The following is a 144,179-nucleotide window of genomic DNA, read 5'->3' on the forward strand; positions in this document are numbered from 1 at the left end:
CTACTACTGTTATTATTACCCCTACTACCATTAAACTACTACTGTTATTACCACCCCTACTACCACTAAACTACTACTGTTATTATTACCCCTACTACCACTAAACTACTACTGTTATTATCACCCCTACTACCATTAAACTACTACTGTTATTATCACCCCTACTACCACTAAACTACTACTGTTATTATCACCCCTACTACCCGTACTACTACTACTGTTATTATCACCCCTACTACCACTAAACTACTACTACTGTTATTATCACCCCTACTACTACTACTACTGTTATTATCACCCCTACTACCACTAAAATACTACTGTTATTATCACCCCTACTACCTGTACTACTACTGTTATTATCACCCCTACTCCCCGTACTACTACTGTTATTATCACCCCTACTACCCGTATAAACTACTACTGTTATTATCACCCCTACTACCACTGTTATTATCACCCCTACTACCACTAAACTACTACTGTTATTATCACCCCTACTACCACTAAACTACTACTGTTATTATCACCCCTACTACCACTAAACTACTACTGTTATTATCACCCCTACTACCTGTACTACTACTGTTATTATCACCCCTACTACCACTAAACTACTACTGTTATTATCACCCCTACTACCACTAAACTACTACTGTTATTATCACCCCTACTACCCGTATAAACTACTACTGTTATTATCACCCCTACTACCACTAAACTACTACTGTTATTATCACCCCTACTACCTGTACTACTACTATTTGGAGTAATAATCACAACAATAATTATAAAAATAATTATTATTACTATGCAGTTATTATTCAGTGCCTCTCAGGCCATTTCAGATATTTGGCTGCAAAAGGAGCCGTTGAGTATTTTTTGTTTTTCCTCTGGGTTTAATAAGATACAACTTGAAATACATATATTAATTTATGCAAATAATGAATCTCTTGGTGAGGAATATTTCTCACAATAGAAGAGAAAGTGTATCTCTGTCTCTACCACCCTCCCCCCGTAGGGCAATAGCCACATGCAGTACGCACTCCTCTTTGGGTAGCCATGTCTTTTTATGTCTGCCGGTTTCTATTGCCAAGAGGTGGTCACTCAGCCTGTATTTGGTAAAGATATGTCTCTGCATGGTATCTCTGATAAGAGTAGAGATAATCTCCCTCTCTCTCTGTCTCTCTCTCTTTCTCCCTCCCTCTCTCTGTCTCTCTCTCTGTCTCTCTCTCCGTCTCCCTCCCTCTCTCCCCTTTACTTGGTAAAGATATGTCTCCGCATGATATCTCTGATAAGAGTAGAGATAATGTGTCAATTCATATTCTCTGTCTAGGGTCAGATAGCAATTTAGTCGGCTTTGAGATTTCGTTTTGTTTTTCCCCAATGTCGTAAATATGAGTGCTTTGATTGGTTCATGATTTTGTTGGTTGGATAGGTCCAACACCAGCTGTCTGAGAGGGCTCGTTTCTAGACTCAGCTCTTGGGTTTGAAGTGCTTTAAACTGGAGACTTGAATTTAGTTGTAGCCAAAATTGGTATGATTTTTTTGTTGTATGTTCTCTGCCAATGCATTCTCATTAACTAGTTCTGCACTACATGCATTAGTTGGTGTATTTCTTTGGACTTCTGCATGTAGGGCTTCAATTGAATGTTTGTCCCACATTTTAAAGTCCAGTTTATTGAGCAGCCGCCAAACTTCACTTCCGTAAAGAGCTATTGGTAGGATTATGCCAAGTAATTTCTTACAACTCCTAATTGGGATGTTAATTTCTTGAATAATTTCATGTCTATCGAATACAATGCTCTGCGGGCTTTTTCTTTGAGTGCATTCACTGCCGTTTTAAAATGTCCCAATGTAGATATGGTCATACCAAGGTATGAGTCATTCTTTGTTCCTGACATCTCTTTTTTGGGGTGGGAAATCATGATTTTAGTTTTGAGGGGCCCAATTATGGAAATATTGCTCTAGAATGTTAAGGTTTTATTGACGACCTTCTTTGGTTGGTGATATAAGAACCAAATCATCAATATATACTGTAGCAGGTATTTACCTCTGTGGTAGTGTAGCCCCCTACTACCCGTATAAACTACTACTGTTCTTATCACCCCTACTAGCCGTATAAACTACGTGTTCTTGGTGTTGTGGGCATGTCCTTGGTTCTGTCTGCTGCAGATGAGGTAGGTACACTGAGGGCTTCTTGCTGGGTCACAGAGACCGTTGAGGCCTGCTTTTCTCCATAATCTCCCTCCTTCACTTGTTCTTCAGCTACTGAGATGAGCTCAGCTTCTGCTTTTAGGGTAGCAAACACATTTTCAAAAGCCTGAAGGCTTGTATCATTGCCTTGTGTTAATACAGTTCCACTGCTGTATGGGTGGACAGTTTCATGTGTTGCCCTGATCAGCTTCTTCAGAAATGCCTGTCTTTTTTGTGAAAGGGGAATGGTTTCAAATAACCCTTTTGTATATGTGGCCTCGTTTTTTAAATTAAATATTACATTTGTTCTTGTTTTGCAACTGGTAAGATCTGCAAACAAGCATTAATGGATCTGTCCCATCATCAAAACTTTTCTTAGCCTTCTCTGTGTAGATATCTGGTAAACATTTTCCATAGCAACGCTGGTGATGTTGGCAACAATGTTGCAATAGAATTCTACCTTAATGTTTCTTGTATTATTGTCTCTAGTGTCTTTAGAGAACTGTTTTACTTTGATGTCCTCTTGTCTTCTGTCCTTCTCTTGTCTTTTCTATTGGGTTGTTCATTTCCTGTTTTTGAGTTAGCTAGCTAGCTTCTATTAGGAAGAACAATTTGGAACTATTTTTCTCTCTCACTATTCCACATCTCTCTCTCTCTCTCAGACACAGAGACAAAGAAGTAACCAGACATAGGCACTATCCGTTCTCACACACACACCTTTTGCTCCTCCATACATATTCAAGCTGACAGGTGACAGTCAGGACATGGACACAGCAGAAGGAGAGCCGTCTCTTCAGTCCACTGGAACCAAAGCTGAAAGCTGCCTGATTCTGTTGCTTGGCAACCATTCATGTACACTCCTTTTCTCCCTGACAGGTTTTACATTTCTCATCATTTAACCCATTGTGACCATTTGTCTCCTCCAGTTTACTGTGAAAATACATGTTCCCCTTTCACTGGGCAACAATGAGGAAAACGGACCACATTTCAGTCAACAGTTTTCTCGCGTCAAGTGTTGGTGTTTGATATACAGGACACATGCACAGTTGATATACACACACACAAAGGCCTAAACATGCACAAACACACACACAATGATGTACACACACACACACACACACAGCGTGCACACACACACACACAAAGTGTGCGGGCACACCAACACACACACACACACAATGATGTACACACACACACAGCGTGCGCACACACACACAAAGGCCTAAACATGCACAAACACACACACAATGATGTACACACACACACACAAAGTGTGCGGGCACACCAACACACAATGATGTACACACACACACACACACATACATACAAAGTGTGCGGGCACACAACAACACACACAATGATATACACACACACAGCGTGCGAGCACACACACACACAAAGGCCTAAACATGCACAAACACACACACAATGATGTACACACACACACACAGCGTGCACACACACATACATACAAAGTGTGCGGGCACACCAACACACACACACACACACACAGCATGCACACACACATACATACAAAGTGTGCGGGCACACCAACACACAGCCACAATGATGTACACACACACACACACATATTAAACAAAACTCTGAAGACTTACAGTATGTTGTCAAAGGAGAGATAAAAGGGATTACTTCAATGATAAATCAATCCAACGCATGAAAACAGTTTCAACAATGAGTTACCATATAGAAATAGAATAATAAATAAATAGAATGTTATAACAAAGACATATCCCACTGGGCACAGATGTCAATTCAACGTCTATTTCACGTTGATTCCATGTAAATTTCATTGAGATGAGGTGGAAACAATGTTGATTCAACCAGTGTGTGCCCAGTGGGACAACTTCCAAGAGGCTATGAACAAAGACCGTCTGCTAGATACTGAAAACCATTTAACCTGCTTTCTTGCAGAAACATCTTCCTTCCCTCACTACGGATAATTCTCGGAGATTCTGAGAAAAATCTGAGATGTCAGTGCTAATTCGACAGACTCACAGGGGAGGTCTGAACTGTGGGAGGAAGAGGTTGTTTAGTGCGTGACTAGATGTCAAAGGATGAAAGGGGAAGAGGCAGGACGGGGATCTAACATATTATCCAGTCAATAATCATTTTAGATTCGACTCTCATGTCTGCCCACGGTGCCTTCATAGACAGACAGAGGGGAGAGACACACACAATTGCGTGTGGAGATACAAAACACATTGGCACAGAAACACAAAGACAAAGCCTTAACGCATACACACACACACTACATTACCACACTACCAAACCAACACTACCACAATACCAAACTACTACACTACCACCAAACTACACCACTACACTACCATACTAAACTACCACAATACCAAACTACTACACTACCACCAAACTACAACACTACACTCCCATACTAAACTACCTCAATACCACACTACTAAACTACCACACTACTAAACTACCACACTACCACACTACTGCCACCACAGTACACTACTACAACACACTACTACAATACCACACCAACACACTACTACAGTACCACACTACTACCACATGACTACACTACCACACGACTAACACAGTCCCCTCAGGGGTGTGTGCGTACGATTCCAACACTGTCATCAAATGTGCTGACGACACGACAGGGGTAGGACTGATCACCGACGACGATAAGGGCAGCCTACAGAAGGCAGTGTGGTGCCAGGAAACAACCTCTCCCTCAATGTCAGAAAGACAAAAGGAGCTGATCTTGGACTACAGGAAACGGTGGGGCGAACACGCCCCTGGCTGCAACTGGAAGGCACCCAACCGCAAAGCGCTACAAAGGGTGGCGAGTACAACCAAGTACATCACTTGTGCAGAGTTCCCACCATCCAGGACCTCTGTACCAGGCAGTGTCAGAGGAAGGCCCCAAAAAATGTTTAAAATGACACCAGCCACCCAAGGCATCGAATGTTCTCTCTGCTCCCATACGGAAGGTGGTACCAGTGCACCAATTCTGGAACCAACAGGATCCTGAACAGCTTCTATCCCCAAGCCATAAGACGACATGTTTCTTGTTACTTGGTGAGAGCGTGGTTGTCCTATGATTATTTTGCATCCACCTTCCCACAACTTTCTGAGAAAGGTGCAGGACAGTTGCTTGGCTTTGGAAAATTCTCAGTACATTAAAGGAAGTTGTTTTCTTGGTATTTCATGACCAAGAACAATACAAAATAAAAGTTAAAATGTGGTTACATTTAATTTCAATTTAGGTAATTTAGGTAAAAATGTTCTCAAATAGTTCAGAGAACGAACGTTCTCAGAACCTTTCCAGAGTAAAACGTCTCAGAACCTATTGGTAAAATGTTCTCAAATAGTTCAGAACCTCCCTGGAACCAGAGTAAAACGTTCTCAGAACCTCTCTGGAACCAGAGTAAAACGTTCTCAGAACCTCTCTGGAACCAGAACCTCCCTGGAACCAAAGTAAAACGTTCTCAGAACCTCCCTGGAACCAGAGTAAAACGTTCTCAGAACCTCCCTGGAACCAGAGTAAAACGTTCTCAGAACCAAAGTAAAACGTTCTCAGAACCTCCCTGGAACCAGAGTAAAACGTTCTCAGAACCTCCCTGGAACCAGAGTAAAACGTTCTCAGAACCTCCCTGGAACCAGAGTAAAACGTTCTCAGAACCTCCCTGGAACCAGAGTAAAACGTTCTCAGAACCTCCCTGGAACCAGAGTAAAACGTTCTGGAACCAGAACCTCCCTGGAACCAAAGTAAAACGTTCTCAGAACCTCCCTGGAACCAGAGTAAAACGTTCTCAGAACCTCCCTGGAACCAGAGTAAAACGTTCTCAGAACCTCCCTGGAACCAGAGTAAAACGTTCTCAGAACCTCCCTGGAACCCAGAGTAAAACGTTCTCAGAACCTCCCTGGAACCAGAGTAAAACGTTCTCAGAACCTCCCTGGAACCAGAGTAAAACGTTCTCAGAACCTCCCTGGAACCAGAGTAAAACGTTCTCAGAACCTCCCTGGAACCAGAGTAAAACGTTCTCAGAACCTCCCTGGAACCAGAGTAAAACGTTCTCAGAACCTCCCTGGAACCAGAGTAAAACGTTCTCAGAACCTCCCTGGAACCAGAGTAAAACGTTCTCAGAACCTCTCTGGAACCATAGTAAAACGTTCTCAAAACCTCTCTGGAACCAGAGTAAAACGTTCTCAGAACCTCCCTGGAACCAGAGTAAAACGTTCTCAGAACCTCCCTGGAACCAGAGTAAAACGTTCTCAGAACCTCTCTGCAACCTAAAAATGTACATTCCCAGAACAGGAAAAATGTTCACTTCCATTCTCAGGATGTTTAAAAAAAAAAAAAAAAGTATGGCTTCGTTCCCAGAACCAATGGGAAACCAAAAACATACATTCCCACAACATCCAAGCAACCAAATGTGCTAGCTTGGTAGCTACCTTAATTATCTTGCACCCCTGACTCGGTACTAGTACTCCCTGTACATATCCATATTATTTTTACTTGCCATTGTTATGAGTTCTTCACTGTGTATTTATTCGAGTCACTATTTCTATTTTTTTTACTCTGCATTTCACGGTTAGTCTAAACTTGTTTAGGAAGCACGTGACAAATATATTTGATTTGATTTAAGTGTGTGTCATTTGAAAGCCCGCCACTAGTGATCTACTGAACCCTCCCACAAAAAAATACTATAGTATACTATGGTATAAATAGTATTGAACTTTACTGTAGTATCAACTGTAGTGTTTTTGCGGACAAAAGGAAAAATCCACCCAAAACCACTAAATCCTATAATTTACAGTGTTAAAATAACACTAATATGTGAGAAAAATATTTTAATTTGTCATTATAATAAAGGTTGGTAGCAATGTGAAAATTGTTGTGGAAATCTGTTGCAGTTCAAGTCCACTACAAAAAAACAAAACAATGCAATGCTATCTCTGTGGGCTAGCTAGCTATCTACCTAGCAAACATAGATACACACAATAATACCAAAGTCAAAATCAGCATGTGAAGCTAGTTATCTACCTAACAAACATAGATAGACACAATAATACCAAAGTCAATATCAGCATGTGAAGCTAGTTAGCTAGGTATCTACATAACAAACATAGATAGACACAATAATACCAAAGTCAATATCAGCATTTGAAGCTAGTTAGCTAGGTATCTACATAACAAACATAGATAGACACAATAATACCAAAGTCAATATCAGCATTTGAAGCTAGTTAGCTAGGTATCTACATAACAAACATAGATAGACACAATAATACCAAGGTCAATATCAGCATGTGAAGCTAGCTATCTACCTAACAAACATTAATACACACAATAATACCAAGGTCAATATCAGCATGTGAAGCTAGCCATCTACCTAGCAAACATAGATACACACAATAATATGGATGGATGTCTCGCAGAGTAGAGTATGACATTCGCTAACAACCATGCAACATGGACAGTAGAGGCAGACAAATAGGAGAAATGTGGTGAGCCCTCCGTTAAATTACACATTTCCCGAGGTAGAAATATTGCAAAAATGTGATCAAATGGCTCGTTCGAGTAAAGACGACCTATGACACCGGCTAGTACTGAAATCTGACGTGATAATGTTTTTATTTCACCTTTATTTAACTAGGTAGGCCAGTTGAGAACAAGTTCTCATTTACAACTGCGACCTGGCCAAGATAAAGCAAAAGCGACACAAACACAGAGTTACACATGGGAATAAACTAAACGTACAGTCAATAATACAATAGAAAAAAAGAAAGTCTATATACAGTGTGTGCAAATGGCGTGAGGAGGTAAGGCAATAAATAGACCATAGTAGCGAAGTAATTACAATTTAGCAAATTAACACTGGAGTGATAGATGGGCAAGTAGAAGTACTGGTGTGCAAAAAACAATATGGGGGATGAGGTCGGTAGATAGACGTTTTCACCATCTAAACGTCGTATTCCCATTATCTTCCAGTGCAGTGGAGAGAGACTTTATCACAACGTTACGTCGTACCAGCCGATTACTGCTCGACCGGCAATGGCTCAGATACACATGAAAACATGAAAATGACCCCAGGGAATCGATAGAACGTCGCTCGGCGATGCACAAAAACATAACATCCAAAATGGGTGACTCCTTTAATAAGTCTGCAGAAACATTACATTGTAGCATTTAATGTTAACTATAGTATAAATACCATAGTAAAAGAAAACTGTCCTATATACATATGGTAATTAATGTAATGTTTTTGCAGACTGTAGTATTTACTATAGTGTTTTTGTTGTATTATATTTGACATAGAATTGCAGGAATTCTCCTTCACGAAACCTAGCGGAGAAATACTAAAATAACACATTTTCTCAAAACCTGTAGGTAGGTAGGTACTGTAGGTAGGTACTGTAGGTAGGTAGGTAGGTAGGTAGGTACTGTAGGTAGGTAGGTACTGTAGGTAGGTAGGTACTGTAGGTAGGTAGGTACTGTGTAGGTAGGTAGGTACTGTAGGTAGGTAGGTAGGTAGGTGGGTACTGTAGGTGGGTGTAGGTACTGTGGGTGGGGAGGTGCTGTGGGTAGGTGGGTGGGCACTGTGGGTGGGTGGGTGGGTGCTGTGGGTGGGTGGGTGGGGCAGGCAGATTGGGTGGGTGCTGTGGTGGGCAGGTGGGTACTGTAGGTAGGCAGGCAGGTACTGTAGGTGGGTAGGTAGGTACTGTAGGCAGGTAGGTGCTGTGGGCAGGCAGGCACTGTAGGCAGGTGGGCACTGTAGGTGGGTGCAACTGTAGGCAGGTGGGTACTGTAGGTAGGAGGTACTGTAGGTAGGTGGGTACTGTAGGCAGGCAGGTACTGTAGGTAGGTAGGTACTGTAGGTAGGGTGGGTACTGTGGGTAGGTAGGTGGGTACTGTAGGCAGGTGGGTGGGTACTGTGGGTAGGCAGGTGGGCACTGTGGGCAGGTAGGGTAGGTACTGTGGGTAGGTGGGTGCTGCAGGTAGGCAGGTGGGTGCTGCAGGTAGGCAGGTAGGTACTGTAGGTAGGTAGGTAGGTACTGTGGGTAGGTGGGTACTGTGGGTGGGCAGGCAGGTACTGTGGGCAGGCAGGTACTGTAGGTAGGTACTGTGGGCAGGTGGGTACTGTGGTAGGTAGGCAGGGTGCAGGTGCAGTAGGAGGTAGGTAGGTACAGTGGGTAGGTGGGTGCAGGCAGGTACAGTAGGTAGGCACTGTAGGCAGGCACAGTAGGCAGGCAGGCACTGTAGGTAGGTAGGTACTGCAGGCAGGCAGGTACTGTAGGTAGGTGGGCAGGTACTGTAGGTAGGCAGGTGCTGTGGAGGCAGGCAGGCAGGTACTGTAGGTAGGCAGGTAGGTACTGTAGGTAGGTGGGTACTGTAGGTAGGTAGGCAGGTACTGTAGGCAGGCAGGTAGGTACTGTAGGTAGGCAGGTAGGTACTGTGGGTAGGTAGGTACTGCAGGGAATGGCAGGTACTGTAGGTAGGTAGGTACTGTAGGTAGGTACTGTAGGTAGGTACTGTAGGTAGGTAGGTACTGTAGGTAGGTAGGTACTGTAGGTAGGTAGGTACTGTAGGTATGTAGGTAGGACTGGAGGCAGAACAGATAGATCAGAGCTTCTGCTCTTTTCTATAACCTGTAAGGAACACAATATATGGTCTATACTTCGCATGTTTCTCAGTTACGGTTGGCACCAATTGGAATATGGGGGAGGGGAATGAGTAGGGTGTATGCAAATTAATACTGTAATATTTACTATAGTTTTTTTTTTAAAAGAGTAGTGTTTTTGCTAATACTGTAGCATTTTACTATAGTATTCTACAACATTCTATAGTAAGTAAGGTATACTACAGTGTGTAGTATAGCATTCTATAGTAAGTACTATAGTATTCTACAACATTCTATAGTAAGTAAGGTATACTACAGTGTGTAGTATAGCATTCTATAGTATTCTACAGTATACTACAACATTCTATAGTAAGTAAGGTATACTACAGTGTGTAGTATAGCATTCTATAGTATTCTACAGTATACTACAACATTCTATAGTAAGTAAGGTATACTACAGTGTGTAGTATAGCATTCTATAGTATTCTACAGTATACTACAACATTCTATAGTAAGTAAGGTATACTACAGTGCACTAATGCTCATTGTAATGGGACAGAAAGACAATGTAGTATAGCATTCTATAGTAAGGTATACTACAGTGTGTAGTATAGCATTCTATAGTAAGTACTATAGTATTCTACAACATTCTATAGTAAGTAAGGTATACTACAGTGTGTAGTATAGCATTCTATAGTAAAATGTAGTATTTTTTTCATGTGGGCTGAGCTAGTGATCTACTGAACCCTGCACTAATGCTCATTGTAATGGGACAGAAAGACAATGTAACCCTGCACTAATGCTCATTGTAATGGGACAGAAAGACAATGTAACCCTGCACTAATGCTCATTGTAATGGGACAGAAAGACAATGTAACCCTGCACTAATGCTCATTGTAATGGGACAGAAAGACAATGTAACCCTGCACTAATGCTCATTGTAATGGGACAGAAAGACAATGTAACCCTGCACTAATGCTCATTGTAATGGGACAGAAAGACAATGTAACCCTGCACTAATGCTCATTGTAATGGGACAGAAAGACAATGTAACCCTGCACTAATGCTCATTGTAATGGGACAGAAAGACAATGTAACCCTGCACTAATGCTCATTGTAATGGGACAGAAAGACAATGTAACCCTGCACTAATGCTCATTGTAATGGGACAGAAAGACAATGTAACCCTGCACTAATGCTCATTGTAATGGGACAGAAAGACAATGTAACCCTGCACTAGTGACGATTGTAATGTAATTCTTCTCTTCCAATTTGACATTCAAAAGATGTGAAAGAAAAAAAAGAGGGGAGAGAATGGAAGAGAGCAAACAAGTGAGAGAGAGAGAGAATGGTGGATCTCACACTGAGACACCACTGAGGCCTGCTGAGCGAGGGAGGGAGGGAAGGAGGGAGGAGGGAGGGAGGGCATGGTGGATCTCACACAGACAGACAGACACACACACACCACTGAGGCCTGCTGAGATAAACTCTAGTAAAGATCAAAGATAGAGAAGGGGGGCAAAGAGAGAGGGATAACGAGACAGAAGGAGAGAGACAGAGGGAAGCTGAATACAGAGTGAGGATGAGAGAGAGGATGGAGAGAGAGGGAAGCAGAATACAGAGTGAGGATGAAGAGAGAGAGAGAGAGGGGGCTGAATAGAGAGAGAGAGAAGAGAAAGAGAAGATATTCTAAGAAGGGAGGGAGAACAGAGGGCAAGAAAAAACTGCAGCATAAAAACAGAGAGAGGCAGAAGTGTCAGAGACAGCCAGCCAGCCCGTAGAGAGAGACAGCCAGCCCGTAGAGAGAGACAGCCAGCCCGTAGAGAGAGACAGCCAGCCCGTAGAGAGAGACAGCCAGCCCGTAGAGAGAGACAGCCAATAGAGAGACTGTGTGAGCGAGAGGAGAAAGAGAGAGAAGCAGACAAGACAGAAAGGGGAGATGTGATGCCATAATTCCTAAATCGATGCTCAATGATGGCAAGGACAAGACAGCACTCCCTCTACATGTGAGTGAGCACTGATACTGGTGCTGGACAGGGCTGGGTCACAAAGCAGCAGTCCAGCTCTGCTTGAGTCCATATGACAAGAGCATAAAAGATAAGAACTGACAGAAAACTGTCCGCAGATGTTACTGGACATCCCCTTGGTCCTTACAGGGGGAAAACCCAGCCACTTTCTATCTATCTATCTTCTACACTGACAACTAGCCCCCCTGTGCCTTATATCTGAGTCAATGACACAACTTAAGAGGACTTAAGGCTTAAGCTGTGGAAACTATCTGTCTGCCTAGTAAGATGAATTGGAATGTGATGGGTTCTGCTACTGTTGGATGTGAAAATCATTCAAACTGCTCCGAAGCCTTGAGAAATATTCTAGGGACCAGATGTGAAGGGAGGGAGATAGGGGAGTCGCTCAGGTCAAAAGTAGTGCACTATAGTAGGATGCCATTTAGGATGCAGAAAGGGATGCTCTTCATGTCCTACAAACAGACAAATACCACATTTACAATCTGGGCCAAACACTTTGGCAGTAGCAATCAAGGTACATTGTGGGGCGATGGAAAAGGTGCTGCATGAGTGTCAACAGCATGTCCCCCATCCTCTCAGATGAAGGGCCGTTTAAAGCACCCACAAGTCTGCTGCTGTTGAACTAATGTTGAGCTGTGTGTGTGTGTGTGACAGCTCTCCGAAACAGAGAGATAGATAGGGACAGAGAGAGAGGGATAACGCGAGAGAGAGAAGCTGAATACAGAGTGAGGGGGGAGAGAGAGAGAGAGAGAGCGAGCGAGCGAGAGCAGGGGGACTAAATTATTATTTATTTTTATTTATTTTATTTCACCTTTATTTAACCAGGTAGGCAAGTTGAGAACAAGTTCTCATTTACAATTGCGACCTGGCCAAGATAAAGCAAAGCAGTTCGACAGATACAACGACACAGAGTTACACATGGAGTAAAACAAACATACAGTCAATAATACAGTATAAACAAGTCTGTATACAACGTGAGCAAATGAGGAGAGAAGGGAGGTAAAGGCAAAAAAGGCCATGGTGGCAAAGTAAATACAATATAGCAAGTAAAACACTGGAATGGTAGTTTTGCAATGGAAGAATGTGCAAAGTAGAAATAAAAATAATGGGGTGCAAAGGAGCAAAATAAATAAATCAATTAAATACAGTTGGGAAAGAGGTAGTTGTTTGGGCTAAATTATTGGTGGGCTATGTACAGGTGCAGTAATCTGTAAGATGCTCTGACAGTTGGTGCTTAAAGCTAGTGAGGGAGATAAGTGTTTCCAATTTAAGAGATTTTTGTAGTTCGTTCCAGTCATTGGCAGCAGAGAACTGGAAGGAGAGGCGGCCAAAGAAAGAATTGGTTTTGGGGGTGACTAGAGAGATATACCTGCTGGAGCGTGTGCTACAGGTGGGAGATGCTATGGTGACCAGCGAGCTGAGATAAGGGGGGACTTTACCTAGCAGGGTCTTGTAGATGACATGGAGCCAGTGGGTTTGGCGACGAGTATGAAGCGAGGGCCAGCCAACGAGAGCGTACAGGTCGCAATGGTGGGTAGTATATGGGGCTTTGGTGACAAAACGGATTGCACTGTGATAGACTGCATCCAATTTGTTGAGTAGGGTATTGGAGGCTATTTTGTAAATGACATCGCCAAAGTCGAGGATTGGTAGGATGGTCAGTTTTACAAGGGTATGTTTGGCAGCATGAGTGAAGGATGCTTTGTTGCGAAATAGGAAGCCAATTCTAGATTTAATTTTGGATTGGAGATGTTTGATATGGGTCTGGAAGGAGAGTTTACAGTCTAACCAGACACCTAAGTATTTGTAGTTGTCCACGTATTCTAAGTCAGAGCCGTCCAGAGTAGTAATGTTGGACAGGCGGGTAGGTGCAGGTAGCGATCGGTTGAAGAGCATGCATTTAGTTTTACTTGTATTTAAGAGCAATTGGAGGCCACGGAAGGAGAGTTGTATGGCATTGAAGCTTGCCTGGAGGCTTGTTAACACAGTGTCCAAAGAAGGGCCGGAAGTATACAGAATGGTGTCGTCTGCGTAGAGGTGGATCAGAGACTCACCAGCAGCAAGAGCGACCTCATTGATGTATATAGAGAAGAGAGTTGGTCCAAGAATTGAACCCTGTGGCACCCCCATAGAGACTGCCAGAGGTCCGGACAGCAGACCCTCCGATTTGACACACTGAAATCTATCAGAGAAGTAGTTGGTGAACCAGGCGAGGCAATCATTTGAGAAACCAAGGCTGTCGAGTCTGCCGATGAGGATGTGGTGATTGACAGAGTCGAAAGCCTTGGCCAGATCAATGAATACGGCTGCACAGTAATGTTTCTTATCGATGGCGGTTAAGATATCGTTTAGGACCTTGAGCGTGGCTGAGGTGCACCCATGACCAGCTCTGAAACCAGATTGCATAGCAGAGAAGGTATGGTGAGATTCTAAATGGTCGGTAATCTGTTTGTTGACTTGGCTTTCGAAGACCTTAGAAAGGCATGGTAGGATAGATAGCAGTTTGAGTCAAGAGTGTCCTCCCCTTTGAAGAGGGGGATGACCGCAGCTGCTTTCCAATCTTTGGGAATCTCAGACGACACGAAAGAGAGGTTGAACAGGCTAGTAATAGGGGTGGCAACAATTTCGGCAGATAATTTTAGAAAGAAAGGGTCCAGATTGTCTAGCCCGGCTGATTTGTAGGGGGTCCAGATTTTTCAGCTCTTTCAGAACATCAGCTGAACGGATTTGGGAGAAGGAGAAATGGGGAAGGCTTGGGCGAGTTGCTGTTGGGGGTGCAGTGCTGTTGACCGGGGTAGGAGTAGCCAGGTGGAAAGCATGGCCAGCCGTAGAAAAATGCTTATTGAAATTCTCAATTATGGTGGATTTATCAGTGGTGACAGTGTTTCCTATCTTCAGTGCAGTGGGCAGCTGGGAGGAGGTGTTCTTATTCTCCATGGACTTTACAGTGTCCCAGAACTTTTTTGAGTTAGTGTTGCAGGAAGCAAATTTCTGCTTGAAAAAGCTAGCCTTGGCTTTTCTAACTGCCTGTGTATAACGGTTTCTAGCTTCCCTGAACAGCTGCATATCACGGGGGCTGTTCGATGCTAATGCAGAACGCCATAGGATGTTTTTGTGTTGGTTAAGGGCAGTCAGGTCTGGGGAGAACCAAGGGCTATATCTGTTCCTGGTTCTAAATGTATTTATTTTTTATTTTTTTATTTCACCTTTATTTAACCAGGTAGGCTAGTTGAGAACAAGTTCTCATTTGCAACTGCGACCTGGCCAAGATAAAGCATAGCAGTGTGAACAGACAACACATGGAGTAAACAATTAACAAGTCAATAACACAGTAGAAAGAAAAAAAGGGGGAGTCTATATACAATGTGTGCAAAAGGCATGAGGTAGGCGAATAATTACAATTTTGCAGATTAACACTGGAGTGATAAATGATCAGATGGTCATGTACAGGTAGAGATATTGGTGTGCAAAAGAGCAGAAAAGTAAATAAATAAAAACAGTATGGGGATGAGGTAGGTGAAAATGGGTGGGCTATTTACCAATAGACTATGTACAGCTGCAGCGATCGGTTAGCTGCTCAGATAGCTGATGTTTGAAGTTGGTGAGGGAGATAAAAGTCTCCAACTTCAGCGATTTTGCAATTCGTTCCAGTCACAGGCAGCAGAGTACTGGAACGAAAGGCGGCCGAATGAGGTGTTGGCTTTAGGGATGATCAATGAGATACACCTGCTGGAGCGCGTGCTACGGATGGGTGTTGCCATCGTGACCAGTGAACTGAGATAAGGCGGCGCTTTACCTAGCATGGACTTGTAGATGACCTGGAGCCAGTGGGTCTGGTGACGAATATGTAGCGAGGGCCAGCCGACTAGAGCATACAAGTCGCAGTGGTGGGTGGTATAAGGTGCTTTGGTGACAAAACGGATGTCACTGTGATAGACTGCATCCAGTTTGCTGAGTAGAGTGTTGGAAGCCATTTTGTAGATGACATCGCCGAAGTCGAGGATCGGTAGGATAGTCAGTTTTACTAGGGTAAGCTTGGCGGCGTGAGTGAAGGAGGCTTAGAAAGCCGACTCTTGATTTGATTTTCGATTGGAGATGTTTGATATGAGTCTGGAAGGAGAGTTTGCAGTCTAGCCAGACACCTAGGTACTTATAGATGTCCACATATTCAAGGTCGGAACGATCCAGGGTGGTGATGCTAGTCGGGCATGCGGGTGCAGGCAGCGATCGGTTGAAAAGCATGCATTTGGTTTTACTAGCGTTTAAGAATGGGGCATGTTTATTTAAGATGGTTAGGAAGGCATTTTAAAAAAATATCCAGGCATCCTCTACTGACGGGATGAGATCAATATCCTTCCAGGATACCCCGGCCAGGTCGATTAGAAAGGCCTGCTCGCTGAAGTGTTTCAGGGAGCGTTTTACAGTGATGAGTGGAGGTCGTTTGACCGCTGACCCATTACGGATGCAGGCAATGAGGCAGTGATCGCTGAGATCTTGGTTGAAGACAGCAGAGGTGTATTTAGAGGGGAAGTTGGTTAGGATGATATCTATGAGGGTGCCCGTGTTCAAGGCTTTGGGGGGGTACCTGGTAGGTTCATTGATAATTTGTGTGAGATTGAGGGCATCAAGTTTAGATTGTAGGATGGCTGGGGTGTTAAGCATGTTCCAGTTTAGGTCGCCTAGCAGCACGAGCTCTGAAGATAGATGGGGGGCAATCAGTTCACATATGGTGTCCAGAGCACAGCTGGGGGCAGAGGGTGGTCTATAGCAGGCGGCAACGGTGAGAGACTTGTTTTTAGAGAGGTGGATTTTTAAAAGTAGAAGTTCAAATTGTTTGGGTACAGACCTGGATAGTAGGACAGAACTCTGCAGGCTATCTTTGCAGTAGATTGCAACACCGCCCCCTTTGGCAGTTCTATCTTGTCTGAAAATGTTGTAGTTTGGAATTAAAATTTCAGAATTTTTGGTGGTCTTCCTAAGCCAGGATTCAGACTCTGCCAACCCGGATGTTCTAGCTGTGTGTGCTAAAGCAGTGAATAGAACAAACTTAGGGAGGCTTCTAATGTTAACATGCATGAAACCAAGTCTATTACGGTTACAGAAGTCATCAAAAGAGAGCGCCTGGGGAATAGGAGTGGAGCTAGGCACTGCAGGGCCTGGATTCACCTCTACATCGCCAGAGGAACATAGGAGGAGAAGAATAAGGGTGCTGCTAAAAGCAATAAGAATTGGTCGTCTAGAATGTCTGGAACAGAGAGTAAAAGGAGGTTTCTGGGGGCGATAAAATAGCATCAAGGTATAATGTACAGACAAAGGTATGGTAGGATGTGAATACAGTGGAGGTAAACCTAGGTATTGAGTGATGAAGAGAGAGATATTGTCTCTAGAAACATCATTGAAACCAGGAGATGTCATAGCATGTGTGGGTGGTGGAACTAATAAATTGGATAAGGTATAGTGAGCAGGACTAGAGGCTCTACAGTGAAATAAGCCAATAAACACTAACCAGAACAGCAATGGACAAGACATATTGACATTAAGGAGAGGCATCCTTAGTCGAGTGATCAAAAGGGTCCAGTGTGTTGTTAGCCACCTCTTGCGTTCCGTCAGTAGATTAGTGAGGTTCCGTGTGGTAGAGGGGATTAATCCAAAATCACAAAAGAATAATAAATAATAATAAATAAAAAATAAAATAAACATTAGATATAGTTATAGAGGTCCAAGAAGAAACATAATAATAATACAAATAAATAAATTGTCCGATTGTCTATTCTGAGAGCAGCCGGTAAGACAGCTAACGGTTAGCAGGCCGCAGATGGGCATCCAGGTAACGTCGCGACGGAGGAGCCAGCCGGATCTCCTTCGGGTAGATAACGTCGGCAGTCCAGTTGTGAAGGCCCGGTGGGGCTCCGCGTAGGCAGTAAAACGGGTCCGGATAGGTGACTGCAGCCCAGGAGTGATTGATGGAACTCAGGAGTGATTGACGGAGCTGGCTAGCTCCGGAGTAATTGATGTTTGCTCCGGAATCGACGAAAGCAGATAGTCACACGGATAGCAGCTAGCTAGCTGTGAGATCCGGGTATGAATGTCCAGAGAGCAGTTGAAATCCAGGAACATGGAGAGAAAAATTGGTCCGGTATGTTCCGTTCCGAGCCGCGTTGCGCCGTACAAAACTGGCGATACATTTTCGAGCTAAAGGATAGCTGATGACCACAAACCGTGGTTAGCTGAATACTAACGATTAGCCAGTAAAGAAGCTAACTAGCTTCTGAACTAGCTTCTGAACTAGCTTCTGGATTAGCTTCTGGGCTAGCTTCTGGCTAGCTTCTTGGAGTTTCTGGCTAGCTTCTTGGAGTTTCTGGCTAGCTTCTTGGAGGATTGCAGATTTGAGGTAAATAATACTTATTTATAAATATAAATTGGTGAGGTGGGTTGCAGGAGAGTGTTTTGAAGATGAGTTGATGGAAAATAAAAATAAAATGTGAAAAAAGTTGTAAATGTATATATATATATATACAGGACACGACAAGACGAGGACAAAAGACGTCTGAACTGCTATGCCATCTCGGAGATGTTAAATACTGAAAGAAGGGAGGGAGGACAGAGGGAGAACAGAGGGAGAACAGAGGGAGAACAGAGGGAGAACAGAGGGAGAACAGAGGGAGAACAGAGGGAGGACAGAGGGAGGACAGAGGGAGGACAGAGGGAGGTCAGAGGAGGACAGAGGGAGGACAGAGGGAGGACAGAGGGGGAACGAAAGGAGGACAGAGGGAGGACAGAGGGAGAACGGAGGGAGAACGGAGGGAGGACAGAGGCAGGACAGAGGGAGGACAGAGGGAGGAGAGAGAGAACGGAGGGAAAGACAGTAGTTGGTTATAAGTGTGATCTTTGTTTAACATGCAGCTCCACTTCATTTAGGGTCCCTCCTTGAGAGATCAGGGATGTCTCCCAAATGGCACCCTATTCCCCATGTCGTACACTACTTTTGACCAGGGCCCATGGGGCTCTCATAGGGCTCTGGTCAAAAATAGTGCACTACATAGGGAATAGGGTTCCATTTGGGACTAATCCTAGAGCAGAAACACACATTCTGGGTCATGATTGGCAGCTGGAGGGGTTCGGTCTAATTGGAGATCAAGCCAATCGTGTGGGCCTGTCTGGCACCTCAATTGCAGCAGTTATTCAGTCAGTCAGTCAAAGTCAATAGAGCTTAGGCCTACTCAGCTTGATGGGTAGTCACTTGTTCATCCTCACTGATTCATCCTCTTTCATTCATTCACTGACTCACTGATTTACAGTAGCTACTCACCAATTCATTCACTTACTTGTCCACATAAGGTATATGCTTCCCATATCCATTACTCTCACCTCATTCATAATGTTGGAGGAAGGGCTAAATGTTAATCTCCTGTATAGATGGAGGCGGGGCTAAATTCTAACCTCCTGTATAGAATAGAGGCGGGGCTAAATGTTAATCTCCTGTATAGATGGAGGCGGGGCTAAATGTTAATCTCCTGTATAGATGGAGGCATGGTAAATGTTAATCTCCTGTATAGATGGAGGCGGGGCTAAATTCTAACCTCCTGTATAGATGGAGGCGGGCTAAATGTTAACCTCCTGTATAGATGGAGGCGGGGCTAAGATGGAGGGCGCGGGGCTAAATTAATCTCCTGTATAGATGGAGGCGGGCTAAATGTTAATCTCCTGTATAGATGGAGGCATGGTAAATGTTAATCTCCTGTATAGATGGAGGCGGGGCTAAATGTTCATCTCCTGTATAGATGGAGGCGGGGCTAAATGTTCATCTCCTGTATAGATGGAGGCGGGGCTAAATGTTCATCTCCTGTATAGATGGAGGCGGGGCTAAATTCTAATCTCCTGTATAGATGGAGGCGGGGCTAAATGTTCATCTCCTGTATAGATGGAGGCGAGGCTAAATGTTAATCTCCTGTATAGATGGAGGCGGGGCTAAATGTTAATCTCCTGTATAGATGGAGGCATGGTAAATGTTAATCTCCTGTATAGATGGAGGCGGGACTAAATTCTAACCTCCTGTATAGATGGAGGCGGGGCTAAATGTTAACCTCCTGTATAGATGGAGGCGGGGCTAAATGTTCATCTCCTGTATAGATGGAGGCGGGGCTAAATGTTCATCTCCTGTATAGATGGAGGCGGGGCTAAATGTTCATCTCCTGTATAGATGGAGGCGGGGCTAAATTCTAATCTCCTGTATAGATGGAGGCGGGGCTAAATGTTCATCTCCTGTATAGATGGAGGCGGGGCTAAATGTTAATCTCCTGTATAGATGGAGGCGGGGCTAAATTCTAATCTCCTGTATAGATGGAGGCGGGGCTAAATGTTAATCTCCTGTATAGATGGAGGCGGGGCTAAATGTTAATCTCCTGTATAGATGGAGGCATGGTAAATGTTAATCTCCTGTATAGATGGAGGCGGGGCTAAATTCTAACCTCCTGTATAGATGGAGGCGGGGCTAAATGTTAATCTCCTGTATAGATGGAGGCGGGGTAAATGTTAATCTCCTGTATAGATGGAGGCGGGGCTAAATTCTAATCTCCTGTATAGATGGAGGCGGGGCTAAATGTTCATCTCCTGTATAGATGGAGGCGGGGCTAAATGTTAATCTCCTGTATAGATGGAGGCGGGGCTAAATGTTAATCTCCTGTATAGATGGAGGCGGGGCTAAATGTTAATCTCCTGTATAGATGGAGGCGGGGCTAAATGTTAATCTCCTGTATAGATGGAGGCGGGGCTAAATGTTAATCTCCTGTATAGATGGAGGCGGGGCTAAATGTTCATCTCCTGTATAGATGGAGGCGGGGCTAAATTCTAATCTCCTGTATAGATGGAGGCATGGCTAAATGTTCATCTCCTGTATAGATGGAGGCGGGGCTAAATTCTAATCTCCTGTATAGATGGAGGCGGGGCTAAATGTTCATCTCCTGTGTAGATGGAGGCGGGGCTAAATGTTAATCTCCTGTATAGATGGAGGCGGGGCTAAATGTTAATCTCCTGTATAGATGGAGGCGGGGCTAAATGTTAATCTCCTGTATAGATGGAGGCATGGTAAATGTTAATCTCCTGTATAGATGGAGGCGGGGCTAAATTCTAACCTCCTGTATAGATGGAGGCGGGGCTAAATGTTAACCTCCTGTATAGATGGAGGCGGGGTAAATGTTAATCTCCTGTATAGATGGAGGCGGGGCTAAATGTTAATCTCCTGTATAGATGGAGGCGGGGCTAAATTCTAATCTCCTGTATAGATGGAGGCGGGGCTAAATTCTAATCTCCTGTATAGATGGAGGCGGGGCTAAATTCTAATCTCCTGTATAGATGGAGGCGGGGCTAAATTCTAATCTCCTGTATAGATGGAGGTGGGGCTAAATGTATATCTCCTAAAATATAGCACACATCACAGGAGGGAAACCAGCAACAACAACAAAAAACTGTCTCTTTCTGTTCTTTTCTATAAAGACATGATTCCGTGATAAAGACTCAACCTGGAACTGAACTCTAGAACAATAGACTGCATCGCAAATTATTCCCTATTCCCTTTATAGTGCACTGCTTCGAACAGGGCCCATAGGCCTCTGATCAAAAGTAGTGCACTACATAGGGATTAGGGTGCCATTTGGGACGCAGAATTATATATATATATATATATATATATATATAGTCTCATCATAGACACACCTGTCAATGAAATCCAATCAACTCTACCCACAGGAGCCGGTCCTTGTCAAAGGTATTATATTTCTTATCTCCTTAAACCTTTAATCTGGAGAAGCCAATTTACAAATTATTTGCTCACCAAACACAGTTCCCATTGAAATAAATGTGAATGATTTCCATTATAAATCTCATGAAGTCACTCTACGGTCAATCAGGTGAATGAAAAAGTTGTAAATATATTGAATATGAATAAATTAATAACAATTTTGAAAGGTCACTGTCTGTGCAGAGAGAAAATGGCTTGAGAAAGAGGCAGATAAAGAGAGAGAGAGTGAGGGAGACAGAGAATATAATATGAATATGAATTTAGTTAATATTGTAAATTAATAACTTATTTTCCAAAGTATGCTTTGGCAATGTGTACAGTACCAGTCAAGAGTTTGGATACACCTACTCATTCAAGGGTTTTTCTTTGTTTTTACTATTGTCTACATTGTAGAATAATAGTGAAGACATCAAATCTATGAAATAACACATATGGAATCATGTAGTAACCAAAAAAGTGCTAAAGAAATCAGACAATATTTTTTATTATATATTTATTTTTTATTATTCGAAGTAGCCACCCTTTGCCTTGATGACAGCTTTGCACACTCTTGGCATTCTCCACTAACTTTACCTGGAATGCTTTTCCAGCAGTCTTGAAGGAGTTCCCACATATGCTGAGCATTTGTCAGCTACTTTTCCTTCACTCTGTAGTCCAACTCATCCCAAACCATCTCAATTGGGTTGAGGTTGGGTGATTGTGGAGGCCAGGTCATCTGATGCAGCACTCTATCACTCTCATTCTTGGTCTAATAGCCCTTACACAGCCTGGAGGGGTGTTGGGTCATTGTCCTGTTAATAAACAAATCATAGTACCACTGAGCGCAAACCAGATGGGATGGCGTATCGCTGCAGAATGCTGTGGTAGCCATGCTGGTTAAGTGTGCCTTGAATTCTAAATAAATTACTGACAGTGTCACCAGCAAAACACCCCCACACCATCACACCTCCTCCTCCATGCTTCACAGTGGGAACCACACATGCAGAGATCATCTGTTCACCTACTCCCGTTTCAAAAAGACAAAATCTCAAATTTGGACTCATCAGACCAAAGGATATATCTCCACCAGTCTAATGTCCATTGCTTGTGTTTCTTGGCCCAATCAAGCCTCTTATTGTTATTGGTGTCCTTTAGAAGTGGTTTCTTTGCAGCAAGTCGACCATGAAGGCCGGATTCACGCAGTCTCCTCTGATCAGTTGATGTTGAGATGTGTCTGTTACTTGAACTCTGTGAAGAATGTATTTGTGACCCAATCTGAGGTGCAGATAACACTAATGAACTTATCCTCTACAACCGAGGTAACTCTGGGTCTTCCTTTCCTGTGGAGTTCCTCATGAGAGCCAGTTTCATCAAAGCCGTTTCTGTTTTCTCCGACTGCAGCTGGTTGAAGCTGGTTGAGAGAATGTTGGAAAAGCATTCCAGGTGACTACCTCATGAAGCTGGTTGAGAGAATGCCAAGAGGGTGCAAAGCTGCCATCAAAGCAAAGGGTGGCTACTTTGAAGAATCAAAGTATATCAAATATATTTATTTGTTTAACACTTTTTTGGTTACTACATGATTCCATATGTGTTATTTCATAGTTTTGATGTCTTCACTATTATTCTACAATGTAGAAAATAGTACAAATAAAGGAATACCCTGGAATGAGTAGGTGTTACGTCATGCCAATAAAGCAATTTAAATTAAATTGAGAGAGAAAAGGAGAGAAAAAAAAGGAGAAAGAGCGAGAGAAAAGAGAAAGAGACAAAAAGAGAGAGAAAGAGAGAGAAAGAAAGAGAGTCAGTCTGGAATTCCTAGTCCTGGTCTACATCTCAAATGGCACCCTATTCCCTATGGTCCATTGTCAAAAGTAGTACACTATATAGGGAATAGGGTGCCATTTTCGGTCAAAAAAGTGCACTATATAGGGGATAGGGTGCCATTTGGGACGTAGGCCCTAGTGTCAGTCAGGAAGTCCATTTACCTACCAGCAGCCAGGAAATTAAGGCAGTGTGTGTGCATTTGTGTGTGTGTGCGTGTGGGTGAGTACTACACCCAGACAGGGGAAGGTGAGATAACACTATTAGACTGATGATAGAAGTAGTAGCTCTTAGTAGAGACTCCACATTCTTACTGAAGGACCCATATTCTTACTAGAGACTCCACATTCTTAATGAAGGACCCACATTCTTACTAGAGACTCCACATTCTTACTAGAGACTCCACATTCTTACTGAAGGACCCACATTCTTACTAGAGACTCCACATTCGTACTGGAGGACCCATATTCTTCCTGGAGGATCCAGGGTATTTAATGACCTGTATCTTCCACAGCCCTGCGAGACAGTTCACATTATAGGGGTAATAGCTAAGTCATTCAGGGTGTACAGACGTCTTGGAGCTCTCTGCTGCCAAGATAGTGTGTAGACGATCTACTAGAAGTCATCTGGCCATTCAGGTCTGTGTGTGTGTGTGTGTGTGTGTGTACTGGTAATCCTATATATATATATATATATATCATGTCTTCCGGTGTCTGTGTGATCCGATCCTAATATCAACAAACACACACAGTGATGAACCTCCCCATGCTATCATTAGCGCCCTAATTAAGAGAGTTCATTTTCTCGCCACAGTCTCCCCGGGGGATTGCTATAATGCTGATAAATAAACAGCTGACTTTGCCACGGTAACGCCAATTAACCCTGTTTACACAATCAGGCTTCACACACACCTGCAGACACACTGCCTGTGTCCTAAGTGGCACCCTATTCCGTTTATAGTGCACTACTTCTGACCAGGGTCCCATAGTAACAAACACATTATCATAGAAAGAGGCTAGGAGGACCCTGTTGATTGAATCTGCAAGACAATATCCACCGTGCTTTTAAACACAACCTTACAGACAGACGTTCCCTTACTGTCCAAACATACATATTACAATCCAATGAATCTGGAGAAAAACAATCTACAGACATAATGCTGAGAAAAACACAGCAGTTTTTTTTTCTTTTTTCGAGACAATGTTCTTGGTATCTGTCAAAACCAAGGACCAATCAATGTCGTTAACTCCCAGGGTTGAAAACCAGCAGTATGTCGTCGAGGGTGGGAATTCAATAGTAATGAACGGATGAAAGCATAGACTACAAGGCTGCCAGTGCTACCGGTGTTTCATAAACTATTCTAACAGTTTCATGTATTAGCCACAATCGACCACCGACATATGAAGCCCACAGGTGGATACATACAAGTCACCATGGGCCTATCACAGTGGAGAGAAAAACACCACTTTAAGAGGTCAGGGAATGTTTTTCTGCTGAAGATCAAAGCAATGAGATAATGCCAATAACTTGTTTCAGTGGTCACAGCAATACATTAGCCCCTAGGGAGACCAGAGGCACACATATCCACGGCTATGGGCGACACAACAGATAAACACAGTGAGCATGTCTTTCTGCGTTCTACCGGTGGTGTCTGTCGTCACAGCAATACAATAGCCCCTTTTGACAGTCAAAATCCATAGGGACCATAACAAGCCAATACAAGCACAAATGCATTTCATCATGTTGGAGAAGGTTGAAACGATGACAATGAAAGGCAGATAGATAGGGGAACATAGCGTTTTGGAGAACTGCAACACCGATGAGAGAGAACTGAAATGTCCAAACTTACCGCTACACTCTTCAGCTGCTGGCTTTGGATGACAGTCGGCGAGGATGATGAACTCAAAAAGAGGTTTGATTGGTTGATTGATATCCAGCCTGCGTGCTGACGCTTTTTTTTGTTTTGCAGGTGAAAGTGTGTGTTTGCTTGTTTGAAAGTGTGTGTTTGCGTGTGTGAGGATCAATGAGGTAAGGATGAGTATGCACGCGCTAGCGAGCGGCCACCACAACCGATACACGTTACCTTAAATATGAAATCTAAACGAGCAGGCTACTGAGAGGCTATTGCTAAAATGCAAACTGTAAATTGCGTTGCTGTCAAATACTGTGATTAGCCTATAATTGTCTATAAAATTAATTTTAAAAACTCATGTCGCCTAATCAACTAGGATTTATCAAATATCCCTTTAAATAAATCAAAGCTGTAGATAACCGAATGTTTATTAAATATCCTAACCTACAGTTGTGCCATAAAGTCCATATTGCTTGGTTTTAAATAATTGACAACACGTCGATTCGAATGCAAAAATGGATCACCAGTCCATGAAAGTAAATAAAACGCAAACATACAATCATTACCAAGCTCGGATAAGATTACTGCAGCCTATAGTTCGCTATAGGAATCATACTCACAAATAGATGCCCGTTCAATTGCTTTGTTTCCATCGAATACGACTCGTAGGGAGAAAATAAACAGCGAATGTAGACAACAGTCTGTGCAAAAGTGTGTTTCGTGCAAACAAATGTTCCCCAAACCCTAAAACCAAGACTGCAATACGTCTATGCTGTGATCCGAATTACAACAACTCGCATTATTTCTGTCCAGCGTAAAATGTTGACTCGGGAAACGCGCGAAAGCCTACACACAGAGACGCGCGCGCACACACACACACACACACACACACACACACACACACACACACACACACACACACACACACACACACACACACACACACACACACACACACACAAACACACACACACACACACACACACACACACACACACACACACACACACACACACACACACACACACACACACATGAGCGACGTTGCACTGTGCACTTCCCTGCTCTCTCCTTCCCTTCTTGTCGCCCTCAACAATGTCTCTCACTCACCCGTGACGTCACTAGGCGAGACGCAACGTTAACTCTCCCTTCCTTATCTGCAGTAGAGTTCAATGTACCCCTACAGCCCCACACTACTTGACGATGGGCCCGGTAGACGCTGAAAATAGTGCTGAATGGGAGAAATTAGAGCCCTCATTGGCTGTCAGAAAGACATATGGGGTTTACACATCCTAGATAAATAGTGCAGACCACCCCACTATGCCGAGTTCATGGCTAACAGCAATTGGCCAATCAACTCCTTCTTCTGTCTCATCCTCTTCTCTCCCCCCTGTCGACTGTCAGTTTGATGTATGTAGTCACTCTATGAGCATAATAAACTTATTCTGCAGCTGGCAGGTTGGGTCTGTCTGGGCTGGCTGCAGCTTCAACGGACTGCCCAAAATGGCACACTATTCCCTATGTGGTGCACTACTTTTGACCAGAGCGGCTTTGGACAAAAGTAGTGCACTACATAGGGAAAGGTGTGCCATTTTGGGGCGCAACCAGGGTAATTGTATTACTGAGGAGGACAGGGATCGGCAATGGGGGGCTCTGGCCCCCCATTGTCATTGCAGGGATGATCAGGTTTATCATTCATTATTTCTTCAGTTTGGTACCTAAAGCCAGTTAAGAGGACCCCTGTCTTGCTGACTCTGTTCTGGTAAGGGAGGCTGAGTATACTGGGTAGGTAGGGGGAGATGGGTAGGCAGGGTAGGCTGGGAAAGTAGGGTATGCTGGGGGGAAGGCTGGGAGGTAGGGGGGTATGGTAGGCTGGGAGGTATGGTAGGTAGGTAGGGTGGGGAGGTAGGCTGGTAGGTATGGTAGGGTAGGTGGGGTAGGCTGGGGAGGTATGGTAGGTAGGTAGGGTAGGTGGGATAGGCTGGGGAGGTATGGTAGGTAGGTAGGGTAGGTGGGATAGGCTGGAGAGTTATGGTAGGTGGGGTAGGCTGGGGAGACAAGTTAGGCAGGCTATAATGCATAGGTAGTGGAGGCTGGGTAGGTAGGGTATGCTGGGGGAAAGGCTGGGGAGGTAGGGGAGGTATGGTAGGCTGGGGAGGTATGGTAGGTAGGTAGGGTAGGTGGGGTAGGCTGGAGAGTTATGGTAGGTGGGGTAGGCTGGGGAGGTATGGTAGGTAGGTAGGGTAGGCTGGAGAGTTATGGTAGGTGGGGGCTGGGGGCTGGGGAGGTATGGTGGGGTAGGCTGGAGGTTATGGTAGGTGGGGTAGGTGGGGGGTATGGGGTGGTAGGGAGGTGGGGTAGGCTGGAGAGTTATGGTAGGTGGGGTAGGCTAGGGGAGGTATGGGATAGGCTAGGTAGGGTAGGTGGGATAGGCTGGGGAGGTATGGAAGGTAGAGGTAGGTAGGTGGGATATGGCTGGGGAGGTATGGTAGGTGGGGTAGGTTGGTAGGGTAGGTGGGGTAGGCTGGGGAGGTATGGAAGACTGGGGAGGTAGGGTAGGTATGGTAGGCGGGGGAGATATGATGAGGTATGAGTCAGCAAGACAGGGTCCTCTTAACTGGGGTACCAAACTGAAGTTGAATGATAAAGGGTAGGTGGGGTAGGCTGGGGAGGTATGGAAGACTGGGGAGGTAGGGTAGGTATGGTAGGCTGGGGAGGTATGGAAGGGAGATAGGTGGGATGGGGAGGTAGGGTAGGTGGGGTAGGCTGGTAGGGTAGGTGGGGTAGGCTGGGGAGGTATGGTAGGTAGGGTAGGTGGGGTAGGCTGGGGAGGTATGGAAGACTGGGGAGGTAGGGTAGGTAGGGTAGGCTGGGGAGAGCTGGGGAGGTATGGGAGGTATGGTAGGCGGGGGGAGATATGATAGGTAGGGTAGGCTGGAGAGGTGGTGGGAAGTAGGGCTGGGGAGGTATGGGTACTGGGGAGGTAGGGAGGGGAGGTATGGTAGGCGGGGGGAGATGTAGGGTAGGTAGGGGTAGGTAGGCCTGGGGAGGGGAGGTATGGTAGGTATGGTAGGCGGGGGAGATATGATAGGTAGGGTAGGCTGGAGAGGTGTGGGAAGTAGGGTAGGTAGGGTAGGCCGGGGAGGTATGGTAGGTAGGGTAGGTAGGGTAGGCCGGGGAGGTATGGTAGGTCGGGTGGGTAGGGTAGGCCGGGGAGGTATGGTAGGTAGGGTAAGCAGGATAGATAGGGTAGGGTAGGCCGGGGAGGTATGGTAGGTAGGGTAAGCAGGATAGATAGGGTAGGGTAGGCCGGGGAGGTATGGTAGCTAGGGTAAGCAGGATAGATAGGGTAGGGTAGGTAGGGTAAGCAGGATATATAGGGTAGGGTAGGTAGGGTAAGCAGGATAGATAGGGTAGGGTAAGCAGGATAGATAGGGTAGGGTAGGCCGGGGAGGTATGGTAGGTAGGGTAAGCAGGATAGATAGGGTAGGGTAGGCAGAGGTTGCTGGCAGAGACCGTGAGAGAGGGATGAGTCACACCACACAACACAGGAGGCAGGTGGAAATGGATCTGCCATTTTCAAAGATCTAACACAACTGAGTCACAGAAAATAGCAGTTTTTTCTCTGTTTGCTCTGCTGAATGGCACATGACATTTTGAACACGTGCCATCGTTCACACAATGGCAGTGTTTATCTTAGAAATGGAAAGGAATGTTTTAGAATGTGGTGCTGAAAGGACAGTTCTAGAATGTGGTGCTGAAAAGACAGTTCTAGAATGTGGTGCTGAAAAAACAGTTCTAGAATGTGGCACTGAAAAGACAGTTCTAGAATGTGGTGCTGAAAAGACAGTTCTAGAATGTGGTGCTGAAATGACAGTTCTAGAATGTGGTGCTGAAAAGACAGTTCTAGAATGTGGTGCTGAAAAGACAGTTCTAGAATGTGGTGCTGAAAGGACAGTTCTAGAATGTGGTGCTGAAAGGACAGTTCTAGAATGTGGTGCTGAAAGCACAGTTCGAGAATGTGGTGCTGAAAAGACAGTTCTAGAATGTGGTGCTGAAAGGACAGTTCTAGAATGTGGTGCTGAAAGGACAGTTCTATAATGTGGTGCTGAAAAGACAGTTCTATAATGTGGTGCTGAAAAGACAGTTCTATAATGTGGTGCTGAAAAGACAGTTCTAGAATGTGGTGCTGAAAAGACAGTTCTAGAATGTGGTGCTGAAAAGACAGTTCTAGAATGTGGTGCTGAAAGGACAGTTCTAGAATGTGGTGCTGAAAGGACAGTTCTAGAATGTGGCGCTGAAAAGACAGTTCTAGAATATGGTGCTGAAAAGACAGTTCTAGAATGTGGTGCTGAAAGGACAGTTCTAGAATGTGGTGCTGAAAGGACAGTTCTAGAATGTGGTGCTGAAATGACAGTTTCAGAATGTGTTGCTTAACGGCCAGTTCTAGAATGAAAGGACAGTTCCAGAATCTGTCACGGACCACATCCCCTCTAACCATGCCACAAATCAGGTGAGACTTTCCCAAAAGCATCCATTGCCAGTGTTTCCTTTAGACCAGTGGTCACCAAACTACGGCCCGCGGGCCGGATACGGCCCGTCAGCACATTTGGCCCGGCCCTCTGAACAATACCAGAGACGCTATCGAATTTTTTTCCTATTTGGCCTCCAGAAAAAAAATCCTAGGCTGTCAAAGAGAGAACGGAATAATGACGAAAAGGTTAGGTAAGAGAGAAATTGATTCAGAATGCAGGGTATTTAACCTGCAGTGGACAAACTATTTTTTTTTTGTTCAATGCAAAGAAAAGGCTGTTTGTCTCATCTGTCAAGAGACGGTGGCGGTATTCAAAGAATACAATCTTCGCCGACACTATGAATCCCGTCACAAAGACAAGTACGATAGCTTGCAAGGCCAAATACGAGCAGACAAACTCTCAAAGCTAAAAAGTGGACTACTATCTCAGCAGAATACATTTGTACGCCAAGCTCAGCTGAACCAGGCATCCGTTCGGGCCAGCTTTCGGGTTGCTAAACTGATAGCAAGAAGCGGTAAGCCTTTCACTGACGGAGAGTTTGTTAAGAAATGTATGGATGCTGTCGCGGAGGAGGTGTGTCCCGAGAAGAAAGATGCATTTAATGCCGTAAGTCTGTCGGCGAGTACAATCACCAGACGCGTTGAAGAAATCGGGAGTAATGTATATGCCCAGCTGCAGCAGAAGACGAAAGAATTTGACTTTTTTCATTAGCACTGGATGAGAGCACGGACGTGCAAGACACAGCGCAACTGCTCATTTTTATTCGTGGAGTTAGCGCAAACTTTGAGATATGCGAGGAGCTGGCAGCCCTCCAAAGTCTCAAAGGGACTACAACGGGAGAGGATATTTTTGACAAAGTGTGCCAAACCATGGAGAAGTTGGACCTGGACTGGTCAAAGCTAGCTAGCATCACGACTGACGGGGCTCCTAGCATGGTGGGCGAAACTCGCGGTCTAATAGGACGCATGAACCGGGAGTTGGAAAAAAGGGGTCTCACCGCCCCGCTACGAGTCCACTGCCTAATTCACCAGCAAGCACTGTGCTGCAAAGTGTTGAAGTGGGATTCTGTAATGAAGGTTGTGGTGTCGTGCATAAACTTCATCAGAGCAAAGGGACTTAAACACAGGCAATTCCAAGAATTCCTGTCTGAACTGGAGTCTACGCACGGAGATGTGCTGTACTACACTTCGTCCATCTTCCTGCTACCCAAAACCTGTCGACAGAGAACCCAGCGGTCCCGTTCCCAGCTGAAAAGTGCGTGGAAGCACTGGAAATGCTGAAGGCGGAGTTCGGTGTGCGATTCAGTGAACTACATGTTCATGCAAAAGAAATCCGTCTTTTTCAGAACCCCTTTGTTGCCGACATTGATGAAGCCCAGCCTTCATATCAGTTTGAGTTGGCTGAGTTACAGAACTGTGATGTTCTGAAAGACGCATTCAAGCCCAACAGTCTCATTGACTTCTATGCCGCCCTCCCAAACGACACATATCCAAACATCAAAAAACACGCAATGAAAATGTCCACAGTTTTTGGCAGCACGTATATCTGCGAGAAAACCTTTTCTCGCATGAAACTGCTGAAAACCCCGATGAGATCAAGATTGACAGATGAACATTTGCATCAGTGCTTGAGACTGGCTGTAACTAGAATGGAACCTGATATTCAACTTCTCACCAGCCAGATGCAGGCCCACAGTTCACACTGATGAACATACATAGGTAAGCTCACTTTTCTGACTTGAATGAGTCATTCTGAGCATAAACAAATATAATCATAATAAAATCTACTGGGATAAAATCCATCTTTACAACCATACTGGTAGTGAAATGTATTGTGCTGTGTAGGTGCTGTATCACTTAGTTCAGTTTCTCAACCTGCTTCTTTTGTGGTTTTCACAGGGAAGTTGATGAGAGAGAGCTGCAAACAGCGGTGTCTACAAGCCTACTGGAACCTACAAAAGGATTATAAGGAAGGAACACAAGAACTTTAAGAGACTGCTCATATGTGTCAGAGAGATTCTGCTCTGACAACTGAGCTGAACTTTTATCTGTTAAGATTGTGCATGGCACGACAGAAAGTTAATGTTCCATGGCTTTTTTTTCTATGAAGAACCCAGAGAGAGTTATTTAGTTATTATTTATTTCCTGTTTTTTCTGTGAAGAACTCAGAGAGGGTTATTTAGTTATTATTTATTTCATTAATAGTGTTATTATTTGTTTCCTGACTTTTTTTCTGTAAAGAACCTGGAAAGGGTTATTTGGTTATGTGTGGCTTTCTGGAAAACAATACATTTTTTAAGCTCCCCTACGATCGTCACACTTTTTCTGTTACAAACTGACACCGGCCCCCCATCAGAGAAGGGAAAAGTTTGTGGCCCTCACAGGAAAAAGTTTGGGGACCCCTGCTTTAGACAGTCCCTAGAAGCTGTATATTCCCCCAGAGGACCAGCAGACAGAGCTGTATGAGATATTGTCCCCAGTCAGTCACTTCAGACCTCAGTACATCTAGCCGTAGTCTGCAGAATGATCTCCTGGTTTATCATGCATGAGCGAAGGAGAGGATGTGTGTAAATCTATCCATTCATCCCTCCCTCCCTCCCCCGTCTCCCATTGTCGGTCCCACAAGGACCTGTATCACACCACTCTTACAAACAGACATGCACAGATGAATTCCCCTTTTCACTCTCCCTCTCTCTCTCCCTCTCGCTCTCTCTCTCTCTCTGTCTTCTCTCTCTCTCCCTCTCTCTCGCTCTCTCAGTCTCTCTCACACACACTTTTCTCAGAAATTAAACAAAAATCCCTACTGTACCATGGAGAATATAAACAGCTGGTAAAATGAAATAAGAAAGACAAAAAAGTCCCAAATGGCATGCTGCGTCCCCATAGGGCTCGGTTCAAAAGTAGTGCACTTTGTAGGGAATAGGTTGCCATATTTGGGACTCATCCTCAGGCTCATGAACATCCCAGACGTGTTCACCAAACAGCAGCTGCCATCGAGCAGTCTAGCGGTGTGTGTACATTAGAGCATATCAACAACTCACTCAGAACATGAAAAGAGATATCAAAGTCTCTCAAATATTTCCCACCTAATTTGTAGACTTTCTTTTCATATCCAACTGGGATTATAAATGAGCAGTTACTTTTTCCCGGTCACTCTAACAAAGTATTAAATAGATAATTGAATGGCACACCCTATTCCCTATTTAGTGTATGGGCCTAGAGCCCGTAAAAGGGTGGTTGAGTTTCTCTCCATTTTAGCAGAGCTGTCATCACCTTTGCTCCTTCATCTGTCACTTTCTCTTTCTCTCCAGCCCCTAAAATTACAGTCTGTCACCGTGTCTTCCCTTTCACAATCACAAATCAATTACCAAACATTTCACTCCTTCTCCACCACCCCCTCTGTCATTTTTGTTCCCTCTCTCTGGTTCTAAGTGCAGCTCTTGTCTACATTTCTATATCAATATTTACAGTGGGGCAAAAAAGTATTTAGTCAGCCACCAATTGTGCAAGTTCTCCCACTTAAAAGGATGAGAGGCCTGTAATTTTCATCATAGGTACACTTCAACTATGACAGACAAAATGAGAGAAAAAAAATCCTGAAAATCACATTGTAGGATTTTTAATGAATTTATTTGCAAATTATGGTGGAAAATAAGTATTTGGTCAATAACAAAAGTTTATCTCAAAACTTTGTTATATACCCTTTGTTGGCAATGACAGAGATCAAACGTTTTCTGTAAGTCTTCACAAGGTTATCACACACTGTTGCTGGCATTTGGGCCCATTCCTCCATGCAGATCTCCTCTAGAGCAGTGATGTTTTGGGGCTGTTGCTGGGCAACACAGACTTTCAACTCCCTCCAAAGATTTTCTATGGGGTTGAGATCTGGAGACTGGCTAGGCCACTCCAGGACCTTCAAATGCTTCTTACGAAGCCACTCCTTCGTTGCCCGGGCGGTGTGTTTGGGATCATTGTCATGCTGAAAGACCCAGCCACGTTTCATCTTCAATGCCATTGCTGATGGAAGGAGGTTTTCACTCAAAATCTCACGATACATGGCCTCATTCATTCTTTCCTTTACACGGATCAGTCGTCCTGGTCCCTTTGCAGAAAAACTGCAGAAAAACAGCCCAAAAGCATGATGTTTCCACCCCCATGCTTCACAGTAGGTATGGTGTTCTTTGGATGCAACTCAGCATTCTTTGTCCTCCAAACAAGACAAGTTGAGTTTTTACCAAAAAGTTATATTTTGGTTTCTTCTCCCAATCTTCTTCTGGATTAACCAAATGCTCTCTAGCAAACTTCAGACGGGCCTGGACATGTACTGGCTTAAGCAGGGGGACACGTCTGGCACTGCAGGATTTGAGTCCCTGGCGGCGTAGTGTGTTACTGATGGTAGGCTTTGTTACTTTGGTCCCAGATCTCTGCAGGTCATTCACTAGGTCCCCCCGTGTGGTTCTGGGATTTTTGCTCACCGTTCTTGTGATCATTTTGACCCCACGGGGTGAGATCTTGCGTGGAGCCCCAGATCGAGGGAGATTATCAGTGGTCTTGTATGTCTTCCATTTCCTAATTATTGCTCCCACAGTTGATTTCTTCAAACCAAGCTGCTTACCTATTGCAGATTCAGTCTTCCCAGCCTGGTGCAAGTCTACAATTTTGTTTCTGGTGTCCTTTGACAGCTTTTGGTCTTGGTCATAGAGGAGTTTGGAGTGTGACTGTTTGAGGTTGTGGATAGGTGTCTTTTATACTGATAACAAGTTCAAACAGGTGCCATTACTACAGGTAACGAGTGGAGGACAGGGGAGCCTCTTAAAGAAGAAGTTACAGGTCTGTGAGAGCCAGAAATCTTGCTTGTTTGTAGGTGACCAAATACTTATTTTCCACCATAATTTGCAAATAAATTCATTAAAAATCGTACAATGTGATTGTCTGGATTTTTTTTCTCATTTTGTCTGTCATAGTTGAAGTGTACCTATGATGAAAATTACAGGCCTCTCTCTTCTTTTTAAGTGGGAGAACATGCACAATTGGTGGCTGACTAAATATTTTTTTGCCCCACTGTAAATCAGCATTTAATATTTGAAGCTCAGGGAAACTGAGGGTTAATTTCTGTTTTCTCTCAATCTCCATCCCAAATGGCATCCTATTCCCTATATAGTGCACTACTTTTGATATTTGGGATACAGCCTGTATTCATTAACCCTCCCTCTGCTCTGTACCAGTGGTATGATCCAAATGAGCCGGTCTCCTTCCACCTCTCCCTCTGCTCTGTACCAGTGGTATGATTAAGATGAGCCGGTCTCCTTCCACCTCTCCCTCTGCTCTGTACCAGTGGTATGATTAAGATGAGCCGGTCTCCTTCCACCTCTCCCTCTGCTCTGTACCAGTGGTATGATTAAGATGAGCCGGTCTCCTTCCACCTCTCCCTCTGCTCTGTACCCGTGGTATGATCAAGATGAGCCGGTCTCCTTCCACCTCTCCCTCTGCTCTGTACCCGTGGTATGATCCAGATGAGCCGGTCTCCTTCCACCTCTCCCTCTGCTCTGTACCAGTGGTATGATCCAGATGAGCCGGTCTCCTTCCACCTCTCCCTCTGCTCTGTACCAGTGGTATGATTAAGATGAGCCGGTCTCCTTCCACCTCTCCCTCTGCTCTGTACCAGTGGTATGATTAAGATGAGCCGGTCTCCTTCCACCTCTCCCTCTGCTCTGTACCCGTGGTATGATCCAGATGAGCCGGTCTCCTTCCACCTCTCCCTCTGCTCTGTACCAGTGGTATGATCCAAATGAGCCGGTCTCCTTCCACCTCTCCCTCTGCTCTGTACCAGTGGTATGATCCAGATGAGCCGGTCTCCTTCCACCTCTCCCTCTGCTCTGTACCAGTGGTATGATCAAGATGAGCCGGTCTCTTTCCACCTCTCCCTCTGCTCTGTACCAGTGGTATGATCCAGATGAGCCGGTCTCCTTCCACCTCTCCCTCTGCTCTGTACCAGTGGTATGATCCAGATGAGCCGGTCTCCTTCCACCTCTCCCTCTGCTCTGTACCAGTGGTATGATCAAGATGAGCCGGTCTCCTTCCACCTCTCCCTCTGCTCTGTACCCAGTGGTATGATCAAGATGAGCCGGTCTCCTTCCACCTCTCCCTCTGCTCTGTACCAGTGGTATGATCAAGATGAGCCGGTCTCTTTCCACCTCTCCCTCTGCTCTGTACCAGTGGTATGATCAAGATGAGCCGGTCTCTTTCCACCTCTCCCTCTGCTCTGTACCAGTGGTATGATCAAGCCGGTCTCTTTCCACCTCTCCCTCTGCTCTGAGTGGATGATCAAGATGAACCGGTCTCCTTCCACCTCTCCCTCTGCTCTGTACCAGTGGTATGATCAAGATGAGCCGGTCTCCTTCCACCTCTCCCTCTGCTCTGTACCAGTGGTATGATCAAGATGAACCGGTCTCCTTCCACCTCTCCCTCTGCTCTGTACCAGTGGTATGATCCAGATGAGCCGGTCTCCTTCCACCTCTCCCTCTGCTCTGTACCAGTGGTATGATTAAGATGAGCCGGTCTCCTTCCACCTCTCCCTCTGCTCTGTACCAGTGGTATGATCCAGATGAGCCGGTCTCCTTCCACCTCTCCCTCTGCTCTGTACCAGTGGTATGATCCAGATGAGCCGGTCTCTTTCCACCTCTCCCTCTGCTCTGTACCAGTGGTATGATCAAGATGAGCCGGTCTCTTTCCACCACACTCCCACTGTACTTCTGCTTTCCATTAGTACGTATTGTTCCTGTTCTACCGTGCCTCTGGCGGAGTCACAAATGCCACCCTATTCTCAATACAGTGCACTACTATTGTCCAGAGCCCATACGGGCACTATATAGGAAATAGGATGCCATTTGGGACTCACATTGTCTCATTGATATTCAGTATCACAGAGTAGACAGACCTACCATTAGGATGTTGTTACCGTGGGTGACGTGTTATTTCAACCCTGTGTTTCTCTCAGACTGCAGGATGTTGTTACCGTGGGTGACGTGTTATTTCAACCCTGTGTTTCTCTCTGACTGCAGGATGTTGTTACCGTGGGTGACGTGTTATTTCAACCCTGTGTTTCTCTCAGACTGCAAGATGTTGTTACCGTGGGTGTCGTGTTATTTCAACCCTGTGTTTCTCTCAGACTGCAGGATGTTGTTACCGTGGGTGATGTGTTATTTCAATCCTGTGTTTCTCTCAGACTGCAAGATGTTGTTACCGTGGGTGACGTGTTATTTCAACCCTGTGTTTCTCAGACTGCAGGATGTTGTTACCGTGGGTGTCGTGTTATTTCAACCCTGTGTTTCTCTCAGACTGCAGGATGTTACCGTGGGTGTCGTGTTATTTCAACCCTGTGTTTCTCTCAGACTACAGATCACAACAGAGGCCCGCCTGCACATAATATCATGCTACAATAACTCTGCCTCCAAAAAAACGGTTGTAACAATTCTACAGAAAGTAAAACATGAACATGTCCTAGAGAATGGAAAACTAATATTGATAAGACTCTTATGCAATGCAACAGTAGCAACTGCTTATGACAATGGGCACAAGAATCTGCAAATGAATGGTTCCTACTGTGATATCAATGGCATGATAAAATGCTCTTCATCCATCAATGGTTCTCACAGGTATGGAGTCTTTGGGAGAGACCATCAGCTTTTCTATTCTGTATGACTTCACCCAGATGAACCCCCCCCCCATTCCACAGAAGGCTATATGACTTTACCCAGATGAACCCCCCCCATTCCACAGAAGGCCATATGACTTTACCCAGATGAACCCCCCCCCATTCCACAGAAGGCTATATGACTTTACCCAGATGAACCCCCCCATTCCACAGAAGGCTATATGACTTTACCCAGATGAACCCCACCCATTCCACAGAAGGCTATATGACTTTACCCAGATGAACCCCCATTCCCCATTCCACAGAAGGGCTATATGACTTTACCCAGATGAACCCCCCCCCATTCCACAGAAGGCTATGACTTTACCCAGATGAACCCCCCCCATTCCACAGAAGGCTATATGACTTTACCCAGATGAACCCCCATTCCACAGAAGGCTATGACTTTACCCAGATGAACCCCCCATTCCACAGAAGGCTATATGACTTTACCCAGATGAACCCCCCATTCCACAGAAGGCTATATGACTTTACCCAGATGAACCCCCCCATTCCACAGAAGGCTATATGACTTTACCCAGATGAACCCCCCATTCCACAGAAGGCTATATGACTTTACCCAGATGAACCACCCCCCACCCCATTCCACAGAAGGCTATATGACTTTACCCAGATGAACCCCACCCATTCCACAGAAGGCTATATGACTTTACCCAGATGAACCCCCCATTCCACAGAAGGCTATATGACTTTACCCAGATGAACCCCCCATTCCACAGAAGGCTATATGACTTTACCCAGATGACCCCCCATTCCACAGAAGGCCAGATGAACCCCCCCCCCATTCCACAGAAGGCTATATGACTTTACCCAGATGAACCCCCCATTCCACAGAAGGCTATATGACTTTACCCAGATGAACCCCCCCCATTCCACAGAAGGCTATATGACTTTACCCAGATGAACCCCCCATTCCACAGAAGGCTATATGACTTTACCCAGATGAACCCCCCCCCCATTCCACAGAAGGCTATATGACTTTACCCAGATGAACCCCCCATTCCACAGAAGGCTATATGACTTTACCCAGATGAACCCCCATTCCACAGAAGGCTATATGACTTTACCCAGATGAACCCCCCATTCCACAGAAGGCTATATGACTTTACCCAGATGAACCCCCCCCCCCATTCCACAGAAGGCTATATGACTTTACCCAGATGAACCCCCCATTCCACAGAAGGCTATATGACTTTACCCAGATGAACCCCCCATTCCACAGAAGGCTATATGACTTTACCCAGATGAACCCCCCATTCCACAGAAGGCTATATGACTTTACCCAGATGAACCCCCCATTCCACAGAAGGCTATGACTTTACCCAGATGAACCCCCCATTCCACAGAAGGCTATATGACTTTACCCAGATGAACCCCCCATTCCACAGAAGGCTATATGACTTTACCCAGATGAACCCCCCATTCCACAGAAGGCTATATGACTTTACCCAGATGAACCCCCCCCATTCCACAGAAGGCTATATGACTTTGAACCCCCCATTCCACAGAAGGCTATATGACTTTACCCAGATGAACCCCCACCCAGATGAACCCCCCCCCCATTCCACAGAAGGCTATATGACTTTACCCAGATGAACCCCCCATTCCACAGAAGGCTATATGACTTTACCCAGATGAACCCCCACCCCATTCCACAGAAGGCTATATGACTTTACCCAGATGAACCCCCTCCCATTCCACAGAAGGCTATATGACTTTACCCAGATGAACCCCCCATTCCACAGAAGGCTATATGACTTTATTCCCCAGATGAAACCCCCCATTCCACAGAAGGCTATATGACTTTACCCAGATGAACCCCCCCATCCCCCATTCCACAGGCTATATGACTTTACCCAGATGAACCCCCCCATTCCACAGAAGGCTATATGACTTTACCCAGATGAACCCCCCATTCCACAGAAGGCTATATGACTTTACCCAGATGAACCCCCCATTCCACAGAAGGCTATATGACTTCACCCAGATGACCCCCCCCCATTCCACAGAAGGCTATATGACTTTACCCAGATGAACCCCCCCATTCCACAGAAGGCTATATGACTACCCAGATGAACCCCCCCCCCATTCCACAGAAGGCTATAATGACTTTACCCAGATGAACCCCCCATTCCACAGAAGGCCACCCAGATGAACCCCATTCCACAGGCTATAATGACTTTACCCAGATGAACCCCCCATTCCACAGAAGGCTATATGACTTTACCCAGATGAACCCCCATTCCACAGAAGGCTATATGACTTTACCCAGATGAACCACCCCCCACCCCATTCCACAGAAGGCTATATGACTTTACCCAGATGAACCCCCTCCCATTCCACAGAAGGCTATATGACTTCACCCAGATGAACCCCCCATTCCACAGAAGGCTATATGACTTCACCCAGATGAACCCCCCATTCCACAGAAGGCTATATGACTTTACCCAGATGAACCCCCCATTCCACAGAAGGCTATATGACTTTACCCAGATGAACCACCCCCCCTCCCCCATTCCACAGAAGGCTATATGACTTTACCCAGATGACCCCCCCATTCCACAGAAGGCTATATGACTTTACCCAGATGAACCCCCCCATTCCACAGAAGGCTATATGACTTCACCCAGATGAACCCCCCATTCCACAGAAGGCTATATGACTTTACCCAGATGAACCCCCTCCCATTCCACAGAAGGCTATATGACTTCACCCAGATGAACCCCCCATTCCACAGAAGGCTATATGACTTCACCCAGATGAACCCCGCCATTCCACAGAAGGCTATATGACTTTACCCAGATGAACCACCCCCCCTCCCCCATTCCACAGAAGGCTATATGACTACCCAGATGAACCCCTCCCCCCATTCCACAGAAGGCTATATGACTTTACCCAGATGAACCCCCCCATTCCACAGAAGGCTATATGACTTTACCCAGATGAACCCCCCATTCCACAGGCTATAATGACTTTACCCAGATGAACCCCCCCCCATTCCAGAAGGCTATATGACTTTACCCAGATGAACCCCCATTCCACAGAAGGCTATATGACTTTACCCAGATGAACCACCCCCCACCCCATTCCACAGAAGGCTATATGACTTTACCCAGATGAACCCCCTCCCATTCCACAGAAGGCTATATGACTTCACCCAGATGAACCCCCCATTCCACAGAAGGCTATATGACTTCACCCAGATGAACCCCCCATTCCACAGAAGGCTATATGACTTTACCCAGATGAACCACCCCCTCCCCCATTCCACAGAAGGCTATATGACTTTACCCAGATGACCCCCCCCCATTCCACAGAAGGCTATATGACTTTACCCAGATGAACCCCCCCCCATTCCACAGAAGGCTATATGACTTCACCCAGATGAACCCCCCCATTCCACAGAAGGCTATATGACTTTACCCAGATGAACCCCCTCCCATTCCACAGAAGGCTATATGACTTCACCCAGATGAACCCCCCCCCATTCCACAGAAGGCTATATGACTTCACCCAGATGAACCCCCCATTCCACAGAAGGCTATATGACTTTACCCAGATGAACCCCCCCCCATTCCACAGAAGGCTATATGACTTTACCCAGATGACGCCCCCACCCCACCCCACCCCATTCCACAGTAGCCTTCTAGCAGTGTAGGCATATCTAAAACTCTACAGATGAAACATTGTGTTAAAACAACGTTTAATAGCTGGAAATAGCATCACATTCCATAAATTACCATGTACATGATTAATAAATTAACATTCATATCACTATTATACATTCACTACACTTTAAATAGTACCCTTGTTCTCTACATAGTGCACTACTTTTGACCAAGGCCCTATAAGTAGAGCACTATGTAAGGAACGTAGTACAGTTGTATTTTGGGATGCGTCCCATTTACATGAACAAATAAAACACGGTGTCAAGTGGAGCCGGAAAATGGGAAGACTTTCCATTCATGCTTCACACACCCTATTCCCTACATAGTGCACTACTTTTGACCAAGGCCCTATAGGACCTAGTGCACTATATAGGGAATAGGGTGCCATTTGGGACTGAGCACTGATCCCCAAGTCAGCATTTATCAGCGAATGGATTGGGGGTAGTGGGAACATTGTGGGGAGCAGAAAACGTGAATATTGCCCAGGTGAAGACAAGGGAGCAGCCAGGTAACAAGGATGATGCTGACCAGGTTATGTAACAGCCAACGACGACAAACTGAGGTGGTACTGAACTGGTTAAAAGGAGAACAGGCAGTTTACAAGGACTAACTGAATGAGTATCGAATGGGAAAATAACAGGTAATTAAATAAATAAACCAATTTAGTGTGAAAAACAGAACAGCAAATGTGATGTTGGGGGGTGGGGGGCAGCCAGGTAACAAGGGTGAACAATGATGGTTGGATGAAGAGGAAAAGGGAAACACAAGTACTGTCATCATGTGCAAATCAACTTTACAACAGTTCAAATATTCAAAATCAATGGCACAGGTCCGCATGAACAAAACAACATTACAAGTATATGCATTAAACAGTAAATACCATTACTTTACCATATATTTCTTCCCTGACTCTCATCCTGACTCTCATCCCTCACTCTCATCCCTCACTCTCATCCCTCACGCTCTCTCTCTCTCTGTGTGTCTTGCTAGTGTAGTGATCTAGTAGTGTCACTGTCTGGTGAGATCAATAAAGGCGCCTGTCAACAGGTACAAAATGAACAAGTAAAGGAACTGGTCAAATAACCCCAGGAAGTGGAACCCTTTCAACAACAAAAATAATTCCCTCTACAGTGAAATGTATGTAGTGGTTAGAGTGTAGGGACGGCAGGTACCCTAGTGGTTAGAGTGTAGGGACGGCAGGTACCCTAGTGGTTAGAGTGTAGGGACGGCAGGTACCCTAGTGGTTAGAGTGTAGGGACGGCAGGTACCCTAGTGGTTAGAGTGTAGGGACGGCAGGTAGCCTAGTGGTTAGAGTGTAGGGATGGCAGGTAGCCTAGTGGTTAGAGTGTAGGGGCGGCAGGTAGCCTAGTGGTTAGAGTGTAGGGGCGGCAGGTAGCCTAGTGGTTAGAGTGTAGGGACGGCAGGTACCCTAGTGGTTAGAGTGTAGGGACGGCAGGTACCCTAGTGGTTAGAGTGTAGGGACGGCAGGTACCCTAGTGGTTAGAGTGTAGGGACGGCAGGTAGCCTAGTGGTTAGAGTGTAGGGACGGCAGGTACCCTAGTGGTTAGAGTGTAGGGACGGCAGGTAGCCTAGTGGTTAGAGTGTAGGGACGGCAGGTAGCCTAGTGGTTAGAGTGTAGGGGGGTACCCTAGTGGTTAGAGTGTGTAGGGGGCAGGTAGCCTAGTGGTTAGAGTGTAGGGACGGCAGGTAGCCTAGTGGTTAGAGTGTAGGGGCGGCAGGTACCCTAGTGGTTAGAGTGTAGGGGCGGCAGGTAGCCTAGTGGTTAGAGTGTAGGGACGGCAGGTACCCTAGTGGTTAGAGTGTAGGGACGGCAGGTACCCTAGTGGTTAGAGTGTAGGGACGGCAGGTACCCTAGTGGTTAGAGTGTAGGGACGGCAGGTACCCTAGTGGTTAGAGTGTAGGGACGGCAGGTAGCCTAGTGGTTAGAGTGTAGGGACGGCAGGTAGCCTAGTGGTTAGAGTGTAGGGGCGGCAGGTAGCCTAGTGGTTAGAGTGTAGGGACGGCAGGTAGCCTAGTGGTTAGAGTGTAGGGGTGGCAGGTACCCTAGTGGTTAGAGTGTAGGGGCGGCAGGTAGCCTAGTGGTTAGAGTGTAGGGACGGCAGGTACCCTAGTGGTTAGAGTGTAGGGGTGGCAGGTACCCTAGTGGTTAGAGTGTAGGGGAGGCAGGTACCCTAGTGGTTAGAGTGTAGGGGAGGCAGGTACCCTAGTGGTTAGAGTGTAGGGGAGGCAGGTACCCTAGTGGTTAGAGTGTAGGGGTGGCAGGTACCCTAGTGGTTAGAGTGTAGGGGAGGCAGGTACCCTAGTGGTTAGAGTGTAGGGGAGGCAGGTACCCTAGTGGTTAGAGTGTAGGGGAGGCAGGTACCCTAGTGGTTAGAGTGTAGGGGAGGCAGGTACCCTAGTGGTTAGAGTGTAGGGGCGGCAGGTACCCTAGTGGTTAAAGCGTTGGACTAGTTAACCGAAAGGTTACAAGATCGAATCCCCGAGCTGACAAAGTAAAAATCTTTCTTTCTGCCCCTGAACAAGGCAGTTAAACCCACAGTTCCTAGGCCGTCATTGTGAAATAAGAATGTCTTCTTAACTGACTTGCCTCGTTAAATAAAATGTTTAAAAAAACAAAATAAAAAATGTAGTTCTGTCCTTGAGCTGTTCTACTGTCTATTGATGTTATGTTTTGTGTGGAACCTCCAGGAAGAGTAGCGGCTGCTTTTGCAACAGCTAATGAGGATCCTAATAAAATACCAAAATACCAGTTCATGTTTAAACAGCGTTAACTACGGTAAAACACTGGCAAACTATTTCAAATCTAAAACAATTTTTAAAAACTAATTAGAACCATTTCCCACCATGCAGTGTAACATCTTGGAAAGGTCCCAAATGGCCCTGGTAAAAAGCAGTTCACTACATATGGAATAGGGTGTAATATTGGACGCAACCCCAGGCTAGCTGACATTTCTTCCTGACAGAAAACAGGGATTGTGAAAAGGTCAGAGAGAGAAACACTGTGGAAGTGTTAGATCAATGCGAGTGCCGGACACATTCTCTATAGTCTCGTGTCTGAGGAGTCGTTGGTCCTCTAGCTGCTGGGAACATTTCCAGAACATTCTACCGGGAGGTAAAAACAATACAACTGGTCTACAAACTAAATCAAATGTTTGTTTAAATTAACTTCTTATCCGAAGGTGTTTAAAATACAATATTCATATTCCTGTTTGTATTTCTACTCAAGAGGGAGAGAGAGCAGTATCGCTTGCATTAACGCCTTGTGTTCATGCCAAGGACGAGCAACAACAAAAAACTATTATGTGCTAATTCAATCCATACGGAAAAAGGTATTAATTCAGGGACTAAAGTCAATATAAAAATAACATTCCTAAAATAAGCTTTGCTGCGTACATTTCTCCCGCATGTGAAACGGTCAGTAGAGTAAGTGTATGGCCTAAGTTACGTGGTCTCTGTATCTACATTCAGCATTGTGTTTAGACGAGCCTTGGCCTCAGTGGATTTGTCATGCGTTGGCAGTCTCAGGTCACCGATATCTTTACTTGTGTTGAACAATAGACAGATCAGTGTGAGAGAACTACAATTCCCACAGGGACCTAGTTTAAAAATCACTTCCTCTTCTCTCTTTCTCACATTGTTATTCATGATGCACCAGCCACCCTCCTCCTACTCCCCTCTGCAGAGTCACAATGATGCAGGCGGCGTCACAATGATGCAGGCAACGTCACAATGATGCAGGCGGCGTCACAAGGATGCAGGCGGCGTCACAAGGATGCAGGCGGCGTCACAAGGATGCAGGCGGCGTCACAATGATGCAGGCGGCGTCACAATGATGCAGGCAGCTTCACAATGATGCAGGCAGCTTCACAATGATGCAGGCAGCTTCACAATGATGCAGGCAGCGTCCCAAATGACACCCCATTACCTACTGGGGCTCTGGTCAAATGTAGTGCACTATATAGGGAATAGGGTGCTTCTACAGTCTCCATGTCTATGATGTTGACCTTCTGATCTCATTCCCTTATTTGATCACTCATCATCATCACTCACCAGCCCATTCTATTCTTCTGGACTCACAAACTCACACTTCTGTGGTGCTGCTTGACAAAGCTCTCCTGTCTCTCTCTCCGTATCGCCCCCCTCACCTCCTCCAATCTATCCTGCCTTGGAGTGGGGATGACAACATCCCTCAGAACTCTCTCCTCTGCCCTGGCGTTCCCGTCTCGGATCTCAGCTATCAAGGACATCTCCCTCTCCTTCTCCTTTCCCATCAGGCTGCTCACGTCCCTCACAACTCTCTCCTCTGCCCTGGGGTTCCCGTCTCGGTCTCTGTTCTCAGCCATAAAGGACTGGTCCCTCTCCCTCTCCCTCTCCTTTCCCATCAGGCTGCTCACGTCCCTCACAACTCTCTCCTCTGCCCTGGGGTTCCCGTCTCGGTCTCTGTTCTCAGCCATAAAGGACTGGTCCCTCTCCCTCTCCCTCTCCTTTCCCATCAGGCTGCTCACGTCCCTCACAACTCTCTCCTCTGCCCTGGGGTTCCCGTCTCGGTCTCTGTTCTCAGCCATAAAGGACTGGTCCCTCTCCCTCTCCTTTCCCATCAGGCTGCTCACGTCCCTCACAACTCTCTCCTCTGCCCTGGGGTTCCCGTCTCGGTCTCTGTTCTCAGCCATAAAGGACTGGTCCCTCTCCCTCTCCTTTCCCATCAGGCTGCTCATGTCCCTCACAACTCTCTCCTCTGCCCTGGGGTTCCCGTCTCGGTCTCTGTTCTCAGCCATAAAGGACTGGTCCCTCTCCCTCTCCCAGTCCTCTCCCATCAGGCTGCTCACGTCACTCAGATCCCCCAGGTGCCCCACCGAGTCACACTTCTCCAGATCCGAAGCGATGGTCTGGAGGCTCATGTCAGACATGGAGTCTGACCCTGCCTCCCCCCTCTCCCTGTGACCCCAGCCCTGCTCTCTGTGTCTCTCCACCCACTGCCTGGTCTTCTCTCGATCAGCCCAGTCCTTCTCATCCAAGCCTCCTCCTCCGCCACATGCTCCTCCAACCTGAACCCCGACCGCAGCTTTGACCTCAGCCTCCGCCCCCACTGGGGAGCTCCGCCCACCGCAGGCTACGAGGTGGGCCCTAGTGGCTCGGACACGCCCCCTCTGAGCATGGATTTGCTCGCTGATTTGCTCCAGGTTGCGCAGGGCGACGGAGTAGCGCATCTTCACCTTTGCGACACGTTCTTCCAGCTGCACCACATTCGCCTTGTGCTCCTGTCAGAAAAGAAAAACAGACAGTAAGCTGCTTATGCCCTGGTCATTGAAATCAATGGAAGCGTCTCACGCTGTGCAAAAGCTAAGAGTACGAGTCCAATGTAGAAGGCCATGGGTTGCTGAAAACATGTCAGATCTGGCCAAGCGGGAGCATGTCCATCAGGACGAGAACGGTTGTAGCACTGAACCTTGAGGGACGCCGTAACTAATAGTGGACTCGGTTCTTGAATTTATTTAGATATAGACTCCTGTCCTATGGGCCATTCTGGTTGAGACAAGGCTACTCACCTCTAGTATGTGGTTGAACTGAGCCTTGAGCTCAAAGTAAGGTTTGGACTTGACGATGACCCTCTTCAGGGATTTCTGGAGGGTCTGGACACGTTGCTCTGCCTCCTGGCACAGCTGAGTGACCCGCTGGTGTTCCCTCTCGCTCCGCAGCCGCTCCTCCTCTGCCTCGTTCACCTGGGAAACACACACACGCACACACACAATCAGCGGCCGACGGTCATGCCCTTGGACATCAAGCCGCCCTGAGCCAGCCTCTTTCCACATCACCAGAATCAACACACTGGCACTTTTACAAGGAGAAAAGTCAACCAAGAGTAGGATACCTTATTTTACCTCACACATACAGTGCCTTCGGAAAGTATTCAGACCCTTAACTTCATTGAAGCACCTTTGGCAACGATTACAGCCTCGAGTCTTCTTGGGTATGACGCCACAATCTTGGCACACCTGTATTTGAGGAGATTCTCCCATTCTTCTCTGCAGATCCTCTCAAGCTCTGTCAGGTTGGATGGGGAGTGTCGCTGCACAGCGGGTTTAAGTCCGGCCTCTGGCTAGGCCACTCAAGGACATTGAGACTTTGTCCCAAAGCCACTCCTGTGTTGTCTTGGCTGTGTGCTTAGGGTCATTGTCCTGTTGAAAGGTGAACCTTCGCCCCAGTTTGAGGTCCTGAGAGCTCTGGAGCAGGTTTTCATCAAGGATCTCTGTACATTGCTCCATTCATCTTTACCTCGATCCTGACTAGTGTCCCAGTCCCTGCTGCTGAAAAATATCCCCACAGCATGATGCTGCCACCACCATGCTTCACCATAGGGATGGTGTCAGGTTTCCTCCAGATGTGACTCTTGTCATTCAGGACAAAGAGTTCAATCTTGGTTTCATCGGACCAGAGAATCTTGTTTCTCATTGTCAGAGTCCTTTAGGTGCCTTTTGGCAAACTCCAAGTGGGCTGTCATGTACCTTTTACTGAGAAGTGGCTTCCGTCTGGCCACTCTACCATAAAGGCCTGATTGGTGGAGTGCTGCAGAGATGGTTATCCTTCTGGAAGGTTCTCCCATCTCCACAGAGGAACTCTAGAGCTCTGTCAGAGTAACCATAGGGTTCTTGGTCAACTCCCTGACCAAGGCCCTTCTCCCCCGATTGCTCAGTTTGGCCGGACGGCCAGTTCTAGGAAGAGTCTTGGTGGTTCCAAACTTCTTCCATTTAAGTATGATGGAGACCACTGTGTTCTTGGGGACCTTCAATGCTGCAGAAATGTTTTGGCACCCTTCCCCAGATCTGTGCCTCGACACAATCCTGTCTCTGAGCTCTAAGGACAATTCCTTCGACCTCATGGCTTGGTTTTTGTTCTGACATGCACTGTCAACTGTGGGTCCTTTATATCGACAGGTTGTGTGCCTTTCCAAATCATGTCAAATCAATTTAATTTACCACAGGTGGACTCCAATCAAGTTGCAGAAACATCTCAAGGATCATCAATGGAAACAGGATGTACCTGAGCTCAATTTACAGTCTCATAGCAAAGGGTCTGAATAATTATGTAAATAAAGTATCTGTTTATTTTTATTTCTAAACATTCTAAAAACCTGTTTTTGCTTTGTCATTATGGGGTATTGTGTTTAGATTGATGAAGAAAATGGTCATTTCTGTCAATTTTAGAATAAGGCTGTAACTTAACAAAATGTGTTAAAAGGCAAGTCTGAATCCTTTCTGAAGGCCCTGTATCAGTCACACCTACCCTCTGAACAGAGCAGCATTAAGCCATCAACATCACAACCAACTGTTAGGTTGACGCTTGGTGATGATAATACCTGGGTGAGAGTCCCCTCTCTTCAACCTTTCCCGAAGGCCCTGTATCAGTCACACCTACCCTCTGAACAGAGCAGCATTAAGCCATCAACATCACAACCAACTGTTAGGTTGACGCTTGGTGATGATAATACCTGGGTGAGAGTCCCCTCTCTTCAACCTTTCCCAAGGACCTGTATCAGTCACACCTACCCTCTGAACAGAGCAGCATTAAGCCATCAACATCACAACCAAATATAATACCTGGTTGAGAGTCCCCTCTTCAGTCTCACATATACATGCTAAGTGCACTGTGGCTCACTTGAGTCACTTCCATAGCAGGATAGAACAGCGGAGCTCCCATTGCATGAGAATGAGGACATCCAACCTCCAATTAATTATCATTGATTAAGCACAGAGAGTGCTCGTCTCCCTGCGCCACGCTGGCCGTCTCAGGCTGCATAATAAATAGCTGATGTGGCCATCTGACACTGACCCAAATGGTGCTCTACTCCCTATATAGTGCACTGCTACCCTATGGGCCCTGGTCAAAAGTAGTGTACTGTGCAGGGAAAAGGGAGCCATTTGGGATGTAACGTTAAACCTCCGCTTGAGCGATGAGGGGGCTTATAATGCTTTCACATTTCCATTGGACCTTATTCAAGTACAATCTTGTGGGTGAAGAGATTGATAGTTCTCACAGGACCCCTCCACTATTATTCATTGTCTACTACAGATATAGCTTTAGCCACTAGTAGGCTAGTGATTGTCCTCTCCCTCGTCTCTTCCTGTGCCTTGGAGAACCCCCTCCTCTCCCCCGTCTCTTCCTGTGCCTTGGAGAACCCCCTCCTCTCCAGTCTCTTCCTGTGCCTTGGAGAACCCCCTCTCCCCTGTTTCTCCCTGTGCCTTGGAGAACCCCCTCCTCTCCCCCGTCTCTCCCTGTGCCTTGGAGAACCCCTCCTCTCCCCCGTCTCTTCCTGTGCCTTGGAGAACCCCTCCTCTCCCCGTCTCTTCCTGTGCCTTGAGAACCCCCCTCCTCTCCCCCGTCTCTTCCTGTGCCTTGGAGAACCCCTCCTCTCCCCCGTCTCTCCCTGTGCCTTGAGAACCCCTCCTCTCCCCCGTCTCTTCCTGTGCCTTGAGAACCCCCTCCTCTCCAGTCTCTTCCTGTGCCTTGAGAACCCCTCTCCCCTGTTTCTCCCTGTGCCTTGAGAACCCCTCCTCTCCCCTGTCTCTTCCTGTGCCTTGGAGAACCCCTCCTCTCCCCGTCTCTCCCTGTGCCTTGGAGAACCCCCTCCTCTCCCCTGTCTCTTCCTGTGCCTTGAGAACCCCCTCCTCTCCCGTCTCTTCCTGTGCCTTGAGAACCGCCTCCTCTCCCTTGGAGAACCCCCTCCTCTCCCCTGCCTCTCCCTGTGCCTTGGAGAACCCCTCCTCTCCCCTGTCTCTTCCTGTGCCTTGGAGAACCCCCTCCTCTCCCCTGTCTATTCCTGTGCCTTGGAGAACCCCCTCCTCTCCCCTGTCTATTCCTGTGCCTTGGAGAACCGCCTCCTCTCCCTTGGAGAACCCCCTCCTCTCCCCTGCCTCTCCCTGTGCCTTGGAGAACCCCCTCCTCTCCATCATCTCTCTCCCTCTGTCTATACCTTGGAGGTGGCGTGGTTGAGCATCTCCTGCCAGGTGGGGTCCAGAGTGTTCCTGTCTGCCAGGAGCCCCTGTTCTGCCACGTACACCATCTCTCTGGCAGCCGTATGCATGGAGACGGCTCTCTCGTACCGCAACGCTGCCTTCTGAGTCTCCTGCTGGGCCTATGAAAACAACAACCAATCATAGTTCAGTAAAGAACACCACACAACCAATCACAGTTCAGTAAAGAACACCACACAACCAATCACAGTTCAGTAAAGAACACCACACAACCAATCATAGTTCAGTAAAGAACACCACACAACCAATCATAGTTCAGTAAAGAACACCACACAACCAATCATAGTTCAGTAAAGAACACCACACAACCAATCATAGTTCAGTAAAGAACACCACACAACCAATCATAGTTCAGTGTAAGAGACCACACAACCAATCATAGTTCAGTAAAGAACACCACACAACCAATCATAGTTCAGTAAAGAACACCACACAACCAATCATAGTTCAGTGTAAGAGACCACACAACCAATCATAGTTCAGTAAAGAACACCACACAACCAATCATAGTTCAGTAAAGAACACCACACAACCAATCATAGTTCAGTGTAAGAGACCACACAACCCATAAATAGTATCATAACAGAGACACCACAACCAATCATAAGACGAACCAATTACTAAGGGGCGAATCCTTACTTACGGTAAAGTTCAAATGTAATTCCCATCGACATCCATCCATGACTAAGTGAAAATCTGATTTAAAATGGAAGTCAGGATTAGCCTCTAAAATCAAGAGCTAGACGGTGGAGGGGACACTGAGGAAAACAGGAAGTCTCCCCATCACCAGCTATAAAACAAGATGGCAGCAACAGCTACAAATCACAGAGAAGTGAAACATAAAAATAGCTGATCCTGATTGTATTCTAGTCATGCTAGTTGGTGAATTATGTCAAAGCCAGAGAGGGGAAAGATTTTTTTCCATGTTGGTTTAGGGAGAAGGGAAGACAAAGTATGCATCCCAAATGGCACCCTATTCCCTATATAGTGCACTACTTTTGACCAGAACCAGGGTGCCATTTGGGGCCCAGCCAAGGTGACTCAGAATCACAGGGCAGGATAGAGCAGTCTCCTGAGATAGGCTGTAGCAGCAGGAGGGGGCGGGGCCCGGATGGACGCACAAGGTTGAACAAAGTTTATGGTTGTCAGGTGAAGATTGATGACGGCTTCACTTTGAACACCACTTATCATTTTTGTGACACAGTTCCCTTGACGGTCTGTCTCGCTCAATATAGCAGTCAGACGTGTGGCAGGCGAACCAAGCAACTGTGTTATGGACAGAATAATAAATCACAAAAGGTGCTTAGTTGTCTCCTGAATAGACATCCACGTATCAGTCAAAAGTTTGGATACACCTACTCATTCAAGGGTTTTTCTTAATTTTTTTTTTACATTGTAGAATTATAGTGAAGACATCAAAACCACGAAATAACACATATGGTATCATGTAGTAACCAAAATGTTTAGCAAATCTAAATATATTTTATATTTGAGATTCTTCAAAGTTGCCACCTTTTGCCTAGATGACAGCTGTGCACACTCTTGGCATTCTCTCAACCAGCTTTACCTGGAATGTTTTTCCAACAGTCGTGAAGTAGCTCCCACATATGCTGAGCACTTGTTGGCTGCTTTTCCTTCACTCTGCGGTCCAACTCATCCCAAACCATCTCAATTGGGTTGAGGTTGGGTGATTGTGGAGGCCAGGTCATCTGATGCAGCACTCCATCACTCTCCTTCTTGGTCAAATTGCCCTGACACAGCCTGGAAGTGTGTTTTGGGTTATTGTCCTGTTGAAAAACAAATGGTAGTCCCACTAAGCCCAAACCAGATGGGATGGAGTATCACTGCAGAATTCTGTGGTAACCATGCTGGTTAAGCTTTTTCTCTACCACATCTCCGGATTCCTACCGCAAGCTCTGAAGCTTTATACCGGATCATCGTAAATAGCTAGCTGCAATCCGAGTGGCTACTCCTGGCTAACGTCTCTGTCCCAGAGCAAGCACCAGTTAGCCTGGAGCTAGCCTCGAGCTAAACCCATCTCCCGACTACCGAAGAGGTCCAAAAATACCTAATTTGCCAATTGGCCTGGACCCTCGACTGACCCTCTACTGCCGACACGGAGCCCCGCCGATCCATCACGACTGGTCCGCCGACATAATCGTCCGAGGGGGTTTCAACAGGCTTCTCCGCTGCGACGTCGCCAAAGATCCATCTGCTGGCCAAGGCCCGCGAGCTTTCTGAATCGCTGTATCTCCAGCTCACCGCATGAAGAGGAATAAATAAACAGACTCACCCCATCGCGACGTCCCCCAAAGGTTAACTCTCTAGCCCTCGCTATCTCCCTGCTTGCTAATTCGGCCTGCTAACGGCTAGCTTGTCAAGCCCGGTCCGCTAACTGCTACCTTGTCTAGCTCGGGCCTACGAACTGTTAGCTTGTTAGCACAGGCCTGCTAACCGTCTGTACCACCGCGTCCCAATCACTCTCTGACCCCATTTACTTTCTATCTCTTTTTGATTTTTAATTTGTTTATACCTTCCGGAAACCTGCCTCACCCAATGTGATACGGAATCGCTATTACTTTTACTCTTATTTTTATTTTTATGACACTCAAGAACCTCCAGACGCTAACCAGCTAACTAGCTACAAGCTAGTTAAGTTAAAAAAAAAAAAAAAAAAAAAAAAACCTGAATCACTCGCCAGCCCCCTGCCCATCCACCGCTGCCCCCTGGACACTGATCTCTTGGCTACATAGCTGACGCACGCTGGACTGTCCATTAATCACGGTACTCCTTTCTGCTTGTTTGTCTTACCTGTCGGCCCCGTTGCCTAGTCAACGCCATTTTACCTGCTGTTTGTTGTGCTAGCGGATTAGCCTCGCCTACTGTTTTTAGCTAGCTTTCCAAATTCAACACCTGTGATTACTGTATGCCTCGCTGTATGTCTCTCTCAGATGTCAATATGCCTTGTATACTGTTGTTCAGGTTAGTTATAATTGTTTTAGTTCACAATGGAGCCCCTAGACCCACTCTGCATACCCCTGTTACCTCCTTTGTCCCACCTCCCACACATGCGGTGACCTCACCCATTACAACCAGCATGTCCAGAGATACAACCTGTCTCATCATCACCCAGTGCCTGGGCTTACCTCCGCTGTACCCGCACCCCACCATACCCCTGTCTGTGCATTATGCCCTGAATATATTCTACCATGCCCAGAAACCTGCTCCTCTTATCCTCTGCCCCCAACGCTCTAGGCGACCAGTTTTGATAGCCTTTAGCCGCACCCTCATACTACTCCTTCTCTGTTCCGCGGGTGATGTGGAGGTAAACCCAGGCCCTGCATGTCCCCAGGTACCCTCATTTGTTGACTTCTGTGATCGAAAAAGCCTTGGTTTTATGCATGTCAACATCAGAAGCCTCCTCCCTAAGTTTGTTTTACTCACTGCTTTAGCACACTCTGCTAACCCTGATGTCCTTGCCGTGTCTGAATCCTGGCTCAGGAAGGCCACCAAAATTCAGAGATTTCCATACCCAACTATAACATCTTCCGTCAAGATAGAACTACCAAAGGGGGCGGAGTTGCAGTCTACTGCAGAGATAGCCTGCAAAGTAATGTCATACTTTCCAGGTCCATACCCAAACAGTTCGAACTACTAATTTTGAAAATTACCCTCTCCAGAAATAAGTCTCTCACTGTTGCCGCCTGCTACCGGCCACCCTCAGCTCCCAGCTGTGCCCTGGACACCATTTGTGAATTGATCGCCCCCATCTAGCTTCAGAGTTTGTTCTGTTAGGTGACCTAAACTGGGATATGCTTAACACCCCGGCAGTCCTACAATGTAAGCTAGATGCCCTCAATCTCACTCAAATCATCAAGGAACCCACCAGGTACAACCCTAACTCTGTAAACAAGGGCACCCTCATAGACGTCATCCTGACCAACTGGCCCTCCAAATACACCTCCGCTGTCTTCAACCAGGATCTCAGCGATCATTGCCTCATTGCCTGTATCCGCCACGGAGCCGCAGTCAAACGACCACCCCTCATCACTGTCAAACGCTCCCTAAAACACTTCTGTGAGCAGGCCTTTCTAATCGACCTGGCCCGGGTATCCTGGAAGGACATTGACCTCATCCCGTCAGTTGAGGATGCCTGGTCATTCTTTAAAAGTAACTTCCTCACCATTTTAGATAAGCATGCTCCGTTCAAAAATGCAGAACCAAGAACAGATACAGCCCTTGGTTCACTCCAGACCTGACTGCCCTCGACCAGCACAAAAACATCCTGTGGCGGACTGCAATAGCATCGAATAGCCCCCGTGATATGCAACTGTTCAGGAAGTCAGGAACCAATACACGCAGTCAGTCAGGAAAGCTAAGGCCAGCTTCTTCAGGCAGAAGTTTGCATCCTGTAGCTCCAACTCCAAAAAGTTCTGGGACACTGTGAAGTCCATGGAGAACAAGAGTACCTCCTCCCAGCTGCCCACTGCACTGAGGCTAGGTAACACGGTCTCCACCGATAAATCCACGATTATCGAAAGCTTCAATAAGCACTTCTCAACGGCTGGCCATGCCTTCCGCCTGGCTACTCCAACCTCGGCCAACAGCTCCGCCCCCCCGCAGCTCCTCGCCCAAGCCTCTCCAGGTTCTCCTTTACCCAAATCCAGATAGCAGATGTTCTGAAAGAGCTGCAAAACCTAGACCAACAAATCAGCTGGGCTTGACAATCTGGACCCTCTATTTCTGAAACTATCTGCCGCCATTGTCGCAACCCCTATTACCAGCCTGTTCAACCTCTCTTTCATATCGTCTGAGATCCCCAAGGATTGAAAGCTGCCGCAGTCATCCCCTCTTCAAAGGGGAGACACCCTGGACCCAAACTGCTATAGACCTATATCCATCCTGCCCTGCCTATCTAAGGTCTTGAAAGCCAAGTCAACAAGCAGGTCACTGACCATCTCGAATCCCACCGTACCTTCTCCGCTGTGCAATCTGGTTTCCGAGGCGGTCACGGGTGCACCTCAGCCACGCTCAAGGTACTAAACGATATCATAACCGCCATCGATAAAAGACAGTACTGTGCAGCCGTCTTCATCGACCTCGCCAAGGCTTTCGACTCTGTCAATCACCATATTCTTATCGGCAGACTCAATAGTTTCTCGGATGACTGCCTTGCCTGGTTCACCAATTACTTTGCAGACATAGTTCAGTGTGTCAAATCGGAGGGCATGCTGTCCGGTCCTCTGGCAGTCTCTATGGGGGGTGCCACAGGGTTCAATTCTCGGGCCGACTCTTTCTCTGTATATATCAATGATGTTGCTCTTGCTGCGGCGATTCCTGATCCACCTCTACGCAGACGACACCATTCTATATACTTTCGGCCCGTCATTGGACACTGTGCTATCTAACCTCCAAACGAGCTTCAATGCCATACAGCACTCCTTCCGTGGCCTCCAACTGCTCTTAAACGCGAGTAAAACCAAATGCATGCTTTTCAACCGATCGCTGCCTGCACCCGCATGCCCGACTAGCATCACCACCCTGGATGGTTCCGACCTTGAATATGTGGACATCTATAAGTACCTAGGTGTCTGGCTAGACTGCAAACTCTCCTTCAGACTCACATCAAACATCTCCAATCGAAAATCAAATCAAGAGTCGGCTTTCTATTCCGCAACAAAGCCTCCTTCACTCACGCCGCCAAGCTTACCAGTAAAACTGACTATCCTACCGATCCTCGATTTCGGCGATGTCATCTACAAAATGGCTTCCAACACTCTACTCAGCAAACTGGATGCAGTCTATCATAGTGCCATCCGTTTTGTCACCAAAGCACCTTATACCACCCACCACTGCGACTTGTATGCTCTAGTCGGCTGGCCCTCGCTTACATATTCGTCGCCAGACCCACTGGCTCCAGGTCATCTACAAGTCCATGCTAGGTAAAGCTCCGCCTTATCTCAGTTCACTGGTCACGATGGCAACACCCATCCGTAGCACACGCTCCAGCAGGTGTATCTCACTGATCATCCCTAAAGCCAACACCTCATTTGGCCGCCTCTCGTTCCAGTACTCTGCTGCCTGTGACTGGAATGAACTGCAAAATCGCTGAAGTTGGAGACTTTTATCTCCTCACCAACTTCAAACATCAGCTATCCGAGCAGCTAACCGATCGCTGCAGCTGTACATAGTCTATTGGTAAATAGCCCACCATTTCACCTACCTCATCCCCATACTGTTTTTATACTGTTTTTTTATTTTATTTATTTATTTACCTTTCTGCTCTTTTGCACACCAATATCTCTACCTGTACATGACCATCTGATCATTTATCACCCCAGTGTTAATCTGCAAAATTGTATTATTCGCCTACCTCATGCCTTTTGCACACATTGTATATAGACTGCCCATTTTTTTCTACTGTGTTATTGACTTGTTAATTGCTTACTCCATGTGTAACTCTGTGTTGTCTGTTCACACTGCTATGCTTTATCTTGGCCAGGTCGCAGTTGCAAATGAGAACTTGTTCTCAACTAGCCTACCTGGTTAAATAAAGGTGAAATAAAATTTAAAAAAAAAAGTGTGCCTTGAATTCTAAATAAATCACCAACAGTGTCACCAGTAAAACACCATCACACCTCCTCCTCCATGCTTCAGGGTGGGAACAACATATGTGGAGATCATCCATTCACCTACTCGGCGTCTCAAAAACATGGAAGACGGAACCAAAAATCTAAAATTTGGACTCATCAGACCAAAGGACAGATTTCCACCAGTCAAATGTCCATTGCTTGTGTTTCTTGGCCCAAGAAAGTCTCTTCTTATTGGTGTCCTTTAGTAGTGGTTTCTTTGCGGCAAAAGAACTCTGTGAAGCATTTATTTGGGCTACAATTTCTGAGGCTGGTGACTCTGATGAACGTATCCTCTGCAGCAGAGGTAACTCTGGGTCTTCCTTTCCTGTGGCGGTCCTCATGAGAGCCAGTTTAATCATAGCGCTTGTTTTTGCTACTACACTTGAAGAAACTTTCAAAGTTATTGAAATTTAGGGAGGGTTTGGCCGGTAGGGAGATCCTTGTCTCATCGCGCACCAGCGACTCCTGTGGCTGGCCGTGGAAACAGTGCGCGCTAACCAAGGTTTCCAGGTGCACGGTGTTTCCTCCGACACATTCGGCTGGCTTCCGGGTTGGATGCGCGCTGTGTTAAGAAGCAGTGCGGCTTGGTTGGGTTGTGTATCGGAGGACGCATGACTTTCAACCTTCGTCTCTCCCGAGCCCGTACGGGAGTTGTAGCGATGAGACAAGATAGTAGCTACTAAAAAACAATTGGATACCACGAAATTGGGGAGAAAAAGGGGTAAAAAAAAGTTTTTAATGAAGCTGGTTGAGAGAATGCCAAGAGTGTGCAAAGCTGTCATCAAGGCAAAGGGTGGCTACAACTATATCAAAATATTGTTTTATTTGTTTAACACTTTTTTGGTTACTACATGATTCCATATGTGTTATTTCATTGTTTTGATGTCTTCACTAATATTCTACAATGTAGAAAAAAGTAAAAATAAAGAAAAACCCTTGAATGAGTAGGTGTGTCCAAACTTTTGATTGGTACTTATTTACCTTTATTTAACTAGGCAAGTCAGTTAAGTCAGTTAAGAACAAATTCTTATTGGTGCAGTGGGTTAACTGCCTGTTCAGGGGCAGAACAACAGATTTGTACCTTGTCAGCTCGGGGGTTTGAACTTACAACCTTCCGGTTACTAGTCCAACGCTCTAACCACTAGGCTACCCTGCCACCCCTATATGTCTAGGAAATTAGACCACCCAGCTTCTTTCTACTTTTCTCATCTACATTTTCATTGGCCGTGAGGTTGGTTGTGGCTAACCAGGTCAAATTTCCCAGCCATTATTTGCTTAATTGGTTTTCAATTAGATCCCTAACGGTTATCCTAACAATTTCCATTAGTTCTATTACAGTTTGGAATTACCCTTCACAACGCTGATTAAACATGACAGTCACGCGTGCCATGTTTCACCAAGGGTTACATTTTTTTATGTAATCAATAAGGATGATTTATTAGGCGGCTCCCTTGTATTACGCCCAAAATAATAATTTAGGAGGTTAAATTCAAATTAGCATCTTAAGGAAAATGCTTTTTACACATTTATGCGTGTGGAAAAAGATTTGCAAATGTATGATGACAGAAGCTGGCTGACTAGTATGACAAAATATTAATTTAAAGATGATATTAAAATTAAAACACCTCTTTGGTTAGTCTGCGGGCTTCGTAGTAGGGCCTGGCCTTCTCAATGCAGGTGCCTAGCTGGGAGCCCTGAGCATTGAGCTTCCTGGCTGAGTCAGTGAGGATCCTCCTGTAGCTGGACCTAGCATCCTGAAGAGGAGAGAGACATTCACCAGTTAACCTCACAGCTCAGTACTGTAAATGATATGCTACCATTCAATTATATCACACTAATAACATCCTCAATAGAGCTCTTTGCGATAGACATTGACACAAGGGAAGAAAGTCATCTCCTCCACACTCTGACCTCTACTCAATTACAGTATGTTGAGGAGGACCTTGTGGCTAAATGAGGCCTGACTCAGTAGCCCTTGTGCACACAACATTCTCTATGTCAACACCAACAAAGAGCAGGTAGGCTACGCACCAAAAGATAAACATATAAAGTGTAGCGCTATCAGTCAAACAGACACCGTGTTGGGTAGTGTGGCTGATACAAACACTGTTCTGGGACATACAGGCCGATCAGTCAAACAGACACCGTGTTGGGTAGTGTGGCTGATACAAACACTGTTCTGGGACATACAGGCCGATCAGTCAAACAGACACCGTGTTGGGTAGTGTGGCTGATACAAACACTGTTCTGGGACATACAGGCCGATCAGTCAAACAGACACCGTGTTGGGTAGTGTGGCTGATACAAACACTGTTCTGGGACATACAGGCCGATCAGTCAAACAGACACCGTGTTGGGTAGTGTGGCTGATACAAACACTGTTCTGGGACATACAGGCCGATCAGTCAAACAGACACCGTGTTGGGTAGTGTGGCTGATACAAACACTGTTCTGGGACATACAGGCCGATCAGTCAAACAGACACCGTGTTGGGTAGTGTGGCTGATACAAACACTGTTCTGGGACATACAGGCCGATCAGTCAAACAGACACCGTGTTGGGTAGTGTGGCTGATACAAACACTGTTCTGGGACATACAGGCCGATCAGTCAAACAGACACCGTGTTGGGTAGTGTGGCTGATACAAACACTGTTCTGGGACATACAGGCCGATCAGTCAAACAGACACCGTGTTGGGTAGTGTGGCTGATACAAACACTGTTCTGGGACATACAGGCCGATCAGTCAAACAGACACCGTGTTGGGTAGTGTGGCTGATACAAACACTGTTCTGGGACATACAGGCCGATCAGTCAAACAGACACCGTGTTGGGTAGTGTGGCTGATACAAACACTGTTCTGGGACATACAGGCCGATCAGTCAAACAGACACCGTGTTGGGTAGTGTGGCTGATACAAACACTGTTCTGGGACATACAGGCCGATCAGTCAAACAGACACCGCGTTGGGTAGTGTGGCTGATACAAACACTGTTCTGGGACATACAGGCCGATCAGTCAAACAGACACCGCGTTGGGTAGTGTGGCTGATACAAACACTGTTCTGGGACATACAGGCCGATCAGTCAAACAGACACCGTGTTGGGTAGTGTGGCTGATACAAACACTGTTCTGGGACATACAGGCCGATCAGTCAAACAGACACCGTGTTGGGTAGTGTGGCTGATACAAACACTGTTCTGGGACATACAGGCCGATCAGTCAAACAGACACCGTGTTGGGTAGTGTGGCTGATACAAACACTGTTCTGGGACATACAGGCCGATCAGTCAAACAGACACCGTGTTGGGTAGTGTGGCTGATACAAACACTGTTCTGGGACATACAGGCCGATCAGTCAAACAGACACCAAACACTGTTGGGTAGTGTGGCTGATACAAACACTGTTCTGGGACATACAGGCCGATCAGTCAAACAGACACCGTGTTGGGTAGTGTGGCTGATACAAACACTGTTCTGGGACATACAGGCCGATCAGTCAAACAGACACCGTGTTGGGTAGTGTGGCTGATACAAACACTGTTCTGGGACATACAGGCCGATCAGTCAAACAGACACCGTGTTGGGTAGTGTGGCTGATACAAACACTGTTCTGGGACATACAGGCCGATCAGTCAAACAGACACCGCGTTGGGTAGTGTGGCTGATACAAACACTGTTCTGGGACATACAGGCCGATCAGTCAAACAGACACCGTGTTGGGTAGTGTGGCTGATACAAACACTGTTCTGGGACATACAGGCCGATCAGTCAAACAGACACCGTGTTGGGTAGTGTGGCTGATACAAACACTGTTCTGGGACATACAGGCCGATCAGTCAAACAGACACCGCGTTGGGTAGTGTGGCTGATACAAACACTGTTCTGGGACATACAGGCCGATCAGTCAAACAGACACCGTGTTGGGTAGTGTGGCTGATACAAACACTGTTCTGGGACATACAGGCCGATCAGTCAAACAGACACCGTGTTGGGTAGTGTGGCTGATACAAACACTGTTCTGGGACATACAGGCCGATCAGTCAAACAGACACCGCGTTGGGTAGTGTGGCTGATACAAACACTGTTCTGGGACATACAGGCCGATCAGTCAAACAGACACGCGTTGGGTAGTGTGGCTGATACAAACACTGTTCTGGGACATACAGGCCGATCAGTCAAACAGACACCGTGTTGGGTAGTGTGGCTGATACAAACACTGTTCTGGGACATACAGGCCGATCAGTCAAACAGACACCGTGTTGGGTAGTGTGGCTGATACAAACACTGTTCTGGGACATACAGGCCGATCAGTCAAACAGACACCGTGTTGGGTAGTGTGGCTGATACAAACACTGTTCTGGGACATACAGGCCGATCGGTCAAACAGACACCGTGTTGGGTAGTGTGGCTGATACAAACACTGTTCTGGGACATACAGGCCGATCAGTCAAACAGACACCGTGTTGGGTAGTGTGTCTGATACAAACACTGTTCTGGGACATACAGGCCAATCAGTCAAACAGACACCGTGTTGGGTAGTGTGGCTGATACAAACACTGTTCTGGGACATACAGGCCGATCAGTCAAACAGACACCGTGTTGGGTAGTGTGGCTGATACAAACACTGTTCTGGGACATACAGGCCGATCAGTCAAACAGACACCGTGTTGGGTAGTGTGGCTGATACAAACACTTTGTTCTGGGACATACAGGCCGATCAGTCAAACAGACACCGTGTTGGGTAGTGTGGCTGATACAAACACTTTGTTCTGGGACATACAGGCCTAGTCTCTTGGGACACATTACATTTTGATTCTGGGTGACCAGGCTAGGTGACAAAGAGCTCACTCACATCCAGTTGCAGTTCCAGCTTGTTGATCTCATCACTGGCCTGATTTAGGTGCTCAAGCTCCTCCTGAGAGAGAGAGAGAGAGAGAGCACGAGATCATTACAACACGGCATATAGACATGACATTTGAAATGTCTTTATTCTTTTGTGAGTGTAATGTTGACTTAATTTTACATTGTTTATTTCACTTTTGTTTATATCTATTTCACTTGCTTTGGCAATGTAAACATATGTTTCCCATGCCAATAAAGCCCCTTAAAATGAAATTGAATTAATTATAAAGAGAGAAGGAGTGGGAGGGAGGGCAAGAATAGGAAGAGGTTTAGTATTGGCCCTGGTCTTCATCACAGTAAGCGAGCAGGAAAAGGTTTCATATTTGGCTTAGCCTGGGCATAACTTGAATTACAATAAGCATGAAAGGAATCCCTGTGAAATTAATTTGCAATGCAGATGTGGGCTTTAAATTGCATAACTAGGCTAAATAATGCAAGCATCTGTCATACTGACATTTAGTTTCCCTATGGTTATTCATTTAGCTATATTGACTGGGATGAGTATGCACTTGTCAAGCAGCCTACAGTACATGTAACCATTATGAAGCATGGATTTGCCATAAAACAAGTCAGATACTGTACAGGCTGCTGTACTGTCTGTCTAACGGGCACTTTCAATACAATATTTTAACATAAAACGTACCTGAATTCTAGGGTCCAATTCCTCTTCAAATTTGTCTTCATCAGTATCCTCAATCTTTTTCCCAGTAACAGCATCATCCTTACATTCTGCTTTCATCCTGTCTTCGTTGCCTCCGTCTCCTCCTCCTTTCAGGATACAGTTGCCCCCATCCTCAGCCTCTTCGCCGGGGGTCTCCTCACGTAGGCCCACCACTTCGGGACCCCCAGAGCCGGATGGACTTTCACGCGAACTCCCTGGTTCCATTTGTGGCCCGCTGTGTTTTGGGGGTTTGCTCGACAAAAGATGAAATGTAAATTTATACAAGTCATATAAATGTTGAAATACGTGCTATGTGCACCACATGTTGGAAATCCACGTTTGCAATCAGCACCTAATACCTAATAACTAGCAGCTAGATATCTGTTGTTTGCTAGCTAAATGCTGTAATCAAGCCATTGCTTTCCTTGGCAGGCTAACTAGCTACGGTTAGCTAGCTGCTAGTTCGCTGAACTTGCAGGTACATATAGCTAGCTAGCTCAGGCTGTAGCTCTCATTTACGCCAGATAACGTCATCATATTATCTGTGGTGCAGCGTTGAACCAGTAAAATACTGTAGCTTTCGACAAACCGGTCCTTCTGCCTTGTCATGACATGTCAATTTGAGGCTTGGTGCCCCCCCCTCCCCATCCCATCTCTTCCCTGCGCTGTGTTGGCAGCCTTACTTGAGGTGTGAAATGTACAATCCGTGACACATTTTGAAATGGTTCCATTGATGTTTGATTTAATCAAATTACACAGTATTTTTTTAAACAAATAAAACATTGAGAACATTAAATGCATTTCATAGTATCAGCCCTGCATGTTAAATCCCCACATTTATATGCATGGCTCTTTCCTCTGCAATGAAATACATCCAACTTATGTTTGAATGCTTGTAAAAAATAAAAAATAAAGTGTTATTTTTTATTTAACTAGGCATGTCAGTTAAGAACAAATTCTTATCTACAATGACGGACTAGAAACAGTGGGTTAACTGCCCTGTTCAGTTTGACATTGTCAGCTCGGGGATTCGATCTAGCAACCTTTCGGTTACTGGCCCAACTCTCTAACCACTAGGCTACCTGCCGCTACCTTCTACCCCGTATTGCATAAGTATTGCAGGCTAAGTCATACATTTCTTTAAATCATTTTATTTGCCCACCAACCCAAAAGGAGACAATGGCAATATCACCAACAAAAACAGAGACAAAGCACTTGCTTTCTCCATTTTGTCCTACCCAGCACTAGTCACTGTAGCCTGGGTGCCAGTGTTACCTTGCCAACTCCTTACAGAATTGCCATGTTTGGCTTGACAATGACAAAGTAGGTAAGAGCGCAAACAGATCTGGCACCAGGCTACAGCCATTGCGCTGCTGTGTCCAATTCAAGATCCAGTACAGTATATCCAGAACTCTCCATATACCTTCTTCAACGTCACCTCGAAGGAAGAGAAGAAAAAGTCCTTTCATGGAAAAAATACAATAAAATAAAAAAAATCATTGTTCTTCTCTTCTTCCCCCTCTGTTATCAAGTGTGACTCTTCTGTCGTTTCCAGAACCTCTTGACTTCTCCGTGTCCCTGCGGTGACACCACAATCACCCTGTGAGCCACATTCTGCCACACCAGACAGCCCAGGCCCTGGAGAATGAAAGACAGACAGAGAGAGAGAGAGTAAATACATTGTAAATACAACCCATATTTGTGCTTATATATTTTCCCTTTTGTACTTTAACCATTTGTACATCGTTACAACACTGTATATATATATATATATATATATATATATATACACATACACACACAATATTACATTTACTCTTTTAGTCTTTATTCTTTTGGAACTTCTGAGAGTAATGTTTACTGTTCATTTTTATTGTTTATTTCACTTTTGTATATGATCTACTTCACTTCCTTTGGCATTGTTAACATGTTTCCCATGCCAAGAAGGCCCCTTGAACTGAATTGAGAGAGGGGGTTTAAGTAATAAGACAGAGGTAGTGACCCAAATAGCACCATATTCACTATGTAGGTGATAGGGTGCTATTCGGGATGCACTCAGAGGCAGTAGACTGTGTGTCTGTGCTGGAGCAATATAAAGTAACCTAGATTGTACTGAGAGACAATAGATTACACGAAGAGAAGGTCAGACAAGCAGTTGCTACATGTGACAGGGCCTGCAGGTGTTAGGCTGATCATGCTAATGGTATTCTACCCTTGTTGAACTACAACTACAAAGTTCAAATAGTCAAGAGGATGTGTAGAAGATTGTAGCAAGGCTAATTTAAGGGTGCACAGTTAATGTCAGATCATGTAATGAGAAAGCGGGATACTTAGTCACTTGCACATTGTAGTCATTTAGCAGATGGTCTTATACAGAGCGACTTACAGAAGCCATTAGGGTTAAGTGCCTTGCTCAAGGGCACATTGATAAGATGTTTAACCTAGTCGGCTCAGGGATTCAAACCAGCTCGGTTACTGGTCCAACGCTAGGCTACCTGCTCTGGCATCGATGACCATAAATCCTGCTCCCCTAAGAAAGCAGCGGTATTGTCCCAGTCTCTGGACCCCCCCCCCCCTCCCCAAGGTCTAGGTTGTAATTACACCTCTGATCTCATGTTGCTCCCATGACAATAATGTTCAATGGTGAGTTCATTGACAGACAGAGAGAGAGAGAGAGAGAGAGAGAGAGAGAGAGAGAGAAAATAAAACAAGATATCTGACCTGAGCTCTGTCCCGCAACACCTCAAAGTCAGCCTGGGAGAGGAACTGGTTATACAGCACTCCTGAGATGGACAGAGACACAGAGAGACAGACAGAGAGGTAGACAGGGAGGGAGGTAGAGAGAGGAGAGAGAGAGAATGAAAAGGTACAGATAGCTTATAGGCAAGGTTAAAGGTGCAGCCCACATCAATACTCTGTCACCGATTACAACACATCTGAGAGCAGAGGTTCCAACAGACACATCACACACATCACATCACACACACAGCCTGTATTGACAGATTGCAATCCTACAGAGACAGGCCACCTTGTCAGTCATCCTACTATGGGAAGAAAATGAAACCCCAAAGAAATCAATCAGCTTTGTAAGTCCTCGCGGAGTAGCTAGAGGACAACGCAGGAGAAAGTAGAGGTCACCGATTATGATTTTTCAACGCCGATACAGATTATTGGAGGACCAAAAAAAAAAAAACGATGCCGATTAAATCGGACGATGTTTTGTAATAATGACAATTACAACAATAATGAATGAAGAATTATAACTTAATATAAGACATAAATAAAATAAATTTAGTCTAAAATAATGAAACATGTTCAATTTGGTTGAAATAATGCAAAAACAGTGTCGGATAAGAAAGTAAAAGTGCAATATGTGCCATGTAAAAAAAAAACTACAGTTTAAGTTCCTTGCTCAGAACATGACAACATATGTTCTGGTGGTTCCTTGTTCTGGTGGTTCCTCTTGCACTCGCGTAACAAGAGGTCAGCCTGCCACGCAGTCTCCTCGTGGAGTGCAATGTAATCGGCATCCAACAATGCCGATTACCGATTGTTATGAAAACTTGAAATCGGCCCTAATTAAAATCGGCCATGCCTCTAGTAGAAAGTACCTCAGAGTAGGTCAGGATATTTCTGGATCAAAAAGGGGTTGAAGTGGTGGCCGTGGCCAATCGCAGACCGAACCTTTTACAGGCCGCATCTTTGACAAGAGCAACGGCTTCTTCCCTTTTCTTCTCATGATTGTTAGTTCTCAAATCTTATTTTAAAATATATACAAGTGCCTTCAGAAATACATTTGCAAAAAATAAAAAAATTGAAGGTTTCTACTTTGTCATTATGGGGTATTGTGTGTAGATGGGTGAGAAGAAAAATATAAATTTAATCCATTTTTAAGTCAGGCTGTAACATAACAAAATGTGGAATAAGTCAAGGGGTATTAATACTTTCTGAAGGCATTGTGGGTCAATTATCTTTTCTACATACTATATCTGATTTTAGTCATTAAGTTTACACTGAAGACGTATTACCATCCCGAAAATGATTTTCTGAAGAAAAAATAAAGTTGTTATAATATACATATATTATAACAACCTATATACATATATTATAACAACCTATATACATATATTATAACATAACATATATACATATATTATAACATATATTATATACATATATTATAACATATATTATAACATATACACATATATTATAACATATATACATATATTATAACATATATACATATATTATAACATATACACATATATTATAACATATATACATATATTATAACATATATACATATATTATAACATATATACATATATTATAACATATATACATATATTATAACATATATACATATATTATAACATATATACATATATTATAACATATATACATATATTATAACATATATACATATATACATATATATTATAACATATATTATAACATATATACATATATTATAACATATATACATATATTATAACATATACACATATATTATAACATATATACATATATTATAACCTATATACATATATACATATATTATAACAACATATATACATATATTATAACAACATATATACATATATTATAACAACATATATATATTACAACATATATACATATATTATAACATATATAATAACATATATATATATATACTGATCCTAGATCAGCACTGCCAGGGGTTTTCTCTGCATAGAAACATTTTGTCAGTGAAACTGACAGTGACACTGTTTTGACTTACCCGGCCATGAAAAAACAAAATGTTTCTATGCAGAAAAATCCCTGGGAGTAGTGATCCAGGATCAGTTTAGCCTTTCAGATCAAAAATGAATAGTATTAACATGGATAGAGGGGACCTGATCCTAGATAAGCACTCCTACTCTGAACCACTTGATACATACTGGTTTAATTTCAAAGCACTGACGTCTTACGGCCTGTTTTCCCCCCAGCAACTGAATTCCTATCAACGGCACGTCTCACATGGTTCTTACCAGAGATCAGAGACACTGGGTGAGAGAGTGTGACCTCACCAACCATTAGGTGGGACGGACATAATTCATCACAATGACAAAAGAGAAACCTCCTCATGAAAACTTGTATTAAACACACACACACACATAAATACACACACACACACTTAAATACACACACACACGGCCTCACCCTCAGAAAACTGTAGTCGATCTCTCTCCAGCTCCCATAGTCTGATCTGGTCTGTGATAGTGGGGGGCAGCACTGGGTTCTGAGAGACACAGAGAGAGTAGGTAGAAGTAGGCTTTGTCCCAAATGGCTATTCACTATGTCGTGTACTACCTTAGACCAGGGTCCATAGGGAATAGGGCACATAGGGAATAGGGCTCTGGTCAAAAGTAGTGCACTATATAGGAAATAACGTTCCATTTGGACCAAAACCTTAGTCTGACATGGTAATGTCAGGATGAAATAGGAGTAATGAACCTCCAGCATGGGAGTCAAACAGGTCAGTCAGATATTACTGTAATCAACAGAACACAGAGAGGAGGAAGAGACAAGAGAACGAGGGGGCGAGAGAAAGACAGCATGAGACAGAGAGCGCGAGACTGGACAGAGAGCGCGAGACTGGACAGAGAGCGCGAGACAGGACAGAGAGCGCGAGACAGACAGAGAGCGCGAGACAGACAGAGAGCGCGAGACAGACAGAGAGCGCGAGACAGACAGAGAGCGCGAGACAGACAAGAGAGCGCGAGACAGACAAGAGAGCGCGAGACAGACAAGAGAGCGCGAGACAGACAAGAGAGCGCGAGACAGAGAGCGAGACAGACAGAGAGCGAGACAGACAGAGAGCGAGACAGACAGAGAGCGAGACAGACAGAGAGCGAGACAGACAGAGAGCGAGACAGATGAGTGAGACAGATTGAGATTTGTAGGTACCTGTTTGAGCATGACAGGATGTGCTCTGGTCCTTAGAAAGTGGAGAATCTGAAAAGCACAAAAACTTGACCGTAAAAACTTCCCCACACAACATAAGAAGCACCAATCCACCATTTCATGTGCAGTATAACAATCAACTAAAACACACACAGACTGAAAGAGACGAAAACATACATACTTTCCCAAACAGCTCAACCATGTGTAACAGTGAGTACCAGAACTCCAATATACTGAACAGAGAAATCCATTAACACAAAACCTGACAAACTCAAAGCTGCCATTATGTTGTTCAGTAGTGTAAAGTAACCTGCCTACCTGCCGTGGGGAGTGTCTACCTGCCGTGGGGAGTGCCTACCTGCCGTGGGGAGTGTCTACCTGCCGTGGGGAGTGTCTACCTGCCGTGGGGAGTGTCTACCTGCCGTGGGGAGTGTCTACCTGCCGTGGGGAGTGCCTACCTGCCGTGGGGAGTGCCTACCTGCCGTGGGGAGTGCCTACCTGCCGTGGGGAGTGCCTACCTGCCGTGGGGAGTGCCTGCCGTGGGGACCTACCCGTGGGGAGTGCCTACCTGCCGTGGGGAGTGCCTACCTGCCGTGGGGAGTGCCTACCTGCCGTGGGGAGTGCCTACCTGCCGTGGGGAGTGCCTACCTGCCGTGGGGAGTGTCTACCTGCCGTGGGGAGTGCCTACCTGCCGTGAGGAGTGTCTACCTGCCGTGAGGAGTGTCTACCTGCCGTGAGGAGTGTCTACCTGCCGTGAGGAGTGTCTACCTGCCGTGAGGAGGGTCTACCTGCCGTGAGGAGTGTCTACCTGCCGTGAGGAGTGTCTACCTGCCGTCAGGAGGGTCTACCTGCTGTGAGGAGTGTCTACCTGCTGTGAGGAGTGCCTACCTGTTGTGCGGTGATGCCGTTAGCGATGGCTTGCTGTACTGACTCCCTGGTAACCTGGGCTACCACCACGTTAGGGAAGCGATAGAGACACTCACTAAACAGAGCCACCAAAGCGATCTGCAGCTCAGAGTCTGTGGAGGAGAAGACAGGTGAATAACGTAACACTAATTCACTACCACCTGGATATGAGAATGAGCCAATCAGAAAACACTTCAACTAAACGAACAGTACGTAGCAGTTATCTGACAGATAGGAGATAAATAACAAAATGAATTAGTCAACATTATGCTTCCGTTATGAATATATTAATAACATCAATTACTGTATCTATGTATAAATACTGTGATTCAAACAAGTGTCAACACATTATTTTAAGTGACAGAAATTAAATAAGTTAACAGACTATTCAATACCACCTGGAAATGAGTAATAAATGAAATACTACAACCTCAAACAATGAGAGAGGGATTTACACACAGGAATGAATCCTAAATTGAGATCAACACAGAGAAGTCAGAGTTGAGGCGGAAATCTTGAAATTGGTCAATGGGAGATTTGAATGAAAACTTAAGTTCCTCTGGTTTCTGTGGTCCACACTGTCAGACTGCAGAGGTAGACCTTCCATCGGTACATACTGGTATAAGCATAGAGCCGATAGTTGGTTTCCACGACGATGAAACCTGAATCTCCAGTCCCTGGGGTAGCGCCCATAGCGGTGGAGGAAGAATTGGCGGAGACGCCAGCAGACAGAGTGATGGCCAGCCTGGTGGGGTAGTACCTTCTAGACTTCCTCTGAGGAGACCAGAGAGAGAGAGGGTAGGGGGTACAAGAGCAGGGGTGATAAGGACAGTGAGAGGAGATAACATGTTATTAGTGTCTGTCCATGTTATTAGTGTCTGTCCATGTTATTAGTGTCTGTCCATGTTATTAGTGTCTGTCCATGTTATTAGTGTCTGTCCATGTTATTAGTGTCTGTCCAATCTGTGCTGTCCATGTTATTAGTGTCTGTCCATGTTATTAGTGTCTGTCCATTCTGTGCTGTCCATGTTATTAGTGTCTGTCCATGTTATTAGTGTCTGTCCATTCTGTGCTGTCCATGTTATTAGTGTCTGTCCATGTTATTAGTGTCCAATCTGTGCTGTCCATGTTATTAGTGTCTGTCCATGTTATTAGTGTCTGTCCATGTTATTAGTGTCTGTCCATGTTATTAGTGTCTGTCCATGTTATTAGTGTCTGTCCATGTTATTAGTGTCCAATCTGTGCTGTCCATGTTATTAGTGTCTGTCCATGTTATTAGTGTCTGTCCATGTTATTAGTGTCCAATCTGTGCTGTCCATGTTATTAGTGTCTGTCCATGTTATTAGTGTCTGTCCATGTTATTAGTGTCCAATCTGTGCTGTCCATGTTATTAGTGTCTGTCCATGTTATTAGTGTCTGTCCATGTTATTAGTGTCCAATCTGTGCTGTCCATGTTATTAGTGTCTGTCCATGTTATTAGTGTCTGTCCATGTTATTAGTGTCCAATCTGTGCTGTCCATGTTATTAGTGTCTGTCCATGTTATTAGGGTCTGTCCATGTTATTAGTGTCTGTCCATGTTATTAGGGTCTGTCCATGTTATTAGGGTCTGTCCATGTTATTAGTGTCCAATCTGTGCTGTCCATGTTATTAGTGTCTGTCCATGTTATTAGGGTCTGTCCATGTTATTAGTGTCTGTCCATGTTATTAGGGTCTGTCCATGTTATTAGGGTCTGTCCATGTTATTAGTGTCTGTCCATGTTATTAGGGTCTGTCCATGTTATTAGTGTCTGTCCATGTTATTAGTGTCTGTCCATGTTATTAGTGTCTGTCCATGTTATTAGTATCCAATCTGTGCTGTCCATGTTATTAGTGTCTGTCCATGTTATTAGTATCCAATCTGTGCTGTCCATGTTATTAGTGTCTGTCCATGTTATTAGTATCCAATCTGTGCTGTCCATGTTATTAGGGTCTGTCCATGTTATTAGTGTCTGTCCATGTTATTAGTATCCAATCTGTGCTGTCCATGTTATTAGTGTCTGTCCATGTTATTAGTGTCTGTCCATGTTATTAGTGTCTGTCCATGTTATTAGGGTCTGTCCATGTTATTAGGGTCTGTCCATGTTATTAGTATCCAATCTGTGCTGTCCATGTTATTAGTGTCTGTCCATGTTATTAGGGTCTGTCCATGTTATTAGTGTCCAATCTGTGCTGTCCATGTTATTAGTGTCTGTCCATGTTATTAGTGTCTGTCCATGTTATTAGTGTCTGTCCATGTTATTAGTGTCCAATCTGTGCTGTCCATGTTATTAGTGTCCAATCTGTGCTGTCCATGTTATTAGTGTCTGTCCATGTTATTAGTGTCTGTCCATGTTATTAGTGTCTGTCCATGTTATTAGTGTCCAATCTGTGCTGTCCATGTTATTAGTGTCTGTCCATGTTATTAGGGTCTGTCCATGTTATTAGTGTCCAATCTGTGCTATCCTAATATCTTGCTCTTCCACCATGTTTTAGTTTGTTTGTTTATTTGATAGCACGTACAAAAAAAATACAAAAAAATACATTCTACAAGCTTTAACACGGAGAAGGTATTGTGATTCGTTTGAAAACAGCATTACAGCGGTCTAAGGCACTGCATCTCAGTGCTAGAGGCGTCACTACAGACACCCCGGTTCGATTCTAGGCCGTATCACAACCGGCCGTGATTGGGAATCCCATAGGGCGGCGCACAATTGACCTAGCGTCGTCCGGGTTTGGCCGGTGTTGTAAAATAAGAATTTGTTCTTAACTGACTTGCCTAGTTAAAAATAAATAAAATATGCAGAGGTTTTATCGTCCTCTCAGCAATTCTTTCTTATTTACAATGGTCCCTCACATAAGCTTTTAAAATGCTATGACTCTCTGTGGAGAGTGGGCCTGGGAGTGTTTAGGTTACTGTAAACTTGGTATCGTTTGATTGGTCAATGGGGGTTGGTTTTGGGTTAAAAGGTTACCCCTTCAGATGTTATGAAATGCCTTTTGTTCTCTCTCTCTGTTATCCTGGTTCCAGTCCATGGAGGAAGGTTGTATGATCCATTCTCATTTCCTAGGCTTCTAGGCCCAGTAAGCCTCTCTCTGTTATCCTGGTTCCAGTCCATGGAGGAAGGTTGTATGATCCATTCTCATTTCCTAGGCTTCTAGGCCCAGTAAGCCTCTCTCTGTTATCCTGGTTCCAGTCCATGGAGGAAGGTTGTATGATCCATTCTCATTTCCTAGGCTTCTAGGCCCAGTAAGCCTCTCTCTGTTATCCTGGTTCCAGTCCATGGAGGAAGGTTGTATGATCCATTCTCATTTCCTAGGCTTCTAGGTTCCAGTCCATGGAGGAAGGTTGTATGATCCATTCTCATTTCCTAGGCTTCTAGGCCCAGTAAGCCTCTCTCTGTTATCCTGGTTCCAGTCCATGGAGGAAGGTTGTATGATCCATTCTCATTTCCTAGGCTTCTAGTTTCCAGTCCATGGAGGAAGGTTGTATGATCCATTCTCATTTCCTAGGCTTCTAGGCCCAGTAAGCCTCTCTTTGTTCCTGGTTCCAGTCCATGGAGGAAGGTTGTATGATCCATTCTCATTTCCTAGGCTTCTAGGCCCAGTAAGCCTCTCTTTATTCCTGCTTTGTCCTGTAAGTCAACTTTAGCATCTATATGGTTGGAATAATACGGAATAATATGGTATAATATGGAATAATTTGGAATAATATGGTATAATATGGAATAATATGGTATAATATGGAATAATAGTCTTGTAATGATAGTTAATGCTTTGTATAATATAGTCTTGTAATGATACTTAATAATATAGTATTGTAATGATAGTTAATAATATGGTCTTGTAATGATAGTTAATAATATGGTCTTGTAATGATAGTTAATAATATAGTCTTGTAATGATAGTTAATGATATAGTCTTGTAATGATAGTTAATAATATAGTCTTGTAATGATAGTTAATAATATAGTCTTGTAATGATAGTTAATGATATAGTCTTGTAATGATAGTTAATAATATAGTCTTGTAATGATAGTTAATAATATAGTATTGTAATGATAGTTAATAATATAGTCTTGTAATGATAGTTAATAATATAGTCTTGTAATGATAGTTAATGCTTTGTATAATATAGTCATGTAATGATAGTTAATAATATAGTCTTGTAATGATAGTTAATGCTTTGTATAATATAGTCATGTAATGATAGTTAATAATATAGTCTTGTAATGATAGTTAATAATATGGTCTTGTAATGATAGTTAATGCTTTGTATAATATAGTATTGTAATGATAGTTAATAATATAGTATTGTAATGATAGTTAATAATATAGTCTTGTAATGATAGTTAATGCTTTGTATATGGTTGGAATAATAGTCTTGTAATGATAGTTAATGCTTTGTATATGGTTGGAATAATAGTCTTGTAATGATAGTTAATGCTTTGTATAATATAGTCTTGTAATGATAGTTAATAATATAGTCTTGTAATGATAGTTAATGCTTTGTATAATATAGTCTTGTAATGATAGTTAATAATATAGTATTGTAATGATAGTTAATAATATGGTCTTGTAATGATAGTTAATAATATAGTCTTGTAATGATAGTTAATGCTTTGTATAATATAGTCTTGTAATGATAGTTAATACTTTGTATAATATAGTCTTGTAATGATAGTTAATGATATAGTCTTGTAATGATAGTTAATGCTTTGTATAATATAGTCTTGTAATGATAGTTAATGATATAGTCTTGTAATGATAGTTAATGCTTTGTATAATATAGTCTTGTAATGATAGTTAATGATGTAGTCTTGTAATGATAGTTAATGCTTTGTATAATATAGTCTTGTAATGATAGTTAATAATATAGTATTGTAATGATAGTTAATAATATGGTCTTGTAATGATAGTTAATAATATGGTCTTGTAATGATAGTTAATAATATGGTCTTGTAATGATAGTTAATAATATGGTCTTGTAATGATAGTTAATAATATGGTCTTGTAATGATAGTTAATAATATAGTCTTGTAATGATAGTTAATGCTTTGTATAATATAGTATTGTAATGATAGTTAATGCTTTGTATAATATAGTCATGTAATGATAGTTAATAATATAGTCTTGTAATGATAGTTAATAATATGGTCTTGTAATGATAGTTAATGCTTTGTATAATATAGTCTTGTAATGATAGTTAATGATATAGTGATGATAGTCTGATGCTTTGTATAACTTAATGCTTTGAAACCCCACCTCTTTAAGGAATACCTAGGATAGGATAAAGTAATCCTTCTCACCCCCCCTTAAAAGACCTAGATGCACTATTGTAAAGTGGCTGTTCCACTGGATGTCATAAGGTGAAAGCACCAATTTGTAAGTCGCTCTGGATAAGAGCGTCTGCTAAATGACTTAAATGTAAATGTAAATGTAAGCTGTATGCCTTTGTATGTGAATCCATTCATTTTACAAAGTAATTAAATATTGTTTTTTGATATAGATAATTCTCAAACCAATTCTTGCTAATCAATGTCAGCTCATTGCCTAATGCTTGCTTGTATATTTAAATGATGTTTATGGAGTCAGAGAAACATTTTAATAGGCTAATTGCTTAGTCTTATTACGAATCACATGCGAGGTATTTATTATATATACACACACGCCAAATATTACTGTCCAACTACAAATTGTAGCTACTTTGCTAATTCTCCTTCACCATATCTCACCTTCCTCTGGAAGACGAGGCCAAACTCCCTCAGGTGCTGTAGGAAGGTGAGCAGAGATTCACTCATCCCCTCCACTGAGTAGTCCTGGGGCACAGGACAAGGGTGACAACATCAGTCCACACCAGAATATAAACACAATATTCCCATGATCTAATAATCCGAACTGACTAGGAAATATTTTGGACACGACATCACGTCATACTGTGTAGAAATCAATCAGTGGTTGAAGTTGAGTGTTCTGCATGGAATGCAGGTAAGTCGCCAGGCAGCTCAAATTTCAGTACTACAAGACTCACCCTGCCTAGAGTCGAGAAACTGAGCTGGAACAAGAAGGACAGAATCTCCACCAAGTCCATTCCACGAGTCTGAAAGATGAGAAGGACAAGAGAGAGCACATAATACTGGGAGAGAAGTCTGTCTGTGTGCCTCTGTGTGCCTCTGTGTGCCTCTGTGTGCCTCTGTGTGCCTCTGTGTGCCTCTGTGTGCCTGACGACCTACCTGTGCCGTGTTGAGGTACTGTAGGGTGAAGTACCAGAGCTGAGAGGCTGTGTCCAGGAGGAGGAACTGGAAACCAGCTGAGGTGATACAGGGAGCATCTCCAGCCTCACTGGAGGAGGGGAAAAGGTGTAGGATACATGAGAAAGAAAAGAAAAGGGACAGAGGGATTTACAGAGGGACAGAGGGATTTAGAGAGGGACAAAGGGATTTAGAGAGAAACAGAGGGATTTAGAGAGAAACAGAAGGATTTAGAGAGAAACAGAGGGATTTAGAAATAATATTGTGGTGGGGTAAAAAATATATATATACATGGAAAATAGAAGAATTGAAGGTGAAAATCCCAAACACATTAACACAAAAATAATGTAGGTAAAATAGTGATAAAAAATACAAAATGACAAGAAACAAAGAGTGTATGTGTTTAACATTGACTTCATAGCGGTCCCTCAGTGAGGTGGTACCTACGTTCTCATGAGGCCAGCCTGAATGAGGAGCTGGGACAGGTCCTGGCTGACTGCAGCACTGGGACAGCCCACCATGAAGTGGAGAACCACCTCCCAGCGCTCCAAAGCATACTTATCCAGACTCTCCACATCACGGGCATGTCTGTCAGGACCAAGACTGTCACCCTGGTCTGCCCACGACTTACCCCTGAGAGGACGAGGAGAGAGAGGAGGAAGAGGACGTGGTGGAAGATGAGGAGGTGGTAGTGGAAGGGAAGGTAGTGGAGGAGGAGGAACAGGAAGGGGAGGAGCCTTATGAAAGACATGTTCACCAAGTTTTAGCTTTGGTAGTTCTACTGCTAGCATATTAAACCCCAATATGTATTGTAGATACTAAATACCTTACAAATGAAAGAGTTGACTTACCCTCCTAATAATGCTATTCTCAGGTTGTCTTTGAATACGGGGTTCAGAATGTTTCCCTGCAGGCCTCCCTGTAGCTGCTGGCTGTGCCATAGTCTGAGACCAGACAGCACAGAGACACACTGATCATGGTCCCTGAAGAAGAAAATCAGGCAATTTTAGAACACAAACTACAGAAACTGAAGGTTTACTGAGTAATTTAACAACCTGGCAGTTGATTGGACAGGTACTATGTATGATTCAGATTCATAGACTTACTTTTCACTGTCTTTTTTCACCCAAAGCGCCACCGCGGCCTGAGGAAGGGGTTGGTCTAGAAACAGCATTCGCATTACATAATTCTTGGCCAATGGGGGGAGCTCTCTGTCAAGCAAGGAAACAAGCAGATAACTGACTCCCTGATTTACCTTGCATGTGAGTCCAGTAATACCCAAAATACCTATAGTCATGTATGTAAACTCAGCAAAAAGAAACGTCCTCTCATTGTCAACTGTGTGTATTTACAGCAAACTTAACATGTGTAAATATTTGCATGAACATAAGATTCAACAACTGAGACAAACTGAACAAGTTCCACAGACATGTGACAAACAGAAATGGAATAATGTGTCCCTGAACAAAGGGGGGGTCAAAATCAAAAGTAACAGTCAGTATCTGGTAGCTGCATTGAGTACTACAGTGCATCTCCTCCTCATGGACTGCACCAGATTGACCAGTTCTTGCTGTGAGATGTTACCTCACTCTTCCACTAAGGCACCTGCAAGTTCCCAGACATTTTTTTTGGGGGCATAGCCCTCACCCTCCGAGCCAACAGGTCCCAGACGTGCTCAATGGGATTGAGATCTGGGCTCTTCGCTGGCCATGGCAGAACACCGACATTCCTGTCTTGCAGGAAATCACATACAGAATTAGCAGTATGGCTGGTGGCATTGTCATGCTGGAGGGTCATGTCAGGATGAGCCTGCAGGACAGGTACCACATGAGGGAGGAGGATGTCTTCCCTGTAACACAGTGTTGAGAATGCCTGCAATGACAACAAGCTCAGTCCAATGATGCTGTGACACACCGCCCCAGACCATGACGGACCCTCCACCTCGATCCCGCTCCAGAGTACAGGCCTCGGTGTAACGCTCATTCCTTCGACTATAAAACGCAAATCCGACCATGGTGAGACAAAACCGCGACTCGTCAGATCAGAGCACTTTTTGCCAATCCTGTCTGGTCCAGCGACGATGGGTTTGTGCCCATGGGCGACGTTGTTGCCGGTGATGTCTGGTGAGGGCCTACAAGCCCTCAGTCCAGCCTCTCTCATCCTATTGCGGAAAGTCTGAGCACTGATGGAGGGATTGTGTGTTCCTGGTGTAACTCGGGTAGTTGTTGTTGTTGTCATCCTGTACCTGTGTGATAGGTGTGATGTTCGGATGTACCGATCCAGTGCAGGTGTTGTTACACGTGGTCTGCCGGTCTCCCTGCAGCGCTGTCTTGGGCGTCTCACAGTATTGACATTGCAATGTATTGCCCTGGTCACATCTGCAGTCCTCATGCCTCCTTGCAGCATGCCTAAGGCACATTCACGCAGATGAGCAGGGACCCTGGGCATCTTTCTTTTGGTGTTTTTCAGAGTCAGTAGAAAGGCCTCTTTAGTGTCCTACATTTTCATAACTGTGACTTTAATTGCCTAGCGCCTGTAAGCTGTTAGTGTCTTAACAACCGTTCCACAGGTGCATGTTCATTCATTGTTTATAGTTTATTGAACAAGCATGGGAAACAGTGTTTAAACCCTTTATAATGAAGATCTGTGAAGTTATTTATATTTTTAATTATCTTTGAAAGACAGGGTCCTGAAAAAGGGACGTATCTTTTTTTTTACTGAGTTTACATGTTACAAGGTGCAACAAAAAAAAGTGTAGACAGCCTGTGTTCTGTTCCATATATGTCATTAAATAATAGCACACGGTATTATGTACATTACAGATCAATTGTGTACTAAACCATTGCAAATAGCAGGACTTGTACATGTCATATTTGACAGTTACTTTAACAGTATTGTTTAAATGGACTGATCCTGTACCTGTAGACAGCCAGACATGTGGCCGGATGATTGAACAAGCGGTCTAAGATCTCAGGGCTCAACTCTTTCAGATACTCATGGAGGTTCTTGCATTGTAACTGAACGCGCAGCTTCATCTTCTGCAGACGACAAAAACATGTTTCAAAAAAGATGCAAAATGACAACTATAGTAAGAATGAAATGTGTTTCGTCTATGGCTAACATAATGACACAATCTGAAGAATACAAGCTTAGCTAGCAAGCTAACGAGGATGGAATGGAGCGTTTTAAAGTGAAGACAGAAAGTGTAATCAACCATCTACATCGACATTGTATTGTTTACCTTATGGTTGGGTATCGGAAAGGTCCAAAATAATTCCTATAAACTAATAAATTCAGAAATGTTCAGCATCTTCATTTTCTCAGCAAGTGAATAGAAGCCATGTTGGATGATCACGTGATTCAGACATCCAGAAGGAGCGTTCTGATTGGCGCAACTCCTTTTGCTGCGGTCAACGCCACAGTGAAATGTAAACGTAGTCTTTTATTTTTGATAAATAAAGATTACAAGAATTGCTCATTTATACATTTGTAAACATGAAGTAGGTTGTTTAGATACATTCACTGTCATTACCTGACAGCGTTGGCAAAATGTAGAAGGGAAAGGATAAAACATGTTATAAAGACATGTTTTAAATGCAAAAATCACACTTGAAAAATCAGTATTCGAATCTCATTCAAAATCCTGCGGCTGCAATCCAACTGATGTGGCAAAGGCATTAAAATGCTTAGCACCGCAGAGCGATTAGCCTAAGCCTCATTACAAGTAATGAAGGGCAATGAATAGCATAACAATTGTGTTTTCGCCAATACGATCTCAAGTTTGCATTACATTGATCAAACACATTCTTGTTTACAGACAAAAGAAAGGAGAAGAATATTGAAGGAGGTCCAGGAGATCCAGGAGAATGGGGAAGCATCTCAATCTCTTCTCAGGAGTCCCTTTTCTCTTTATCTGTACAAATCAAATCAGAAAAAGTAGCATATCCACTCGCTCACGAGTAAACATTTAGAATATGTAGTTTATTGGGCAAGTGCTCGTCACATTGTGGTGCAGGACAACATAAAATGGAATAGATTGATGAATCTGGTGGTGAGAACGGCTCAGAATATCCTTGGTGAATTGATGTTTTGAGTGAGATGTAACAGGTGTGTACATTCTACTTTACCTGTAGAAGACAGCCTGTCCTTCATCTGCATATCTCATTTGTCTGTTGTGATAAACCATCCCTTCTTTATTGCAGTGAGAGCAGCGCCTTTCAATCTTGAGTTTGAGGAGGTCAGAGAGAAGACATTGATAGAGTGGTATTCAAATCAGAGCACGGAGGTCCGGACTACTGCTGGTTTTCTGTTCTACCTGATCATTAAAAATGTGTCCCCGATTAGAGGGGCTGAATGAAAATCAGAAGTGGAACTGTCTTTGAGGTCAAGCTTTGAATACACCTGCAGTAGTGTACTATTACACAAAAATGTCTCATTTATTTGGTAGTTTATTGATCACTTTAGGAACTTTATAGGTGAATTCTTACCACAGCCCCCATGAATTCCCCCCACGAGTTCTGAGACCTCCACAGCAACAGTGGACAGTTCTAGAGGGTTAAAGACAACTAAAGACTTGACCTCTTGACCTGAAAAATACACACACAAAAAAAAACTGTTATATCAAGGGTCCCATACTTATGATGACAATATTGTGACGACTACTTGTTTGTCTTTGTGAGAATAATTATCTAGCCAGGGGTGTATTCATTAGTCGGATTCCGTTGCGAAACGCTTATTCTGTTGCAAAATATTTAGCAGCTTTATGGGACTAACGAATACATCCCTGATCCCAGATCTGTTTGTGCCGATGACATATATACATACACATATACATATATATATACACACATACATTTTTTATTTATTTTACCTTTATTTAACTAGGCAAGTCAGTTAAGAACAAATTCTTATTTTCAATGACGGCCGAGGAACAGTGGGTTAACTGCCTGTTCAGGGGCAGAACGACAGATTTGTACCTTGTCAGCTCGGGGGTTTGAACTTGCAAAGGCATTTTGTATTTATTCTGTAATGATTTAATACAATGACATGTTGTTTAAATGCTGAAAACGTTGTCCCTATCAGCCTAGGTTCGCACTCGCAAATGCGAGTATTCTATTTCTTTGTAGGCTTGAAATAATTGAAATAACATAGCTTAACTAATTCATTTAGGCTCCTTGTCTGGCTCATGACCTATTTAGTATTTATATGCTGTTTAATATGACGTAGGCTATTTTCATGATTATTCAAATACGTTTTATTCAAATCGGTATGGTTTGGTTTCTCACTCTCTCTCTCTCTCTCTCTCTCTCTCTCTCTCTCTCTCTCTCTCTCTCTCTCTCTCTCTCTCTCTCTCTCCCAGCAGGACATGTTTATCTCACTCTCTCTCTCTCTCTCTCTCTCTCTCTCTCTCTCTCTCTCTCTCTCCCGGCAGGACATGTTTATCTCACTCTCTCTCTCTCTCTCTCTCTCTCTCTCTCTCTCTCTCTCTCTCTCTCTCTCTCCCGGCAGGACATGTTTATCTCACTCTCTCTCTCTCTCTCTCTCTCTCTCTCTCTCTCTCTCTCTCTCTCTCCCGGCAGGACATGTTTATCTCACTCTCTCTCTCTCTCTCTCTCTCTCTCTCTCTCTCTCTCTCTCTCTCTCTCTCTCCCGGCAGGACATGTGTATCTCTCTCTCTCTCTCTCCCGGCAGGACATGTGTATCACTCTCTCTCTCTCTCTCTCTCTCTCTCTCTCTCTCTCTCTCTCTCTCTCTCTCTCTCTCTCTCTCCCGGCAGGACATGTTTATCTCACTCTCTCTCTCTCTCTCTCTCTCTGTCTCTCTCCCGGCAGGACATGTGTATCACTCTCTCTCTCTCTCTCTCTCTCTCTCTCTCTCTGTCTCTCTCCCGGCAGGACATGTGTATCACTCTCTCTCTCTCTCTCTCTCTCCCGGCAGGACATGTTTATCTCACTCTCTCTCTCTCTCTCTCTCTCTCTCTCTCTCTCTCTCTCTCTCTCTCTGTCTCTCTCTGTCTCTCTCTCTCTCTCTCTCTCTCTGTCTCTCTCTCTCTCTGTCTCTCTCTCTCTCTCTCTCTGTCTCTCTCTGTCTCTCTCCCGGCAGGACATGTTTATCTCACTCTCTCTCTCTCTCTCTCTCTCCCGGCAGGACATGTTTATCTCACTCTCTCTCTCTCTCTCTCTGTCTCTCTCTCTCTCTGTCTCTCTCCCGGCAGGACATGTGTATCACTCTCTCTCTCTCTCTCTCTCTGTCTCTCTCCCGGCAGGACATGTGTATCTCTCTCTCTCTCTCTCTCTCTCTCTCTCTCTCTCTCTCTCTCTCTCTCTCTCTCTCTCTCCCGGCAGGACGTGGAGATGATGTGGATGCAGTGGGACATCGGTCAGGAGGGGATATTCTGTCCATTAAGAGGAGTGAAGGGAATACTTTGTGTCCATCCATTCCTCTGGATTTAGAGACTTCCTGCTGAAGCCAGAACTGCTGAGGGCTATAGTGGACTGTGGCTTTGAGCATCCCTCTGAGGGTGAGTAGAACCAGACGGTTGTAGTCTCTACGGGCTTTTAAAACACAACACACTGGGGTATTCATTAGTGCACCGCGAAGCAAGACGTTTTGCAACAAAAAATAGCAGTTCTTATTAGGCAAGTTCAGGTCAGTTCCTTCCCGTTTCGTATCGTTTGGTTCCTAGTGAAGGCATTCCTGTTGAAGAGCTGCAGGGGTCAGCCATTCACTGTCAAATTTTTTTTTTTTAACCTTTATTTTACTAGGCAAGTCAGTTAAGAACAAATTCTTATTTTCAATGACGGCCTAGGAACAGTGGGTTAACTGCCTGTTCAGGGGTAGAACGACAGATTTGTACCTTGTCAGCTCGGGGATTTGAACTTGCAACCTTTCGGTTACTAGTCCAACGCTCTAACCACTAGGCTACCCTGCCTACCCTACAATAAGCCTACACTGAAATCTTCAAACCACAGTGTCATTAATCATATAAACTGTCAAACTATAATCTGCAAGCGATCAGGAAGTAATAGCATCAATGATTTTCCTTGAAGGGATACTTCAGGCATCCTAGCAGATACCCATAGACTTCTAGTCTTTGTGCTAATGCTAGTTAGCATTGACTCGTGACTCTAGCAGATACCCATAGACTTCTAGTCCTTGTGCTAATGCTAGTTAGCATTGACTCGTGACTCTAGCAGATACCCATATACTTCTAGTCCTTGTGCTAATGCTAGTTAGCATTGACTCGTGACTCTAGCAGATACCCATAGACTTCTAGTCCTTGTGCTAATGCTAGTTAGCATTGACTCGTGACTCTAGCAGATACCCATAGACTTCTAGTCCTTGTGCTAATGCTAGTTAGCATTGACTCGTGACTCTAGCAGATACCCATATACTTCTAGTCCTTGTGCTAATGCTAGTTAGCATTGACTCGTGACTCTAGCAGATACCCATAGACTTCTAGTCCTTGTGCTAATGCTAGTTAGCATTGACTCGTGACTCTAGCAGATACCCATAGACTTCTAGTCCTTGTGCTAATGCTAGTTAGCATTGACTCGTGACTCTAGCAGATACCCATATACTTCTAGTCCTTGTGCTAATGCTAGTTAGCATTGACTCGTGACTCTAGCAGATACCCATAGACTTCTAGTCCTTGTGCTAATGCTAGTTAGCATTGACTCGTGAAACTACCTCTAACTTCCTTCATACTCAACACAGAGATATAAAAATGGTATCCACAAGTTCATCTGACTCTGGGAAAGTAGATCATCCCAAAGTATCCCTTTTTAATGAGTTTTTGATTAAAATCACTTAGTTGAAAATTAGGTAATAATTACCGTATCATATAATTTATACATTAGACATATATTTTAGTCATTTCTAATAACTATTTTTCTTTTGTTTCAGTATGAGTGCATCCCCCACAGACGATCCTGGTTGTGGATGTGCTGTGCCAGGCCAAGTCTGGTATGTTGTTCTGGCCACCCTACAGCAGCTGGAGCCTGTCACTAGACTGGTAATGTCTCTGCCTCTCCCCCTCCCTCTCCCTCTCCCCCTCCCTCTCTGTCTCTCTCTCTCCCCCTCCCTCTCCCCCTCCCTCTCTGTCTCTCTGCCTCTCCCCCTCCCTCTCTGTCTCTCTCCCTCTCCCTCTCTGTCTCTCTGCCTCTCCCCCTCCCTCTCCCCCTCCCTCTCTGTCTCTCTCTCTCTCTTCCCCTCCCTCTCCCCCTCCCTCTCTGTCTCTCTGCCTCTCCCCCTCCCTCTCCCCCTCCCTCTCTGTTTCTCTCTCTCCCTCTCTCTCCCTCTCCCTCCCTCTCTGTCTCTCTCCCTCTCCCTCCCTCTCTGTCTCTCTGCCTCTCCCTCCCTCTCTGTCTCTCTGCCTCTCCCTCCCTCTCTGTCTCTCTGCCTTTCCCTCCCTCTCTGTCTCTCTGCCTTCCCTCCCTCTCTGTCTCTCTGCTCTCCCTCCCTCTCTGCCTCTCCCTCCCTCTCTGTCTCTCTGCCTTTCCCTCCCTCTCTGTCTCTCTGCCTCTCCCTCCCTCTCTGTCTCTCTCCCTCTCCCTCCCTCTCTGTCTCTCTCCCTCTCCCTCCCTCTCTGTCTCTCTGTCTCTCCCTCTCTCCCCCTCCCTCCCTCTCCCTCCAAATGGAAGCAAACCGTCTGAAATGTGGAGGGACCTACCTACCTGAACTTGTCCAATTAGGAACTTTCGTTTTTGTTGCAAAAACATGTTTCTACAGTTTGCTCCCATCTCTTTCTTTCCGTTCCCTCAAACATGCGCAGAGACGTCCAGGAGATACTCCGTCTGAACCGCCTATGAGAAACAGGTCATGATGTTCTGCGAAGAGATCCGCAAAGAGATCCGCCCCATCTGCCGAAAGTTCATGCAAGATGAAATTACACCTCCTCTCCTCCTGTATCCACCACGCCTCTCTCTCCCCGCCACACCTCCACCCATCCCCCCTGCCTGGTGGAAGGAGGGGTGAGGGGCGCCCCTACGGCCGCCTGAGTCTGATATGAGTGATAAAGTGATGTTTTTCTATATGCCAAACAGACCCACCTCTGTAAGTGTAACAGTATAACTTTAGACCGTCCCCTCGGCAATACCCGGGCCCCTCTGCACACATCAACAACAGTCACCCTCGAAGCATCGTTACCCATCGCTCCACAAAAGCCGCGGCCCTTGCAGAGCAAAGGGAACTACTACTTCAAGGTCTCAGAGCAAGTGACGTCACCGATTGAAACGCTATTTAGCGCGAACACCGCTAACTAAGCTAGCCGTTTCACATCCGTTACATAAGGGAAGTGTCAGCCCATTGACATAGTTCTATGGTGATGGTCTATGTCACCAGCTCAGTACAATAATAACTTACGGTTACTAGTGTAGTGACTAACCTTTCACCAACATGTCATGCATTGCGTTAATGGGATCTCAGTTATAGACTGGCTTATGTTGTTTGCCTTGAAATCTACGCAGTCTTTCTTAACTTCATGGCGATGTTGAACGCTGTCCGGCAGGTGCAAATAGGTCCAGTTTTCAGTCTGTAGGTCACGAATCGGACCTCCCTGATGTCACGATGCTTTCGTTAAAAAGCAGTTAAATAATCTTGTAATCTAGCCGAGCAAAAGCAATATGTCACGACTCCTAATCTTCCACCTTTTTTATTTATTTATGAAGGAAACTGCTTTACCAGCCTGGCATGAGTGTGTACGTTCTGCTCCGAGCTGCTCGTTAAACCCCCCCCTCCCAGCTCACTGCCCTGTAGTTAAGAGAGGACTCTCCCTGGAGCTGGAGCCACTCAAACGACAGGCACATCTCTCTGAGGAGAGAAAGACACATTTCAGCAAATATAAATTATCTCAAAGAACCTCAGTCAAACGAAATGAAACGAGCAACACGAGAAATGAGGAGGAAGACTTGGCACCGGGGAGAGTAGACGAAGTGGACGCTGCCTGGCTCTCTGGCTCGCTGCAGTTCATTAGTTTCCCAACAAAGTGGTAAAAAAGAGCAGTGAAATTGCCTGGGTCTGCCGAGTCCATCCAAAATGCCCCATTACCTCTGTCAGCTAGTCTGCTTTTAAATGGAATTGAGGTAACTGTCTGGAGATGGCTAGATAATGACTGTCTCACAAGGGAAAATGGCCGCTATTCTGTGCTGCTACCCAAGCATCAGGACACAACCCACTGTCCAAACAGATGGGGTCACAACCCACCGTCCAGACAGAAGGGGTCACAACCCACCGTCCAGACAGAAGGGGTCACAACCCACCGTCCAGACAGAGGGGTCACAACCCACCGTCCAGACAGAGGGGTCACAACCCACCGTCCAGACAGAAGGGGTCCCAACCCACCGTCCAGACAGAGGGGTCACAACCCACCGTCCAGACAGAGGCGGTCCCAACCCACCGTCCAGACAGAGGCGGTCCCAACCCACTGTCCAGACAGAGGGGGTCACAACCCACCGTCCAGACAGAGGGTCACAACCCACCGTCCAGACAGAAGGGGTCACAACCCACCGTCCAGACAGAGGGGTCACAACCCACCGTCCAGACAGAGGGGTCACAACCCACCGTCCAGACAGAGGGGGTCACAACCCACCGTCCAGACAGAGGCGGTCACAACCCACCGTCCAGACAGAGGGCTCACAACCCACCGTCCAGACAGAGGGGTCACAACCCACCGTCCAGACAGAGGGGTCACAACCCACCGTCCAGACAGAGGGGTCACAACCCACCGTCCAGACAGAAGGGGTCACAACCCACCGTCCAGACAGAAGGGGTCACAACCCACCGTCCAGACAGAGGGGTCACAACCCACCGTCCAGACAGAGGGGTCACAACCCACCGTCCAGACAGAGGGGTCACAACCCACCGTCCAGACAGAGGGGTCACAACCCACCGTCCAGACAGAAGGGGTCACAACCCACCGTCCAGACAGAGGGTTCACAACCCACCGTCCAGACAGAGGGGTCACAACCCACCGTCCAGACAGAGGGTTCACAACCCACCGTCCAGACAGAGGGGTCACAACCCACCGTCCAGACAGAGGGGTCACAACCCACCGTCCAGACAGAGGGGTCACAACCCACCGTCCAGACAGAAGGGGTCACAACCCACCGTCCAGACAGAAGGGGTCACAACCCACCGTCCAGACAGAAGGGGTCACAACCCACCGTCCAGACAGAAGGGGTCACAACCCACCGTCCAGACAGAAGGTGTCACAACCCACCGTCCAGACAGAAGGGGTCACAACCCACCGTCCAGACAGAAGGGGTCACAACCCACCGTCCAGACAGAGGGGGTCCCAAGACAGATCACCTGGACGTAAAGAAAGGAGAGAGAGAGAGGAATGTTAAGGAGGTGTAGTTTAACAAAAGACCGAAGCAGGAGAGTAGAGAGGAAGAGGGAGATGTGACTGTAGATAGAGACGGCACACAGAGCCGTCTCGTGTTACAATGAATCTAGAATCTGTGAGGTAACTCAGAAATGCTTGAAGTGGATGGAAGAGCATTGTCATCTCATGAGAGATAGACAATGAACAGAAAAATATCCAACTTTTTCAAAGCCTTTGTCTGTAAACGAGGCAGTACCATTATATAACATCCTGTCCTTGGTACAGCCTACCAACATGTCCATTCTGAAAGCTAACATTTTAATAGTGTTTTTAGTTGACACATTCTAACTAACATGATCATGGATATTAGAAACACAACTAAACTCTACATAAATCCTCATACTCTCACAAGCATCCAAGACCTGGAAAAACAGACACACACACACACTAAGGTTGAATGGTGGGAACTCGGATACCGAGATTTACCGTGATTTAACTGACCAAAACCACTCCCTTTTCCCGGGATAAATAACTGTGAGAAACCGGTAAATTATAATAAATAATTTATATAAACAGCATGGCGTGAGATGGAACTGTTATATTATACACCAGGTCTCAATCTGGCTTCTCTACGGCCTCTAAATGATGAATTATCAACACTCAGGGTGGGGACAGACAGCCCATCTCAGGGTGGGGACAGACATCCTGTCTCAGGTCGGGGACAGACAGACCATCTCAGGGTGGGGACAGACAGCCCATCTCAGGGTGGGGACAGGCAGCCCATCTCAGGGTGGGGACAGACAGCCCATCTCAGGGTGGGGACAGACAGCCCATCTCAGGGTGGGGACAGACTGCCCATCTCAGGGTGGGGACAGATAGCCCATCTCAGGGTGGGGACAGACAGCCCATCTCAGGGTGGGGACAGACAGCCCATCTCAGGGTGGGGACAGACAGCCCATCTCAGGGTGGGGACAGACAGCCCATCTCAGGGTGGGGACAGACTGCCCATCTCAGGGTGGGGACAGACAGCCCATCTCAGGGTGGGGACAGACAGCCCATCTCAGGGTGGGGACAGACAGCCCATCTCAGGGTGGGGACAGACAGCCCATCTCAGGGTGGGGACAGACTGCCCATCTCAGGGTGGGGACAGACAGACCATCTCAGGGTGGGGACAGACAGCCCATCTCAGGGTGGGGACAGACAGCCCATCTCAGGGTGGGGACAGACAGCCCATCTCAGGGTGGGGACAGACAGCCCATCTCAGGGTGGGGACAGACAGCCCATCTCAGGGTGGGGACAGACAGCCCATCTCAGGGTGGGGACAGACAGCCCATCTCAGGGTGGGGACAGGGCCCATCTCAGGGTGGGGACAGACAGCCCATCTCAGGGTGGGGACAGACAGCCCATCTCAGGGTGGGGACAGACAGCCCATCTCAGGGTGGGGACAGACAGCCCATCTCAGGGTGGGGGGTCAGGGGGGTCAGACAGCCCATCTCAGGGTGGGGACAGACTGCCCATCTCAGGGTGGGGACAGATAGCCCATCTCAGGGTGGGGACAGACAGCCCATCTCAGGGTGGGGACAGACAGCCCATCTCAGGGTGGGGACAGACAGCCCATCTCAGGGTGGGGACAGACAGCCCATCTCAGGGTGGGGACAGACTGCCCATCTCAGGGTGGGGACAGATAGCCCATCTCAGGGTGGGGACAGACAGCCCATCTCAGGGTGGGGACAGACAGCCCATCTCAGGGTGGGGACAGACAGCCCATCTCAGGGTGGGGACAGACAGCCCATCTCAGGGTGGGGACAGACAGCCCATCTCAGGGTGGGGACAGACAGCCCATCTCAGGGTGGGGACAGACAGCCCATCTCAGGGTGGGGACAGAGGGCCCATCTCAGGGTGGGGACAGACAGCCCATCTCAGGGTGGGAACAGACAGCCCATCTCAGGGTGGGGACAGACAGCCCATCTCAGGGTGGGGACAGACAGCCCATCTCAGGGTGGTGACAGACAGCCCATCTCAGGGTGGGGACAGACAGACCATCTCAGGGTGGGTACAGAGGGCCCATCTCAGGGTGAGGACAGACAGCCCATCTCAGGGTGGGGACAGACAGCCCATCTCAGGGTGGTGACAGACAGCCCATCTCAGGGTGGGTACAGAGGGCCCATCTCAGGGTGGGGACAGACAGCCCATCTCAGGGTGGGGACAGAGGGCCCATCTCAGGGTGGGGACAGACAGCCCATCTCAGGGTGGTGACAGACAGCCCATCTCAGGTCGGGGACAGACAGACCATCTCAGGGTGGGGACAGAGGGCCCATCTCAGGGTGGGGACAGACAGCCCATCTCAGGGTGGGGACAGAGGGCCCATCTCAGGGTGGGGACAGACAGCCCATCTCAGGGTGGGGGACAGACAGCCCATCTCAGGGTGGGGACAGACAGCCCATCTCAGGGTGGGGACAGAGGGCCCATCTCAGGGTGGGGACAGACGGCCCATCTCAGGGTGGGGACAGACAGCCCATCTCAGGGTGGGGACAGACGGCCCATCTCAAGGTGGGGACAGACAGCCCATCTCAGGGTGGGGACAGACAACCCATCTCAGGGTGGGGACAGACAGCCCATCTCAGGGTGGGGACAGACAGCCCATCTCAGGGTGGGGACAGAGGGCCCATCTCAGGGTGGGGACAGAGCCCATCTCAGTTTCGAGCGCAGTTCCATGCATGTAGACCTATCATCTCATCATGGTAACTTTTTCTTTCTTGTGACAGGTAGGCCTGCATTTAGTGCAGCATAGTCTATGCTACAGTAATATAAAGACCGAATGTGGTTCTAATTTACCCACATCCATCTTATTTTTTAATTGTAAAGATTACTTTTTTAAATTGCAGCTGCAGAGTTTTTAAAACAGCCTATCACATGAAAATCTCTCTCCATCAACTCCTTTCAAATTGCATCCAATATTGATCATCCTGTTCTAGATTGATATATAGCCCTATACGGTGCATTCAGAAAGTATTCAGACCCTTTCCCTTTTTCTACATTTTGTTACATTACGGCCTTATTCTAAAATTGATTAAATACAATTTTCCACATCAATCTACACACAATACCCCATAATGACGAAGCGAAAACTGGTTTCTAGAAATTTCCAGAAATAATAAAACAGTTACTTTATTTACACGCTGTTTAGAAGCCTCTTGGACCTAGACTTGGCACTCCGGTACCACTTGCTGTGTGGTGGCAAAGAGAACAGTCTATAACGAGGGTGGCTGGAGTCTTTGACAATTTTCAGGGCCTTCCTCTGACACCGTCTGGTATAGAGGTAATGGACGGCAGGAAGCTTGGCCCCAAATCATCTCCTTTGTCTTGATCACGTTGAGGGAGAGGTTGTTGTCCTGGCACCTCACGGCCAGGTCTCTGACCTCCTCCCTATAGGCTGTTTCGTTGTTGTCGGTGATCAGTCCTACCACTGTTGTGTCATCTGCAAATTGAATGATGGTGTTTGGAGTCCTGCCTGGCTGTGCAGTCATGAGTGAACAGGGAGTACAGGAGGGGGCTGAGCACGCACCCCTGAGGGGCCCCTGTGTTGAGAATCAGCGTGGCGGATGTGTTGTTACCTACCCTTACCACCTTGGGGCGGCCCGTCAGGAAGTCTAGGATCCAGTTGCAGAGGGAGGTGTTTAGTCCCAGGGTCCTTAGCTTATTGATGAGCTTTGAGGGCACGATGGTGTAGAACGCTGAGCTGTAGTCAATTAATTGCATTCTCACATAGGTGTTCCTTTTGTCCAGGTGGGAAAGGGCAGTGTGGAGTGCAATAGAGACTGCATCATCTGTGGATCTGTTGGGGCGGTATGCAAATTGGACTGGGTCTACAGTTTCTGGGATGATGGTGTTAATGTGAGTCATGACCAGCCTTTCAAAGAACTTCATAGCTACAGACGTAAGCTCTACGGGTCGGTAGTCATTTAGGCAGGTTACCTTAGTGTTCTTGGGCACAGGCATTGTGGTGGTCTGCTTAAAACATGTTGGTATTCCAGACTCGGACAGGAAAAGGTTGAAAATGTCAGTGCCACTTGCCAGTTGTTCAGCGCATGCTCACAGACTCGATCTTAGTCTTGTATTAACGCTTTGCCTGTTTGATGGTTCATCGGAGGGCATAGCGGGATTTCTTATAAGGTTAGAGTCCCGCTCCTTGAAAGCAGCAGCTCTACCCTTTAGCTCAGTGTGGATGCTGCCTGTAATCCATGGCTTCTGGTTGGGGTATGTACGTACGGTCACTATGGGGACGACGTCATCGATGCACTTATTGATGAAGCCGGTGACTGATATGGTATACTCCTCAATGCCATCGGAAGAATCCTGGAACATATTCCAGTCTGTGCTGGCAAAACAGTCCTGTAGTTTAGCTTCTGCTTCATCTGACCACTTTTTTATTGATCTAGTTACAACTGCTTCCTGCTTTAATTTTTGCTTGTAAGCAGGAATCAGGAGGATAGAATTATGGTCAGATTTACCAAATGGAGGGCGAGGGAGAGCTTTGTATGCATCTCTGTGTGTGGAGTATAGGTGGTCCAGAGTTATTTTCCCTCTGGTTGCACATTTAACATGTTGATAAAAATGAGGTTTAACTGATTTAAGTTGCGGTGTAGAATGTGAATGGAGAAGAAGCTTGTGGACGAGGCTCCTACGCATGAGTTAATTTAGCCAAATTTGTACTTTTCATTCCACTTTCTTACATATCATATTTGGATTGATGAGTTCGTAAGTTACCTTTTTGATTCAAATGTCACACGACCTGAGGATCAGAAGACCTGTAACTAACCCATCGTTTTATACAGTTCATTCAAAAGTGGCGGTTCCGTCAGCTGAAACGCTCTCTGACCTCACTCAAGGGGGGAGGTGACTACTTACTTGTACAAAGTTATAGAAACAATTTCCTCTTATAATTTTGAAAATCACATCCCTCTCTCAACAAAAACACTTTCATCATGTTTCATATTTCATTAATAACGCATCGGATGGACACTTCACACCTATAGTGTATATACTTTTCAAGTTATAGTATTTCCTTTAAAAAAATGTTTATGACATCACAAAAGAACAACCAAACCAACATGTTCTTTTAGGTCACCTCTGCCCATTCCCCATGTTCTATGTTAGAAATATTGTTTCACTATTCGCTTTAGAACGTGTTAGTGTACCGGCGGGAAAATGTCTGTGTAGACAAAGGCACATTACATCCGTGAATTTGGAGAGGGAGATGTTCTGTCCGTGAATTTGGAGAGGGAGATGTTCTGTCCGTGAATTTGGATAGGGAGATGTTCTGTCCGTGAATTTGGAGAGGGAGATGTTCTGTCCGTGAATTTGGAGAGGGAGATGTTCTGTCCGTGAATTTGGAGAGGGAGATGTTCTGTCCGTGAATTTGGAGAGGGAGATGTTCTGTCCGTGAATTTGGAGAGGGAGATGTTCTGTCCGTGAATTTGGAGAGGGAGATGTTCTGTCCGTGAATTTGGAGAGGAGATGTTCTGTCCGTGAATTTGGAGAGGGAGATGTTCTGTCCGTGAATTTGGAGAAGATGTTCTTCCGTGAATTTGGAGAGGGAGATGTTCTGTCCGTGAATTTGGAGAGAGGGAGATGTTCTGTCCGTGAATTTGGAGAGGGAGATGTTCTGTCCGTGAATTTGGAGATGTTCTGTCCGTGGGAGATGTTCTGTCCGTGAATTTGGAGAGGGAGATGTTCTGTCCGTGAATTTGGAGAGGGAGATGTTCTGTCCGTGAATTTGGAGAGGGAGATGTTCTTGGAGAGAGGGAGATGTTCTGTCCGTGAATTTGGAGAGGGAGATGTTCTTGGAATTTGGAGAGGGAGATGTTCTGTCCGTGAATTTGGAGAGGAGATGTTCTGTCCGTGAATTTGGAGAGGGAGATGTTCTGTCCGTGAATTTGGAGAGGAGATGTTCTGTCCGTGAATTTGGAGAGGAGATGTTCTGTCCGTGAATTTGGAGAGGGAGATGTTCTGTCCTTGAATTTGGAGGGAGATGTTCTGTCCGTGAATTTGGATAGGGAGATGTTCTGTCCGTGAATTTGGAGAGGGAGATGTTCTGTCCGTGACTTTGGAGAGGGAGATGTTCTGTCCGTGAATTTGGAGAGGGAGATGTTCTGTCCGTGAATTTGGAGAGGGAGATGTTCTGTCCGTGAATTTGGAGAGGGAGATGTTCTGTCCGTGAATTTGGAGAGGGAGATGTTCTGTCCGTGAATTTGGAGAGGGAGATGTTCTGTCCGTGAATTTGGAGAGGGAGATGTTCTGTCCGTGAATTTGGATAGGGAGATGTTCTGTCCGTGAATTTGGAGAGGGAGATGTTCTGTCCGTGAATTTGGAGAGGGAGATGTTCTGTCCGTGAATTTGGAGAGGGAGATGTTTTGTCCGTGAATTTGGAGAGGGAGATGTTCTGTCCGTGAATTACAACAGGGCGTGAGTTGTCAACCCCCCCGCTGTGTGTGAGAGGAGTTCTGGTTGAAGTTATTTATTGCAAAGCTGATCTGAGCTATTCAGACTCATCCTCCCAAGACAGTCGTGACAGCGTCATACCAAAAAAGACTCAAGGCTGTAATCACTGCCAAAGATGCTTCAACAAAGTACTGACTAAAGGGTCTGATTACTATGTCAATTTCAGTTTTTATTTTTAATAAATGTATGAAAAATTCTAAAACCTGTTTTTTGCTTTGTCATTAAAATAATGACAGGATTTCACATGGTTGGGCCTGGGAGGGCATAGGACTACCCACATGAGAGCCAGGCCCAACCACTGGGGAGCCAGGTCAAACCGCTGGGGAGCCAGGCCCAACCACTGGGGAGCCAGGCCCAACCGCTAGGGAGCCAGGTCAAACCGCTAGGGAGCCAGGCCCAACCGCTAGGGAACCAGGCCCAACCGCTGGGGAGCCAGGCCCAACCGCTGGGGAGCCAGGCCCACCCGCTAGGGAGCCAGGCCCAACCGCTAGGGAGCCAGGCCCAACCGCTTGGGGAGCCAGGTCCAACCGCTGGGGAGCCAGGTCCAACCACTAGGGAGCCAGGCCCAACCGCTAGGGAACCAGGCCCAACCGCTGGGGAGCCAGGCCCAACCGCTGGGGAGCCAGGCCCAACCGCTAGGGAGCCAGGCCCAACCGCTGGGGAGCCAGGCCCAACCGCTAGGGAGCCAGGCCCAACCGCTGGGGAGCCAGGCCCAACCGCTAGGGAGCCAGGGCCAACCGCTAGGGAGCCAGGCCCAACCAATCAGAAGGAGTTTTCCCCCAAAAAAGGACTTTATTACTGACAGAAATATTCCTCAGCTGCCCCCCCTCTCCCCTCTGACGATCCCCAGGCGAAGAAGCCGGATGATGAGGTCCTGGTCTGCGGTTATGAGGCCGGTTGGATGTACTGCCATATTCTCTATAACAACGTTGGAGGCGGCTTATGGTAGATAAATTAACATTCCATTACTTGGCAACCGCTCTGGTGGGACGATCCTGCAGTCAGCATGCCAACTGCACGTGCTTTCAAAACTTGAGACATCTGTGGCATTGTTTTGTGACAAAACTGCACATTTTAGAGAGGCCTTTTATTGTCCCCAGCACAAGGTGCGCCTCTGTAATGATCTTGCTGTTTAATCAGCTTCTTGATATGCCACACCTGTCAGGTGTATGGATTATCTCGATAAAGGAGAAATGCTCACTAACAGGGATGTAAACAAATTTGTGCATAAAATTTGAGAGAAATACGCTTTTGTGCTTATGGGAAATTTATGGAATCTTTTATTTCAGCTCATGAAACACGGGACCAACACTTTACATCTTACGTTGATATTTTTTGTTCAGTATATATGGGTCGGCAGGTAGCCTAGCAGTATAGAGCGTTGGGCCTGTAACCAAAAGGTGACTACATGAAAAATCAGCCGATGTGCCCTTAAGCAAGGCACTTAACCTGGACAAGAACGTCTGCTAAATGGAAAAAAATGTAATATTCAAAAACAATGTATCAAATTGGTTGCATATTGAAAGCCAATTGATTACAGTATGTAATAAACTTAAGGTTAATCTATATTAAATGTATATTGATGACTTCTATCTATGTAGTAGTGCCTCATAGTAAATGATGTCCGTGATTTAATCACATAGCACATCTAACTGGCAGAGACTGTTCCATCATTGTTTAATTAGTTACAGCTGCTACCAGAGAGACAGGACCAAATTAGTGGCTAAATGAATGTGTTTGTATGTTATGATGATGAATAGATCTTGTTTCAAGTGGAGCAGAGCCATAGTGATTCCAATGAAGCCTTTTTTTTTTGTTACGATGATGAATCGATCTTGTCTCATCGCTGCAACTCCCCAACGGGTTCGGGAGGCGAAGGTCGAGTCATGCTCCACCCTAACCCTGTCCCACCCTCTATCTGCTGCACCCCCCACCCTAACCCCGATCTCACCCTGCTCCACCCAGCCATTGGAAATCTTTGTTGGTGATGAGACCAAGCTGACTCTCCACGGGCTGCAGCAATGAGAAACGGAAGGACAGGGAGAAGAACAGGAAGCTCTCTGATCTCCTCGACGTGCTGGAGTTCAACCAGGTACTGTAATTCAATCATGATGTTCCAGAGTCACATACTGTAGCAGGAGAAAGGGAGGATGTTTTTTTACAGCTAACTGGGGAAGTTTTTATATGCAAATTCAGTGTGAAGTCAGTGTCTGAGTTCAGCCAGGTACTGTGTTTCATGTTCCACCGTGGTACATAACAGGGAAACAAAAACGCTGACTAGACGAGTAAAGTTTTGAAAATGCAGTACGTGTGTAGTGAAATGTGTTGTTGTTTCCTGGTGGTGATCTCTGGCCCAGTGTGTGATATTATTATATATTATAGATGGTGATCTCTGGCCCAGTGTGTGATATTATTATATATTATAGATGGTGATCTCTGGTCCAGTGTGTGATATTATTATATATTATAGATGGTGATCTCTGGTCCAGTGTGTGATATTATTATAGATGGTGATCTCTGGCCCAGTGTGTGATATTATTATAGATGGTGATCTCTGGACCAGTGTGTGATATTATTATAGATGGTGATCTCTGGCCCAGTGTGGGATATTATTATAGATGGTGATCTCTGGCCCAGTGTGGGATATTATTATATATTATAGATGGTGATCTCTGGCCCAGTGTGTGATATTATTATATTATTATAGATGGTGATCTCTGGTCCAGTGTGTGATATTATTATATTATTATAGATGGTGATCTCTGGCCCAGTGTGGGATATTATTATAGATGGTGATCTCTGACCCAGTGTGTGATATTATTATAGATGGTGATCTCTGGTCCAGTGTGTGATATTATTATATATTATAGATGGTGATCTCTGGCCCAGTGTGTGATATTATTATAGATGGTGATCTCTGACCCAGTGTGTGATATTATTATAGATGGTGATCTCTGGTCCAGTGTGTGATATTATTATATATTATAGATGGTGATCTCTGGACCAGTGTGGGATATTATTATAGATGGTGATCTCTGGCCCAGTGTGTGATATTATTATATATTATAGATGGTGATCTCTGGTCCAGTGTGGGATATTATTATAGATGGTGATCTCTGGCCCAGTGTGGGATATTATTATATATTATAGATGGTGATCTCTGGCCCAGTGTGTGATATTATTATAGATGGTGATCTCTGGTCCAGTGTGTGATATTATTATAGATGGTGATCTCTGGCCCAGTGTGTGATATTATTATATATTATAGATGGTGATCTCTGGCCCAGTGTGTGATATTATTATTTATTATAGATGGTGATCTCTGGTCCAGTGTGTGATATTATTATATATTATAGATGGTGATCTCTGGCCCAGTGTGTGATATTATTATATATTATAGATGGTGATCTCTGGCCCAGTGTGGGATATTATTATATATTATAGATGGTGATCTCTGGCCCAGTGTGTGATATTATTATATATTATAGATGGTGATCTCTGGCCCAGTGTGTGATATTATTATATTATTATAGATGGTGATCTCTGGCCCAGTGTGGGATATTATTATATATTATAGATGGTGATCTCTGGCCCAGTGTGTGATATTATTATAGATGGTGATCTCTGATCCAGTGTGGGATATTATTATATATTATAGATGGTGATCTCTGGCCCAGTGTGTGATATTATTATATATTATAGATGGTGATCTCTGGCCCAGTGTGTGATATTATTATAGATGGTGATCTCTGACCCAGTGTGTGATATTATTATATATTATAGATGGTGATCTCTGGCCCAGTGTGTGATATTATTATATATTATAGATGGTGATCTCTGGCCCAGTGTGTGATATTATTATATATTATAGATGGTGATCTCTGGCCCAGTGTGTGATATTATTATATATTATAGATGGTGATCTCTGGCCCAGTGTGTGATATTATTATATATTATAGATGGTGATCTCTGGCCCAGTGTGGGATATTATTATATATTATAGATGGTGATCAAATCAAATCAAATCAAATCCAATTTTATTTGTCACATACACATGGTTAGCAGATGTTAATGCGAGCGTAGCGAAATGCTTGTGCTTCTAGTTCCGACAATGCAGTGATAACCAACAAGTAATCTAACTAACAATTCCAAAACTACTGTCTTATACACAGTGTAAGGGGATAAGGAATATGTACATAAGGATATATGAATGAGTGATGGTACAGAGCAGCATACAGTAGATGGTATCGAGTACAGTATATACATATGAGATGAGTATGTAGACAAAGTAAACAAAGTGGCATAGTTAAAGTGGCTAGTGACATAAGAATGCAGTCGATGATCTAGAGTACAGTATATACATATGCATATGAGATGAATAGTGTAGGGTAAGTAACATTATATAAGGTAGCATTGTTTAAAGTGGCTAGTGATATATTTACATCATTTCCCATCAATTCCCATTATTAAAGTGGCTGGAGTTGGGTCAGTGTCAATGACAGTGTGTTGGCAGCAGCCACTCAATGTTAGTGATTGCTGTTTAACAGTCTGATGGCCTTGAGATAGAAGCTGTTTTTCAGTCTCTCGGTCCCAGCTTTGATGCACCTGTACTGACCTCGCCTTCTGGATGATAGCGGGGTGAACAGGCAGTGGTTTGGGTGGTTGATGTCCTTGATGATCTTTATGGCCTTCCTGTAACATCGGGTGGTGTAGGTGTCCTGGAGGGCAGGTAGTTTTGCCCCGGTGATGCGTTGTGCAGACCTCACTACCCTCTGGAGAGCCTTACGGTTGAGGGCGGAGCAGTTGCCGTACCAGGCGGTGATACAGCCCGCCAGGATGCTCTCGATTGTGCATCTGTAGAAGTTTGTGAGTGCTTTTGGTGACAAGCCGAATTTCTTCAGCCTCCTGAGGTTGAAGAGGCGCTGCTGCGCCTTCTTCACGACGCTGTCAGTGTGAGTGGACCAATTCAGTTTGTCTGTGATGTGTATGCCGAGGAACTTAAAACTTGCTACCCTCTCCACTACTGATCCATCGATGTGGATAGGGGGTGTTCCCTCTGCTGTTTCCTGAAGTCCACAATCATCTCCTTAGTTTTGTTGACGTTGAGTGTGAGGTTATTTTCCTGACACCACACTCCGAGGGCCCTCACCTCCTCCCTGTAGGCCGTCTCGTCGTTGTTGGTAATCAAGCCTACCACTGTTGTGTCGTCCGCAAACTTGATGATTGAGTTGGAGGCGTGCATGGCCACGCAGTCGTGGGTGAACAGGGAGTACAGGAGAGGGCTCAGAACGCACCCTTGTGGGGCCCCGTGTTGAGGATCAGCGGGGAGGAGATGTTGTTGCCTACCCTCACCACCTGTGGGCGGCCCGTCAGGAAGTCCAGTACCCAGTTGCACAGGGCGGGGTCGAGACCCAGGGTCTCGAGCTTGATGACGAGCTTGGAGGGTACTATGGTATTGAATGCCGAGCTGTAGTCGATGAACAGCATTCTCACATAGGTATTCCTCTTGTCCAGGTGGGTTAGGGCAGTGTGCAGTGTGGTTGAGATTGCATCGTCTGTGGACCTATTTGGGCGGTAAGCAAATTGGAGTGGGTCTAGGGTGTCAGGTAGGGTGGAGGTGATATGGTCCTTGACTAGTCTCTCAAAGCACTTCATGATGACGGAAGTGAGTGCTACGGGGCGGTAGTCGTTTAGCTCAGTTACCTTAGCTTTCTTGGGAACATGAACAATGGTGGCCCTCTTGAAGCATGTGGGAACAGCAGACTGGTATAGGGATTGATTGAATATGTCCGTAAACACACCGGCCAGCTGGTCTGCGCATGCTCTGAGGGCGCGGCTGGGGATGCCGTCTGGGCCTGCAGCCTTGCGAGGTTAACACGTTTAAATGTCTTACTCACCTCGGCTGCAGTGAAGGAGAGACCGCATGTTTTCGTTGCAGGCCGTGTCAGTGGCACTGTATTGTCCTCAAAGCGGGCAAAAAAGTGATTTAGTCTGCCTGGGAGCAAGACATCCTGGTCCGTGACTGGGCTGGGTTTCTTCTTGTAGTCCGTGATTGACTGTAGACCCTGCCACATGCCTCTTGTGTCTGAGCCATTGAATTGAGATTCCACTTTGTCTCTGTACTGACGCTTAGCTTGTTTAATAGCCTTGCGGAGGGAATAGCTGCATTGTTTATATTCTGACATATTACCAGACACCTTGCCCTGATTAAAAGCAGTGGTTCGCGCTTTCAGTTTCACGCGAATGCTGCCATCAATCCACGGTTTCTGGTTTGGGAATGTTTTTATCGTTGCTATGGGAGCGACATCTTCGACGCACGTTCTAATGAACTCGCACACCGAATCAGCGTATTCGTCAATATTTCCATCTGACGCAATACGAAACATGTCCCAGTCCACGTGATGGAAGCAGTCTTGGAGTGTGGAGTCAGCTTGGTCTGACCAGCGTTGGACAGACCTCAGCGTGGGAGCCTCTTGTTTTAGTTTCTGCCTGTAGGCAGGGATCAGCAAAATGGAGTCGTGGTCAGCTTTTCCGAAGGGGGCGGGGCAGGGCCTTATATGCGTCGCGGAAGTTAGAGTAACAATGATCCAAGGTTTTACCACCCCTGGTTGCGCAATCGATATGCTGGTAAAATTTAGGGAGTCTTGTTTTCAGATTAGCTTTGTTAAAATCCCCAGCTACAATGAATGCAGCCTCCGGATAAATGGTTTCCAGTTTGCAAAGAGTTAAATAAAGTTCGTTCAGAGCCATCGATGTGTCTGCTTGGGGGGGATATATACGGCTGTGATTATAATCGAGGAGAATTCTCTTGGAAGATAATGCGGTCTACATTTGATTGTGAGGAATTCTAAATCAGGTGAACAGAAGGATTTGAGTTCCTGTATGTTTCCTTCATCACACCATGTCTCGTTAGTCATGAGGCATACGCCCCCGCCACTCTTCTTACCAGAAAGATGTTTGTTTCTGACGGCGCGATGCGTGGAGAAACCCGTTGGCTGCACCGCCTCGGATAGCGTCTTCCCAGTAAGCCATGTTTCTGTGAAGCAGAGAACGTTGCAGTCTCTGATGTCCCTCTGGAATGCTACTCTTGCTCGGATTTCGTCAACCTTGTTGTCAAGAGACTGGACATTGGCATGAAGAATGCTGGGGAGTGGTGCGCGATGTGCCCTTTTTCGGAGTCTGACCAGAACACCGCCTCGTTTCCCTCTTTTTCGGAGTCGTTTCCTTGGGTCGCTGCATGCGATCCATTCCGTTGTCCTGTTTGTAAGGCAGAACACCGGATCCGCGTCGCGGAAAACATATTCTTGGTCGTACTGATGGTGAGTTGGCGCTGATCTTATATTCAGTAGTTCTTCTCGACTGTATGTAATGAAACCTAAGATGACCTGGGGTACTAATGTAAGAAATAACACGTAAAAAAACAAAAAACTGCATAGTTTCCTAGGAACGCGAAGCGAGGCGGCCATCTCAGTCGGCGCCGGAAGATCTCTGGTCCAGTGTGGGATATTATTATAGATGGTGATCTCTGGCCCAGTGTGTGATATTATTATATATTATAGATGGTGATCTCTGGCCAGTGTGGGATATTATTATATATTATAGATGGTGATCTCTGGCCCAGTGTGTGATATTATTATATATTATAGATGGTGATCTCTGGCCCAGTGTGTGATATTATTATATATTATAGATGGTGATCTCTGGCCCAGTGTGTGATATTACTATATATTATAGATGGTGATCTCTGACCCAGTGTGGGATATTATTATAGATGGTGATCTCTGGCCCAGTGTGTGATATTATTATAGATAGTGATCTCTGGCCCAGTGTGTGATATTATTATATATTATAGATGGTGATCTCTGGCCCAGTGTGTGATATTATTATATATTATAGATCGTGATCTCTGGCCCAGTGTGTGATATTATTATATATTATAGATGGTGATCTCTGGCCCAGTGTGTGATATTATTATATATTATAGATGGTGATCTCTGGCCCAGTGTGTGATATTATTATATATTATAGATGGTGATCTCTGGCCCAGTGTGGGATATTATTATATATTATAGATGGTGATCTCTGGCCCAGTGTGTGATATTATTATATATTATAGATGGTGATCTCTGGCCCAGTGTGTGATATTATTATAGATGGTGATCTCTGGCCCAGTGTGTGATATTATTATATATTATAGATGGTGATCTCTGGCCCAGTGTGTGATATTATTATTTATTATAGATGGTGATCTCTGGTCCAGTGTGTGATATTATTATATATTATAGATGGTGATCTCTGGCCCAGTGTGTGATATTATTATATATTATAGATGGTGATCTCTGGCCCAGTGTGGGATATTATTATATATTATAGATGGTGATCTCTGGCCCAGTGTGTGATATTATTATATATTATAGATGGTGATCTCTGGCCCAGTGTGTGATATTATTATATTATTATAGATGGTGATCTCTGGCCCAGTGTGGGATATTATTATATATTATAGATGGTGATCTCTGGCCCAGTGTGTGTGATATTATTATAGATGGTGATCTCTGGCCCAGTGTGGATATTATTATATATTATAGATGGTGATCTCTGGCCCAGTGTGTGATATTATTATATATTATAGATGGTGATCTCTGGCCCAGTGTGTGATATTATTATAGATGGTGATCTCTGACCCAGTGTGTGATATTATTATATATTATAGATGGTGATCTCTGGCCCAGTGTGTGATATTATTATATATTATAGATGGTGATCTCTGGCCCAGTGTGTGATATTATTATATATTATAGATGGTGATCTCTGGCCCAGTGTGTGATATTATTATATATTATAGATGGTGATCTCTGGCCCAGTGTGTGATATTATTATGGATGGTGATCTCTGGCCCAGTGTGTGATATTATTATAGATGGTGATCTCTGGCCCAGTGTGTGATATTATTATAGATGGTGATCTCTGGTCCAGTGTGTGATATTATTATATATTATAGATGGTGATCTCTGGTCCAGTGTGTGATATTATTATAGATGGTGATCTCTGGCCCAGTGTGTGATATTATTATAGATGGTGATCTCTGGCCCAGTGTGTGATATTATTATATATTATAGATGGTGATCTCTGGTCCAGTGTGTGATATTATTATATATTATAGATGGTGATCTCTGGTCCAGTGTGTGATATTATTATATATTATAGATGGTGATCTCTGGTCCAGTGTGGGATATTATTATATATTATAGATGGTGATCTCTGGTCCAGTGTGTGATATTATTATAGATGGTGATCTCTGGCCCAGTGTGTGATATTATTATAGATGGTGATCTCTGGCCCAGTGTGTGATATTATTATATATTATAGATGGTGATCTCTGGCCCAGTGTGTGATATTATTATATATTATAGATGGTGATCTCTGGCCCAGTGTGTGATATTATTATATATTATAGATGGTGATCTCTGGTCCAGTGTGTGATATTATTATATATTATAGATGGTGATCTCTGGTCCAGTGTGTGATATTATTATAGATGGTGATCTCTGGCCCAGTGTGTGATATTATTATAGATGGTGATCTCTGGCCCAGTGTGGGATATTATTATAGATGGTGATCTCTGGTCCACTGTGGGATATTATTACATATTATAGATGGTGATCTCTGGCCCAGTGTGTGATATTATTATATTATTATAGATGGTGATCTCTGGCCCAGTGTGGGATATTATTATATATTATAGATGGTGATCTCTGGTCCAGTGTGTGATATTATTATATATTATAGATGGTGATCTCTGGCCCAGTGTGTGATATTATTATATATTATAGATGGTGATCTCTGGCCCAGTGTGTGATATTATTATATATTATAGATGTTGATCTCTGGCCCAGTGTGGGATATTATTATAGATGGTGATCTCTGGCCCAGTGTGTGATATTATTATAGATAGTGATCTCTGGCCCAGTGTGTGATATTATTATAGATGGTGATCTCTGGCCCAGTGTGTGATATTATTATATATTATAGATGGTGATATCTGGCCCAGTGTGTGATATTATTATAGATGGTGATCTCTGGCCCAGTGTGATATTATATATTATAGATGGTGATTATTATATTATTATAGATGGTGATCTCTGGCCCAGTGTGTGATATTATTATATATTATAGATGGTGATCTCTGGTCCAGTGTGTGATATTATTATATATTATAGATGGTGATCTCTGACCCAGTGTGTGATATTATTATATATTATAGATGGTGATCTCTGGCCCAGTGTGTGATATTATTATATATTATAGATGGTGATCTCTGGCCCAGTGTGTGATATTATTATATATTATAGATGGTGAACTCTGGTCCAGTGTGTGATATTATTATATATTATAGATGGTGATCTCTGGTCCAGTGTGTGATATTATTATAGATGGTGATCTCTGGCCCAGTGTGTGATATTATTATAGATGGTGATCTCTGGCCCAGTGTGTGATATTATTATAGATGGTGATCTCTGGCCCAGTGTGTGATATTATTATATATTATAGATGGTGATCTCTGGCCCAGTGTGTGATATTATTATATATTATAGATGGTGATCTCTGGCCCAGTGTGTGATATTATGATATTATTATAGATGGTGATCTCTGGCCAGTGTGATATTGATATTATTATAGATGGTGATCTCTGGCCCAGTGTGTGATATTATTATAGATGGTGATCTCTGGCCTAGTGTGTGATATTATTATAGATGGTGATCTCTGGCCCAGTGTGTGATATTATTATAGATGGTGATCTCTGGCCCAGTGTGGGATATTATTATAGATGGTGATCTCTGGCCCAGTGTGGGATATTATTATAGATGGTGATCTCTGGCCCAGTGTGGGATATTATTATAGATGGTGATCTCTGGCCCAGTGTGGGATATTATTATATATTATAGATGGTGATCTCTGGACCAGTGTGTGATATTATTATAGATGGTGATCTCTGGCCCAGTGTGGGATATTATTATAGATGGTGATCTCTGGCCCAGTGTGGGATATTATTATATATTATAGATGGATCTGGTCCAGTGTGGGATATTATTATAGATGGTGATCTCTGGCCCAGTGTGGGATATTATTATATATTATAGATGGTGATCTCTGGCCCAGTGTGTGATATTATTATATATTATAGATGGTGATCTCTGGCCCAGTGTGTGATATTATTATATTATTATAGATGGTGATCTCTGTTCCAGTGTGTGATATTATTATATATTATAGATGGTGATCTCTGGCCCAGTGTGGGATATTATTATAGATGGTGATCTCTGGCCCAGTGTGGGATATTATTATATATTATAGATGGTGATCTCTGGCCCAGTGTGTGATATTATTATATATTATAGATGGTGATCTCTGGCCCAGTGTGTGATATTATTATATATTATAGATGGTGATCTCTGGCCCAGTGTGTGATATTATTATAGATGGTGATCTCTGGCCCAGTGTGTGATATTATTATATTATTATAGATGGTGATCTCTGGCCCAGTGTGTGATATTATTATATATTATAGATGGTGATCTCTGGCCCAGTGTGATATTATTATATATTATAGATGGTGATCTCTGGCCCAGTGTGGGATATTATTATAGATGGTGATCTCTGGCCCAGTGGGATATTATTATATATTATAGATGGTGATCTCTGGCCCAGTGTGTGATATTATATATATTATAGATGGTGATCTCTGGCCCAGTGTGTGATATTATTATAGATGGTGATCTCTGGCCCAGTGTGTGATATTATTATAGATGGTGATCTCTGGTCCAGTGTGTGATATTATTATATATTATAGATGGTGATCTCTGGCCCAGTGTGTGATATTATTATAGATGGTGATCTCTGGTCCAGTGTGTGATATTATTATATATTATAGATGGTGATCTCTGGCCCAGTGTGTGATATTATTATAGATGGTGATCTCTGGTCCAGTGTGTGATATTATTATATATTATAGATGGTGATCTCTGGTCCAGTGTGTGATATTATTATATATTATAGATGGTGATCTCTGGTCCAGTGTGTGATATTATTATATATTATAGATTGTGATCTCTGGCCCAGTGTGGGATATTATTATATATTATAGATGGTGATCTCTGGCCCAGTGTGGGATATTATTATATATTATAGATGGTGATCTCTGGCCCAGTGTGTGATATTATTATAGATGGTGATCTCTGGCCCAGTGTGTGATATTATTATATATTATAGATGGTGATCTCTGGCCCAGTGTGTGATATTATTATAGATGGTGATCTCTGGCCCAGTGTGTGATATTATTATATATTATAGATGGTGATCTCTGGCCCAGTGTGGGATATTATTATATATTATAGATGTTGATATCTGGTCCAGTGTGTGATATTATTATATATTATAGATGGTGATCTCTGGCCCAGTGTGTGATATTATTATATATTATAAATGGTGATCTCTGGCCCAGTGTGGGATATTATTATATATTATAGATGGTGATCTCTGGTCCAGTGTGTGATATTATTATATTATTATAGATGGTGATCTCTGGTCCAGTGTGGGATATTATTATATTATTATAGATGGTGATCTCTGGTCCAGTGTGTGATATTATTATATATTATAGATGGTGATCTCTGACCCAGTGTGTGATATTATTATAGATGGTGATCTCTGGCCCAGTGTGTGATATTATTATATATTATAGATGGTGATCTCTGGCCCAGTGTGGGATATTATTATATATTATAGATGGTGATCTCTGGCCCAGTGTGTGATATTATTATAGCTGGTGATCTCTGGCCCAGTGTGTGATATTATTATAGCTGGTGATCTCTGGCCCAGTGTGGGATATGATTATATATTATAGATGGTGATCTCTGGTCCAGTGTGTGATATTATTATATATTATAGATGGTGATCTCTGGCCCAGTGTGTGATATTATTATAGTTGGTGATCTCTGGCCCAGTGTGTGATATTATTATAGATGGTGATCTCTGGCCCAGTGTGGGATATTATTATATATTATAGATGGTGATCTCTGGCCCAGTGTGTGATATTATTATAGATGGTGATCTCTGGCCCAGTGTGTGATATTATTATAGATGGTGATCTCTGGCCCAGTGTGGGATATTATTATATATTATAGATGGTGATCTCTGGCCCAGTGTGTGATATTATTATAGTTGGTGATCTCTGGCCCAGTGTGTGATATTATTATAGATGGTGATCTCTGGCCCAGAGTGTGATATTATTATAGATGGTGATCTCTGGCCCAGTGTGTGATATTATTATAGATGGTGATCTCTGGCCCAGTGTGTGATATTATTATATATTATAGATGGTGATCTCTGGCCCAGTGTGGGATATTATTATATATTATAGATGGTGATCTCTGGCCCAGTGTGTGATATTATTATATATTATAGATGGTGATCTCTGGCCCAGTGTGGGATATTATTATATATTATAGATGGTGATCTCTGGCCCAGTGTGGGATATTATTATAGATGGTGATCTCTGACCCAGTGTGGATATTATTATATATTATAGATGGTGATCTCTGGCCCAGTGTGTGATATTATTATATATTATAGATGGTGATCTCTGGCCCAGTGTGTGATATTATTATATATTATAGATGGTGATCTCTGGCCCAGTGTGTGATATTATTATATATTATAGATGGTGATCTCTGGCCCAGTGTGTGATATTATTATATATTATAGATGGTGATCTCTGGCCCAGTGTGGGATATTATTATATATTATAGATGGTGATCTCTGGCCCAGTGTGGGATATTATTATAGATGGTGATCTCTGACCCAGTGTGGGATATTATTATATATTATAGATGGTGATCTCTGGCCCAGTGTGTGATATTATTATATATTATAGATGGTGATCTCTGGCCCAGTGTGTGATATTATTATATATTATAGATGGTGATCTCTGGCCCAGTGTGTGATATTATTATATATTATAGATGGTGATCTCTGGTCCAGTGTGGGATATTATTATAGATGGTGATCTCTGGTCCAGTGTGTGATATTATTATATTATTATAGATGGTGATCTCTGGCCCAGTGTGTGATATTATTATATATTATAGATGGTGATCTCTGGCCCAGTGTATGGTATTATTATATTATTATAGATGGTGATCTCTGGCCCAGTGTGTGATATTATTATAGATGGTGATCTCTGGCCCAGTGTGTGATATTATTATATATTATAGATGGTGATCTCTGGTCCAGTGTGTGATATTATTATAGATGGTGATCTCTGGCCCAGTGTATGGTATTATTATATTATTATAGATGGTGATCTCTGGCCCAGTGTGTGATATTATTATAGATGGTGATCTCTGGCCCAGTGTGTGATATTATTATATATTATAGATGGTGATCTCTGGTCCAGTGTGTGATATTATTATAGATGGTGATCTCTGGCCCAGTGTGTGATATTATTATAGATGGTGATCTCTGGCCCAGTGTGTGATATTATTATATATTATAGATGGTGATCTCTGGCCCAGTGTGGGATATTATTATATATTATAGATGGTGATCTCTGGCCCAGTGTGGGATATTATTATATATTATAGATGGTGATCTCTGGCCCAGTGTGTGATATTATTATATATTATAGATGGTGATCTCTGGCCCAGTGTGGGATATTATTATATATTATAGATGGTGATCTCTGGCCCAGTGTGGGATATTATTATAGATGGTGATCTCTGACCCAGTGTGGGATATTATTATATATTATAGATGGTGATCTCTGGCCCAGTGTGTGATATTATTATATATTATAGATGGTGATCTCTGGCCCAGTGTGTGATATTATTATATATTATAGATGGTGATCTCTGGCCCAGTGTGTGATATTATTATATATTATAGATGGTGATCTCTGGCCCAGTGTGTGATATTATTATATATTATAGATGGTGATCTCTGGTCCAGTGTGTGATATTATTATATTATTATAGATGGTGATCTCTGGCCCAGTGTGTGATATTATTATAGATGGTGATCTCTGGCCCAGTGTGGGATATTATTATATATTATAGATGGTGATCTCTGGTCCAGTGTGTGATATTATTATATATTATAGATGGTGATCTCTGGCCCAGTGTGTGATATTATTATATATTATAGATGGTGATCTCTGGTCCAGTGTGTGATATTATTATATATTATAGATGGTGATCTCTGGCCCAGTGTGTGATATTATTATATATTATAGATGGTGATCTCTGGCCCAGTGTGTGATATTATTATATATTATAGATGGTGATCTCTGGTCCAGTGTGTGATATTATTATATATTATAGATGGTGATCTCTGGCCCAGTGTGTGATATTATTATAGATGGTGATCTCTGGCCCAGTGTGTGATATTATTATAGATAGTGATCTCTGGCCCAGTGTGTGATATTATTATAGATGGTGATCTCTGGCCCAGTGTGTGATATTATTATATATTATAGATGGTGATATCTGGCCCAGTGTGTGATATTATTATAGATGGTGATCTCTGGCCCAGTGTGTGATATTATTATATATTATAGATGGTGATCTCTGGCCCAGTGTGTGATATTATTATATATTATAGATGGTGATCTCTGGTCCAGTGTGTGATATTATTATATATTATAGATGGTGATCTCTGACCCAGTGTGTGATATTATTATATATTATAGATGGTGATCTCTGGCCCAGTGTGTGATATTATTATATATTATAGATGGTGATCTCTGGCCCAGTGTGTGATATTATTATATATTATAGATGGTGAACTCTGGTCCAGTGTGTGATATTATTATATATTATAGATGGTGATCTCTGGCCCAGTGTGTGATATTATTATAGATGGTGATCTCTGGCCCAGTGTGTGATATTATTATATATTATAGATGGTGATCTCTGGTCCAGTGTGTGATATTATTATATATTATAGATGGTGATCTCTGGCCCAGTGTGTGATATTATTATATATTATAGATGGTGATCTCTGGCCCAGTGTGTGATATTATTATATATTATAGATGGTGATCTCTGGCCCAGTGTGTGATATTATTATATATTATAGATGGTGATCTCTGGCCCAGTGTCTGATATTATTATATATTATAGATGGTGATCTCTGGCCCAGTGTGTGATATTATTATATATTATAGATGGTGATCTCTGGCCCAGTGTGTGATATTATTATAGATGGTGATCTCTGGCCTAGTGTGTGATATTATTATAGATGGTGATCTCTGGCCCAGTGTGTGATATTATTATAGATGGTGATCTCTGGCCTAGTGTGTGATATTATTATAGATGGTGATCTCTGGCCCAGTGTGTGATATTATTATAGATGGTGATCTCTGGCCCAGTGTGTGATATTATTATAGATGGTGATCTCTGGACCAGTGTGTGATATTATTATAGATGGTGATCTCTGGCCCAGTGTGGGATATTATTATAGATGGTGATCTCTGGCCCAGTGTGGGATATTATTATATATTATAGATGGTGATCTCTGGCCCAGTGTGTGATATTATTATAGATGGTGATCTCTGGCCCAGTGTGTGATATTATTATAGCTGGTGATCTCTGGCCCAGTGTGTGATATTATTATAGATGGTGATCTCTGGCCCAGTGTGTGATATTATTATAGCTGGTGATCTCTGGCCCAGTGTGTGATATTATTATAGATGGTGATCTCTGGCCCAGTGTGTGATATTATTATAGATGGTGATCTCTGGTCCAGTGTGGGATATTATTATATATTATAGATGGTGATCTCTGGCCCAGTGTGTGATATTATTATATATTATAGATGGTGATCTCTGGTCCAGTGTGTGATATTATTATATATTATAGATGGTGATCTCTGGTCCAGTGTGTGATATTATTATAGATGGTGATCTCTGGCCCAGTGTGTGATATTATTATAGATGGTGATCTCTGGACCAGTGTGGGATATTATTATAGATGGTGATCTCTGGCCCAGTGTGGGATATTATTATATATTATAGATGGTGATCTCTGGCCCAGTGTGTGATATTATTATATATTATAGATGGTGATCTCTGGCCCAGTGTGTGATATTATTATATTATTATAGATGGTGATCTCTGTTCCAGTGTGTGATATTATTATATATTATAGATGGTGATCTCTGGCCCAGTGTGGGATATTATTATAGATGGTGATCTCTGGCCCAGTGTGGGATATTATTATATATTATAGATGGTGATCTCTGGTCCAGTGTGTGATATTATTATATATTATAGATGGTGATCTCTGGCCCAGTGTGTGATATTATTATATATTATAGATGGTGATCTCTGGCCCAGTGTGTGATATTATTATAGATGGTGATCTCTGGCACAGTGTGTGATATTATTATATTATTATAGATGGTGATCTCTGGCCCAGTGTGTGATATTATTATATATTATAGATGGTGATCTCTGGACCAGTGTGTGATATTATTATATATTATAGATGGTGATCTCTGGCCCAGTGTGGGATATTATTATAGATGGTGATCTCTGGCCCAGTGTGGGATATTATTATATATTATAGATGGTGATCTCTGGCCCAGTGTGTGATATTATTATATATTATAGATGGTGATCTCTGGCCCAGTGTGTGATATTATTATAGATGGTGATCTCTGGCCCAGTGTGTGATATTATTATAGATGGTGATCTCTGGTCCAGTGTGTGATATTATTATATATTATAGATGGTGATCTCTGGCCCAGTGTGTGATATTATTATAGATGGTGATCTCTGGTCCAGTGTGTGATATTATTATATATTATAGATGGTGATCTCTGGCCCAGTGTGTGATATTATTATAGATGGTGATCTCTGGTCCAGTGTGTGATATTATTATATATTATAGATGGTGATCTCTGGTCCAGTGTGTGATATTATTATATATTATAGATGGTGATCTCTGGTCCAGTGTGTGATATTATTATATATTATAGATTGTGATCTCTGGCCCAGTGTGGGATATTATTATATATTATAGATGGTGATCTCTGGCCCAGTGTGGGATATTATTATATATTATAGATGGTGATCTCTGGCCCAGTGTGTGATATTATTATAGATGGTGATCTCTGGCCCAGTGTGTGATATTATTATATATTATAGATGGTGATCTCTGGCCCAGTGTGTGATATTATTATAGATGGTGATCTCTGGCCCAGTGTGTGATATTATTATATATTATAGATGGTGATCTCTGGCCCAGTGTGGGATATTATTATATATTATAGATGTGATCTCTGGTCCAGTGTGTGATATTATTATATATTATAGATGGTGATCTCTGGCCCAGTGTGTGATATTATTATATATTATAAATGGTGATCTCTGGCCCAGTGTGGGATATTATTATATATTATAGATGGTGATCTCTGGTCCAGTGTGTGATATTATTATATTATTATAGATGGTGATCTCTGGTCCAGTGTGGGATATTATTATATTATTATAGATGGTGATCTCTGGTCCAGTGTGTGATATTATTATATATTATAGATGGTGATCTCTGACCCAGTGTGTGATATTATTATAGATGGTGATCTCTGGCCCAGTGTGTGATATTATTATATTTTATAGATGGTGATCTCTGGCCCAGTGTGGGATATTATTATATATTATAGATGGTGATCTCTGGCCCAGTGTGTGATATTATTATAGCTGGTGATCTCTGGCCCAGTGTGTGATATTATTATAGCTGGTGATCTCTGGCCCAGTGTGGGATATGATTATATATTATAGATGGTGATCTCTGGTCCAGTGTGTGATATTATTATATATTATAGATGGTGATCTCTGGCCCAGTGTGTGATATTATTATAGTTGGTGATCTCTGGCCCAGTGTGTGATATTATTATAGATGGTGATCTCTGGCCCAGTGTGGGATATTATTATATATTATAGATGGTGATCTCTGGCCCAGTGTGTGATATTATTATAGATGGTGATCTCTGGCCCAGTGTGTGATATTATTATAGATGGTGATCTCTGGCCCAGTGTGGGATATTATTATATATTATAGATGGTGATCTCTGGCCCAGTGTGTGATATTATTATAGTTGGTGATCTCTGGCCCAGTGTGTGATATTATTATAGATGGTGATCTCTGGCCCAGAGTGTGATATTATTATAGATGGTGATCTCTGGCCCAGTGTGTGATATTATTATAGATGGTGATCTCTGGCCCAGTGTGTGATATTATTATATATTATAGATGGTGATCTCTGGCCCAGTGTGGGATATTATTATATATTATAGATGGTGATCTCTGGCCCAGTGTGTGATATTATTATATATTATAGATGGTGATCTCTGGCCCAGTGTGGGATATTATTATATATTATAGATGGTGATCTCTGGCCCAGTGTGGGATATTATTATAGATGGTGATCTCTGACCCAGTGTGGGATATTATTATATATTATAGATGGTGATCTCTGGCCCAGTGTGTGATATTATTATATATTATAGATGGTGATCTCTGGCCCAGTGTGTGATATTATTATATATTATAGATGGTGATCTCTGGCCCAGTGTGTGATATTATTATATATTATAGATGGTGATCTCTGGCCCAGTGTGTGATATTATTATATATTATAGATGGTGATCTCTGGCCCAGTGTGGGATATTATTATATATTATAGATGGTGATCTCTGGCCCAGTGTGGGATATTATTATAGATGGTGATCTCTGACCCAGTGTGGGATATTATTATATATTATAGATGGTGATCTCTGGCCCAGTGTGTGATATTATTATATATTATAGATGGTGATCTCTGGCCCAGTGTGTGATATTATTATATATTATAGATGGTGATCTCTGGCCCAGTGTGTGATATTATTATATATTATAGATGGTGATCTCTGGTCCAGTGTGGGATATTATTATAGATGGTGATCTCTGGTCCAGTGTGTGATATTATTATATTATTATAGATGGTGATCTCTGGCCCAGTGTGTGATATTATTATATATTATAGATGGTGATCTCTGGCCCAGTGTGGTATTATTATATTATTATAGATGGTGATCTCTGGCCCAGTGTGTGATATTATTATAGATGGTGATCTCTGGCCCAGTGTGTGATATTATTATATATTATAGATGGTGATCTCTGGTCCAGTGTGTGATATTATTATAGATGGTGATCTCTGGCCCAGTGTATGGTATTATTATATTATTATAGATGGTGATCTCTGGCCCAGTGTGTGATATTATTATAGATGGTGATCTCTGGCCCAGTGTGTGATATTATTATATATTATAGATGGTGATCTCTGGTCCAGTGTGTGATATTATTATAGATGGTGATCTCTGGCCCAGTGTGTGATATTATTATAGATGGTGATCTCTGGCCCAGTGTGTGATATTATTATATATTATAGATGGTGATCTCTGGCCCAGTGTGGATATTATTATATATTATAGATGGTGATCTCTGGCCCAGTGTGGGATATTATTATATATTATAGATGGTGATCTCTGGCCCAGTGTGTGATATTATTATATATTATAGATGGTGATCTCTGGCCCAGTGTGGGATATTATTATATATTATAGATGGTGATCTCTGGCCCAGTGTGGGATATTATTATAGATGGTGATCTCTGACCCAGTGTGTGATATTATATATTATAGATGGTGATCTCTGGCCCAGTGTGTGATATTATTATATATTATAGATGGTGATCTCTGGCCCAGTGTGTGATATTATTATATATTATAGATGGTGATCTCTGGCCCAGTGTGTGATATTATTATATATTATAGATGGTGATCTCTGGCCCAGTGTGTGATATTATTATATATTATAGATGGTGATCTCTGGCCCAGTGTGGGATATTATTATATATTATAGATGGTGATCTCTGGCCCAGTGTGGGATATTATTATAGATGGTGATCTCTGGCCCAGTGTGGATATTATTATATATTATAGATGGTGATCTCTGGCCCAGTGTGTGATATTATTATATATTATAGATGGTGATCTCTGGCCCAGTGTGTGATATTATTATATATTATAGATGGTGATCTCTGGCCCAGTGTGTGATATTTATATATTATAGATGGTGATCTCTGGTCCAGTGTGGGATATTATTATAGATGGTGATCTCTGGTCCAGTGTGTGATATTATTATATTATTATAGATGGTGATCTCTGGCCCAGTGTGTGATATTATTATATATTATAGATGGTGATCTCTGGCCCAGTGTATGGTATTATTATATTATTATAGATGGTGATCTCTGGCCCAGTGTGTGATATTATTATAGATGGTGATCTCTGGCCCAGTGTGTGATATTATTATATATTATAGATGGTGATCTCTGGTCCAGTGTGTGATATTATTATAGATGGTGATCTCTGGCCCAGTGTGTGATATTATTATAGATGGTGATCTCTGGCCCAGTGTGTGATATTATTATATATTATAGATGGTGATCTCTGGCCCAGTGTGGGATATTATTATATATTATAGATGGTGATCTCTGGTCCAGTGTGTGATATTATTATAGATGGTGATCTCTGGCCCAGTGTGTGATATTATTATATATTATAGATGGTGATCTCTGGCCCAGTGTGTGATATTATTATATATTATAGATGGTGATCTCTGGCCCAGTGTGTGATATTATTATAGATGGTGATCTCTGGCCCAGTGTGTGATATTATTATAGATGGTGATCTCTGGCCCAGTGTGTGATATTATTATATATTATAGATGGTGATCTCTGGCCCAGTGTGGGATATTATTATATATTATAGATGGTGATCTCTGGTCCAGTGTGTGATATTATTATAGATGGTGATCTCTGGCCCAGTGTTTGATATTATTATATATTATAGATGGTGATCTCTGGCCCAGTGTGGGATATTATTATATATTATAGATGGTGATCTCTGGCCCAGTGTGTGATATTATTATATATTATAGATGGTGATCTCTGGTCCAGTGTGTGATATTATTATATTATTATAGATGGTGATCTCTGGCCCAGTGTGGGATATTATTATATATTATAGATGGTGATCTCTGGCCCAGTGTGGGATATTATTATATATTATAGATGGTGATCTCTGGCCCAGTGTGTGAAATTATTATATATTATAGATGGTGATCTCTGGCCCAGTGTGTGATATTATTATATATTATAGATGGTGATCTCTGGCCCAGTGTGTGATATTATTATATATTATAGATGGTGATCTCTGGTCCAGTGTGGGATATTATTATAGATGGTGATCTCTGGCCCAGTGTGTGATATTATTATAGATGGTGATCTCTGGCCCAGTGTGTGATATTATTATAGATGGTGATCTCTGGCCCAGTGTGTGATATTATTATAGATGGTGATCTGTGGTCCAGTGTGGGATATTATTATATATTATAGATGGTGATCTCTGGCCCAGTGTGGGATATTATTATAGATGGTGATCTCTGGCCCAGTGTGTGATATTATTATATATTATAGATGTTGATCTCTGGCCCAGTGTGGGATATTATTATAGATGGTGATCTCTGGCCCAGTGTGTGATATTATTATAGATGGTGATCTCTGGCCCAGTGTGTGATATTATTATATATTATAGATGGTGATCTCTGGCCCAGTGTGTGATATTATTATAGATGGTGATCTCTGGCCCAGTGTGTGATATTATTATATATTATAGATGGTGATCTCTGGCCCAGTGTGTGATATTATTATAGATGGTGATCTCTGGCCCAGTGTGTGATATTATTATATATTATAGATGGTGATCTCTGGCCCAGTGTGTGATATTATATTATTATAGATGGTGATCTCTGGCCCAGTGTGGATATTATTATATATTATAGATGGTGATATCTGGCCCAGTGTGTGATATTATTATATATTATAGATGGTGATCTCTGGCCCAGTGTGTGATATTATTATATATTATAGATGGTGATCTCTGGCCCAGTGTGGGATATTATTATATATTATAGATGGTGATCTCTGGCCCAGTGTGTGATATTATTATATATTATAGATGGTGATCTCTGGCCCAGTGTGTGATATTATTATATATTATAGATGGTGATCTCTGGCCCAGTGTGTGATATTATTATATATTATAGATGGTGATCTCTGGTCCAGTGTGGGATATTATTATAGATGGTGATCTCTGGCCCAGTGTGGATATTATTATATATTATAGATGGTGATCTCTGGCCCAGTGTGTGATATTATTATATATTATAGATGGTGATCTCTGGCCCAGTGTGTGATATTATTATATATTATAGATGGTGATCTCTGGCCCAGTGTGTGATATTATTATATATTATAGATGGTGATCTCTGGCCCAGTGTGTGATATTATTATATATTATAGATGGTGATCTCTGGCCCAGTGTGATATGATATTATTATAGATGGTGATCTCTGGCCCAGTGTGTGATATTATTATAGATGGTGATCTCTGGCCCAGTGTGTGATATTATTATAGATGGTGATCTCTGGCCCAGTGTGTGATATTATTATAGATGGTGATCTCTGGCCCAGTGTGTGATATTATTATAGATGGTGATCTCTGGCCCAGTGTGTGATATTATTATATATTATAGATGGTGATCTCTGGCCCAGTGTGTGATATTATTATAGATGGTGATCTCTGGCCCAGTGTGTGATATTATTATATATTATAGATGGTGATCTCTGGCCCAGTGTGTGATATTATTATATATTATAGATGGTGATCTCTGGCCCAGTGTGTGATATTATTATATATTATAGATGGTGATCTCTGGCCCAGTGTGTGATATTATTATATATTATAGATGGTGATCTCTGGCCCAGTGTGGATATTATTATATTATTATAGATGGTGATCTCTGGCCCAGTGTGTGATATTATTATAGATGGTGATCTCTGGCCCAGTGTGTGATATTATATATTATAGATGGTGATCTCTGGCCCAGTGTGTGATATTATTATATATTATAGATGGTGATCTCTGGCCCAGTGTGTGATATTATTATATATTATAGATGGTGATCTCTGGCCCAGTGTGGGATATTATTATATATTATAGATGGTGATCTCTGGCCCAGTGTGGATATTATTATATATTATAGATGGTGATCTCTGGCCCAGTGTGTGATATTATTATAGATGGTGATCTCTGGCCCAGTGTGTGATATTATTATATATTATAGATGGTGATCTCTGGCCCAGTGTGTGATATTATTATAGATGGTGATCTCTGGCCCAGTGTGTGATATTATTATATATTATAGATGGTGATCTCTGGCCCAGTGTGGGATATTATTATATATTATAGATGGTGATCTCTGGCCCAGTGTGTGATATTATTATATATTATAGATGGTGATCTCTGGCCCAGTGTGTGATATTATTATATATTATAGATGGTGATCTCTGGCCCAGTGTGGATATTATTATATATTATAGATGGTGATCTCTGGCCCAGTGTGTGATATTATTATATATTATAGATGGTGATCTCTGGCCCAGTGTGGATATTATTATATTATTATAGATGGTGATCTCTGGCCCAGTGTGTGATATTATTATATATTATAGATGGTGATCTCTGGCCCAGTGTGTGATATTATTATAGATGGTGATCTCTGGCCCAGTGTGTGATATTATTATATATTATAGATGGTGATCTCTGGCCCAGTGTGATATTATTATATATTATAGATGGTGATCTCTGGCCCAGTGTGATATGATATTATTATAGATGGTGATCTCTGGCCCAGTGTGTGATATTATTATAGATGGTGATCTCTGGCCCAGTGTGTGATATTATTATATATTATAGATGGTGATCTCTGGCCCAGTGTGTGATATTATTATATATTATAGATGGTGATCTCTGGCCCAGTGTGATATGATATTATTATAGATGGTGATCTCTGGCCCAGTGTGTGATATTATTATAGATGGTGATCTCTGGCCCAGTGTGTGATATTATTATATATTATAGATGGTGATCTCTGGCCCAGTGTGTGATATTATTATAGATGGTGATCTCTGGCCCAGTGTGTGATATTATTATAGATGGTGATCTCTGGCCCAGTGTGGATATTATTATATATTATAGATGGTGATCTCTGGCCCAGTGTGTGATATTATTATAGATGGTGATCTCTGGCCCAGTGTGTGATATTATTATAGATGGTGATCTCTGGCCCAGTGTGTGATATTATTATAGATGGTGATCTCTGGCCCAGTGTGATATTATATATATTATAGATGGTGATCTCTGGCCCAGTGTGTGATATTATTATATATTATAGATGGTGATCTCTGGCCCAGTGTGGATATTATTATATATTATAGATGGTGATCTCTGGCCCAGTGTGTGATATTATATTATTATAGATGGTGATCTCTGGCCCAGTGTGGGATATTATTATATATTATAGATGGTGATCTCTGGCCCAGTGTGTGATATTATTATAGATGGTGATCTCTGGCCCAGTGTGGATATTATTATATATTATAGATGGTGATCTCTGGCCCAGTGTGTGATATTATTATATATTATAGATGGTGATCTCTGGCCCAGTGTGTGATATTATTATATATTATAGATGGTGATCTCTGGCCCAGTGTGTGATATTATTATATATTATAGATGGTGATCTCTGGCCCAGTGTGTGATATTATTATATATTATAGATGGTGATCTCTGGCCCAGTGTGGGATATTATTATATATTATAGATGGTGATCTCTGGCCCAGTGTGGGATATTATTATAGATGGTGATCTCTGGCCCAGTGTGGGATATTATTATATATTATAGATGGTGATCTCTGGCCCAGTGTGTGATATTATTATATATTATAGATGGTGATCTCTGGCCCAGTGTGTGATATTATTATATATTATAGATGGTGATCTCTGGCCCAGTGTGTGATATTATTATATATTATAGATGGTGATCTCTGGTCCAGTGTGGATATTATTATAGATGGTGATCTCTGGTCCAGTGTGTGATATTATTATATTATTATAGATGGTGATCTCTGGCCCAGTGTGTGATATTATTATATATTATAGATGGTGATCTCTGGCCCAGTGTGGTATTATTATATTATTATAGATGGTGATCTCTGGCCCAGTGTGTGATATTATTATAGATGGTGATCTCTGGCCCAGTGTGTGATATTATTATATATTATAGATGGTGATCTCTGGCCCAGTGTGTGATATTATTATAGATGGTGATCTCTGGCCCAGTGTGTGATATTATTATATTATTATAGATGGTGATCTCTGGCCCAGTGTGTGATATTATTATAGATGGTGATCTCTGGCCCAGTGTGTGATATTATTATATATTATAGATGGTGATCTCTGGCCCAGTGTGTGATATTATTATAGATGGTGATCTCTGGCCCAGTGTGTGATATTATTATAGATGGTGATCTCTGGCCCAGTGTGTGATATTATTATATATTATAGATGGTGATCTCTGGCCCAGTGTGATATTATTATATATTATAGATGGTGATCTCTGGCCCAGTGTGGGATATTATTATATATTATAGATGGTGATCTCTGGCCCAGTGTGTGATATTATTATATATTATAGATGGTGATCTCTGGCCCAGTGTGTGATATTATTATATATTATAGATGGTGATCTCTGGCCCAGTGTGTGATATTATTATAGATGGTGATCTCTGACCCAGTGTGGGATATTATTATATATTATAGATGGTGATCTCTGGCCCAGTGTGTGATATTATTATATATTATAGATGGTGATCTCTGGCCCAGTGTGTGATATTATTATATATTATAGATGGTGATCTCTGGCCCAGTGTGTGATATTATTATATATTATAGATGGTGATCTCTGGCCCAGTGTGTGATATTATTATATATTATAGATGGTGATCTCTGGCCCAGTGTGGGATATTATTATATATTATAGATGGTGATCTCTGGCCCAGTGTGTGATATTATTATAGATGGTGATCTCTGGCCCAGTGTGGGATATTATTATATATTATAGATGGTGATCTCTGGCCCAGTGTGTGATATTATTATATATTATAGATGGTGATCTCTGGCCCAGTGTGTGATATTATTATATATTATAGATGGTGATCTCTGGCCCAGTGTGTGATATTATTATATATTATAGATGGTGATCTCTGGCCCAGTGTGGGATATTATTATAGATGGTGATCTCTGGCCCAGTGTGTGATATTATTATATATTATAGATGGTGATCTCTGGCCCAGTGTGTGATATTATTATATATTATAGATGGTGATCTCTGGCCCAGTGTGTGATATTATTATATTATTATAGATGGTGATCTCTGGCCCAGTGTGTGATATTATTATATTATAGATGGTGATCTCTGGCCCAGTGTGTGATATTATTATATATTATAGATGGTGATCTCTGGCCCAGTGTGTGATATTATTATAGATGGTGATCTCTGGCCCAGTGTGTGATATTATTATAGATGGTGATCTCTGGCCCAGTGTGTGATATTATTATATATTATAGATGGTGATCTCTGGCCCAGTGTGATATTATTATATATTATAGATGGTGATCTCTGGCCCAGTGTGTGATATTATTATATATTATAGATGGTGATCTCTGGCCCAGTGTGTGATATTATTATATATTATAGATGGTGATCTCTGGCCCAGTGTGTGATATTATATATTATAGATGGTGATCTCTGGCCCAGTGTGTGATATTATTATAGATGGTGATCTCTGGCCCAGTGTGTGATATTATTATATATTATAGATGGTGATCTCTGGCCCAGTGTGTGATATTATTATATATTATAGATGGTGATCTCTGGCCCAGTGTGTGATATTATTATAGATGGTGATCTCTGGCCCAGTGTTTGATATTATTATATATTATAGATGGTGATCTCTGGCCCAGTGTGTGATATTATTATATATTATAGATGGTGATCTCTGGCCCAGTGTGTGATATTATTATATATTATAGATGGTGATCTCTGGCCCAGTGTGTGATATTATTATATATTATAGATGGTGATCTCTGGCCCAGTGTGTGATATTATTATATATTATAGATGGTGATCTCTGGCCCAGTGTGTGATATTATTATATATTATAGATGGTGATCTCTGGCCCAGTGTGTGATATTATTATATATTATAGATGGTGATCTCTGGCCCAGTGTGTGATATTATTATATATTATAGATGGTGATCTCTGGCCCAGTGTGTGATATTATTATATATTATAGATGGTGATCTCTGGCCCAGTGTGTGATATTATTATAGATGGTGATCTCTGGCCCAGTGTGTGATATTATTATAGATGGTGATCTCTGGCCCAGTGTGTGATATTATTATAGATGGTGATCTCTGGCCCATTATATTATTATAGATGGTGATCTCTGGCCCAGTGTGTGATATTATTATATATTATAGATGGTGATCTCTGGCCCAGTGTGGATATTATTATAGATGGTGATCTCTGGCCCAGTGTGTGATATTATTATATATTATAGATGGTGATCTCTGGCCCAGTGTGTGGGATATTATTATAGATGGTGATCTCTGGCCCAGTGTGTGATATTATTATATTATAGATGGTGATCTCTGGCCCAGTGTGTGATATTATTATATATTATAGATGGTGATCTCTGGCCCAGTGTGTGATATTATTATAGATGGTGATCTCTGGCCCAGTGTGTGATATTATTATATATTATAGATGGTGATCTCTGGCCCAGTGTGTGATATTATTATAGATGGTGATCTCTGGCCCAGTGTGTGATATTATTATATATTATAGATGGTGATCTCTGGCCCAGTGTGTGATATTATTATAGATGGTGATCTCTGGCCCAGTGTGGGATATTATTATATATTATAGATGGTGATCTCTGGCCCAGTGTGTGATATTATTATATATTATAGATGGTGATCTCTGGCCCAGTGTGTGATATTATTATATATTATAGATGGTGATCTCTGGCCCAGTGTGTGATATTATTATATTATTATAGATGGTGATCTCTGGTCCAGTGTGTGATATTATTATATATTATAGATGGTGATCTCTGGCCCAGTGTGTGATATTATTATATATTATAGATGGTGATCTCTGGCCCAGTGTGTGATATTATTATATATTATAGATGGTGATCTCTGGCCCAGTGTGTGGATATTATTATAGATGGTGATCTCTGGCCCAGTGTGGATATTATTATATATTATAGATGGTGATCTCTGGCCCAGTGTGGGATATTATTATATATTATAGATGGTGATCTCTGGCCCAGTGTGTGATATTATTATATATTATAGATGGTGATCTCTGGCCCAGTGTGTGATATTATTATATATTATAGATGGTGATCTCTGGCCCAGTGTGTGATATTATTATATATTATAGATGGTGATCTCTGGCCCAGTGTGTGATATTATTATAGATGGTGATCTCTGGCCTAGTGTGTGATATTATTATAGATGGTGATCTCTGGCCCAGTGTGTGATATTATTATAGATGGTGATCTCTGGCCCAGTGTGTGATATTATTATAGATGGTGATCTCTGGCCCAGTGTGTGATATTATTATAGATGGTGATATCTGGCCCAGTGTGTGATATTATTATATATTATAGATGGTGATCTCTGGCCCAGTGTGTGATATTATTATAGATGGTGATCTCTGGCCCAGTGTGTGATATTATTATATATTATAGATGGTGATCTCTGGCCCAGTGTGTGATATTATTATATATTATAGATGGTGATCTCTGGCCCAGTGTGTGATATTATTATATATTATAGATGGTGATCTCTGGCCCAGTGTGTGATATTATTATATATTATAGATGGTGATCTCTGGCCCAGTGTGTGATATTATTATATATTATAGATGGTGATCTCTGGCCCAGTGTGTGATATTATTATAGATGGTGATCTCTGGCCCAGTGTGTGATATTATTATAGATGGTGATCTCTGGCCCAGTGTGTGATATTATTATATATTATAGATGGTGATCTCTGGCCCAGTGTGTGATATTATTATATATTATAGATGGTGATCTCTGGCCCAGTGTGTGATATTATTATAGATGGTGATCTCTGGGTGATCTGGCCCAGTGTGTATATATTATAGATGGTGATCTCTGGCCCAGTGTGTGATATTATTATATATTATAGATGGTGATCTCTGGCCCAGTGTGTGATATTATTATATATTATAGATGGTGATCTCTGGCCCAGTGTGTGATATTATTATATATTATAGATGGTGATCTCTGGCCCAGTGTGTGATATTATTATATATTATAGATGGTGATCTCTGGCCCAGTGTGTGATTATTATTATAGATGGTGATCTCTGGCCCAGTGTGGGATATTATTATATATTATAGATGGTGATCTCTGGCCCAGTGTGTGATATTATTATATATTATAGATGGTGATCTCTGGCCCAGTGTGTGATATTATTATATATTATAGATGGTGATCTCTGGCCCAGTGTGTGATATTATTATATATTATAGATGGTGATCTCTGGCCCAGTGTGGGATATTATTATAGATGGTGATCTCTGGCCCAGTGTGTGATATTATTATATATTATAGATGGTGATCTCTGGCCCAGTGTGTGATATTATTATATATTATAGATGGTGATCTCTGGCCCAGTGTGGTATTATTATTATTATAGATGGTGATCTCTGGCCCAGTGTGTGATATTATTATAGATGGTGATCTCTGGCCCAGTGTGTGATATTATTATATATTATAGATGGTGATCTCTGGCCCAGTGTGTGATATTATTATAGATGGTGATCTCTGGCCCAGTGTATGGTATTATATTATTATAGATGGTGATCTCTGGCCCAGTGTGTGATATTATTATAGATGGTGATCTCTGGCCCAGTGTGTGATATTATTATATATTATAGATGGTGATCTCTGGCCCAGTGTGTGATATTATTATAGATGGTGATCTCTGGCCCAGTGTGTGATATTATTATATATTATAGATGGTGATCTCTGGCCCAGTGTGTGATATTATTATATATTATAGATGGTGATCTCTGGCCCAGTGTGGGATATTATTATATATTATAGATGGTGATCTCTGGCCCAGTGTGGGATATTATTATATATTATAGATGGTGATCTCTGGCCCAGATATTATTATATATTATAGATGGTGATCTCTGTGTGATATTATTGATATATTATATATATTATAGATGGTGATCTCTGGCCCAGTGTGTGATATTATTATATATTATAGATGGTGATCTCTGGCCCAGTGTGGGATATTATTATAGATGGTGATCTCTGGCCCAGTGTGGGATATTATTATATATTATAGATGGTGATCTCTGGCCCAGTGTGTGATATTATTATATATTATAGATGGTGATCTCTGGCCCAGTGTGTGATATTATTATATATTATAGATGGTGATCTCTGGCCCAGTGTGTGATATTATTATATATTATAGATGGTGATCTCTGGCCCAGTGTGTGATATTATTATATATTATAGATGGTGATCTCTGGCCCAGTGTGGGATATTATTATATATTATAGATGGTGATCTCTGGCCCAGTGTGGGATATTATTATAGATGGTGATCTCTGCCCAGTGTGGGATATTATTATATATTATAGATGGTGATCTCTGGCCCAGTGTGTGATATTATTATATATTATAGATGGTGATCTCTGGCCCAGTGTGTGATATTATTATATATTATAGATGGTGATCTCTGGCCCAGTGTGTGATATTATTATATATTATAGATGGTGATCTCTGGCCCAGTGTGTGATATTATTATAGATGGTGATCTCTGGCCCAGTGTGTGATATTATTATATATTATAGATGGTGATCTCTGGCCCAGTGTGTGATATTATTATATATTATAGATGGTGATCTCTGGCCCAGTGTGTGATATTATTATAGATGGTGATCTCTGGCCCAGTGTGTGATATTATTATATATTATAGATGGTGATCTCTGGCCCAGTGTGTGATATTATTATATATTATAGATGGTGATCTCTGGCCCAGTGTGTGATATTATTATAGATGGTGATCTCTGGCCCAGTGTTTGATATTATTATATATTATAGATGGTGATCTCTGGCCCAGTGTGTGATATTATTATATATTATAGATGGTGATCTCTGGCCCAGTGTGTGATATTATTATATATTATAGATGGTGATCTCTGGTCCAGTGTGTGATATTATTATATATTATAGATGGTGATCTCTGGCCCAGTGTGGGATATTATTATATATTATAGATGGTGATCTCTGGCCCAGTGTGGGATATTATTATATATTATAGATGGTGATCTCTGGCCCAGTGTGTGATATTATTATATATTATAGATGGTGATCTCTGGCCCAGTGTGTGATATTATTATATATTATAGATGGTGATCTCTGGCCCAGTGTGTGATATTATTATATATTATAGATGGTGATCTCTGGTCCAGTGTGGGATATTATTATAGATGGTGATCTCTGGCCCAGTGTGTGATATTATTATAGATGGTGATCTCTGGCCCAGTGTGTGATATTATTATAGATGGTGATCTCTGGCCCAGTGTGTGATATTATTATAGATGGTGATCTCTGGCCCAGTGTGGGATATTATTATATATTATAGATGGTGATCTCTGGCCCAGTGTGGGATATTATTATAGATGGTGATCTCTGGCCCAGTGTGTGATATTATTATATATTATAGATGTTGATCTCTGGCCCAGTGTGATATTATTATAGATGGTGATCTCTATTATAGATGGTGATCTCTGGCCCAGTGTGTGATATTATTATAGATGGTGATCTCTGGCCCAGTGTGTGATATTATTATATATTATAGATGGTGATCTCTGGCCCAGTGTGTGATATTATTATAGATGGTGATCTCTGGCCCAGTGTGTGATATTATTATATATTATAGATGGTGATCTCTGGCCCAGTGTGTGATATTATTATAGATGGTGATCTCTGGCCCAGTGTGTGATATTATTATATATTATAGATGGTGATCTCTGGCCCAGTGTGTGATATTATTATAGATGGTGATCTCTGGCCCAGTGTGTGATATTATTATATATTATAGATGGTGATCTCTGGTCCAGTGTGTGATATTATTATATATTATAGATGGTGATCTCTGGACCAGTGTGTGATATTATTATATATTATAGATGGTGATCTCTGGCCCAGTGTGGGATATTATTATATTATTATAGATGGTGATCTCTGGCCCAGTGTGTGATATTATTATATATTATAGATGGTGATCTCTGGCCCAGTGTGTGATATTATTATATATTATAGATGGTGATCTCTGGCCCAGTGTGGGATATTATTATATATTATAGATGGTGATCTCTGGCCCAGTGTGGGATATTATTATAGATGGTGATCTCTGGCCCAGTGTGGGATATTATTATATATTATAGATGGTGATCTCTGGCCCAGTGTGTGATATTATTATATATTATAGATGGTGATCTCTGGCCCAGTGTGTGATATTATTATATATTATAGATGGTGATCTCTGGCCCAGTGTGTGATATTATTATATATTATAGATGGTGATCTCTGGCCCAGTGTGTGATATTATTATATTATAGATGGTGATCTCTGGCCCAGTGTGTGATATTATTATAGATGGTGATCTCTATAGTGTGTGATATTATTATAGATGGTGATCTCTGGCCCAGTGTGTGATATTATTATAGATGGTGATCTCTGGCCCAGTGTGTGATATTATTATAGATGGTGATCTCTGGCCCAGTGTGTGATATTATTATAGATGGTGATATCTGGCCCAGTGTGTGATATTATTATATATTATAGATGGTGATCTCTGGTCCAGTGTGTGATATTATTATAGATGGTGATCTCTGGACCAGTGTGTGATATTATTATATATTATAGATGGTGATCTCTGGCCCAGTGTGTGATATTATTATATATTATAGATGGTGATCTCTGGTCCAGTGTGTGATATTATTATATATTATAGATGGTGATCTCTGGACCAGTGTGTGATATTATTATATATTATAGATGGTGATCTCTGGCCCAGTGTGGGATATTATTATATTATTATAGATGGTGATCTCTGCCCCAGTGTGTGATATTATTATAGTTGGTGATCTCTGGCCCAGTGTGTGATATTATTATAGATGGTGATCTCTGGCCCAGTGTGGGATATTATTATATATTATAGATGGTGATCTCTGGCCCAGTGTGTGATATTATTATATATTATAGATGGTGATCTCTGGCCCAGTGTGTGATATTATTATATATTATAGATGGTGATCTCTGGCCCAGTGTGTGATATTATTATATATTATAGATGGTGATCTCTGGCCCAGTGTGTGATATTATTATATATTATAGATGGTGATCTCTGGCCCAGTGTGTGATATTATTATAGATGGTGATCTCTGGCCTAGTGTGTGATATTATTATAGATGGTGATCTCTGGCCCAGTGTGTGATATTATTATAGCTGGTGATCTCTGGCCCAGTGTGTGATATTATTATAGATGGTGATCTCTGGCCCAGTGTATGATATTATTATAGATGGTGATCTCTGGCCCAGTGTGTGATATTATTATATATTATAGATGGTGATCTCTGGCCCAGTGTGTGATATTATTATATATTATAGATGGTGATCTCTGGCCCAGTGTGTGATATTATTATAGATGGTGATCTCTGGCCCAGTGTGTGATATTATTATATATTATAGATGGTGATCTCTGGCCCAGTGTGTGATATTATTATATATTATAGATGGTGATCTCTGGCCCAGTGTGTGATATTATTATATATTATAGATGGTGATCTCTGGCCCAGTGTGTGATATTATTATATATTATAGATGGTGATCTCTGGCCCAGTGTGTGATATTATTATAGATGGTGATCTCTGGCCCAGTGTGTGATATTATTATATATATAGATGGTGATCTCTGGCCCAGTGTGTGATATTATTATAGATGGTGATCTCTGGCCCAGTGTGTGATATTATTATAGATGGTGATCTCTGGCCCAGTGTGGGATATTATTATATATTATAGATGGTGATCTCTGGCCCAGTGTGTGATTATTATATATTATAGATGGTGATCTCTGGCCCAGTGTGTGATATTATTATATATTATAGATGGTGATCTCTGGCCCAGTGTGTGATATTATTATATATTATAGATGGTGATCTCTGGCCCAGTGTGTGATATTATTATAGATGGTGATCTCTGGCCCAGTGTGTGATATTATATTATAGATGGTGATCTCTGGCCCAGTGTGTGATATTATTATATATTATAGATGGTGATCTCTGGCCCAGTGTGTGATATTATTATAGATGGTGATCTCTGGCCCAGTGTGTGATATTATTATTATTATAGATGTGTGATATCTGGCCCAGTGTGTATATATTATAGATGGTGATCTCTGGCCCAGTGTGGGATATTATTATATATTATAGATGGTGATCTCTGGCCCAGTGTGTGATATTATTATAGATGGTGATCTCTGGCCCAGTGTGTGATATTATTATATATTATAGATGGTGATCTCTGGCCCAGTGTGTGATATTATATATATTATAGATGGTGATCTCTGGCCCAGTGTGTGATATTATTATATATTATAGATGGTGATCTCTGGTCCAGTGTGTGATATTATTATATTATTATAGATGGTGATCTCTGGCCCAGTGTGTGATATTATTATATATTATAGATGGTGATCTCTGGCCCAGTGTGTGATATTATTATATATTATAGATGGTGATCTCTGGCCCAGTGTGTGATATTATTATATATTATAGATGGTGATCTCTGGCCCAGTGTGTGATATTATTATATATTATAGATGGTGATCTCTGGCCCAGTGTGTGATATTATTATATATTATAGATGGTGATCTCTGGTCCAGTGTGATATTATTATATATTATAGATGGTGATCTCTGGCCCAGTGTGTGATATTATTATAGATGGTGATCTCTGGCCCAGTGTGTGATATTATTATAGATGGTGATCTCTGGCCCAGTGTGTGATATTATTATATATTATAGATGGTGATCTCTGGTCCAGTGTGGGATATTATTATATATTATAGATGGTGATCTCTGGCCCAGTGTGGGATATTATTATAGATGGTGATCTCTGGCCCAGTGTGATATTATTATATATTATAGATGTGATCTCTGGCCCAGTGTGGGATATTATTATAGATGGTGATCTCTGGCCCAGTGTGTGATATTATTATAGATGGTGATCTCTGGCCCAGTGTGTGATATTATTATATATTATAGATGGTGATCTCTGGCCCAGTGTGTGATATTATTATAGATGGTGATCTCTGGCCCAGTGTGTGATATTATTATATATTATAGATGGTGATCTCTGGCCCAGTGTGTGATATTATTATAGATGGTGATCTCTGGCCCAGTGTGTGATATTATTATATATTATAGATGGTGATCTCTGGCCCAGTGTGTGATATTATTATAGATGGTGATCTCTGGCCCAGTGTGGGATATTATTATATATTATAGATGGTGATATCTGGTCCAGTGTGTGATATTATTATATATTATAGATGGTGATCTCTGGACCAGTGTGTGATATTATTATATATTATAGATGGTGATCTCTGGCCCAGTGTGGGATATTATTATATTATTATAGATGGTGATCTCTGGTCCAGTGTGTGATATTATTATATATTATAGATGGTGATCTCTGGACCAGTGTGTGATATTATTATATATTATAGATGGTGATCTCTGGCCCAGTGTGGGATATTATTATATTATTATAGATGGTGATCTCTGGTCCAGTGTGGGATATTATTATAGATGGTGATCTCTGGCCCAGTGTGGGATATTATTATATATTATAGATGGTGATCTCTGGCCCAGTGTGGGATATTATTATATATTATAGATGGTGATCTCTGGCCCAGTGTGTGATATTATTATATATTATAGATAGTGATCTCTGGCCCAGTGTGTGATATTATTATATATTATAGATGGTGATCTCTGGCCCAGTGTGTGATATTATTATATATTATAGATGGTGATCTCTGGCCCAGTGTGTGATATTATTATAGATGGTGATCTCTGGCCTAGTGTGTGATATTATTATAGATGGTGATCTCTGGCCCAGTGTGTGATATTATTATAGATGGTGATCTCTGGCCCAGTGTGTGATATTATTATAGATGGTGATCTCTGGCCCAGTGTGTGATATTATTATAGATGGTGATCTCTGGCCCAGTGTGTGATATTATTATATATTATAGATGGTGATCTCTGGCCCAGTGTGTGATATTATTATAGATGGTGATCTCTGGCCCAGTGTGTGATATTATTATATATTATAGATGGTGATCTCTGGCCCAGTGTGTGATATTATTATAGATGGTGATCTCTGGCCCAGTGTGTGATATTATTATAGATGGTGATCTCTGGCCCAGTGTGGGATATTATTATATATTATAGATGGTGATCTCTGGCCCAGTGTGTGTGATATTATTATAGATGGTGATCTCTGGCCCAGTGTGGATATTATTATATATTATAGATGGTGATCTCTGGCCCAGTGTGTGATATTATTATAGTTGGTGATCTCTGGCCCAGTGTGTGATATTATTATAGATGGTGATCTCTGGCCCAGTGTGTGATATTATTATATATTATAGATGGTGATCTCTGGCCCAGTGTGTGATATTATTATAGATGGTGATCTCTGGCCCAGTGTGTGATATTATTATATATTATAGATGGTGATCTCTGGCCCAGTGTGGGATATTATTATATATTATAGATGGTGATCTCTGGCCCAGTGTGTGATATTATTATATATTATAGATGGTGATCTCTGGCCCAGTGTGGGATATTATTATATATTATAGATGGTGATCTCTGGCCCAGTGTGGGATATTATTATAGATGGTGATCTCTGACCCAGTGTGGGATATTATTATATATTATAGATGGTGATCTCTGGCCCAGTGTGTGATATTATTATATATTATAGATGGTGATCTCTGGCCCAGTGTGTGATATTATTATATATTATAGATGGTGATCTCTGGCCCAGTGTGTGATATTATTATATATTATAGATGGTGATCTCTGGCCCAGTGTGTGATATTATTATATATTATAGATGGTGATCTCTGGCCCAGTGTGTGATATTATTATATATTATAGATGGTGATCTCTGGCCCAGTGTGTGATATTATTATATATTATAGATGGTGATCTCTGGCCCAGTGTGTGATATTATTATAGATGGTGATCTCTGGCCCAGTGTGTGATATTATTATAGATGGTGATCTCTGGCCCAGTGTGATATTATTATATATTATAGATGGTGATCTCTGGCCCAGTGTGTGATATATTATAGATGGTGATCTCTGGCCCAGTGTGTGATATTATTATAGATGGTGATCTCTGGCCCAGTGTGTGATATTATTATATATTATAGATGGTGTGGTCCAGTGTGTGATATTATTATAGATGGTGATCTCTGGACCAGTGTGTGATATTATTATTATTATAGATGGTGATCTCTGGCCCAGTGTGTGATATTATTATATATTATAGATGGTGATCTCTGGTCCAGTGTGTGATATTATTATATATTATAGATGGTGATCTCTGGACCAGTGTGTGATATTATTATATATTATAGATGGTGATCTCTGGCCCAGTGTGGGATATTATTATATTATTATAGATGGTGATCTCTGCCCCAGTGTGTGATATTATTATAGTTGGTGATCTCTGGCCCAGTGTGTGATATTATTATAGATGGTGATCTCTGGCCCAGTGTGGGATATTATTATATATTATAGATGGTGATCTCTGGCCCAGTGTGTGATATTATTATATATTATAGATGGTGATCTCTGGCCCAGTGTGTGATATTATTATATATTATAGATGGTGATCTCTGGTCCAGTGTGTGATATTATTATAGATGGTGATCTCTGGCCCAGTGTGTGATATTATTATAGATGGTGATCTCTGGCCCAGTGTGTGATATTATTATATATTATAGATGGTGATCTCTGGCCCAGTGTGTGATATTATTATATATTATAGATGGTGATCTCTGGCCCAGTGTGTGATATTATTATATATTATAGATAGTGATCTCTGGCCCAGTGTGTGATATTATTATATATTATAGATGGTGATCTCTGGCCCAGTGTGTGATATTATTATATATTATAGATGGTGATCTCTGGCCCAGTGTGTGATTATTATAGATGGTGATCTCTGATATTATTATTATAGATGGTGATCTCTGGCCCAGTGTGTGATATTATGATAGATGGTGATCTCTGGCCCAGTGTGTGATATTATTATAGATGGTGATCTCTGGCCCAGTGTGTGATTATTATTATAGATGGTGATCTCTGGCCCAGTGTGTGATATTATTATAGATGGTGATCTCTGGCCCAGTGTGTGATATTATTATATATTATAGATGGTGATCTCTGGCCCAGTGTGTGATATTATTATATATTATAGATGGTGATCTCTGGCCCAGTGTGTGATATTATTATATATTATAGATGGTGATCTCTGGCCCAGTGTGTGATATTATTATATATTATAGATGGTGATCTCTGGCCCAGTGTGTGATATTATTATAGATGGTGATCTCTGGCCTAGTGTGTGATATTATTATAGATGGTGATCTCTGGCCCAGTGTGTGATATTATTATAGATGGTGATCTCTGGCCCAGTGTGTGATATTATTATAGATGGTGATCTCTGGCCCAGTGTGTGATATTATTATAGATGGTGATCTCTGGCCCAGTGTGTGATATTATTATATATTATAGATGGTGATCTCTGGTCCAGTGTGTGATATTATTATAGATGGTGATCTCTGGACCAGTGTGATTATTATTATAGATATTGGCCCAGTGTTATATATTATAGATGGTGATCTCTGGCCCAGTGTGTGATATTATTATATATTATAGATGGTGATCTCTGGTCCAGTGTGTGATATTATTATATATTATAGATGGTGATCTCTGGACCAGTGTGTGATATTATTATATATTATAGATGGTGATCTCTGGCCCAGTGTGGGATATTATTATATTATTATAGATGGTGATCTCTGCCCCAGTGTGTGATATTATTATAGTTGGTGATCTCTGGCCCAGTGTTATATTATTATAGATGGTGATCTCTGGCCCAGTGTGGGATATTATTATATATTATAGATGGTGATCTCTGGTCCAGTGTGTGATATTATTATATATTATAGATGGTGATCTCTGGCCCAGTGTGTGATATTATTATATATTATAGATGGTGATCTCTGGTCCAGTGTGTGATATTATTATAGATGGTGATCTCTGGCCCAGTGTGTGATATTATTATATAGATGGTGATCTCTGGCCCAGTGTGTGATATTATTATATATTATAGATGGTGATCTCTGGCCCAGTGTGTGATATTATTATATATTATAGATGGTGATCTCTGGCCCAGTGTGTGATATTATTATATATTATAGATGGTGATCTCTGGCCCAGTGTGTGATATTATTATATATTATAGATGGTGATCTCTGGCCCAGTGTGTGATATTATTATATATTATGATATTATTATATATTATAGATGGTGATCTCTGGCCCAGTGTGTGATATTATTATAGATGGTGATCTCTGGCCTAGTGTGTGATATTATTATAGATGGTGATCTCTGGCCCAGTGTGTGATATTATTATAGATGGTGATCTCTGGCCCAGTGTGTGATATTATTATATATTATAGATGGTGATCTCTGGCCCAGTGTGTGATATTATTATATATTATAGATGGTGATCTCTGGCCCAGTGTGTGATATTATTATAGATGGTGATCTCTGGCCCAGTGTGTGATATTATTATATATTATAGATGAATCTCTGGTCCAGTGTGTGATATTATTATATATTATAGATGGTGATCTCTGGCCCAGTGTGGGATATTATTACATATTATAGATGGTGATCTCTGGCCCAGTGTGTGATATTATTATATATTATAGATGGTGATCTCTGGCCCAGTGTGTGATATTATTATAGATGGTGATCTCTGGCCCAGTGTGTGATATTATTATATATCATAGATGGTGATCTCTGGCCCAGTGTGTGATATTATTATAGTTGGTGATCTCTGGCCCAGTGTGTGATATTATTATAGATGGTGATCTCTGGCCCAGTGTGGGATATTATTATATATTATAGATGGTGATCTCTGGCCCAGTGTGTGATATTATTATAGATGGTGATCTCTGGCCCAGTGTGGGATATTATTATATATTATAGATGGTGATCTCTGGCCCAGTGTGTGATATTATTATAGTTGGTGATCTCTGGCCCAGTGTGTGATATTATTATAGATGGTGATCTCTGGCCCAGTGTGTGATATTATTATAGATGGTGATCTCTGGCCCAGTGTGTGATATTATTATAGATGGTGATCTCTGGCCCAGTGTGTGATATTATTATATATTATAGATGGTGATCTCTGGCCCAGTGTGGGATATTATTATATATTATAGATGGTGATCTCTGGCCCAGTGTGTGATATTATTATATATTATAGATGGTGATCTCTGGCCCAGTGTGGGATATTATTATATATTATAGATGGTGATCTCTGGCCCAGTGTGGGATATTATTATAGATGGTGATCTCTGACCCAGTGTGGGATATTATTATATATTATAGATGGTGATCTCTGGCCCAGTGTGTGATATTATTATATATTATAGATGGTGATCTCTGGCCCAGTGTGTGATATTATTATATATTATAGATGGTGATCTCTGGCCCAGTGTGTGATATTATTATATATTATAGATGGTGATCTCTGGCCCAGTGTGTGATATTATTTTATATTATAGATGGTGATCTCTGGCCCAGTGTGGGATATTATTATATATTATAGATGGTGATCTCTGGCCCAGTGTGGGATATTATTATAGATGGTGATCTCTGGCCCAGTGTGTGATATTATTATATATTATAGATGGTGATCTCTGGCCCAGTGTGTGATATTATTATATATTATAGATGGTGATCTCTGGCCCAGTGTGTGATATTATTATATATTATAGATGGTGATCTCTGGCCCAGTGTGTGATATTATTATATATTATAGATGGTGATCTCTGGTCCAGTGTGGGATATTATTATAGATGGTGATCTCTGGCCCAGTGTGTGATATTATTATAGATGGTGATCTCTGGCCCAGTGTGTGATATTATTATATATTATAGATGGTGATCTCTGGCCCAGTGTGTGATATTATTATATTATTATAGATGGTGATCTCTGGCCCAGTGTGGGATATTATTATATATTATAGATGGTGATCTCTGGTCCAGTGTGTGATATTATTATATATTATAGATGGTGATCTCTGGCCCAGTGTGGGATATTATTATATATTATAGATGGTGATCTCTGGCCCAGTGTGTGAAATTATTATATATTATAGATGGTGATCTCTGGCCCAGTGTGTGATATTATTATAGATGGTGATCTCTGGCCCAGTGTGTGATATTATTATAGATGGTGATCTCTGGCCCAGTGTGTGATATTATTATAGATGGTGATCTCTGGCCCAGTGTGTGATATTATTATAGATGGTGATCTGTGGTCCAGTGTGGGATATTATTATATATTATAGATGGTGATCTCTGGCCCAGTGTGTGATATTATTATAGATGGTGATCTCTGGCCCAGTGTGTGATATTATTATAGATGGTGATCTCTGGCCCAGTGTGTGATATTATTATAGATGGTGATCTCTGGCCCAGTGTGTGATATTATTATATATTATAGATGGTGATCTCTGGCCCAGTGTGGGATATTATTATATATTATAGATGGTGATCTCTGGTCCAGTGTGTGATATTATTATAGATGGTGATCTCTGGCCCAGTGTGTGATATTATTATATATTATAGATGGTGATCTCTGGCCCAGTGTGGGATATTATTATATATTATAGATGGTGATCTCTGGCCCAGTGTGTGATATTATTATATATTATAGATGGTGATCTCTGGTCCAGTGTGTGATATTATTATATTATTATAGATGGTGATCTCTGGCCCAGTGTGGGATATTATTATATATTATAGATGGTGATCTCTGGTCCAGTGTGTGATATTATTATATATTATAGATGGTGATCTCTGGCCCAGTGTGGGATATTATTATATATTATAGATGGTGATCTCTGGCCCAGTGTGTGAAATTATTATATATTATAGATGGTGATCTCTGGCCCAGTGTGGGATATTATTATAGATGGTGATCTCTGGCCCAGTGTGTGATATTATTATAGATGGTGATCTCTGGCCCAGTGTGTGATATTATTATAGATGGTGATCTCTGGCCCAGTGTGTGATATTATTATAGATGGTGATCTCTGGCCCAGTGTGTGATATTATTATAGATGGTGATCTGTGGTCCAGTGTGGGATATTATTATATATTATAGATGGTGATCTCTGGCCCAGTGTGGGATATTATTATAGATGGTGATCTCTGGCCCAGTATGTGATATTATTATATATTATAGATGTTGATCTCTGGCCCAGTGTGGGATATTATTATAGATGGTGATCTCTGGCCCAGTGTGTGATATTATTATAGATGGTGATCTCTGGCCCAGTGTGTGATATTATTATATATTATAGATGGTGATCTCTGGCCCAGTGTGTGATATTATTATAGATGGTGATCTCTGGCCCAGTGTGTGATATTATTATATTATTATAGATGGTGATCTCTGGACCAGTGTGGGATATTATTATATATTATAGATGGTGATCTCTGGTCCAGTGTGTGATATTATTATATATTATAGATGGTGATCTCTGGCCCAGTGTGGGATATTATTATATATTATAGATGGTGATCTCTGGCCCAGTGTGTGAAATTATTATATATTATAGATGGTGATCTCTGGCCCAGTGTGTGATATTATTATAGATGGTGATCTCTGGCCCAGTGTGTGATATTATTATAGATGGTGATCTCTGGCCCAGTGTGTGATATTATTATAGATGGTGATCTCTGGCCCAGTGTGTGATATTATTATAGATGGTGATCTGTGGTCCAGTGTGGGATATTATTATATATTATAGATGGTGATCTCTGGCCCAGTGTGTGATATTATTATAGATGGTGATCTCTGGCCCAGTGTGTGATATTATTATAGATGGTGATCTCTGGCCCAGTGTGTGATATTATTATAGATGGTGATCTGTGGTCCAGTGTGGGATATTATTATATATTATAGATGGAGATCTCTGGCCCAGTGTGGGATATTATTATAGATGGTGATCTCTGGCCCAGTGTGTGATATTATTATATATTATAGATGTTGATCTCTGGCCCAGTGTGGGATATTATTATAGATGGTGATCTCTGGCCCAGTGTGTGATATTATTATAGATGGTGATCTCTGGCCCAGTGTGTGATATTATTATATATTATAGATGGTGATCTCTGGCCCAGTGTGTGATATTATTATAGATGGTGATCTCTGGCCCAGTGTGTGATATTATTATATATTATAGATGGTGATCTCTGGCCCAGTGTGTGATATTATTATAGATGGTGATCTCTGGCCCAGTGTGTGATATTATTATATATTATAGATGGTGATCTCTGGCCCAGTGTGTGATATTATTATAGATGGTGATCTCTGGCCCAGTGTGGGATATTATTATATATTATAGATGGTGATATCTGGTCCAGTGTGTGATATTATTATATATTATAGATGGTGATCTCTGGACCAGTGTGTGATATTATTATATATTATAGATGGTGATCTCTGGCCCAGTGTGGGATATTATTATATTATTATAGATGGTGATCTCTGGTCCAGTGTGTGATATTATTATATATTATAGATGGTGATCTCTGGACCAGTGTGTGATATTATTATATATTATAGATGGTGATCTCTGGCCCAGTGTGGGATATTATTATATTATTATAGATGGTGATCTCTGGTCCAGTGTGGGATATTATTATAGATGGTGATCTCTGGCCCAGTGTGGGATATTATTATATATTATAGATGGTGATCTCTGGCCCAGTGTGTGATATTATTATATTATTATAGATGGTGATCTCTGGCCCAGTGTGTGATATTATTATATATTATAGATGGTGATCTCTGGCCCAGTGTGGGATATTATTATATATTATAGATGGTGATCTCTGGTCCAGTGTGTGATATTATTATAGATGGTGATCTCTGGACCAGTGTGTGATATTATTATATATTATAGATGGTGATCTCTGGCCCAGTGTGTGATATTATTATATATTATAGATGGTGATCTCTGGTCCAGTGTGTGATATTATTATATTATTATAGATGGTGATCTCTGGCCCAGTGTGTGATATTATTATATATTATAGATGGTGATCTATGGCCCAGTGTGTGATATTATTATATATTATAGATGGTGATCTCTGGCCCAGTGTGTGATATTATTATATATTATAGATGGTGATCTCTGGTCCAGTGTGTGATATTATTATAGATGGTGATCTCTGGCCCAGTGTGTGATATTATTATAGATGGTGATCTCTGGCCCAGTGTGTGATATTATTATATATTATAGATGGTGATCTCTGGCCCAGTGTGTGATATTATTATATATTATAGATGGTGATCTCTGGCCCAGTGTGTGATATTATTATATATTATAGATAGTGATCTCTGGCCCAGTGTGTGATATTATTATATATTATAGATGGTGATCTCTGGCCCAGTGTGTGATATTATTATATATTATAGATGGTGATCTCTGGCCCCGTGTGTGATATTATTATATATTATAGATGGTGATCTCTGGCCCAGTGTGTGATATTATTATAGATGGTGATCTCTGGCTTAGTGTGTGATATTATTATAGATGGTGATCTCTGGCCCAGTGTGTGATATTATTATAGATGGTGATCTCTGGCCCAGTGTGTGATATTATTATAGATGGTGATCTCTGGCCCAGTGTGTGATATTATTATAGATGGTGATCTCTGGCCCAGTGTGTGATATTATTATATATTATAGATGGTGATCTCTGGTCCAGTGTGTGATATTATTATAGATGGTGATCTCTGGACCAGTGTGTGATATTATTATATATTATAGATGGTGATCTCTGGCCCAGTGTGTGATATTATTATATATTATAGATGGTGATCTCTGGTCCAGTGTGTGATATTATTATATATTATAGATGGTGATCTCTGGACCAGTGTGTGATATTATTATATATTATAGATGGTGATCTCTGGCCCAGTGTGGATATATATTATAGATGATCTCTGGCCCAGTTATATTATTATAGATGGTGATCTCTGGCCCAGTGTGTGATATTATTATATATTATAGATGGTGATCTCTGGCCCAGTGTGTGATATTATTATATATTATAGATGGTGATCTCTGGCCCAGTGTGTGATATTATTATATATTATAGATGGTGATCTCTGGTCCAGTGTGTGATATTATTATAGATGGTGATCTCTGGCCCAGTGTGTGATATTATTATAGATGGTGATCTCTGGCCCAGTGTGTGATATTATTATATATTATAGATGGTGATCTCTGGCCCAGTGTGTGATATTATTATATATTATAGATGGTGATCTCTGGCCCAGTGTGTGATATTATTATATATTATAGATAGTGATCTCTGGCCCAGTGTGTGATATTATTATATATTATAGATGGTGATCTCTGGCCCAGTGTGTGATATTATTATATATTATAGATGGTGATCTCTGGCCCAGTGTGTGATATTATTATAGATGGTGATCTCTGGCCTAGTGTGTGATATTATTATAGATGGTGATCTCTGGCCCAGTGTGTGATATTATTATAGCTGGTGATCTCTGGCCCAGTGTGTGATATTATTATAGATGGTGATCTCTGGCCCAGTGTATGATATTATTATAGATGGTGATCTCTGGCCCAGTGTGTGATATTATTATATATTATAGATGGTGATCTCTGGCCCAGTGTGTGATATTATTATATATTATAGATGGTGATCTCTGGCCCAGTGTGTGATATTATTATAGATGGTGATCTCTGGCCCAGTGTGTGATATTATTATATATTATAGATGAATCTCTGGTCCAGTGTGTGATATTATTATATATTATAGATGGTGATCTCTGGCCCAGTGTGGGATATTATTACATATTATAGATGGTGATCTCTGGCCCAGTGTGTGATATTATTATATATTATAGATGGTGATCTCTGGCCCAGTGTGGGATATTATTATATATTATAGATGGTGATCTCTGGTCCAGTGTGTGATATTATTATAGATGGTGATCTCTGGACCAGTGTGTGATATTATTATATATTATAGATGGTGATCTCTGGCCCAGTGTGTGATATTATTATATATTATAGATGGTGATCTCTGGTCCAGTGTGTGATATTATTATATTATTATAGATGGTGATCTCTGGCCCAGTGTGTGATATTATTATATATTATAGATGGTGATCTCTGGCCCAGTGTGTGATATTATTATATATTATAGATGGTGATCTCTGGCCCAGTGTGTGATATTATTATATATTATAGATGGTGATCTCTGGTCCAGTGTGTGATATTATTATAGATGGTGATCTCTGGCCCAGTGTGTGATATTATTATAGATGGTGATCTCTGGCCCAGTGTGTGATATTATTATATATTATAGATGGTGATCTCTGGCCCAGTGTGTGATATTATTATATATTATAGATGGTGATCTCTGGCCCAGTGTGTGATATTATTATATTATATTATAGATGGTGATCTCTGGCCCAGTGTGTGATTATTATATATTATAGATGGTGATCTCTGGCCCAGTGTGTGATATTATTATAGATGGTGATCTCTGGCCCAGTGTGTGATATTATTATAGATGGTGATCTCTGGCCCAGTGTGTGATATTATTATAGATGGTGATCTCTGGCCCAGTGTGTGATATTATTATAGATGGTGATCTCTGGCCCAGTGTGTGATATTATTATAGATGGTGATCTCTGGCCCAGTGTGTGATATTATTATATATTATAGATGGTGATCTCTGGTCCAGTGTGTGATATTATTATAGATGGTGATCTCTGGACCAGTGTGTGATATTATTATATATTATAGATGGTGATCTCTGGCCCAGTGTGTGATATTATTATATATTATAGATGGTGATCTCTGGTCCAGTGTGTGATATTATTATATATTATAGATGGTGATCTCTGGACCAGTGTGTGATATTATTATATATTATAGATGGTGATCTCTGGCCCAGTGTGGGATATTATTATATTATTATAGATGGTGATCTCTGGCCCAGTGTGTGATATTATTATATATTATAGATGGTGATCTCTGGCCCAGTGTGTGATATTATTATATATTATAGATGGTGATCTCTGGCCCAGTGTGTGATATTATTATATATTATAGATGGTGATCTCTGGTCCAGTGTGTGATATTATTATAGATGGTGATCTCTGGCCCAGTGTGTGATATTATTATAGATGGTGATCTCTGGCCCAGTGTGTGATATTATTATATATTATAGATGGTGATCTCTGGCCCAGTGTGTGATATTATTATATATTATAGATGGTGATCTCTGGCCCAGTGTGTGATATTATTATATATTATAGATAGTGATCTCTGGCCCAGTGTGTGATATTATTATATATTATAGATGGTGATCTCTGGCCCAGTGTGTGATATTATTATATATTATAGATGGTGATCTCTGGCCCAGTGTGTGATATTATTATAGATGGTGATCTCTGGCCTAGTGTGTGATATTATTATAGATGGTGATCTCTGGCCCAGTGTGTGATATTATTATAGATGGTGATCTCTGGCCCAGTGTGATATTATTATAGATGGTGATCTCTGGCCCAGTGTATGATATTATTATAGATGGTGATCTCTGGCCCAGTGTGTGATATTATTATATATTATAGATGGTGATCTCTGGCCCAGTGTGGGATATTATTACATATTATAGATGGTGATCTCTGGCCCAGTGTGTGATATTATTATATATTATAGATGGTGATCTCTGGCCCAGTGTGTGATATTATTATAGATGGTGATCTCTGGCCCAGTGTGTGATATTATTATATATCATAGATGGTGATCTCTGGTCCAGTGTGTGATATTATTATATATTATAGATGGTGATCTCTGGCCCAGTGTGTGATATTATTATAGATGGTGATCTCTGGCCCAGTGTGTGATATTATTATATATTATAGATGGTGATCTCTGGCCCAGTGTGTGATATTATTATATATTATAGATGGTGATCTCTGGCCCAGTGTGTGATATTATTATATATTATAGATGGTGATCTCTGGTCCAGTGTGTGATATTATTATAGATGGTGATCTCTGGCCCAGTGTGTGATATTATTATAGATGGTGATCTCTGGCCCAGTGTGTGATATTATTATATATTATAGATGGTGATCTCTGGCCCAGTGTGTGATATTATTATATATTATAGATGGTGATCTCTGGCCCAGTGTGTGATATTATTATATATTATAGATGGTGATCTCTGGCCCAGTGTGTGATATTATTATATATTATAGATGGTGATCTCTGGCCCAGTGTGTGATATTATTATAGCTGGTGATCTCTGGCCCAGTGTGTGATATTATTATAGATGGTGATCTCTGGCCTAGTGTGTGATATTATTATAGATGGTGATCTCTGGCCCAGTGTGTGATATTATTATATATTATAGATGGTGATCTCTGGCCCAGTGTATGATATTATTATCTATTATAGATGGTGATCTCTGGCCCAGTGTGTGATATTATTATAGATGGTGATCTCTGGCCCAGTGTGTGATATTATTATATATTATAGATGGTGATCTCTGGCACAGTGTGTGATATTATTATAGATGGTGATCTCTGGCCCAGTGTGTGATATTATTATATATTATAGATGGTGATCTCTGGCCCAGTGTGTGATATTATTATAGATGGTGATCTCTGGCCCAGTGTGTGATATTATTATATATTATAGATGGTGATCTCTGGCCCAGTGTGTGATATTATTATAGATGGTGATCTCTGGCCCAGTGTGGGATATTATTATGTATTATAGATGGTGATATCTGGTCCAGTGTGTGATATTATTATATATTATAGATGGTGATATCTGGCCCAGTGTGTGATATTATTATAGATGGTGATCTCTGGCCCAGTGTGTGATGTTATTATATATTATAGATGGTGATCTCTGGCCCAGTGTGTGATATTATTATAGATGGTGATCTCTGGCCCAGTGTGGGATATTATTATATATTATAGATGGTGATCTCTGGCCCAGTGTGTGATATTGTTATATATCATAGATGGTGATCTCTGGCCCAGTGTGTGATATTATTATAGATGGTGATCTCTGGCCCAGTGTGTGATATTATTATATATTATAGATGGTGATCTCTGGTCCAGTGTGGGATATTATTATAGATGGTGATCTCTGGTCCAGTGTGTGATATTATTATATATTATAGATGGTGATCTCTGGCCCAGTGTGTGATATTATT

At 42.7% G+C, this 144,179-nt stretch overlaps 2 protein-coding genes across 2 annotated transcripts; both read right to left on the minus strand.

The window, feature by feature from the left end:
- Positions 1–42,895: 42,895 nt before the first annotated feature.
- On the minus strand, positions 42,896–63,084 carry LOC115122416 (SH3 domain-binding protein 5-like). Its single transcript, XM_029651623.2, has 6 exons — positions 62,433–63,084; positions 61,740–61,802; positions 58,511–58,639; positions 50,193–50,354; positions 46,771–46,944; positions 42,896–46,482 (listed from the first exon to the last, which is right to left on the minus strand). Exons 1-6 carry the CDS (start codon positions 62,673–62,675, stop codon positions 45,298–45,300), a joined length of 1,956 nt encoding a protein of 651 aa, XP_029507483.2. The 5' UTR covers positions 62,676–63,084; the 3' UTR covers positions 42,896–45,297.
- An 80-nt stretch (positions 63,085–63,164) lies between these two features.
- gtf2h4 (general transcription factor IIH, polypeptide 4) lies at positions 63,165–78,934 on the minus strand. Its single transcript, XM_029651624.2, has 14 exons — positions 78,795–78,934; positions 78,473–78,591; positions 76,660–76,764; positions 76,405–76,536; positions 76,001–76,186; positions 75,536–75,644; positions 75,334–75,402; positions 75,038–75,121; positions 69,905–70,061; positions 69,270–69,400; positions 68,385–68,432; positions 67,638–67,716; positions 65,172–65,233; positions 63,165–64,088 (listed from the first exon to the last, which is right to left on the minus strand). The coding sequence occupies exons 2-14, from the start codon at positions 78,586–78,588 to the stop codon at positions 63,978–63,980; spliced, it is 1,389 nt and encodes a 462-aa protein (XP_029507484.1). The 5' UTR covers positions 78,589–78,591; positions 78,795–78,934; the 3' UTR covers positions 63,165–63,977.
- Positions 78,935–144,179: the final 65,245 nt, after the last annotated feature.

Source organism: Oncorhynchus nerka, linkage group LG7, assembly GCF_034236695.1.
Source record: "Oncorhynchus nerka isolate Pitt River linkage group LG7, Oner_Uvic_2.0, whole genome shotgun sequence".
Classification (NCBI taxonomy): domain Eukaryota; kingdom Metazoa; phylum Chordata; class Actinopteri; order Salmoniformes; family Salmonidae; genus Oncorhynchus; species Oncorhynchus nerka.

Excerpts from the sequence above, each read along its gene's own strand:
- LOC115122416 (XM_029651623.2), bottom strand. The coding sequence starts at position 62,675 with ATGGAACCAGGGAGTTCGCGTGAAAGTCCATCCGGCTCTGGGGGTCCC. Across the intron at positions 58,640-61,739 it reads AGCTGGAACTGCAACTGGAT|GATGCTAGGTCCAGCTACAG; the intron begins GTGAGTGAGCTC and ends TCTCCTCTTCAG. Across the intron at positions 46,483-46,770 it reads AGTTCAACCACATACTAGAG|GAGCACAAGGCGAATGTGGT; the intron begins GTGAGTAGCCTT and ends CTTTTCTGACAG.
- gtf2h4 (XM_029651624.2), bottom strand. The coding sequence starts at position 78,588 with ATGAAGCTGCGCGTTCAGTTACAATGCAAGAACCTCCATGAGTATCTG. Across the intron at positions 76,537-76,659 it reads GTGAAAAAAGACAGTGAAAA|GGACCATGATCAGTGTGTCT; the intron begins GTAAGTCTATGA and ends TTTCTTCTTCAG. Across the intron at positions 68,433-69,269 it reads ACGGCATCACCGCACAACAG|ATTCTCCACTTTCTAAGGAC; the intron begins GTAGGCACTCCT and ends TGTGCTTTTCAG.